Source organism: Arachis stenosperma, chromosome 6, assembly GCF_014773155.1.
Source record: "Arachis stenosperma cultivar V10309 chromosome 6, arast.V10309.gnm1.PFL2, whole genome shotgun sequence".
NCBI classification, from domain to species: Eukaryota; Viridiplantae; Streptophyta; class Magnoliopsida; order Fabales; family Fabaceae; genus Arachis; species Arachis stenosperma.
In genome coordinates, this window is record NC_080382.1 from 118,886,127 (window position 1) to 119,002,577 (window position 116,451).

Here is a 116,451-nt window from a genome sequence, read left to right on the forward strand (position 1 = left end):
TAGGATTGCTGCTCTTCTGTTGCCTAATGGAAGAACTGTGCATTTAAGGTTAAAATTTTTTTGACCATAAATGAAGATTTTTTGTGCAATATTAAACAAAAAATTCCTCTTGCAAGGTTAATAACCAAAGCCAAATTAATCATATGGGATGAAGTTCCAATGATAAGTAAGTATTGTTATGAAATTTTAAACAAATGTCTCAGAGACACTTGAAGTGCTTAGATTCGTATAATTCTCATTTGTTATTTGGAGATATGGTTGTTGTCCTAGAAGGAGATTTTAGACAAATTTTACTCGTAATTTCTAAAGGCTTAAGGCAGAATATAATTTAGTCTTCTGTTAATTCTTCATATTTATGGCATAACTATAAGGTTCTAAAGCTTACAAAAAATATGAGAATTGTCACTAGGTGAAACAGCAACATACAAGAACTAAAAAATTTTGTAGCGTGGCTACTCAAAATAGGTGATGGTTTGGCTGGTGATACAACAGATGGTGAATCGATCGTTTAGATACCACCTGACATTTTGGTTAAGAACTCTACGAAAACTTTGGATGACCTCATTAATTTTGTGTATCCAGATATATTATCCAATTTATCCGTTGAAAATTATTTCAAGGATAAAGCAATTGTTGCACCAACTGGATTATGCACTGATGTTAATAACAAGATGATTGCAGGGTTACTTGCAGAAGAAAGAGTTTATCTAAATTCTGACTCTTTGTGTGCTGAGGAGGAAAATATTAAATTTGAATTAGATGTCTTCTCACCAGAGATTCTAAATGGAATAAATTGTTCAGATTTACCACCACACAAATTGATCGTGAAGGAGGGTGCTCCTGTTATGTTGCTGTGAAACAATACAAGAAAAACGTTAAGTACCCTCAAATTTAGCGCGCAGAGTACCGGCAGATTTATTGGCAGTAAAGGCATCGAATTTGTCAGGTTAAATTATCACCGATGAATTTACATTTTCGACGGTAAATTAGCTGGTAATAATTGGAGAAAAAACAATAAAAGGCACATAATGTAGGATTGGATTTACTATCGAAAAAATCCGTCGGTAAACCTATTTAGTGAAACGCTGTATTTTGGTGACTCGCAATGATTTACCATCAAATTTATCTGAGGATAATACTGCCCTAAATTTGAAGCGCGAACGCTCTCCCCATTCATTTTGAATTTCTCTCTCTCTCTCTCTCTCTCTCTAACCCTCTTTCTCCCCGCCATTTCGTGAGTCCCGCTGTCTTCTCAATATGTCTCTCTCTCCCCTTTCTTCTTACACCCTCTTTTATATTCACTTGAATTTTAATTTGATCACCAACTTATTAATTACGTGAGAAAGTGGATGAGAGATTATTATGTGTGATAATTAGAGTTTGATCTGTGTATTAATTTTTTTGAACTAAACTATCAATTTTTAAAATTTTTTAGAATTAATTTAGATGATTATTCTACTAAAAATAAATTAAAACTGATTTATCTGACAAAATAAAACCTTAAAAATATTTTTGTGCATTAACTTTTTGGAACTAAAATATTCACGTTTTAAATTGTTAGAGGCTAATTTTGGATAATTTACTCAAATTCTTTTGAAAATTTTATTTAAAAAGATAAAATATAAAAGAAAATAAGAAGAAACAAAGATAAGACCAGAGAGACAGATGGCTACTTCCCAAAAACACACTCACTCACACTCTCACTCTCTATCTCTTCCGCTTCAAGATCGAGTTGCAATCGTCACCGGCTCCTCCCGCGGAATCGGACGAGAAATCGCTCTCCACCTCGCCTCACTTGGCGCCAGAATCGTCGTCAACTACGCCTCCAACTCCTCCCTCGCCGACTCACTTGTCGCCCAGATCAACTCCGACGCCAGCGTTGGAGGCGGAGCTGCTCTCCCTCGGGCAATTGCAGTTCGCGGCGATGTCTCCGACCCGAACGGCGTGAAGGCGCTGTTTGACTCCGCGGAGCGGGAGTTCGAGTCGGCGGTTCACATCCTGGTCAACTCAGCGGGCGTAACTGACAGCAACTACCCGACCATAGCTAACACCCCCGTGGAGGATTTTGATCGCATTTTCAGGTATTTAACTTCATTCTAACTGTTTCTGTTACGTGCTCAAACTGAATGTAGTAGCTCTGGTATATGTTGTGTCCGCTATATTTTGTTTGTGTGAAGTAGTTGAATTGATTAATTATCATTCTCATCGAATCGTCATTAGATAAACTTATTTTTATCTATTCCTAGTTAATTTTTCTTTCTGTTTTTGTTTTTGAATAAAACGCCCTCTACGGAGGTCCTCCATTGCCATCCGGTGACTGGACTGGAAAAACCTGGTCTCTATCCTTTGTTAATTTTACTTGAAGAACTAAACACCCTATGTGATGTATGTAACCATGAATGTATAAAAAAAAAGGATAATTCTATTAAAATTTTTATTGAAATTATACCAAAAGTTTAAAATATAAAGTACATTTTTCCCCCTCTGGATTTTGGGAGCTTAGGAAAAGAGAAAATAAACCTTTTGTGGCTCTTCTGCTGAGATTGAATAAGGGAACACAATTGTTAGAAGCTTGTTCTTAGACCTGCACGGCTGCATCTAACGATTGAAGTGTGAACCACATTTTATTGTCTCATGCATGAGTCGATTTGATTTCTAAAGATTCAATGCCTCATTTTGGTCCATGAAGATACCAACGAGTCAAGTTGTTCGTTCTGTTAACCTTCTTCTGATGTAGCATGTTAAAAACTTACACGTGGTAAGCTTTTTCATTATGTCAGCTGAAAGCTAACAAAAAGACCAATTTGACTCACATTGGTATTTTTAGGACCATTCTGAGATGAATCTTTTAGGGATCGTTTTAATCATTAACCCTCATAAGTAATAATTAACTAAAGTACTCAATGTTCATTTGTGTGTTCAAATTGTTCAGTAATAAACATCGTAAGTGGGAGAGCTGCTGCACTTTTATTTTGTTCATCCACAGAGCTTTTTGATGAGCTCAAATAGATTTTCCAGCCATCCATCAAGACCAATTTTCATATGCAATGGTAGATAACTAATTAACTATATTACCTTTCAAATATTCACATGGTGCATGACTGCATGCACAAGCATTGATCATAGATAATTGAATGAATTTCCGTAACCAGTGGATTGGATCTTTTACAGTGTAAATACAAGAGGAGCATTCCTGTGCTGTAAAGAGGCAGCAAACCGATTAGTACATGGTGGCAGAGGTCGAATTATACTGTTATCCTCATCAGCAGTGGCTGCATTGAGACCAACTATGGGTTCGTACACAGCATCCAAAGCCGCTGTTGAGGCCATGACACACATTTTGGCGAAGGAGCTGAAGGGAACAGGGATCACAGCTAACTGTGTTGCACCTGGCCCAATTGCAACCGAAATGTACTTTGCCGGGAGGACTGAAGAGCAAATAAAAGCCAGTATTGCGGTCTCACCGCTGAATAGGCTTGGCGAGCCTAAGGATGTGGCCCCTTTGGTGGGGTTCTTGGCTAGCGATGCCGGTGAGTGGGTTAATGGTCAGGTTATTCGTGTTAATGGTGGGTATATCTCTTAGCCCTTTTAAGGAACCAAAAATATTTGTGTTAAGTAGTTTCTTGATAATGCAGTTGAAGGCGAAGATATTGTTGCTGTTGTAATGTTTGGGAATGATAGAGATCAGTGCTCTTCTCTAAATTATCTAGTATGCAGTATGCTTCTTCCCCTGTACTTGGCCAGTTCTTTATACTTTGCTATTCTGTTATCAAATCATGTCATGTGCCAAAAATGTTAATTGGAATGGTAGAAAATGTGGAAAAGATTATCATGAGACCCAAAATGAAAATTATGCTCTGCAGACTTTGGTATTGTTTCTTATCTCGTGATGTATGTGTTGTTGACTTGGGTGGTCCAATTTATGTATTGTTGAGTATGTATTGTTGATTTGTGTCATTGTGTGCTGTTTTTTGTTCTTTTAGCGTTTGGTGGAGAGACAGAAACAGAGACAGAAAGACTGAGACTAAGAGACAGAGACTAAGAGACAAGGATTGAAACAAATCTCAGTATTCTGTTTGGTGCAAAATAGAAGACAGGAATTGAAACAAGAATGAAACTCTAATTTAATTTGCATAAAGGGTAAAACTGGAATTAATTAATTGAAATGAAAATATTTTAGGTATAAAATGTTATTAAAGTTTCAGTCTCCATCTCTAAAAATTTCAGTCCCTGTGTCCCTACTTTTTGGAGGTACTGAAATACTGAAATTTTGGAGACAGAGACAGAAATTTTAGTACCAGTCTCTGAACTAACAAACACGATACTGAGTCTCAGTCTCTCAGTTTCTGTCTCAGTACCTGAAAACAAACGCTACCTTAGTGGTTATCTGTTCTATTCCTCTCTTTTTGAGTCTCGAGGTTTTTTCCCCCCTTACATGAGTAACTTTAATCGTCCATGGGGAAAATTTTTCTTTTTGGTGTTTTTTAACTTAATTATCGTTATTTTAAAAAATAAGCAGTTAATTTACTTTTTTTTTTTTAACCAGAAGGTCTTTTATACAAGCCAATCCGAACAAAAAGTTTCTTCAAAAAATAAGATTTTTCTCACGAGTAAACAAAAAAATGTCCTGAATTATTATGGCGTTGGCAAATTATTCTGCAAATTTGTTAACGACAAAAATTAATTTGATAAAAATAATTAAAAAGAATATTCTTTTTTATAAGTTGCATATGATTTATATTTGACAACCAGCTCGTATATTTAATTCAAAATAATTTTGTGGTAATATTTGGAATACTATTTAAAAAGTATATATAAATAATTGGGTCAAAATTTGATATTTATATTTTTTTCACTTTAAAAGTAATTTTTGGTCATGCAAAAAAACAAATTACTTGGTATAAAATTACTAAATTGTAAGGATTAAAATTTGTCATTTTTTTAATTATACTTGTAAAAAATTATATGAAATTCAATATGTAAAACACTTTTTAAGAATATTTATTTAACATCTATTTTGTTGTGTTTTAAAATATTTTAGACTGGATTTTTTGTTTTAGAGACAAGACAGAACATGACATTGAAACAAAGATAATAGGACAGAGACATTAAAAATTATCCTTTTGTATTGTGTTTGGATACGATGTACAAGACACTAATATAATGTTCAGTATTATGTTTGGATACATATGGACAAAACTAAAATATTATATAAAATGATTAAAACAGTCATGTGATTCCAAATTTTTTATATCAAGTGCAAACTAATTTAATAAAGAATTAGAGTACGTAGCAGTACAGACGGAACTTGAAAAAAATGTTTGAAGAGACCAAACATTTTAATAAAAAAATAATAATATTTATATTAAAATAAAATTTATAAATATAATTATTTTATTTTTAAATTTATTATTAATATGTAAGAATACATATGGTTAAGATTAAAAAAAATCTGAGTTTGATTAATAAAATTTTTTGTCTAGGTTAATTAGCCAAATTAATTTTAAATACAAATCAGTTTTAAAAAAGAATCCGTTTTTACATGAAAAAAAATTAGTTTTTGCACATCAAAATCTATTTTTATTTAGAAAACCAATTTTTTATCTAAAAACTGATTTGTCTTTTCAAAAAAACTGATTTTTCTTTAAATTATATAAAATCAATTACAACTTATAAATTATTTTTTAGTATTTTAAAAGATCAATTTTACTTTTGATAATATTTATCTTTCAAAAGTTTCAAGACTAATTATTTTTATTACAAATCAAATAATATAATACAAGGTTAAAATGGTATTGAAGTAAAAACGATAGGAAGAAAAGAATTATCCACCCCAATAAAAAATTCTATAAGAAAGAGAGAGTACCTGAAGAAGAAAAAGATAGAGAAAGAGCAGGAAAAAGAAAATACCTCTCTGACAACAACGCAATAGAAAAAATAAGAAGGGATAATAGTGGAATAATAAAAAATATCTATGGACAAAAAAGAAAACAAAATTTACAAAAAGGTCTGTGTCCACTCTTCCAAATCCTGTGTCCATCATTGTCCTTCGTAAAAGAGTGGACACAAAAGTATAAAAAAGTATCTTGGAGACAACGTATTCAGTGTCTATGTCTCTGTTTCCAAACACTTTTTAAACATGTGTTATCTATGTCTCTATATCCTGCTTCCGAAAATAAACACTATCTTAAGGATATTTTATCATAATTTGGAGGTTACTTTTATTAGCAAGTTAATAATTGAGAGGCATTTTTGGTAATTTATTTTTTTATTTCCCTCCAAAAGCCAATCTTTTTGGTGAATAGCCAAAATAATAATAATAATAATAATAATAATAATAATAATAATAATAATAATAATAAAAAGAAAACAAGAAAACTACAAAGAAAAAGAAACTATCTTAAATTCTACATCAGTAGAGAGAACAATGGAGTGAGTGGTTAGAGCTAAACTACTTTTTTATCAACACTAAAAGCTTCTTTTTTTTTTGCGAACCAATTTGCAACACCATTAGAATCTCTTGAAATGAGCTTAAATATCATCTCCATGTCTCATCTCATATTCAAATCAAAGATCCTCTTAACTAGCTCTATTTTACAATGTCATTCAGGACTTCTACAACCAGAAATCAGATTAAACGCTTATGGACAATCAGATTCACACACCACAAGCTTAAACCCCTTTTTTAGTAGCATAATGTAAACCTTTCCATAAGCTCCATAACTCATTTTTTATGACACTGCCACCATTAATTTGGCCTGCACATTTCATCACCCAATCTCCAGAATTATTGCACAAACACCAATCGAAACCAAGATTCCCATTTGACATATTCACATTGCTGTCACAATTATAAGTTTAATTATACTGCACAAACTTAGGGGCTATCCAAGTAGGATGCTTCATGCTAAATGAGCAGTGAACTTCTGGGTTCATAGCAGAACGAAACACATCACTCAACAATCGAATTCTAAAGGTAATCTCAACATAAGAACTAAAATAACAATTAAAGTTGTCGTCATTTCTATTTTGCTAAATAGGGTTGCCGCAAAAATATAGCCATTTTCATTGTTAAGACCTTGCTTGAACCAAATGTGTAGGTCCAAATTAAGATTAAAATTGACATTCGAGAATCTCATATCACCCCAGACTAATTTCACTGCATCATAATCTTGAAGGCAATAAAGAATAGTCTCTGCAAAAAGCTTATATCTAGAACAAAGATTAGAAACAAAGAGATTTCTTTGAAAATGCAACTGCTGAGTGGGCAGAGAAGAATGGAAGCATAACCACACCATTAGCCTAACTTTCTCTAGTATGTGACTTTTTCATAACTAAGACCAATTAACATCTTCATCCCAATTTAATACCTTCTTGAGAAGACATAAATACCAAATTTTGCTGAATAAGTATTGGAAGAAGAGTTTGCCCACCTCCAATCCAAATCAACATCCTTGATCTTCATGTCTGATACAACAATCTATAAAAATTTCACTTTAGCACCAGCTGGGCCTGATTGCATCCAATTATCAAACCAAAAAGATTTATTAAAATATCCAACTTCCCACGCAAATCTATCTTTGAAGATATCAACAGCTTTGTTGAGAAACCTCCCTTTCTAAGAAGCAAGTTTATTCCGAATATTGTATATCACATAATTGAAATCAACTTTAGTAACTCTAGCATGCTTGAGAGACACTCCAAGATATTTTCCAAGAAATTAGCAAATCGAATAGATGAAATATTCGTAACGAGCTCTTTTCTTTGTTAAAAAACATTAAGAGAACAAATAGCTCGAGATTTTTCAAAATTAACCTTCATACTTGATGCCTTACAGAACATAGCCAAAGTATCCAGAACATGCATAACCTGAGATTTCTTTGCTTTGCAAAACAGAATAAGATCATCTTCAAACAAAACATGGGAGATAAAAGGCCCCTCACTAGACATAGACACTGGTTTCCAGCTACCCGATTTCACCCTCTGGGTAATGAGATAACTCAATCGCTCCATGCAAAGAACAAAGAGATAGGAAGATATTGGATCACCTTGTCTGAAACCTCTATTTGGTTGGAAGCTTTCTACACGATTACCATTCCACATTACAGCTAGAGAGGAAGAGCGAACACAACACATAACCAAAAATACAATAGATGATGGGGATCCAAACATATCTAAAGTTTGCTCCAAGAAGTCTAAATTAACCCTATCATAGCCTTCTCAAGATCGATCTTAAAAGCCAAAATTCCCTTCCTAGAATTCATCTTCTTCATAAAATGAAGGACCTCTTGAATAATAATAATAATAATATCTGGAGAACTCTTTTTCGGAATAAAAACTCCTTGTAAAGGACCAATGATATCCTACAAAAAGGGTTGCAATATCTCCACCATGAATTTGGTGATCTTATACAAAACATTACAAAGGCTAATTGGCCAGAATTATATCATACTTGGCAACTTTTGGAATCAGAACCACTAGTCCCAAAGAGCGCATTTTCAAGTTTACAACCTTTAATGACTATTTTTACAAACTCCCATAACTCATTACCAACTACCTCCCAATATTAAAGAAAAATGCTTAAAAGCCATCCGCATTTGATGCCTTAAAAGAATTCATGTCCATAACAACTTTTCTAACCTCCTCTTTTGAAATATCTCTAACGAGGCTTGCAACTCCATCTTGTGGCAGAGAATGTCAATTCTAATTTTCCGAAAACATTGAGATCTACATCATCCACATAATAGAAAAGATTCGTATAAAACTCCTTACTCTCTTTTCAAGTTCACTTTGATCAGTGCTCTATCTACCATCCTCCAAAAACAAACCTTTGTTTTGTTTCTTTTGATAACAATTTGCATATAAAAGATCATAGTATTTTTATCTCCATGTCTCGCACATTGCTCTCTAGATTTCTGAAACCAGAATATTTTCTCTTGCATTAAAAGATTAATATACTCTTCCTTTAGATCGCTTTCTACTTGTTGCATCAAAGAAGTAGCATCCACTCTTTTCATTCTCTTCTGGATGATCAAAATTTTTTTCTCAATATCCCTTTTCCTTTTAAAGATGTTTTCAAAAATATCTTATTGAAAGAAATGACATCATCCTTTACTTGAGAAAGGCACTGAAATGGATTTGGTCTTCCATTCTCCCAAACCATCTTTACCACATCTGAAAAACATGGATGAGAAACTCAAGCCGCTTAAAAATGAAAATGTTTACCCCTAGTCCTTCTCTCATTACCTGAACATACTAATATTGTATTTAAATGTGCATAAATGGTAACCTTTTTCCTTAACCGAAGATATTAAGTTGTAGTCTAAAAATAAAAGCTCTGTTAGGTAACCAACTAGGGGTATAGCCAACTCCTATTTGGGCTACACCCCAAGGCCCACTAAAGGAAAAAAATTCTACTCCATTTACCCAAATGTAACCCTAATTTCACCTATGACTAATTCACACTAACATAAAAAAAATTACAGCTGCTACACTCCCCTTCTCTCCCACGTCGTCAACCTCCGTACCACAGCACATTAGCGTCGTCTTTCCTCTGCTGAGAGTACGTCGTAAACATTAGCAATGTCACATCATCACACTCCGTCTCGTTTGTCTTGCCATGTCTCCTCCGTCGCACCGTGTCTCTTATGTATCCTCTGTCACGCTATTGAGCCGGTCTCCTATATGGCACCACTCTAAAGGTTAGTGGATGTTTTTCTATAAATAAGTGGTTGTATCTTTAAAGGGTTTCAAATGTTTTTTTGAGTTATTGGATATTTCTTTTCTATTTAAGGGTTTAGTATAAGGCTTCATATGAGATATTCCTTTTTTGATTTGTTGAATGTTTCTTTTTAAGTATTAGTGGATGTTTGTGTACACAATTTAAGATTTTTTTTTATATTATTGGATATTTCTATATAAGTTAATGGATGTTTCTTTATGAATAAGTGATTATATCAGTAGAAAAATTTGGATGTTTCTTTTTTGGATTAGTGGATGTTTCTTTTTTTATTAGGGGTTTAAGGTTTAAGAAGAAGGCTTTATATGAGATGTTCCTTTTTTGATTTGTTGGATGTTTGTTTTAAGCACTAGTAGATTCTTTTGTATAATATTCGAGATGTTTGTTTTTTGCGTTTCTAGATGTTTCTATATAAGTAAGTGGATATTTCTTTATGAATAAGTGGTTGTATTAAAATAATTTTGGATGTTTCTTTTTTTGAATCGGTAGATGTTTCTTTTTTATTAGGGGTTTAGGTAGAAGGTTTTGTATGGGATGTTCTTTTTTTTATTTTGGATGTTTCTTTTTGTATTTTTTCCATGATATAAATTTGGTTTAGCTGGTTTTAGATGTTTCTTTTTAGATTATAAAATATTTTTTTATAGACATCTAAAATGAGTTTGTAACACATGTCCCACGTTTGGTCTGACACGCTTTGATATTGCGTTGATGTAGCACGAAACATCATGGGCAGATCTCTGAAGCAAGGCGACCCTAAGAATGTATTGTATGTTACGTTACTGTTATGTTATAATTTCAGATATGTTACTATTGTATGTTATGTTACTAGGCAAATGAGGAGTGAGCGTATCAAATCCATTCAAAATTTTCTTATATCATTCGTTATTCTCGATTGTTATTAATTACCTATGTTTCTAATAAACAACTATGGACTATAAGAGATATTAAAGAATTTCAGAAGCGAAATAATGGCCAACATCATATCGAGTCCTTTGAATTCATGTGTTGGGCAAGTTTTGAAAGCCATGGAAGATCCTTTTTGCCCTGAACGCCGCATCAATCCAAAGAATAAACGTAAAGAGGTGAAATCACCATTCATAGCATCAAGAACCAAGACCATGATTATGCGTGTTGAACGTCATTCTAAGAAAAAAAAATACGACCTTGTATGTCGATAAAAATACGCAAAGTAACATCATTTACATGCATTAAAAAAATCCACTAATACAACAAAGATATCTAAATCAACAAGAAAAAATATCCTAGAGTAAAAAAGAAACATTCAAAATCAATTTAGAAAAACATTCATTTTTTTATACAAAAACATCTGCTAACTCGAAAAAGAAACATTCCAAATATTATAAACATCTCATACACCAATTACACCATGTACATCCCTACTCACAATATACTAAGTATTCCGAAAGAGTTTAATAAAGACATTTATCCACCATGTTGACAGTCATTTAGTGCAACAAGTTCATTGAAGCATTTGTTTGTAGTAGCTTCTGCATCGTTCTCTTCCCGCAAGTCAACGGCGTTTTGTAAACAAAACATCAAAAAGGGTCCAAAACCTGCAAAACAAAAAATTATTTGACATAACTAAGGCATACACATACCAAGGATTCATTTCGTTTCTTTTTTCTCATACTTTTTTTATTCACTTATTCAGATTTGATTTAAGCCTCTTTGTTTTAGGCAAGCCCTTCGTTGCCACAGTTGACGGACCTCATGAGTCGTCTACACTAACTATACACTCGGTATGTGTTGTTATACTATTTTGAGGGACAACAACACCCTGGACCAAATATTTGCACAATAAAAAAGCTATATCATATGATTTATCTTACTTTATTGACACTTCTACTTGAGTCTCTAAATATTATAAGTTTATGTCACTGTCTTGTAAGTTGAAAAGAATACATCAAGTAACATTTTTTGAATGCCTTAAAAAATAACCACTATTGAAAAAAAAATTTGAAATAGCCAAAAAATAGCATCCGAATCTACATTAGGATAAAAATATTCGGGAGCAAAAAGAAACATCCGAAGATACTATAAAAAAACATCTATTTATTGACAGAAGAACATCCACTACCCCGAAAAACAAGCATCCCAAATATTTTTAAAAAATCTACTAATAAAAAAAAGGAAACATACGAAATAGCCTAAAAAATTTTTAAATCTATATCAAGATGAAAAGATCCTAGAGCAAAAACAAACCTCCAAAAACACTTTTAGAAGACATTTATTTATTTAAAAAGAAACATCCACTATCCCAAAAATTCTAAACATTGAATAATATACTTGATCATCTACTTGACTTGGAACAACGTTCACACCCTCATTGTTGTCTTCAAGAGAAGGATAATTCATAGAAAATTCGACTTCATTCAATCTCCCTTCATTAGTTGATGAATTCATTTAACCTGTAAATTGATTTTCTAAACTAAAACTTCATTCATTGCAACAATATGAAAAAACCAACCCCACAATGCATTTGAACAAAATCACTAATTTGGGAGGGAGATTGAATCATTTATGACAATACCTGATTCATAAGAGAGGTGAGACGTGTTGCATGGAAAGGTGCTACAATACTACAATTAGGAATCGTGGTAGGCCCGACGGCGCAGTGAGTCGTGTTGCATTGAATGTCGTGCCCAATCGAGGTTGGAATAAGATAGAACAGCATTGCCGAAAAGCCGTGATGGATGGAGAGGCCACAACGGCGATTACGAGGAACAGTTGATGGGGCCGACACAGGGGGGCTAGTGGCACACGTGTTCGAAGGGGAGGAAGAAGGGGCTATTGGACGACATCGGGGAGGAAGAAGGGGCGACTGGACGACATCGGGGAGGACGGAGGGCGCATGGGCGAGTGACAAGGCGGTGGAGGGGGTGCAACGGCAATGGACAATATTGTGAAAGGGGCGCAACAGTCACAGCTTTAGGGTGGGAGAGTGATTAGAGCTGGAGGTCAGATTAGGAGTTTATGTTCGATTGCGTGTGTTTCTAAACCTAATCCTAATTTTTGGTATTTCAAAATCATGATTTTTGAAACGTTCAAGTTAGCTGCACGTTGAGTTAATTTCATAGACTTTCTCTAGAAATAATAAAAGAAAGTCTTTGTTTTAGATATTTACAAAACAAAAATGTTGAATGACCAAATGTTTATTATTGTAACATTGATTATATACATTGTAACCACTTTTCAAATTTTTATACTTCATGTGTCCTATTATTCAACCTCACTTTCACTCTATTTTACTTCCATCAGATTCATTTTTCCAAATCTTTAATTGCAATTCTTAGTTTTGGTTCTTATCAGTTAATCCTATAACTAACTATCATGATAGTCACGTGATAGTTCTCTTCCTCCTTAATTTTGCTATTGTTTCTCTAAAACTTTTTCATCGCAAAATTGTTTCTTCTTTCAAATCCATTATTGTAATCATTGTTCAAGTCAGAATTTGTCTATGGATTTTATCGCTATATAGATTGTACCTCAAGTGACACAAATTAAACTGTAAGGGTTTCCATCTTTGCCTAATTAGTTAATTCTGATTTATTAGCGTATTTACTTTACTTGAGTAGTTTGTTTTGATATTTGATTTATGTTATTGCAGTTCGTTTCTTATGAGTTTAACAATTTATTTTTTATGGAAATTTTTGAGTTTGTATTTAACGAGTTTGTTTTTACTGTTGTTATTTTTCTGTTTATTAGAAGTTATTTTTATGTGCGCTGTTAGTTAACTTTGCATTTGGTAACTAATCAATTCTATGTAATACCCGGTCTAACCGAAATTAATTAAATAATGAGTTAAGTAGGAGCGAATATGGTTGGAAGATTTGGCCATTGGAATTTGATGATTTAAATATGATATTTGGATTCAGTGAGTTTTTCTGAGTCGGAAGACATAGTTTCCTGTGTAAAAGCGCGCAGTGGAATTTTGACCGGCAGTACCGGCTGAGACCTGTCTGGTACTGCAGCTGAGAAAATTAATTATGAGTAAATAAGATTAAGAAATGAGGAATTATAATTAGGGGAGGTAGAAATATTTGAAGTGCGATTTAGAGCGCTAATCTTAAAGGTTTTGGTCCAAAATTGGGCCAACGGATAAAAATAAGTGAACTGGGCCTAAGTGGGCCCAAGACCCAACATATATAAACATTAGTTATGAGCATTTCAGCTCATTTTACCCTAAAAAGAAGGGTTGGGGCGCTGAATTAAGAAGAGAGAAGAGAAGAGAGAAAACCTAACTCTCTTTGATCTTCAAACCACCATAACTTGAGCTACGGAGCTCCGATTGACGAGCCGTTTGCGGCCACGCGTCGCTCTTCTCATCCTCTACATTTCTAAGTTTTGTGGTGAGTATTCCATTCATCTCTGCCTAGTTTTCGAATTTCCCCACTGTTACACGTTTTTGGGAAGTTAGTGTTGAAATCTTGTGATTTTGGGTGTTTAGGAATACTCCAACATGGATTCTAAGTGAGTTCGATCCCTACTTCATATGGGCTGAGGTAAGAAGTGCTCAAACCCTTGTGATTTGTCATTTTTATGAGCCCTAGGTTGATGTATGTATGTCATATTGGTTATGTTAGTGCATTTGATGGTTTTGGTGCACGATTGGGAGGTTGGTATTGCTTGTGGAGCTTTGGTGAGGCTTGGAGCTAAGGGTTGGTGGAGACTTCCATAGAAGAGGCTCAATTGATTTGGCTACAAGAGGTACGGTTTAAGTTTCATTTAAGTACCGTGTGGTGTGATGAGAATTCCTAGGCTAGATGCCCCTAGGATTAAGTTTGGATTGTGTAAATGGTTGATGCTAATATGCATAGTTGGTATGTAATGTGAATTGATGATTGGGTTGAGAATTGTGTGGCCTTGTATGCTTGGTGTATTGAAAATTTGATGTATTGGGTAATGAGTATTAATTTGTAGTTTATGCATTTAAATTGTGAAATTGGGCCGGAGGCCGTAAATTTTGGGCCGGAGGCTGGAAAGAGGTAAGGGAGGTAAGTTGATGTGTGCATTGTATGATGACACAAGTGATTGGATGAATTTCATATAATGAATATGCGAATGATTGGGTTGATTGTTGAATAATAAGGTTTGAGGAGTGAAGAGTGAAATTATGTAGATGAAGTATGTTTGGTTTTGGGTTGAGAAATATTATGTGGTCATATATGTGATTATGATTATTGATGTCTTGATGGTATGACGATGCATGAGAGGTATATATATTGTGATATATGCTTGAGGAATGATTAAGGTTGATTTGTGGGTGATACCACGTGATAGTGATTATGATATTGATTATGTATAATGATGGTTGATTGGAAATAGTATTGTTGGAAATTGAGATGAGGAAGGATGTATGACATGTTGATATGTTTGTAATTTAGCCATTTGCTTGAAATAGGTAAAGATGGTTATATGATGGTCTTGTGATTCGTGGTAAAGTGTTAATGTATGAGTTGAGGAGGCTTGATGTTGATTTTGGTATATTTTGATTGGTTTCAAAAAGGGTTGAAATTGGCATGTTTTGGTTGATTTTGAAAAGAGTTGAAAATGGCTTGTTTTGAAAATGGCACTTTGTGGTTTTATATGAAAACATGGTTTTTGGGCATACTTTGACGGGACATAACTTGGACTACGGATCTTTGTTTTGTGCCAAATCTGTTTAGAAATGAAATTGGATCCGGGATGTCCATGCCATTCGAAGAACGGGTGAAAAACGATTTAAAATGAGGAAGTTATGTCCGTCGGAAGATTGGGGGTTGAATCTGTGAATTCTGCAGCTTTTAACTTAGAAAATTTTTAGCAGAATGACCCTCCACGCGTAGGCGCACTTGGCGCGTACGCGTCGTTCTTCAAGAAGGCACCATCCACGCGTGCGCGTGGTGTGCGCGTGCGCGTCGATGCGCTGCACCCATTGCCCAGCCATTTTCCCGAGAGTTGTGCCAGAGTTGTGCCAGTCTTGTGCTTGGGGCGCAAGTGTACCCACGCGTACGCGTGGCTGACGCATACGCGTCGTTGTCTATTTTTCAATCCGCGCGTCCGCGTGAATGGCGCGTATGCGCCGATGAATTTTGTGGCCATCCACGCGTGCGCGTGGAGTACGCGTACGCGTGGCCCTGCTTTCATGCCAAAGTTGATTTTTGAGTTCTAAAAGCCAAATCTCATACTTTTAAGCCTCCGATCTCACCCCTTATGTATTAAATCATTATGATATGCTTAGTAATGAGAAAGGAACTAGGGGATGTGGTAACTTGCGAGTGAAGCAAGGGGAAAAAGTTATGATCAATGGTGATCAACGATGATTATATGAGATATGGAGGATGACGGTAGGAGTACCGTGTATGCCATGAGCCGAAGGGCTATATCTATTGATAAATGGCTGGTTCTTGATTGAACCATGAGCCGGATGGCTGAGTTATTGCCGGGTCACGGCAAAGCCATTATTGATTATGGTTGAGTATAAATGCATATATGATTAATGAATGAATGTGTTAAATGGATAATAATGGAAAATGTTGAAATGTGATGTGTAACCCCGGGTAGTAGGCAGTGGCATTGCCCACTTGCTCCGGGTATGAGACGGAAAAGGATGTTTATGATAAATGAGTTAATTATGGAGTTTTGAATGAATGTAACTCTGATACCTGGGTAGTAGTAATGGTTGGGGTTCGTCCCACTTGCTCCAGGTTAATGTTTGAGATTTGATAACAATGAGGATTGATAATTTGAATTGAGATTGAATGAATATATGCTTAAGATACCTGGGCAGTAGCAAGGGTTGTGGTTCGTCCCGCTTGCTCCGGGTCAATGATTAAGATACCTGGGCAGTAGCAAGGGTTGTGGTTCGTCCCACTTGCTCCGGGTTAATGCTTGAGATACCTGGGCAGTAGCAAGGGTTGTGGTTCGTCCCACTTACTCCAGGTCAGAGATTGTGACGCCTGGGTAGTAGCGGTAGTAGTGGTGAATCCACTCGCTCCAGGTTGAGCTGTTAAACACCCGCCTGGGTAGTAGCCGCAGTAGTGGTTGTTCCACTGGCTCTGGGCTGAGCGGGTAGTAGCAAGGAGGTTGTAGCTCAAACCTACTTGCTCCGCAAGGGGTGTTTCTGTCCATGGTTAGCTACTAGGACGTGTCGGGTTGGCTATATAACCGACAGATGATATCATCAGCCATAGGGCAGGCATACATCATTTGCATATGTTTGAATTGTTTGGGTTTGCCTATTTGTTCTGGATTTCTATATCATATATGCTATGTTACCTGATTACATGCTACGTGTTCTACTTGTACCTTATTTGTGTATTACTTGTCTGTATTGCTTGTGTTTGTACAACTGAGAGATCCCTCATGATGGTGTCGGTGGATGTTGGGGGCTGTTCTTGATGAGATGAGTTGATAATGCGATTGCATAATGATGATGATTTTTTGAATGAGATCATTTGAGCCCCCTGGGTAGACGCAGTGATGTGATTTCACTAGCTCCAGGCGAGGGTATGATGTATTGATATAAAGTTGCTGAGGCAGAACAACTGGTAATGGTTTTGCTTATAATTCTGAGTCTGATTCGTGAAAGAATCAGCGAATTGGGAAACATGTGTAACATGAACTAGATTTAGTATCCCCTTACGACAGATGCTTATTTATGGATTAGTGAGAATCTAGGCTGGATACTTGGTGAAAAGGAGTTTAGGATGCTTAGTGAGTTTTTATTGCAGTGCATTGTATTTATTTGGCACTTTTACCGTACTGGGAACCCATGGGCCCGGGGTTCTCATTCCGTATATATCTCTTGTTTTTCAGATACAGGTTCAGGTGCTCAGAAGTGAGCTGCGGTTCGTCTGAGAGACGGCGAAGATATTTATTTTCTCTACTTTGGGTTTTCCTTAGAATCTCTCCACTTTTGTTTTGAAAAGATTATATTATGTGCTGAACTCTTTTGGAACTTGCCTATAGAGGCTCTTATGTTTCCTTTGGGAGAGATTAGGATGTACTGTTGTCAGTTACTTTCATACTGTACCCTAGCCGGCCTAAACTTCGCGGGTCGCGACTAGTGGCTATTACTTATGTTATATATATCTATCTGTTATCTACCTCTTAATCTCCTTTATGCCTTGTCCGCATATCGCATTCGGGCTAACAGTTTAACTTTTCGTTGTCGAAACGTGAGTGAAACGTCTTCGCGATTTTATTTCTACTCTTTTCAGGCTTCTCGATTAATATTCCTTTCGAATTTACCTATATTTATATATTAAAAAAATCCACCTGAGAGTCGTACCACCGTAATATCATTGACTTATGACTCGAGCATAAGGAATTGAATATTAGGGTGTTACAGGTTAGTTATTTATGCATTTGCTTGTCTAACATTAAAAAAATTTATGTGCTTGAAGGTAAACACACATTTTTAGAGAGAGAGATATAGGAATTAAACTCAGAATTTTTTTTTATGATAAATATAAAAAATTTACAATAATAAATTATATTTTTAAAAGTAAATTAATAGACTTTTTAAGAGAAACAACACATGAAATAAATACAATTTTTTTTTATGATAAACACATAAACTTCTAAGAGAAATGCACATAAAATAAATACAAAAACTTTTTTTTATGATAAACACGTAAAACTTTTAAGAGGAACAAGAAAAATTACCGATATTATTTTAAGTTAAATACAAAATATTTTTTTTACGATAAAACACAACTTCTTTAAGAGAAATATAGAAAGAAAATACCGATATTTTTTAATGATAAATACATATTTTTTTTTACGACAAATACATAAATTTTGAAAGACTAACACTGATAAAAGGGTAAATCACACAAATAAAATTATTCCAGCTCAAAATTAAACAGATGTCCTAAACTAGAATTGGTAACACGCCATGTCCTGAATACTTCTATATAAATCGAATCAAATTGATTTGATTTATACTACTTATATGTAAATCAAATTAAGTTGATTCGATTTACTATGTATGTTATGCACAAGTAGTAAATCAAATCAAGTTGTAGAACAGAAGTAACTCATAACGTCATCAAAGCGTTTGTTCTACACTTAATTTTACAAATTAAATGATAATTTAATTGACATAATATTTTAATTATTTCTCAAATTACATATTGTATATATATAGTTGGTCTTTTTATATTGTATAACTATCTGTTACTTCTGGCTGGAAAATTTTAAGGTTTAACTCTTATGCCATCTTGGAGGGCTATATTTTATAATAACTTTTTCAACATCAAAAATTTCAATGATGATTATTTATATGCTAAAGAGTTAAACAATGATTTTTAATGAATTTTTAAAAATCATTTACTCTTCCGTTTTAAATACATAAGTTTGTAAAAATATAAATTTTCTAAAATTTAAACAAAAATACAAAATTTGAATTTCTATTCTTATTTGTTTTGATTTGTTTTATATTTTATTTGAATCCAAATGGGATATATTTTCTTATTGACATTTATGTTTTAAAATTAATGAATAATAAATAAATGATTAACTTAATGTCAATAATCTATATAAGTATGAATCAAGTTTTGATTCGATTTACTACTTGTACATAACATACATGGCAAAATCGAATCAACTTGATTCGATTTATATGTAAATAGCATGAATCAAATTAATTTGATTCGATTTATATAGAGATGTTTAGGATATGACATATAACTAATTCTAATTTAGAACATTTATGTAATTTTAAATTGAAAACATTCTATTTGTGTGATTTACCCCAGAAAAACTTAGAGGAAAAAGAAAAAAAATGTTTAGAAGCAAAACTTTAAAAATTTTAAATAAGCATAGAAATTTATTGATGAAAATACATCATTTTTGCATATTTTTTATTTTGCCATTTTTTTTCTTCTCATCTTTTTTTTGTTTCTTTTATTCTTTTTTTTTTTATTTTTTCTCTTTTCTCTCTCTCAAAAAAAAAAAAAGAGAAGATGCAAAAAATAAAAAAATTTTAAAGCGAAAAAAAGAAAAAGAAGTAAGAGCAATAAAAAAAAAAATGCATCCACAATAATAACAGAAAAAAATATAAATTTTTTTTTTGTCAAATAGATTGAACAATCTTTCGTTTTAGACATTTCAACCTCACCCACACTATACTTAGTTGCTCACACATACAATACTTAAGGATTTTATCCACTACTAACCGAATCTTCACTACTTGACCTAGCCAAATCTCAAAATCAGTGCTGAGATGTACTTATTACAAGACATGCATGATGATCATTAGACTAAGGCCTTGTGCTTGAAAAAGAATGAGATTAAAATGTGTGATTTTTAAGCACTTTTATTTGAATGGTTTTTGTTAGGCCTATAAGTTAATAAATTAACTTGACTCTACTTGGTTACTAAAAGGATTTAGTTATACAAGAAGATTCTTTTCCAAAGTACATTTTTTTCATGGAGTTTAATTAAAGAATAAAAATCCAATCCAACTCTATCTATTTTTACAAAAGGTAACGCAATTCTTTATAAAAAGAAAATTCTTCAACCCCTAATCTTATTATTTTGGGACAATATGAATTATTTGTTAAAAAATTCATAAAATAGTTATGAAAATTTATTTGTGGAGATTTTTTTGTAATATATGAAATTTTAAATTTTACAAAATTCTTTCTAACAATAAGAATTATCAGTCTACCACTACTTTTTTTATCTTCATTATTATAATATTTTTTTTATTGTGCAGTCATACCTTATCATTATTATTATTTCTTCTATCACAATCAATGCCAATACCACCACCACTACTACCATCAACATCATCATTCTTTTTTCTCATGTTTTGTTGAAGGCTCAATTTGTTAATATTGTAAAGAAATATGTGTTTTTCAACGTTATTTTCTTATATGAGTGTTTAATATTACTATGGATTTAGATTTTACTTTTCAAAAGATGAAAAACATCATTGCGGTATTGCGTGTATTAATATTTTTAATAAACTAAAAACAAAACATTATTTCCGCTTTATGAAGAAAAATAATTTTTAAAAAAATTTGAAATTGAAAACGGCAATGTCGTTTGTATGAGCAGAGAACAAGAACAAATATAGCCATATAGGTAACACTTTTTATAAATGGCAGAACCTGTTTGTAATCAATGTCATTGAATCAAAATAAGATGAAGTGTAATAATTGAATGTAAAAAAACAAAAATGTATAAAAAATGCTGCACTTTGGAAAAGTAATAAAAATAATTACTTGATTGTCTTCTTTAGTCTTGACATTTTGATATAAGTAGGGTTTGAAGAAAACTTTGGAAAAGTGATGGAATAGAGGGAGGACCGAAGAAGATGGTTTGTGGAGAAGAAAAAAATGAGGGGAAGTGAACAGAGTTGAGGTGTTTCAGCAATGAAAAGAAAGAGTGTCACACATGCATGAAATCAAAACGACATTGACGTTTTGTAAAAAACGGCATTGCGGTTCTACATCTCAACGGCGTCACTGTTTTGGTTTGGTCGTTAACTCGAACGCCTCCCACAATAACATATTACACGTCGTTATGATAATTTAAACATATAACTCCACACTTCTTCAAATATTTTTAAAAAAAGTTTTCCTTATTGAATGCTATTTTTTTAAATAGTCTTTATAATGTAATTATTTTTTTATAATTGGTAATAATTTTTTTCAACTTAACCACTATCCCTAAAAAATTCTTTAAAAATAAACTTATTAATAATTTATAAAAATTTAAAATTTTCATAAATTATAAATAAAAAATCTTACAAAATTAATTTTTATTATTATTTAATATTTTTTTTAAATTCATATTATCTCAAAAATAATAAGATTAAAAAAAGTCACATTGTCTTTGAAAAAAATTGCCAAAAATTGTATTAAGAATCCATTTAGGAAGCGTCAAAAGTAATTTTTTTGAGTTTTTGACTTATGAAAAATAGTAGATTAATGTCTTGTGTAATTTTTAAAACCAAATTATAGCTTTCTAAGAAGCTATTTAAGAGTTTATAAAGAAGTTAAAAAAAATAAACACTTTTAAAATACTTTTAGAACTAAAAAATTCAAATACAAAATAATTTATTTATAAATTATTTTTAATATAATCATTTATTATTTAATCTATTTTTTTTAAAAAATTTAATTAAATTATTTATCCAAACTGAATCTAAGTATTTACTGTTAATTTGACCAAATTAATTTAATATCATTTTCTCCAAAATAATATCCTTTAGGATGTGTTTAGATAAAATAGTGTCCTATTTTAGTCTTTAGAAACGTGCGAATTAATTCTTAACTGGCGGTTGGGAATAGCTGGGGAAATTAAAAACAAACACGGCTTCAGGCTTCAGGCTTCAGGCTTCAGGCTTCAGGCAAACAAGGCCACTGCAGAAACCCATGGCTACTCCACTTCAAGACCGAGTTGCAATCATCACCGGCTCCTCCCGTGGAATCGGACGAGAAATCGCTCTCCATCTCGCCTCACTCGGCGCCAGAGTCCTTATCAACTACACCTCCAACTCCTCCCTAGCTGACTCACTCGCTGCACAGATCAACTCCCACGCCGCCGCCGGAGCTGTCCTCCCTCGCGCCATCGCCGTCCGAGGCGACGTCTCGGAACCGAACGACGTGAAGGCGCTGTTCGACTCGGCGGAGCGCGAGTTCGGCTCGGCGGTTCACATCCTGGTTAACGCGGCCGGTATTCTTGATAGCAAGTACTCGACCATAGCCAACATTGCAGTGGAGGATTTCGATCGCATTTTCAGGTACTCTAACTGGTTATTGTTTCTGGCTTTCTATTCCTAAAGTGAAACTAAACAGTTAGGATCAATTGATAAGCCTTTTATAAATTGTTGGCAATTGATTGACAGAATTTTAGTTTAGTTAGTCAAGTAGCTGCATAGTATGAGTTGGAATTCGGAAAGTTGAAATAATTTTCCAGTATAGGTGTTCTTGCAATAAGCTTCTATTCACAACTTAACTGATTCAACAATGGGGTAAAACGTTAATTTAGTCACTGGAATTGCAAGATCCATTCATTTGTTTCCCTCGTATCTTTAAGAAATGCTGGTTTAGAGTTTAGTCCTTCCAGTTGAATTTTGTGAATCAATCTAATACCTATTTTCTGTAATCACCAAATTACAAAAAGTTTTAATTAGTCTTGATGCAATTAGTCCCTGATGTTTTCTCTAAAATATCACAAATGAGACATCACATATAAGTCCTTGAAGTTTGAACTAACCTTATGGCGAGGACAAAATTGGTTGACTGAATTTAATTCGAGGGATAAATTGAGGTGGTTACAAGATAGATAAACCATATCTTATTTTATTCTATTTTTTTTTTTTTTGAAACAAGCAGCACTTACAAGTTACAACTTCAAATTGAGGTTTTTTACTCCCCATATTGTCTTGGTCATACTAGTAACACTACTTGCTATATGCAAGCACAAATAAACCTGCATTATTATTTCTTATTTATTTTTTGGACTGGGCATTGTTCTTTATCAATATACCCAGTTTGCGAATGAGGTCATTGTAGGGTTTAGCTAACTCTGTTCTTAGTTACTACTAGTTAATGAATTAAACTCCAATGTGTTGAAACAAAAAAACTGAGGATCTTTTTTTATTTTTTATTTTTAATGACAAGCACCATACACCATTTGAGTTAGATGTCATAAATATGAACAAATGATTTTAATATATCTTTTTGGGGCTTGTTCTGGAAAAGAGGAAGTGGTGAACTTCTGGACTTCTGGTTGGTTGCTCTTCCTTTTCCAAGATTGAATAATAGAAAACAACATTCAAAAGCTCCTTGGGCCTGCATCTGGAAGCTTAAGCTTGAACTTCCATTTCTCTCTGATAATTTCCTCCTAATAAATGTTTGTTCATGTGTCCTCCAATTTCTTGACAATAAACATAGATGGCAGGAGAATTGTAGTATTGTTTTTCTTTTGTACTTTTCTAACCTTATTGGTTGAGTTCGATCAAGAAATTTTCCTGGCACTCATGGAGATCATCAGTAGCATAGCATGTGCAGTGGAAGATATTGTTTAATGCTCAATTCATATTATCATAGGGCCTTACAAATTTAATATCAAATATACATGCAGAAACATCATAACTGATTGCATATAAGTGTGCTAAACAAGACCCAATGGATATTTAACAGTGTAAATGCAAGAGGATCATTCCTGTGCTGCAAAGAGGCAGCAAACCGATTGAAACGTGGTGGTGGAGGTCGAATCATAATGCTAAGTTCATCGATGGTGGGTGCACTGAGACCAACTTTTGGGGCATACTCAGCATCCAAAGCAGCTGTTGAGGCCATGATTCATATTCTGGCAAAAGAGCTGAAGGGAACCGGGATTACCGCGAACTGTGTTGCACCTGGGCCAATTGCAACTGAAATGTACTATGCTGGGAAGACCGAAGAGCAAGTGAAAGCAAATATTGCAGAGTCTCCTCTCAGTAGGCTTGGTGAGCCAAAGGATGTAGCTCCTTTGGTGGGATTTTTGGCTACTGATGCTGGTGAATGGGTTAATGGGCAGGTCATTCGGGTTAATGGTGGCTATGTTTAGTAGCTCTTGTATACTGTTCTACATGATCTCTCTTGTACGTTGTTGCATAAGAAGTGAAAACCCTGTAAAAAGGAACTAAATAAATGATTGTCATAAATAATTTCTTGATGATGTAGTTGATCCCTTCTAGTTGAAGATACATAATGCTTTCGTGGTCTTCTTTCCTCTAAGTTCTTTTGAGTTACTTGAGTCCAGCTCTTTGTTATTAAATCAAGTTGCGCAGCATACCAATTAATTCTTACAATGAGTCAATGACATTACTTTACACCTGATTCCTATTTCTTATGGGATATTTAGTTTTTTTTTCCCTTTTTTTTTAATTTATAAAAAAATGGGACGTATAATTACACATATGATTCATTTAACTTGCTTCTTTTTCCACTTGAGTGTGGACATCCCTACTACCTCTCATCTTTGGTAAAACAAGAAAAGTAAGAAGTCCTAAAACAAGTGAAGTATGAAGAAGTCTTTTCCTTCATGCAAGATCCAGGAAACTCTACCTGAATTTTACATACCGAGATCATCACTGCAACATAAACAGTTTCAGTGAAATTCAGTGACGAAGTGATCTAAACGTTGATGTCAAGTCATAACCACGATCCGCTTCTTACCATTTGTAAATCTTTTAGCCTTTTGTGGTGTTCAGATTATATGACAAGCCCTCAAATGCTATCCACTTTCTCTGAGACAAACTCGGATAAGTAATTGAGGAGCACTGGTTCTCACGAGTTTTGTATGCTCTACACTAATTAGTTCCCGTTCAATGGAATTTCTCAGTCCCTTTTTGTCATTCATTTTGGTGTCAAATGTCAATGATCATTTATGGGACTAGTACTCATGATTAATTGATTACCAATAATTCTATGGCCGAGTTCCTGGAAGTCTATCAAATTGCCCTAGGGACTCTTGGTCATAACCATTTTGATCATCTCTATTACTTAGATTTTTCAAATAATTCTTTCACAGGAACCATACTAGAGAGCTTGGTCATGTTTTTTCTGGCCTCAAGTATAGGAATTTCTCATCTAATGGAACTTCTTCTTGCTTTGCCTTTTACACGGGTGGGAATAAAAGAAAGTATCTTCTATGATGCTTAATATACATGAAGTCGCTGGTATGGGTTGTGAGGTGGGTCGGTGATTCACCGGTCAAGGCGATGACGGGACTAGATTTCCATAGCAGCGGGGGTGGTACCTGCAAAGACACTCTGACGTTCAAGTTAGAATGGATATGAGAGATATATGTGAGGATTAGGAATGAGTGTCGTACTTGAGGGAGTCCTTGACTCCCTTTATATAGTCTGGCGTAGTTATCTTATCTTATCTTGTTGGTTAAGATAGAAAAAGTGTTTAATTCGAATGATGGTTAAGAGTTTATGGTTAGTGGATCGGTTTGGGCTCGGGTAACTGGACCGTGATTGCTTTAACGGGGGACCCGGGAAGAGAGTCTAGAACAGTAGCTCCCGAAGCGAAAGACCGAGTGGGCTTGGTCTCGCCGCTTAGAAATATCTGCTTGGCCGTGCGGCCATGAGTCAAAGTGTCCATGAGTTCAGCCTAGGGCAAAGGAATATTGTCTAGGGTCTATTGTCGAGGACGGGGATCCGAGCTGCGCATTTTGACCGTTTCTGGGGGTTCGCTTGTTAGGTCGGGGAGTTTTTCTGTGTTGTCGGGAATGGAGTGATGAGGTCTCCAGATCGGGGCTCGTTCATGTTTAGGTCACTGGACCGTTGTGCTCCTTTTAAAGAAGTTTCGTCCGTTGCATTTTTCAAGACGTCATAATGACGCTTAGCAAGAGGAGAGAGGTTTCGTTATTTTTTCTTTTTTGCCTTTCACCCTTTTGTGTTTCCTTTTTTGTTTGTGGGATTTTTTTTATTTATCTTCATTGTAACTGTTTCTTCTCCTTCTTTGGCTCTCTCGTTTTCTTACGAACATTTTATCCAGATTTATCTGGCGCTGTGCTCCATTTGAATTTGCTGGTGGGCTTATAGTGCTGCATCATTCTGCTTTTGTTGTTTCATTTATGTTATTCTCTGAGAACCAAGTTAGTAACTTTACCGCTGTGATCATTCATTCTGCTTCTGCATTTCTATTTTATCTACTATTTGTGTTGTTGCATGCCTCTGTGTTTATTAATGGAAAAAATGTTTGATTGGAGTCTTGTATTTGGTGTAGTTTTAGGGATTTTTAGTAGGATGCTTCAATTGTGGTCTTAGTATGGTTTAGGAATTCCCTATATGTTAGTGTTTCTGGGTAATGGGCTGACAGTGAAAAATCCTATTTGGATATAGGTATGGTGCGACAGAAAAAAATTTCAAGGAATCTGATTCCTATCTTCTCGGCGAGGGTGTGCCAAATCTTTACCATTCGGTAACGTCTGACGTCTCGGGCACGCCCTCTTGTTTGGACGAGGGGGACCTTTAGAGGTTCCGTGATGAAGGCCGTGTTAGGTGGTGGGCAGGTGGGATGACTCTTTTTTGGTGGTTCAATATTCATTAAGATATCAACGAGACCACGTTTCTTTGAAGTGAGGGTTGCACGCCCTCTTGTTTGTTTTAAGTACAATCTATCGAAGCTTTACAATTTATCGATCCAACAAAGACAATGATAAAGTAAATCTCATATCAAACTCACCTTTTTGATATAGAAGTTATATCTGCTCCTTGAATAAGATTTTAATACAAATTTATTTTGACATTTGAAAAAAACTAGTGAAACAACTGAGTTAATATTCAAAATGGCCCGTAAAATTTGACCTCGATGCAATTTAGCCCTTAAATTTTCAATTGACTCAAATTGTACCTTAAAATTTTGACATGTACCTCAATTTGGCCTTTTCGACGTTTTCCGTCACCAAAAAGCTGACTTGACAATTTTAAATGACATGTGGCACTGTAACAGTTAGATAACATGGTTAAATTTTTCAAGGCATCAATTTAACCATTCACAATTTGAACATAGAACCTAGCGCAGCCCCAATCCTCCCAAATCGTAGGAAGAGTTCTCCAGGAAACTTTGGAGCAACAATTTGCCACTTGGTGAAAATATCAGAACCACCATCATCAAGATTCTTTAAAACCTCAAAGATGGTAACTATTGATGGAACTTGGACAAGCTTGATTTTCCGTGCCGTGATAACACCAAAGCTTGAACCTCCTCCATCTCTTATGTCCAAAATAGATCTTTTTCCATTGTTCTTCTATTCAGTATCGTCCCATTAACATTGATTATCTGTGCATCAATCACATTATCAGCTGCTAGGCCATATTTCCTGAAGATGGTGCCAAATCCACCTCCACTCAAGTGTCCTCCAATGCCAATTGTAGCGCAACTCTCAGCAGGGAAGCCATGAACCTTGCTTCTATTCGCAATTGCGTAGTAGAGTTCTCCCAAAATAGTACCTTATTAAACCCATGTTGTTTCGTCTTCCATGTTAATGGTACTTTATAACATGATATTCGGCTTTTTCATTTTAATAAATAATTAAAATATTTAATTTCTAAAATACGCTATCAAAATGCATATGTCCGTCACCCAAAAAAAAAAAAAAGTACATGTCCACTTTGGGAAAAGTCCCGCAAAATGGAATTAAACTCCAAATTATATGTAATAGGATATCATAAGCGAGTTGCAAAAATCTGCATTCTTTCTCTTTTATTTTACAAGAGATTAAATTTTAGTTTTTTTTATGTGATTTTTAAATAATTTTTCAAAAATTCTTTTAAAATTTTAGAACAAATGTCTAAATAATATGTTAAATACAAAAATTATTTGTCACTAATAAAAATAAAAATTTATCTATTTTGTGTTTTAAGAAGGTATGTTAAGTTTATAAATTAACAAATTTTTTATTGAAAATATGAAAAAATTTAAATTTTTTATGTATTTATTTTATATTTGTTAAATAAAAATATTTAAAACTTTTTAACAATAATAAATTTATCATGTGTACTTAGGACTAGGAGTGTGCATGGCCCGGTTCGGTCCGAAGATCCGGCCCGGTTCCGAACATTTTAAGGACTAATTTGGTGTGATTTCATTGGGTTTAGGGCCGGGTAAGGGTCTCAAAAATAGACCCGGTCATTATTTCGAGTTGGGTCCGGGCCATAGCTCGGGTCACCCGAAATCGGTCCGGTGGCCCAGTCACCATGCACAATAAATATTTTGTATTATTAGTGATGGATGATGGCTATTATTATGTAGAATTTAAATATTGTAAACTTTGATATTTTGTGTTATTAGTCATTATAAATAAGACTATAAGTTAATGTTTTATATTTAAAATGCATAAGACTTTACACTAATGCATAATATTGTGTTATTTGTATTGATTTAAATATTTGGTGTTATTAGGCAATATTAGTATTGATTATGGTTATGCTTTAATTTTAGAGAAGAGTTGGTTCTTGTTATATTTTTCTAAGTGAATTTTACCATGTCAAATAATGGTTTGAGTCTTGAAAATTTGGATATTTTTACATGCTAACTTACAAGAAGGTATCAAGGTAATATAATGTTAACGGCCCGGTTTTTACCCGGTTTTCACCCGGTATAATTGTGGCCTGAAAGGGTATAGGTTTCATCGGGTCTAAGGTCGGGTTCAGGTCTCATAAATGGGCCCGGTACATATTTCGGGCCGGGTCTGGGTCACATCAAACCCGGTTTCACCCGACTCATGCACACCCCTACTTAGGACACATATTAACTACTACGATTTAGGAGAATTGGGACTGCGTTAAGTTTTATTTTATGTTCAAATTGTGAGGATTAAATTGATGCCTTCAAAAATTTGGCCATATCATTTAACCGTTATAGTGTCACGTGTCATTTAAAATTGCGAAGTCAGCTTTTCAGTGACAAAAAACGTCGAAAGGGCCAAATTGAAGTATAAATCAAAATTTCAAGATACAATTTGAATCAATTAAAAATTTAAAGGCTAAATTATGATGGAGATCAAATTTTAGGGACCATTTTGAGTATTAACTTGAAACAATCATAATATAAAATGAGTCAAAGTCAACCATCAATTATAATACTCTTTCCAAGGAAATGCACATGGCACGATGACAACGTATCTCACGTCACAAAAGACATTATGACATATGATCTCACGTAGCAATTACAAATTAGTAGTACCTGCTTCTGCTTGGGTTGATTAGTATTATTTTTGTATTTTAAATTAAGTGAATACAAAGAATTTTGATTCTTGACCTTCAACTTTCCTACCTTATATATATGCATTAGAAATTTAGATTCTGCCACATAAAACATACACATTCCTAGTTCACTATAACTAAGAAGTAAGAAACATATAGATACATAATAAACATGGCAACTCCAATTCCCGAACCCGTTTCTTATGACTCGACCCGGATTAAACCGCTCCAAGATCGAGTCGCAATCGTCACCGGCTCTTCTCGCGGAATCGGCCGAGAAATCGCGATTCATCTCGCCTCACTCGGCGCCCTAGTCGTCGTCAACTACACCTCCAGCTCGTCCCAAGCCGACTCAGTCGTCGCTCAGATCAACTCCGCCGCCGATTCTCCGCCGCGAGCGGTCGCAGTCAAAGCCGACATCTCAAACCCTGACGACGTCAAATCGCTCTTTGATTCCGCAGAGCGAGCCTTCAACTCGGAGGTCCAAATACTGGTGAATTCCGCAGGTATCCTCGACGGAACATACCCGACGGTGGCGAACACCGACGTGGAGACCTTCGACAAGATCTTCGCGGTGAACACCCGGGGCGCATTCCTGTGCTGTAGAGAGGCAACGAACAGAGTGAAGCGCGGCGGCGGAGGGAGGATCGTCCTGCTGACGACGTCGTTGGTGAAGGCGCTGCGGGCGGGGTACGCGACGTATACGGCATCGAAGGCGGCGGTGGAAGCGATGGTTAAGATCGTTGCGAAGGAGCTGAAGGGGACGGGAATAACGGCAAACTGCGTGGCGCCAGGGCCGATAGCGACGGAGATGTTCTATGAGGGGAAGTCGGAGGAGCTTGTGGAGAAACTAAAGAATGATATTCCGTTTGGGCGTTTAGGGGAACCGAATGACGTGGCGAATTTGGTTGGTTTCTTGGTTAGTGATGGTGGCGAGTGGGTCAACGGCCAAGTGATTCGTGTCAATGGTGGCTTTGTCTAGTTAAACACTTGCTAGTTTCTTGGTACAGGGGTCTGCTGTATGCAAGATCCAGGACTTCAAGCATATTTTATCCAATTCAGATTTGTTAGTTTTGTCCATTTTTGTTTGGATTTGGGTTATGTTTTGAGCGACGCAACCCGACGCTGTCTGTTATTATTATACTAGGATGGGGATCCATGCGGCATGAAATTATAGTTGCCAAAAAAAAAGTTGCCTCAAATCTTCAATGAAAAAAAAAAGCATATAATTAGAAAAAAAAAGCATCCAATATAATTTATAATTAACTTTTTTAAGAATTTTATTTTTTTATAAAAAGCATATAAAATATAATTGAATACAAAATAAATATAAAACTCTTACATAAATAACATATATTTAAAATGAAATTACCAAAGATTTAATAACAATAAAAAATAAGATCTACATATAACATTAAAAAATAGAATTGGATAATTTTAATATTTCGTCATTACTGCATAAATACATAGTTTTTTGTTGAACAAAATAACTAAAAAAGACCACTCTTCTTGTTAAGAGAGTGTTTAAAAAGTATTTGAATGTGAGAAACGAATTCTTTTTTTTAAATAATTTATTTCTATTCGAAATCCAATTTTATGACTTAAAATACGTTTAACATATTAATAGAATAAAATTTAATTCTTTAATTTGAAATAACTCTTATATGAGTTTGTACAAGATGTCCTCTGTACGGGTTGAGAGATGGATCGGGAATTTGCGGGTCGAGGCAGATGCCGGATTATTTTACTGGAGCAATGGGGGTGGTACCTGCAAAGACACTCTGACACTCAAGTCAGAATGGATCTGAGAGGTATAAAGTGTGAGGAATGAATGAATACCTAGAGGGACCTGGGTCCTCTTATTTATAGGTGATGGTGAATATCTTATCTTATCTTATTTGGCTAAGATAAGGGGGACGTTTGAATTCGAAAGTTGATTGAGAGCTCTAGTGGGTCAGTTCTGGGCCCTCTATAGATGCAGGGCGGGTCGGACCCGGGTAACCGGGTCCCGAGACCGTTCCGAGTGTAGGATCCGTGAGCCGGATCTGTAATAGTTGCCCCCGCAGCGGGAGAGCGAGCGAGGTCGGTCTCTGTCGCTGGTATGGTTTCGGCTATTTTGTTGCTCTTCTCTGGTTTCTTGGATCGTCATTCAAAAATGGGTTTGTCACTTAGCGGGGTAGGTCGGTGCGTCGGCCCCGAGTTTTGTGGCGTAGACCTAGTTTCGCCTGGTTGTTTGATTGACGCGACCTTTCTGTATCCTTGTATTCGTTGCATTTCCTGAGGCGTGCTTGTCAGTTATATTCCCCATGGGGGCAATTATTGCGAGGGGATGTTTGGACTGCTTTCCCTTTTCTGCCCCTACGCGCCATGTTGTTTATTAGGGCTATTTACGTCTTTTCGTCCTTTTGAAACCGTTTTGGATTTCTTATTTTTCTTCCCTAGTTTGCTTTATTTCCCATTTGCTTATTCCTCTTCTCTGTGGACTTCTCTCATTTTGGTGTTCTTCCTGCCTCTCTCCTGTTGCATTTTTCTGCCTCTCTACTGTCTTCAAGTTTACATTCGCATTACCAGGTTGGTGTTCTTCCTTTTCTCCCTTTCAATCTGTGTTTGTTTGTTTCCCGCATTTCTGTTTTATATCTGTTTTAGTGTGGATTAGGGTTGTGCCTGTATTTGTATGATGCTCTTTGTTCTTGGGATAGTGGGTTTTATTTTTCTAAGGGGATGAGCACCACTGTGTAGTTAGTAGTAGGTAATGGTGTTTGTTTGGTGTTTCTCCACCATTTTTCGCCGTGAGGTTTGGCTGATGGCGGTGCTCATCACTGTTTTAGGTATGGCTCGTCGAAGGACTGAGGGTGTGAGGGCTCCGGTGGTCCCGGCGGGGGGTGTTCCCTCCCTTTATTCCTATGTTACTAGTGACGTTTAGGGGACGCCGTCGCGGATGACGGAGGCGGACCTCCGGCGGCTCCGTGATTAAGGAGCTGTTTGTGGGGGTGGCGACGGCGAGCGCTATTATGAGCTTGCCATTTCCAAGGTCGACGAGAGGGTTTGTTACACCAATCTCGACTCGCCGACCGTTCCGAATTGGATGTAGGTGTATGAGGCAATGTTCACCCGACTTGGCGTGTGGCTCCCCTTTTCCCCCTTTGTTCAGCAATTGTTAAGTCGGTGTTCTGTGGCGCCGTCCCAACTGCATCCAAATAGTTGGGCCGCGATACGGACTTTCGAGCTCGTGTGCGAGTTTTTGGAGCTCTCGGTTTCGGTGAACGTTTTCCTCTTCCTTTTCTTGTGTACCCTTCCAACCAAAGAAGGGAAGCACAAGAATGGGTATATGTCTTTTAGGGCTCAGCCTCACCGTCGGGTCTTCGGTTTGTATGAGGACTCTTTTCATGGCTTTAAGAGTGGGTACTTTAAGGTTCTCCCTGCTAGGGGGCATCACCCCTTCTGGCTGACGTTGGAGGGTGAGCCCAGTTCCCTACGTACTGGAATTTTGGTGCGGGGCCGTCCGTTTTGACGTGGGTGACGCAGAAATTTTTGTCTGCGGAAGACCGAGACGTCGCCCTCGTCCTTTGGCAGTTGTTTGGGGAGCGTCCTCTTAACCCTAGGGATGTAATGGGTGATCCGGTTGCTTGCCGGGCTTATGGCTGTTTATGCTTTCAAGCCGTTTGCGTGTATCTTTAAGTCGTCGTGGCTTTAGAATTTTCAGTAGGTCGTTTTGGTAGTATGTTGTGGATATCCGTTTTTTAGGCCTCGAGGGTGATCGGTCCTCGATGTTGGCCGTTTTGTTCTTTTGCCTTAGTGACAGTAGGGCAAGTGCGTATTGAAATGAAATTTTATTAAGTTAGGGCCTCGTTAAAACCCTCCGTTTTTGGGAGGGAAAGAGTACTCGAAAATAATGAGAAAAATAATACAAGAAAAAATAAGTCATATAAGTAAAAGACAATTTTTTAGGGAGGGAATGTTTCTACGTATAATATCGCCGTAAGTTGGCGGCGTTCCAGGTTCTCGGGATCTCGATCCCGTCGAGTTTTTCGAGCTTGTAGGCTCCTTTTCCGATTATTCCTTTGACTCGGTATGGGCCTTCCCAGTTGGGGTGAGCTTCCATTCCCTTAGCGTCAGAGCTTCGATGTTGTTTCGTCGTAAGACCAGGTCATCAGGTGAAAAGTCTCTCCGTATTACGCCGTGGTTGTATCTTATCTTGATTTTTTGTTTTAGAGCTAACTCTCTCATGTGGGCTACCGACCTGACCTCATCATTGAGGTCTCACTCGCCATCTTCGTCGTTGCCTCCGACGGTTCTTCTCGGACTTGGCTCCCCGACTTCAACTGGGATGATGGCTTCTACCCCGTATGTCATGCGGAAGGGGGTCTTCCTGCTGGAACTCTAGGGGGTGGTCCGATATGACCAAAGGATCGATCCAAGCTCGTTCGCCCAGTGTCCTTTGGCTTCGTCAAGCCGCTTTTTGAGTCCTTTGACTATTATTTTGTTTGCCGATTCGACTTGCCCGTTTGTCTGGGGGTATTCTACTGAGCTGAAGCGTTGGGATATGTGTAGTCCTTCTAGGAATTCCCTGAACTTCTTGTCCGTGAACTGGGTTCCGTTGTCTGAGATTACAACTTCCGGAATGCCGAATCGAGTGATGATATGTTTCCAGAGGAACTTACGGCACTGGGTAGCCGTGATGAAGGCCAGGGGTTCGGCTTCGATCCACTTGGTATAGTAGTCAACTGCGACTATGATGTATCGAAGTTGTCCAGGGGCTATCGAGAAGGGGCCGATGAGGTCGACGCCCCAAGTTTCGAACGGCCGATCTGCCGTTATTGTATTGAGCTGGTGTGGGGCGGCTTTATGATAGTTGGAGTGCTTTTGGCACTTGTCACAGTTTTTGACTGTTTGTATGGAGTCTTTGATGATTGAGGGCCAGAAGTAACCGACTCGGACGATCTTCTGGGCCAAGGTTTTGCCTCCAATGCGATGGCCGCAGCAGCCCTCATGGATTTCGTGGAGTATATACTCCGTGTCCCCAGGCTCGATGCATTTGAGTAGGCGTTGCGAGAATTCTCGTTTGTACAGCTGTCCTGTTATGACGGTGTAGTTAGCGGCTACCCTTTTTATCCAATTTGCCTCCTTAGGGTCCTCGGGTAACACTCCGTTGAGGAAGTATTGTAGAATGGGAGAGGTCCATGACTCCTGGTCAGAGATCGGCAGGCTAGTGTCGGTGGTGTTTGATATAGATGGCGTTCTAACGACTTCTTGAATTAACGACCGGTTACCTTGTCCTAGCTTGGTTTTGGCTAGTTTCGAGAGCAGGTCTACCCTTGCATTTCGTTCTCTGGGGACGTGTTGTATGGTTACCTGGTCAAATTCTTCCTTTAGCTTGTTTACTTTGGTGAGGTACTGTTGGAGCAGGGGGTCTCGTATTTGGTAGTCTCCGTTAACTTGGGAGCTAACTACTTGTGAGTCGCTGCATACCTCCAAAATTTTTGTCCAGACTTCTTTGGCTAGAATTAAGCTGGCCAAGAGAGCCTCGTATTCTGCTTGGTTATTGGAAACCGGAAACTCGTATCGAACAGATTGTTCGATTACGATCCCATTTTGGCTTTTGAGTATGACTCCGGCTCCGTCGGAGGTGGTATTAGATGAGCCGTCTACGTGTAGTTTCCAAGTTTCGGGGGTGGGATTTCCTGGCGTCATCTCGGCGATGAAGTTTGCCATGTCCTGCGCTTGGATTGCATTCCGAGGTCGAACTTTATTTAGAATTGGGACAATTCGATGGACCATGCTAGCATTCTCCTCGCTAGGTCGGGCTTTTGCAGGACTTGCCTGGCCGCTTGGTTGGTTCGGACCGTAATGGGGTGGGCCTGGAAGTATTGTCGGAGACGACGGGATGCCGTGAGGAGTGCGAAGGCGAGTTTCTCGAGGCGTGAGTAGCGTGATTCCGTGTCTTGTAAGACTTTGCTTATGAAGTAGATGGGTTGCTGGACTTTATTCTCGTCTTCTCGGATAAGTGCTGCTGCGAGAGCTTCTTCTGTTATAGATAGGTATAGGTAAAGGATCTCTCCTGTTTGGGGTTTAGCAAGAATCGGGGGTTCCGCTAGGACTTTCTTGAAATGTTGGAATGCCTCTTTGTATTCCGCTTCCTATTTGAAGGGGGTTCCTTTTTTCATAAGTTTGAAGAAAGGGATTGCCTTTTGGGCCGATGCGCCGAGAAAATGAGATAATGCGGTTAGTCGACCGATGAGTTTCTGGATGTCTTTGAGGTTTTTTGGGCTCTCCATTTTGAGGACGGCTCTGCATTTCTTAGGGTTTGCCTCTACCCCGCGTTGTGTGATCATGAAACCAAGGAATTTTCCTACTTCCATTCCGAATGCACATTTGGTCGGGTTGAGGCGCATTCGGTGTTTCCTTAAGGTATTCATTATGAGCTCGAGGCCGCCGATGAGCTGTTCGCTAGATTCGGTCATTGCGAGCATGTCATCTATATAGACTTCTAGCTTGGTCCCAGACAGGTCTAGAAATATTTTGTTGACGAGTCTTTGGCCGGTGGATGGGTATCTGGTTGTACCTGGAGTACGCGTCCATGAAGCTGAGATATTGGTGGCCGGATGCGGCGTCTACTAGTTCGTCAATGTTTGGTAGCGGGAATGCTTCTTTTGGACAGGCCTTGTTTCATTCCGTGTAGTCGACACACATCCGCCATTTCCCGTTAGCTTTTTTTACTAGTACGACGTTAGCTAGCCAGGTCGCATAGGGTAGTTCCCTGATAAAGCCTGCTTCAAGGAGGGCTCTGACCTATTTTTTGACTTCGGCAGCTCGGTCGGAGGACATTTTCCGTCTCCTTTGTGTTACAGGTTTGGCCATAGGATCTATAGTTAGCTGGTGGGACATTAGGTCGAGATCTATTCCTGGCATGTCGGCGGGCGTGAATGCGAAAAGATCTCTGTTCTACTTTAAGAGGCGCGAGAGGTCTTCCTTGAGGTCGTAAGGGAGATTCCAGTTGATGAAAGTGTGTTCTTCTCTGGTTTGGCCTATTTGTAGCTTCTCCATGTCTCCCTCTGGCTCCGGTTTGGGTTTCCCGTCTTGTCGGGCATCCAGATTGTGTAAGAATATGCCGGCCGCGTCTCAGGATCTTTTTCGCAGTGCTAAGCTAGTGTTGTCGCACTCTATCGCGGTTTTCCGGTCTCCGTGGATAGTTTCGACGGAGCCATCTTCTGCCGTGAACTTCATTTGGAGGTATTTGGTGAAGATGACGGCGGGGAGGTCGTTTATTGTTTTCCTTCTGAGGATGACATTATAAGCGGTGGAGTCTTTGAAGACAGAATTGTCTTTCTCTGGCCTCCCTTCCCTGTGGTAAGGGGGAGGATGATGGAACCGTCTGGTTTGAGGAAGTTATCCTAAAGTCTGGTTACTCCGTTGCGGTATGTTTGGAAGTTGTCGTTGTAGAGTTCGAGTTTGTCGAAAGCTCATCTGAAGAGGATGTTGGAGTCTGCTCCCGTGTCCACTAGTATTCTTCTAACTAGTCCGGTTCCGATCTTTGCCGAGATGACGAAGGGGGCGTCTTCCGCCGAGGTACCGTATTGGCAATCTTCGGGGGAGAACGTTATTGCTCTGTTGGTGGTGGTTGAGTTTTGTTGTTTGACTGCCAGTATTTTGAAGTCCTTCTTTAGTGCTGATTTTGATTTCCCCAGGACGTCTTTGCCCGTGATGACATTCACAATAATGGTCGGGTCTGTTTCCGGGCTTTTCCTGGGGCCTTGTCTATGTGTTCTCGGGTTACGTCCTTCTCTTTCTGGCGATCTTTCTTTTTTCGCGCGTCTTTGGTTCCCTGATGATCTTGGCGAACTCCAGGAGTTTGCCGTCTCGTATAGCTTGTTCAAGGGCGTCTTTTAAATCGAAGCAGTCTTGCGTTCTATGTCTGTATCCTCAGTGGTAGCGTAGTATAGGGTAGTGTTACCACCCGTTCTTTCCTTTAGCTGTCTGGCCTTCGGGAGGATGCCTCGATCTGCTATCTTATGGTATATCTCGGTGATCGGCGCTGTCAGAGGTGTGTAGTTGGAGAATTTTCCGACTCTGGGAGGTCGGTTTGTGTTCACTGGCTTGGGGTGTTCCTTCTGATTCTCTCTGGGTGGGGGTTGTGCTGAGGTGCCATCGAGCCGTGTTGTGTGCTGCCGTTTATTGGCTGCAACGACTTGGCTTACTTCTTCGTCGTTTATATACTCCTTCGGAATGCTTTATATTTTGTGCATAGTCTATACTGGTTTGGTAGTGAGGTGTTTCCGGAAGTCCTCGTTCATGAGCCCGTTTGTAAGGCAGAGGCTTGCGACCGAGTCTGTGAGTCCGTCGACTGTCAAACACTCGTCATTAAATCGGTCGAGGTATTTCCTCGTGGATTTGTCCTGTCTCTGAATGATTCCCAACAAGCTGATGGGGTGTTTGACTTTTGTGATTCTGGTGGTGAACTGAGCTATGAATTTCCGCGAGATATCATGGAAACCGGTTATGGATCCGTTGGGGAGGGCGTTGAACCATTTAATCGCGGGCCCGGCTAGGGTTACCGGGAAGGCCCTACACCGGATCGCGTTGGCGGCTCCTTCTAAATTCATCCTAGCCTCAAAGGCCGTTAGGTGTTCCTGGGGGTCTTTGGTTCCGTCGTACTTCATGTCCATGGGTTTGTCGAAGCCTTTAGGGAGTTTTGCTCTTAGGATTTTTTTTGTAAAGGGAGTAGCTCCCATTATCACATGGCCACTTCTTGTGCGTTTGGCTTCTCGGTGCCGTTGGTCGTTGTCCGTGTTGTGTTGACGAGCTGGGTCGCGTGAGGTACTGCGATCGTACCTTTTGCCGTGTCGCCGTTCTGGCGTCCTATCGTGTCCGTGGTTACGGGAGACGCTGCGATTGTACCTTTTGGCGTGTTGCCGTTCTGGCGACCTGCCATGGCGAGATCTGGATCTAGAGGTTGCGTGACTTCCATGTTCGTTGTTGTGGTTTCCCTTTGTTATGACTCTGCCTTCGAGTTCTTGTACTCGGAGGCAGAGGTCTTAGATTATCTGAGCTGCTTTCTCTCCCAGGCCTTCGGAGTGTCGTGCTTCAACGAGAGCGGGGTTGTTTTCTTTCTCGCGTGCTAGAGTGGTCTGGTAGATAGCGCTTGCTATCCTTCCATGGGGGTATGGCTTCTTGGCTTTCGGGAGTTGGGTTCCTTGTTTTGTAGTTATCGTGGTGGCTCGGGGACTGCTCTCCGAGTTCGTCCAGCATTCCGTCCCAATGTCGCAAGTCCCCACAGACGGCGCCAATGTATAAGATGTCCTTTGTACGGGTTGAGAGATAGATTGGGAACTTGCAGGTCGAGGCGGATGCCGGATTATTTGACTAGAGCAATGGGGGTAGTACCTGCAAAGATACTCCGATGCTCAAGTCAGAATGGATCTGAGAGGTATAAGGTGTGAGGAATGAATGAATACCCAGAGGGACTTAGGTCCTCTTATTTATAAGTGATGGTGAATATCTTATCTTATCTTATTTGGCTAAGATAAGGGGGATGTTTGAATTCAAAAGTTCGTTGAGAGCTCAAGTGGGCCGGTTCTGGGCCCTCTAGAAAGGTGGGGCGGGCGGGTCGGACCCAGGTAATCGAGTCCCGAGACCGTTCTGGGTGTGGGATCTGTGGGCTGGATCCATAACAAAGTTAACTTTTTTTATTTTTATAATTTTGTCCTTAATTAATAAAGTTATTTTATTAAACATATACTTATTATTAAAATATATGAAAAAATATACTAAAATCAATATAAAAATAAAATATACTATGACATTGTATTTTATATTTTTCAAGAAAATGTTCTAGCTTCATGAAATATTATATCTATATATTATGTGAAAATTAAATATAAAATTTAATCAATTTGTTAAGCAAACAAAGTTATTAATAACATAAATAATATCGTCGATTTGTCATACATAGGATAACAAATATAACAAAATATATCTTAAAATATAACTGAAAAGTGAATTTTTAGAGTTTATCTCACATATAATATTAAAATATTATTCAATCAAAATACTTTTCAATCACCAATAAACTTACAAAAATTAATATTCCATCTTTTTACTCAACCATTCGTCCATTTCAAGCGACCCTCTTCCTCTAAGCTAAAAAATACTCCAACAAGAGTAGGATTGGCAACAAGCAATTCCATAGCATGAAAAAGTAGTCGACCTTGCAAGCCTAATTTAGCTAATGCAGCCCTAGTTTTACAAGTCTTACAAACTTCAGCGCTTGTATTTACAATAGCATTTGCAATGTCTTTCATTACCATAGTCATGTCTTTCATATTTTGTGACAAATAACTATCATTTGTGTTTTATCTTTTATCTTTTGTGGATGTGGTGTTTGACATTGATAGAATGGAATGGATGGAATATATGACGGTAAAATTTGTGAATCCGGGTTGTCGGTCCACTTTTATTCTCGAAGAGATTAAAATTTTCAAGTGCACCTCATTTTGGCCTATAATTCATCAATATTTTTTTTAATAGTTATGTCCGCGTTCTTTCTTTCCCATCTTCGCACCTTTTGTTTAGTACTCTTTATTCTAATTCCAGTTGCTATATCTTTATCATATATCTCTCTAAAAATGTTCAAATAATAAAAATATTTTTTAATAGATTTGAATTTGAGATTTGTCTATAATAAAAGTAGAAAATAAATTGAGAAAAATAATAATAAGAATAAAAACAAAGAAGTACATGAAAGAAATAGAATATACAGATCAAACATATTGATTTTCACACTTTAGTAGTAGCTTCGTTATATCATTCCATCTCACTCCACTTTTTCGTTCTATTACTTTTGCTAATACCGTTTGTTCTTTGAGAGTTTTCAAATGATTTAAGATCTTACTCTTGTTAATATTCACCAAGAATTTGTCATTAATTTTATCTATTACTTTTTAGTAAACTTCAGATGAAAAGACTATATCTTCTTTTTTACTCTTATTCTTTTGTTTTTTAAGAACTTCAAACATTAAACTATCCATCTCCCTTGTCCACTTAAAGTAATTATCACAATTATTTTTTTCTGCCACATCTACAATCTTCTCAACATCCATTTTACCACCTATAAATATGTATATATTTTAGAATAAAAATGATTGTTAACGAATACATTTGAGTACTATATGATACCATCAATAAGTTCTTTGGAATAATAAACATAATAATAGCATCACTATAAAAATATAGTAGATATAAAGTGCATACTATATAAATTTACTCAGAAATAAATTACAAATGTTATATAATGACAATAAATAACAAGAGTGCAAGTTGAATGTGATATAACTTCATTCAAAAAGTAACATCATAAGAAAATTTTATAATTCTAATGTTGTTTACATATATAAGTATTTTACATTTTAGATGCTATAAAATCTCTAAAAATATCCCCTTTTCTTCCATCTTCAACTCTGTAAGGTACCAGAAGTCAAGGGAGAGATGACTAGTAATGTGATTAAAAAAGGTCAGGAAGATAGAATGAAATTGATTCTACAGAACGTGACTTTGATTATAAGTTATTCAGATAGGAGGAGTCTTGCTATTTATATACAAAGACCTAACTAAATATAATCGACTTAGTCTAAACCAGTATTAATAACTAAAGGTAGTTACAGGCTTATTGAAAGAAGAGTTTTTGTTGACTAAGTCACTATAGGCACTAGGCGCTAGTGGACGTTAGGCACCAGATGGTGTTGGGCGCAGGTCTTTGGGCGTTGGGTGCCGATCCACAGGCACTAAGCGCCAGTTCATACCGACACCCCCTAAAACTCAGGTCTTTTTAGATAAGACCCTGAGTTTGATTTTGAATTTTTCAAAGCTGTGAAGGGAGATAGTTTTAGTAAGGAGATCTGCTACTTGGTCAATTGTTGGAATATACACTACAACAAGTTGTTTTCAATTGGCCCTTTCTCTAACCGAATGAAGATCCAAATTAAAGTGCTTTGTTTTGTTGTGTAAAATAAGATTGGCAGAATATTGTCCTATAAATTACTGGAACATGAGTGCATTTGATCTGAGGTTCTGAAAATAGGTTAAGAATCCAGCGAACATCTATTTCTGGAGTTGTAATGCTCTTGAATTCATCTTCTGCACTGGATTTGCTGACTGAATGTTGCTTCTTATTTACCCATGAGACCAGATTGGATCCTATGGTTAATCTTCTATCATTTATGTCCGTGCTCCAATTTGAATCTGCAAAAGCAAATAATCTAAAGTCAGTACAAGGTTGAAAGAAGATCCCTTGATCCTTGGTACCAACCATGTATCTTAGAATTCATTTGACACATTTCCAGTGTGTTAAGAGGGGATTGTGCATATATTGTGAAACTTTATTTATTGCATATGCTATATCTGGATGAGTAAGGGTGCCATATTGTAAAGTACCTACGATAGATCTATAAAGAGTGGGTTTATCAAAGACTTTTTCTACATGAGTTGAGAGTTTAGTGCTAGTAATCATAGGAGCAGGCATTGGTTGAGAGTCATGCATATGCGCTCTAATTAATAGGTCTTCTATATACTTTGTCTGAGATAAAATATATGATCCAGTTTTAATTTTTGAGGCTTTAATGCCTAAGAAATAGTTAAATTCACCTAGGTCTTTTAAATCAAACAAAGAGTGTAATTGATTCATGAGCACAACAATCTTGTTTTCATCATCACAAGTTACCAAGATATCATCCACATGTACAAGAATCTACATTGTTGTCTTGGATGTTATTCGAATAAAGAGAGAAGGGTCTGACCTTGTACTTTTGAAACCAAAATGAAAAAGATTTGTAGAAAGCTTAGCAAACCAAGCTCTTGGAGCTTGTTTTAGTCCATAAATAGATTTGCGAAGCTTGCAAACTTGAGTTCTTGTCCTTGAGAAAAGGAAGGCAGTTGTTGCATAAACACAGTTTATTGAAACTCACTATTGAGGAATGCATTATTAAAGTTATATTATCGAATTGGCCATGATTTTGAGTTAACAATTGTGAGTATAATGCGAATAGTTGCTGGTTTAATCACAGGATTGAAAACTTGATCATAATCGATGCCTTCTCTTTGATGAAATCCTTTAGGAACCAATATTGCTTTATACTTAGGAATAGTGCCATTCGGATGTCTCTTTATGGCAAACACCCAACGACACCCTATGACAGTGCTATTTTTTAAGGGATCATTAATCGACCAAGTATGATTTCTATGTAGGGCTGAAATTTCTTCCTCTATAGCCTTGGTCCAATGTGATGTTGTAAGGGCTAATTTAACACTGGTTGGGATTTTATTTATCAAACCAGGAGAGATTTTTACACTAGTAGTTAGTGCCTTATGCTTTAAATTTCATGTTTTGGATCTTGTAACCATAGGATGAAGGTTGGTAGCGGGATTAGAAGATAATGAGGGAAGAACTATCTCAATCTCTTGAATTGGAATAGGTGCAGCTATTAGAAGGGGGTTCTAAAGTAGAGGTTGTAATCTAGGTTAAGGTGTTTTCAGAATTTTGAGTTTTTAAAGTTAAGGGTGTAATATAAGGTGTTGAGGAATGATGCATTATTTGATTTCCAAGAGAAGAAGATAATAAAGGTGCTATGAAAGAAATAATTGGTGTGGACAAAGTTGAGAGAGTAGTAGAGTTCTTGGTAGTTAAAGGAGTATGCGCTGCAAACATTGAACTACAGGAAAAAATAGTTTCATTAAACAAAACATGACAAGTAATAAAGATTTTACCTTGAGAATTTATACACTTGTAACCTTCGTGATGTGATGCATAGCCTACAAACACACACAATTCTGATTTGTATTAGAATTTTGTTGAATTGTAGGGTGTTAAAAGTGGATAACATCCACAGCCATAAAACTTGAAGAATTGATAATCTGATACTTTATGATTTAACATCTCATAAGGAGTTTTATTAGCAAGAGTAATAGATGGCAAATGATTGATAATAAATGTGGCAGATAAGAAAGCATCATCCCAGTATTTTAAAGGCAAACCAATATTAGCTAACATGAATAATCCAACTTCAACTAAGTGCCTATGTTTCCTTTCTACCCTACCATTTTACTGGTGGGTGTAAGGACAAGAATACCTATGTGTGATATTATTTTGTGCTAAAAATTGCTTAAAGGTATAAGACATATATTCTTGACCATGGTCAGTGTGTAATTGTTTAATGGAATGTCCAGTATATTTTTCCATTTGCAATTTATACTATTGAAAAATTGAGAAATCTTAAGATTTTGTAGAGAGTAAGTAAATATATAGATATCTTGTATGTGAATCAAGAAATAAAACATAATAAGAGAATTTATGATGTGATAGGACTGGAGAAGGACCCCAAATATCACTGTAAATCATTTCTAAAGGATGGTTAAATTGATTAGAACCAGAATGAAATGACAATGCATGCATCTTAGACATACAACAAAATTTACACAAGGAAGAAGAGGCATTATCATTGATCTGTATTGGTGAAAGATTACATTTATTTTGAGAATCAAAGAGACAATCTTAGGTGCACAATGCCAAACATCAAAATCATGACAAATATCAGACAAGGCAATTGGATTAGATGTAATGATGAGTGATTTTGCTATTGCCACCCTTTTAAATTCCTAAACTCCTTCCTTAGGACATCTTTAGAGTAGAATCTGGTAGGTGTCCTGAGATTTGACATAACAAACATGAGAATGAAATTCAAAATAGCAATTATTATCTTTAGTAAATTAGTAAATACTGATTAAATTGCTAGAGATATCAGGGGAATGTAAAAGTTGTTTAAGAATAAATTTGTTATTGTTATCAAGAGAAACTAGGTAAGAATGACCGATATGTGCAATAGGTGTTGAATTACCAATACCTAAAACTACTTGTTCTGTACCCTGAAAATCAGAGGAGGTTAAAAGACTGGAATGTTCATTTGTGATTTGATGAGAAGCTCCAATGTCTAGAAACCAAGAATTCTCAGAAGATGCAACTAGTGAAGTGAAGTAAGCTATGGAATTGTGAACATTTTTGAGTTGAGACAAACATCATTAAGTATATACCTTTGAGGTTGCAAGTCAAACTTTTTGAAGCTTTGGTGTTTCAGCTCTCGTCAGAATATCAATAGGACCACCAACTCTTTGAGGTGAGGGTTGCACTACTCGACCTTCATTTACTTTGAACTTTCCTTTGTTTGGTCTTTGTCATCATAAGGGCTGTGTCTTCATCGATATTCCAGTTTTCCTCAACTGGTTGTGGGTCAACAACAATTTGAGTAATGGGTGTCTGTTGAGTAACTGAAGAAATTAAAAGGTAAGGGGAGTCGAATATCAAAATGATGCCTAAAGAAGTACGAAGTACTTAGAAATTAAAGATTTATTTTATATACTCACCTTTGATTTTTTTTTGTTGATATTTGCACAGTAAATAAATATTGACAAGATGTTATAACGAAAACCTGAATCTATGAAAGTATGTGAAAGGGAAAGTACTGAATACCATAGAGCTCGGAGGTGTCCAAATTCAGGAGGAATTGAGATCCCAAGCTGAAGAAAAAATTGAAGAGGTCCAGATCGGGAATGAGGTCGGAAAGACGACAAACGTGGGGGCCAATTTGAAAGAACAATTGAATAAGAGCTTGTTAAGCTCCTACGGAATAATTATGATCTTTTGGTCTGAAAAGTCTCTGACATGTTTGGGATCCATCCCAACCTCACGAGCCACAAGGTTGTTGTTTACCCGAGCTCACGACCTGTATAACAAAAATGACGAAAGCTCAGTCCTGAAAGAGCAGAAGTTGTAGAAGAGCAAGTTCAGGCACTATTAGAAGCTGACTTCACAAGAGAAGTACAATATCCACTATGACTCGCTAATGTGGTATTCGTGAAGAAACAAAACAGAAAATAGAAGATGTACATCGACTATACCAATCTCAACAAAACCTGTCCAAAGAATCCTTACTCTTTATCCAGTATTAATACTTTAGTAGACTTAGTTTTGGGCTATAAATACCTATCTTTTATAGATGAGTACTCAGGATATAATTAAATTTTGATGTATAGACCGGATCAAGAGGAAATATCTTTCATCACTTCTAAGGCAAATTACTGCTATATAGTTATGTCCTTTGGATTGAAAAATACAGAGATTATATATCAATGGTTGATGAACAAGGTATTCTCATCTCACCTTAAAACATTATTAAAAGTCTATGTAGATGACATATTTGTTAAGACCAAAGAAAGAGCCACATTGAAAAATTGATACTTTGATAGTAATAACACTCTTATCTGTACCTAAAATTCACATTATTTTTTTGGTCCAAAGATTATTGAATTACTATTCTTATAGTGCTATCAACTACAAATAGGTTATCCTATATTGTCAATGAACACTTCTAAAGAGATGAACACTTCTAAAGAAATAGACAGTCTAATCCAGTGAAAACTCGAATTCTAATAATACTGGCTTACTTTCTTCCTACCGGATAGGATTAGAATATCAATATCTCTTCTGCGAACGGAAGTTTAACTCAATATCTTGAACTCATAATCTCACTTCGTGCGTGTAACTCTAAAAAGAAGACATGTACATGTCGGGCTCTTGCAACACAAGGAGTTTCCTGGGACATTCCATTCAAAAAGAGCAAAAAAAAAAACCTTAGTTAAAAACAATAGGTACTAAATAGTGCTAATATTTTTATGCATACATGACATTTTTTATGGTTTAGTTTCAAAGATACTGTTAAATTTATTAACTAAAAAAATCATATGAAGTATAAAATTTAAATTTTAATACATTTATTTATTAGGAAAATATTATTTTTTATTGATAATAATTTTAATATATATTTTTAGGAAAAATATTAGCTAAACCAATTTCTTAATATCAAAACGAGTGTTTTGTTTCTTTAATGTTAGTGGTTTATTGTGTTAGTCATAATGGTGGCCTGGTCCCTAGGTCTCTTAATTCTTATCTGAGTTAAATTTTAATTTGGCCCTTGAAATTTGATCTGATGCTCAGAATGACCTTCACAATTTCGTTGGTCCTAATTAGAACTCTCAAATTTATAATTGTGCCTCCAACTTGTCTCTGCGATTATCTCCGGAAATACTGATTTGGCATAATTACATAACACGATGGACACTATTTAAACGACAGCGTATTGATTTTGTACCCAAACCTTTTAGAAATCACGTCGTTTCAGTTTTGTGTAGATTAAACTCTCTTTCTTCTCACTATGACGATCATAAGTTTTAACCCACACAAAATTGAAACAATGTGGTTTTCAAAGGGTTGGACGCGAAACCAATATACCATCGTTTAAGTAGTGTCCAATATGTCTTGTCATTGCGTTAGATCATCATTCTGGTGACGGAGATAATCGCAGAGGCAAGTCGGAGTCATGATTGCAAATTTGGGAAGTTCGAATTGGGACCAATAAAATTGTGAAAATTATTCTGAACACCAAACCAAATTTCAGAGACCAAATTGAGATTTAACTTATTCTTATCCAGATCTAAAAAGTATGTTAGACTTGATTCACTTGTTTCTCAATAATTAGAGCATAAATCCAAGAGATAGTGGTAGTATTTTTGCTTCCCCTTGTTTGTAATGGGGTTTGATTAACAAGTGTTTTAAGTATAATTTTAAAAATTCATTTACCATTTTGGTTGAGAGCGAAATAATTAAAGAAATTTTTATGGATGAACTCTATTTGTATATAATCATGATAAAACTGAAAGTAATCCATGCTGCTCACCAAGTCCAACTTAATTATATTTTCAAAGTTATTATAAATTATAAAATTGAAATTACTCTACATTATAAAATCAAATCTAATTTTATTAAAATGAAAACTCACATGCAGTTGTATTTACGTGAAGTTAACAATTAAAAATCGTTAGACGATAATTTAATCAAATAAATTAAATTATCTAATCATTTTTAATTATTAATTTTTATTTAAAGATAACTGTACATGAATCTCCAATCTTTATTAATAGTTTAAGAATCTATTTTAGAAAAATAAAAGATTAAACAAATTTTAATATTTACTTATTTATTAATTACTCTTTATAATCAGTTATGTAATAATTATTAGTTTAAATAAATAAAATATGGCTTAAAATTTAAAAATAAATTTTATCACTCCCTATTTACTAATGTCACTTTTATTATATAGTATTTTTAATTATTCTTATACAAACATAGAGTATAATTTAAACAAATCATATAAAGAAAAAAAAAAGACATTATCAATTATGAAAATGAAAATACCATTCTCTTAAAAACAATCTATTATGTTTGGATTAAATGAAAAACATTATCAATTTGTATAACAACATGGGCAAGAAGGTGTAAAACTATTATTTATATTTATATTATTTAATACCGAGAATAATTTGATAAAATTATTACAAAGACACAAACAATTAGCTTTTTTTTTTTTTACTTTAATAATAAACATTTAATTATAATGTGTGGAACGAATATTATTATTCTTTCATTTTTATATTATTTTAGAAAATTAGATAATAAAAAAAGAGTAAAAAGACAATTAGGCATACTTTTCCTTATCAAAATCGAACTGATATAATTAAAGTTTTAAAAACCAGACCGATCATTAAATCGTTTTAATCACTGATTCATTGGTTTACTAGTCCAATCAGTTTAATCGTAGTCTAACTGTAGTCTAACCGGAAAACCGTTTTATAATAAAAATAATAAATTATAAATAAATACTCTAAAACATCATTATAAATAAAACACTCTAAAGAATTATTGTCCAAGGTTTCCAATTTTAATGACAAATAAGTGAATGTTGTTAGAAAGCTTCTCTGGGATACTTCTCTTTCTTCATTTACCGTCAAAAGCAATGATAGCCTCGTTGAGTTGAAAGTTGCTTCCCTGCCTCCAGCTAAATCAAGTTGTAACAAAAATTCAGAACAAACAAGAAGAAATAAAAACACAGCAATTAAGAGAAAGGCTTCAATTTTGTTTTTTTGTCTCTTTTTTATTTTGTGCTAGAAACTTGAAATTGTATTCCCCTACTTCTAGCTAGAAAAACCATATATTTTTAATTTAATCATAACTAGACCATGAGTTAACCTTAAAACTAAAGCTTGAATAAACAAACTATGTCATAACAGCTATTAAGTATGCAAATTGAATTAAAAAATAAATAAGCAAATTAATTTTTTAATGAATAAAAAGAGCAACTAATTATGAAAGAGAAACAGAACATGAATATATGATTACATGAAATGAAATGAGGAAAGAATTGAACTGATAAGAAGAAAGTGTGATAGATGAGTGATTGTTGAAAGAGAAAGGAGAGTGAATAGCAGGAGAAGAAGCATTATAATTGAGTTTTAGGTTAAGCAAACCCATGATGCTGTTTCCAGAATTCAAGAGAAAGAGGAGATTCCATCGAAGGAAGTTAGTTAAATTGCTTCTGTTACAACCACTACCAGTTATTCATCTTCTCTGCATTAAGATTAGCTGTATCGTTTGAAATGGGAAGATTAGAAGCCAAAATTATTATCCACAGATGTATATTCGCAAATGTTTCTTGGTTCATACTATTATCCATAATTGAAATCAATAAATCACCAAGACAGTCACAATCTAAGTAAAAATTAAATCACAAAACAGTAAAACAAACACAACAACTCAGCAACACATCATTAATCAATAATCACAATACATTCAAAATCAATAATCAGTAAACTAAAATCACAAGTTCAAATTTTGCAATGTGAAATTAACAACATTCAAACTTTGCACACAATTACTTTCAAGTTGACATAACAATGATTAATCAAATAATAGCTTAAGTGGATCTATACCTTATTTTTTTGATACAGCTACAATCACTAAAATTTTTATAAGTTAATCCCCTGTTTAGATGTTAAGTACAGTTTATTTGGTTATAAAAGAGAAAAGGGTGTCATAGCAATTTTTATTTTCGCAGAAACTTGGAGAATAACAACTTCATTGGTTTAGTTCCCAGTGAACTCCTTAATAGATCAAAGAAATTAAAGGTTCACTATCATTGAGGCATGCATGCTTAGTTAATAGCAAATAGTCAAAAATCCAAAGTCTAAAGTTTATAATGACTAGTAATGAAAGATATTCTTAATTCTTGATATAATTTTAATTTTATTTTAATCTGAAAATGCTACTGTAGGGCAAAATCCATACCTATGTAGTTCTGCATTATCATGCAACCAACACATCGAAACAATTGAGAAGATGAAAAACAATGTACTTATTCCTGTAGTAGCAATGTAGCATTAGTTGTTGGAATTTTGGTGCTTCTAATAGTTTCTGCAGCAGCTATAATCTTCTTAGTTACCACAGTCCATGGAGCCACAACAGGAAGCCATATGAAGTGGGGCTGAGTAGAAGAAGACAACATCGGACACCGAGCTCGAAGAAGAAGCTGCGATTGGCGAGTCTCTCCTTACGGCGGTGGTGGAGGCTATAACCTAGGGTTGAGAGTTGAGAGAGGAGAGAGTCTAAGGAATTGGGGAAATCAGAAATGGCTTGAGGAGGAGGAGGATTTTTTTATCCCTAGGCACAGAACCATAAACGGCGACGTTTCATTAGAACCGGTTGGATCTCGGTTCGGTCTGACTAGCCAGTTTTTGGCCAATTCAATGGTTCAAAAACGGTTTTAAAGAAAACAATTTTTGACAATGAACCGATCCGTATCAAAGTCTGGTTCACGGTTGGACCGGTTCAATCGGCCGGTTCGATTTTCAGAACCATGGGACCAAAAAATCAGTAAGAATCGGATCGATCCAGCCAGTTTTTGTTAAAACCGATGTTTAAGAAATCGGGATCCATTCGAAACTCTTTGCAGTTTGCCCCCTTGTTCGAAGGAGTCCCCAAGTCTAAGACCCTAATCTCAGTTCTCAGTTCTCACTCCTCCTGAAGCATACCCCCGCCACCCCCATCTCTCTTTCTCTCTTATTCTCAGCTCACCTCGGTTCACCGCCACCCCATCTCTCTTTCTCTCCTCCGTCTATGCTCGGCTGCTCGCGTCTCGTTGCTCACCCTCACTGCTCGTTGCTCCCTTCCTTGCTACCTGTCGCCATCACTGCCCATCATTCACTACTGCCTCCCTCTCTACTCGTCGCCGTCACTGCTGGCCCTCTGTCCTCTTCTCTTGTTTCCTCTTTGTCTCCCTCTGCCTCCCTCTTCTCTTCTCTTGCTCGGTCCTCTCCCTCTGCGTGCAGCCAAGGTGAGTTTTTTTTATTTTTTAGTTATTCAATCATTATTGTTTAATGTTTTGGGTGATTGTTGCTGTTGATCCTATTTTAATGTAACTGCAAAGGTTGATTTTCTTATTATTTTTCTCTGATTATTGCTGTTTTTTTTTTGCTGATTGTTTTTCTTTTGTGATAGTTGCTGTTTAGGTTGGTTGATACTGTTTAGGATTGGTTGACATTTTCTCTTTAGGATTCTTTTGTGATTTTTGTGATTGCTGGTTTTTTTTATTGATGCTTGCTATTTTTTGTATGTTTGATGCTTGCTGTTTAGATGATTGGAATTTGCTGATACTATGGTTAGATGATAGTCTCTGTGAATTAAGTAGGTGATGTACTAATGTGATACTATCATTCATGGTTATGAAAATCGGACCGGACCGGCCGATCGAACCGTTCAACCAGGAACCAGCGATGTAAGCGGTCCGGTCCTCCCTCTATAACCGTTCGAAAAAACCGGTGAAAAACCAACAAAACCAGCCGAGAACCAGCTAGTTGGATTGGACCGGTAACCGGCCGGTTCGGATAAAACGACGCCATTTTTTAATTTGTAAAGAAAAGGAAAACGGATCCTGGTCATTCCCAAACCCCCCCTCGTGACCCAACCATGGTTATGAAAATCGGACCGGACCGGCCGGTCGAACCGGTTCAACCGAGAACCGGCAATGAAAACAGTTCGGTCCGCTATTAATAACCGTTGATAAAAAAACCGTTTAAAAACCGCTGAACCGGCCGGGAACCGGTCAATTGAACTGGACCGGTAACCGGCCGGTCTATGAAAACGACGTCTTTTTGTGTTGAAACTCAAAAAAAAAAAAAAAAAATCAAACGTGCAAGCCTCTCCATTCGGAACCCCCCTTTCCCCATCATTCGTGAACCCCTCCTCCCTTTGGAGCAAAACCCTAGCCGCTTCTTCCTCAGGTTCCTTGCCGCCGCCTCCCCAGGTTATCCGTTCTCGTCGCCTCCCCAGGTTATCCGTTCTCGTCGCCTCCGCTTCTTCCTCTTCCCCAGATTCGGAACCCAGGTAGCTCGGCCCGTCGTCCACTGGCTTCTCTCTTCCTGGCTTGGAGGTTGGAGCAGCTCGCCGTTTGCTGTCGTCTCACCTGTCGCCGTCGTCTCGTCTCTCGTCGGTTGCCGTCCGTGTCTCCGTCGAAGGTGAGTGGCCGTGCTTTGCTTCTTCCTTTTAATTTTGCTCTGCTTACTGATGGCTCTGGTTACTTAATGCTTGGTTCTTCTTCTTCCTTTTAATTTCTGAAAATTTTGCTCAAATATTGTTGCTAATGTTCTTCTTCAATGGATCTGTCTTGTATTTGCTTGTTGCTGATGGCTGTAAATTTTTTTTTTCAAATTTACTGATGGCTCTGTTAGTCTGTTGCTTTCGATTCTTTGCTCTGTTACGGATGGCTGATGGCTCTTAATTTTTTTGTTCAAATTTACTGAAGGTTTTGTTTGTAGTTGCTGGTTTTGCTGGGTGAAGGTTTAGTGTTTTGGAATGTTTCATAATGTGCTAATGTTTGTAATTGCTGGCTTTGTTTGTAATTGCTGGGTGAAGGTTTAGTGTTTTGTGATTATTGGTTAATGTGTTGGTTTAGTGTTCTCTCTTTTCCAGATTTCCCTTCTCCCTGTATTTCTGCATGTTGCTGAATTGGTAATCAATAAATTTGCCTTTTTGCTGTAAATCGGGACTTTACTAGGATTTGTTAAATTTGTTGCTGTAACTTGAATTTGTTGCGGAATTTGTTGCTTCTCAGTCGCAGAATCAGAACAGAATGCTCAGTCAGTGCTTGATTGATTGGCTTTGCTCACTGATTGTATTTGATGATAAATTTTAAATTGATAACTTTTAAATTTTAAATTTGCACTGCCTGTTACTGATTCACTGTTCTTTTAGTGCTTTTTGTTGTTGTTAATCATTGTGATGAGCTTTGTTAAAATTTGCACTGCCTATATTACTGAGTGTTCCTTCAGTGCTTTTAGTTGTTGTTAATCATTGTGATGAACTTTGTTAAAATTTGCCCTGCCTATGTGACTGATTCACAGATTCATCCCTCGTCATTATCATCGGCATGAACTCCGAACCAAAACCCCAACTCTCTGGATAAAATTGTAACGAAAGCTGATTGGGACTTTTTCTTCTACTTAAGGTATGAATCAGAATGATGAGGCCAAGTTGTGAATACACAAGTGTCAATGGACTATAATATATATTGAGTTTGTGACATTAGAAGGGTGTAATAATAACAATAATGGGGTCATGTTATTTGAATATTGAGGTTTAACATTTAAACTCTCAGCTTCTCAGCCTTGTTTGATTCTTCATCTCAGGCAATTGAATCGAATCAATCAGGCCTTCCTTTTCTTTTTCTTTTAGTTGATTCGTAATTTTTCTAATATATGTAGCTTTCTGAATCAAGTGGATCAGATTATGTAGTTTTCTTGATTTGGGATATTTTCGGAAACGCATTAGAAGAGCTATTTTATTATTATGTTTGCTATAATAATATTCACATGTTCTGTATGCTTGTGATTGTTTCGGTGTTTACATTTTCTTTCCAAGTCACTTGCTGTGGTTGTTCTTGAAGGCTTTGTATGTGTGTGTGAGAATATGTGATAACATTGAATGCTGCTGCATCTAATAGGAGTTCTTGGAGTACCCTCATCTTTGGTCCTTTATAATTTATTTATTATTTTATTCTAAAACGGTTTTTTCGGTTAAACCACCGGTTGGACCGGTTGAACCAATGAACCAGTGAACTAGTGACTAACCCAGGTCATCAAAGAAACCAATGAACCAGTGATCAAACCGCTTTAGTCAAAGAAACCCTAGCCGCCTAGCCCTCCATCGCCGCCGCCTAACCCAGGTCCTCAGCGCCGCCGCTGTCCCAGGTCCTCAGCACCGCCGCTTCTTCCTCCATCGTTGCCGCCTAACCCAGGTCCTCCATCGTCACCGCCTAACCCAGTAACTCGGCAGGTCCTCTTCGGCTCTTCATCTTCGCTGGCTTCTCGGCACGGACCCAGGTTAGTGGCTTCTCGTCTTCATCTTCACTGAGGGTTTCAGCTGTTTCAAGTTTGGTTCGGTCTTGGTTTCAACTGTTTCAAGTTTGGTTCCATTTTTCTTCAAGTCTGCTTCGGTCTTGGTTTCAACTGTTTCAAGTTTGGTTCTGAAGGTTGGTTCTTCAATTCTTCTTTTGGTTCTGTCTTGTATTTGCTGGTTGCTAATGATAGAAATTTTACAAATTTGCAAATTTGTATGTATGGTTCTGATTGTATGGTTCTGTATGTATGGTGGAAATCTGTATGTATTAAAATTTGTTTTACCAGTTGCTGATAGTGTTTTACTAGTTGCTGATAGTGTTTTACCAGTGGACTACTTGCTTGTTGGCATGAGCTTGGCTGCTATCTGAATATAAGTATGAAGTTGTGTAACTAGTTCTTGAGAAGAGAATTTTCCCAAGATTTAAAGCATTTGGCAACACTCAGATGGATTCTTTTGTTTTCAAATACTATTTTTATCTTATAGTTGACTTCTGATTATATATATATATAAGACAATTATGTACTTTTCTTATCTTCAGAAGTTTACTTCATTATTGGGAATTTGTGAAATGTTACATACTTGCTTGAATGAACAATTCTAATTAGCAATAACTAAATTGGGGTTCTTCTCTCATAAGAAAGAAGTTATTTTGTTGGGGCTATGTCAAATTGGATTGTAATGTTGAAAGCTTAAACTGTAGTATACCTGACCACTTGATTCTGGTCAAGGTCAAGCAGCTTCTGCTCTAAATTCAGATTCAAGTCTTCAAGCTAGACTCTTGGATAATAGCAGCCCCGATCAACCTTTAGACTCATCTGCTCACAGCACTGCTCAACAGTTATCAGGAGGAAGGTATGAGACAGTGTTGAGCATACTTGATAACTTATGGTGGTTGTTTTATAAGCAAAATTTCAATGTGCTGACTGCAATCATTTTGTGTCAATACTAAGATGCTTATGGTGTTAAATGTTTGATAATTTTAATAGTGCCGTTTACTCTCAACATGAACAATTATGAATGTAAATGGGAACTATGCCAAAATCAAATTACAATATTTCTCGCTTGGGCCAATTAATGATTACTATTCTATATTGGGAAGTTTGTGTTGTTGAGTGTTGACCTGTTAGAATGTTCACTTTATTTTTCCGATTCAATTCAGGAATTTAGCTGGTAATGTAGCAACAGTGGCTGCTAGTGTTCCACAGCATCAGGTCCCATTACATTCCATTGTTACTAATCCTATTTTAAGATTTATATTAGACTATAATTATATTTTAGGATGTTTATTCATAATTTATTTATTATTCTATTCTAAAACGGTTTTTCCGGTTGAATCACCGGTTGGACCAGTGAACCAGTGACTAGAATGGTTTGATGATCGGTCCGGTTCTCAAAACTTTGCTATCATTAGATTAGATGATAGGCTATGTGATTTTTTTTATTGGAGCTTGCTGTTTAGCTGATTGAATTTTTTTTGTATTAGTTATTTGTAGAATTCGAGACTTGATTATTGTTACAATGGCAGTGAAGATATATATTTTAAATTTTAATTTTAAATTTTCGATTATTTTATATTTTTATTTAAATAAGATTGGGTCAATCAGTTTAATTCTGACCCACTGGTTGAACCAGAACCTAATGACTCAGTAATCTGACCGGATCGGTTCTGACAACTATGGTAAATTGTGATTGAACTTGGATTTGTTGCTGAAAATATCACGGAGCTAATTTTTTTGTTGATTAAAATCATCAGTTGAATTTGTTGTTGAAGTTATGTATTTCAAATTTTAAATTTAAGTTTTTTATTATTTTATATTTTTTATATACGCGGGATCGAGTCAATCGGTTCTACCAATGATCCACTGGTTAAACCAGTGATCCAGTAGTTTGAACGGTTTGATTATCAGTTCAGTTCTGGCAACTATGCAATTAGGTTCTTGAAAATTTCGACCTCAGACTTGTTAGCGCTTGAAGAAAAAAAAAGTAGCAATTTGGTTCTCCACGATAGCAAACAATGGACACGTTATGTCCTTCTATCAATTCATCGTGTAAAATTTAACGGTGGTGCTTATATGTACCGTTAACTAATATGACATGTCTATTTATAAAAGATAGTCACATTGGTAATAATTTTGGAGCGAAACTTTACATGTTTTGGTAAGATTCGTAGTAAATAGAAAGTAGCTAATAAAGATTATATAGAAACTCAAAGGATAATAAATACTTCACTGTCTAAAACTATGTCGTTTCTATGTTCATGTGGCAACAACAGAACACACTATTATATAACAAAATACATGGACAACTTCGTTTTGATTTGCTAATTATTGATGGAAGGATATACATGTCCACTGTTTGCTTTCATGGAGGATCTAATTGGTACTTTTTTTTTTCTTCAAGTTCTAATTAGTCCAAAGTTAAAATTATTGAAGATCTAGTTGTTACTTTACTCAAAGAAGAATAATTAAAAAAAAATATACAAAAAAAATGAATAATAATAATATCTTCTTCTATTTTTCCAAAAATGGTCTTCTCTTTAGTCTTTGCCAACGCTCGTAATGTTAACAGTTTCAAAAAAATGTGTTAGTGACTTGGAGAAGAGTGAGTGAATAATTGATGAAGCAAAAACCCTTGAGTTTCTTTCTGTTACTGGATATTTGAGTTGTATCGTTTGATATAAATACTGAAATCGAATTCTCTTTCTGAACTGGGAATTGTGATAGCGTATCGATGGCAATGGCGCACAGTGGCGGTGCATCGAGCTCAGGGGTGAAGCAGCAGGTGAAATTGGAGAAAGAAAGTGAGCTCCGGATTGAGGTTGGAAACGATGCTCCTCTTTGCCTTCGTCTTCTCAATGGAAATGCCGAGATTTTCGGCACTGAGCTTGCACCCGAAATTTGGCTCAACTTCCCTCCCCGACTCAAATTCGCTGTATGCAAATTCATATTCTGCTATTCTTCCATATTCATCGTTGTTATTGTTATTGTTATTGCTCTTACTTGTCGTTGATTTTTCAATTAGGTTTTTACTTGGTATGGTGCTACCATTGAAATGGAAGGTACTACTGAAACTGATTATACTGCTGATGAGGTAAAGTGATAAACCTGCTTTACTACTATAATCTTTGATTTGGTTGAATTGTTTAGGGAAAATGTCATTCTTTGAGTTTGATTGTATGATTGTAGACACCAATGGTTAGCTATGTTAACGTGCATGCTATATTAGAAGCCAGAAGAACTCGTGCTAAAGCTTCATCCTCTGGTGATTCTGAATCTTCTCAGGTGTGACTTTGTCATCCATTTTCATGCTAAAGGTTTTTATTTTTATGTATAAATCATGCTGAACGAATTCTAAAGAGTCATCAAAAAGCTTTGTTTGTTTGTTAGTGTATGTGAGTGTGAATTGCATTAACTGGTTTGGTTGTCCAGGGGCCTAGAGTGATTGTTGTAGGACCTACTGACTCCGGAAAGAGTACCTTGTCGAGGATGCTTCTTAGCTGGGCGGCTAAGCAGGGTTCAAAGCCTACCTTCGTTGACTTGGATATTGGACAGGGATCTATAACGATTCCTGGATGCATTGCTGCTACTCCAATTGAAATGCCCATTGACCCTGTTGAAGGAATTACTCTTGAGATGCCTCTTGTTTACTTTTTTGGCCATACAACTCCAAGGTAATTTCTGCTCTACTTTTATATCCTCTGTTTAATTGAACATTTAAGAGAATGGAAGTTGTTGATACACATGAAGGACATGAGGATCCAATTGCAATTCACACTATTTGGTTTTGACAGTAACAATGTAGAATTGTATAAAGTGCTAGTCAAGGAACTTGGGGGAATGCTAGAGAGACAATTTGCTGGAAATGCCGAATCTCGTGCTTCGGGCATGGTGATAAATACCATGGGGTGGATAGAGGGAGTAGGCTATGATGTAATTAACCTTCGAACTTGATGTTATTGTTAAATTGATGCCTTTCAAATATAGAATACACTTCTAGTTCTGATTAAAAAGATCTAAATTGTAATTGTCTCTCTTTCTCATTTGATTTTGGGTTTTTCTTGCAGTTGCTGTTGCATGCAATTCGTACACTTAAGGCCAATGTTGTCTTAGTTTTGGGTCAGGTAGAAACCTACCTTATCTTTATCCAATAGGCATCATAGTGCCTTCTGTATAAGCTGTGCGGTGATAGCCAGTTCTTTTGATGATTGTCCCAAAAATAATAATTGATTCTCAAATATTGTACCTGCTTATACACAGGAGATGGGTGTGGGTTCACACATTTACATTTCTTTGACTAATAGATTTCTTCTGGGATGGATTGGTGTCTCATTCAGGCTTTTCATTTGATTTCATATAGGAAAAACTGTACAGCATGCTCAGAGATGTCCTGAAGGGAGAGCCCAAAGTTGATGTTGTGAAACTTCAAAGATCTGGTGGAGTTGTATCCAGGAATGTGAAGGTCCGCCAGAAGGCCAGAAGTTTTAGGATAAGAGTATGATACTTCTGCTTGCATTAAACATTTGTTGCTCTTTTCCTTTTATAATTTTTTCTGTTTGAGAGCATTTCAGTTTAAACTATTTGAATATTGTCTGTTCTTTGTTGGCACCTATTATGCTGAACTAATTAATATTTAGTTGTTAGTGTAAGGGGGTATTGTTATTCTTGTAGCCCAAATCCATCCTTTACTGCAAATATAGCCAGACATCAATGAGAGGATCGAATTTATTGGCTATTTTTGTGCTGAGAATAAATTGGACAAAGGATGTTCAAAATTGAGTAACAAAAACTGGTTTCATAGTGATGCTAAATAATGGCTTGTGCATTCCTGTATAACTTATGCAAGTGAAACAATACTTTGAGTGATTGGGGAATTAGGGACTGCATGCTCTCAAAACTGCTGAATTAGGGACTTGGGGTAATTAGTGAATCATCCTGGAACAACTTTTTTGGGAATTCTAATGTATACTGTTGCCTATCTGATTTTGATGCAGGAGTACTTCTATGGCCTTCTTAATGATCTCTCTCCACATTCTAATATTGCTAATTTTAGTGACTTGTGCGTCTATCGGATTGGTGGTGGGCCACAGGCTCCTCGCTCAGCCTTGCCAATCGGAGCAGAACCTGTTGCTGACCCAACAAGAGTTGTTCCTGTGAATATAAACCGTGATTTGCTCCACATGGTCCTTGCAGTCTCATTTGCCAAGGAACCCGAAGAGATCATTTCAAGGTAAACAAAAATATATTTTGGATGGTTAGGTTTTGATAAGTAATCATTGGTGTCTTAGTAACCTTTTATAATCCTTTTAAGAACCCAATAATCGTGGTTGTTGATCCAATTGTGGTGTCACAGTAGCAGACTTTTGTAACCATTTTCTCTTTGGTGCAGCAACGTTGCTGGCTTTATCTACGTAACAGATGTTGACATTCAGAGGTTTGTATCTTTAGATTTTCTTTATCCATTTCACCGCATTACACTTGTTATGAAGAATGACTGCATTTCTAACATGATATGTACATTGCAGAAAGAAGATAACTTACCTTGCACCATCCGCTGGAGATCTTCCAAGCAAGTTTTTGATACTGGGATCCTTGACGTGGCTTGAGACATGACCTAATTAACAGTTTTGTGATAGGAAAATATGTAGTGCTGTTGATATATTTTTTTTCTTTGATATCTTGATCAGTGAAATTAGATGTAATTTACGACTATTTTGGGGAGTGCTTAGGAACAAACTTTGTCTTGAGATTATTTTGATTTATCAAAGCGATGGTGGATTGAAGTGGTTAAGAAAATCGTTGACCATTGCGTTAATGGTGAAAAAGAAGCATGCAAATTAAACTCATTTCAAAAGGATTTTACCTTTTCAAGGACTAATTAGTTAGAAGTGAAAATTTTTGACGATTTAATTGTCATTTTACTTAAAAGAAGAATAATTAAAAATAATACACAAAATGAATAATAATATTTTCTATATTTCCAAACATGGTTTTCTGGTTAGTCTTTCCCAATGTTTGAATTATAGGGATGACAATAGGTAAGGTAGAGTAGAGTTTTGACTTTTGACTCAATTTTAATTTTATTTATGGGTTGAGAATATACCAACTTTAACTTTATCTGTTTTCAATTTATGGGTATCCAATCCCATGTGTAGGTTAGACAATACAATTATTTCACAAACAATACAATTATTCCATAAATAACATAATTATTAAATATTCAATTTTACATAAAAGTCTTTACTTAAGTTGATAACACAAACACATATAAAACTATCGTAAGTTTATGAATATTCCATTTGTTGCAATAATACCATCACTATTCACTAATAAGGTTTTTTTACCTAAAAATAAAGAATAAAAAAATTTATTAATCAATCTATATAAATTTAGCATTAACATAAACAAATGAAAAAAGTTAAACCATAAATAACCTTTTTGACGATATGTTGTATGTAACCAATTTTGATTACACATAAAAACTTTCACGGTATCTTCACGAAGACTACCACGATGAGGAGCCACTGTAGACAAAGAGATGACAACTATATTTCATGCAATTCTTTAAAGGATTGGAAACCTAGTTCCATTCACTTTTCACCAAACTAAAATATCAAAGTCGGTACTTAAAGGTGAACATCTTCTTCTATATAATGATCAAATTCAGTCTTTCCAAATGAACTATTTTTCCTCCTCTTTTGTCTGATATACAACTAATGCTCTTGTATCCTTGTAATAACCAAACACGATAAATATATTGCATGATACTTTGAAAAAAAAAAATACATACTCCATATAAATGACCTATGGGCCTCATGGGACTTTAAACACAAATAAACGAACACAAAACAAATTGCATATCCGTCAATTATTGAAACAAAAAAAAGGACAAAGTATCAAGGAGATTATAATATTTTAGCTGCTACTAATCTTCATTCTCCTTGCCTAATTTAGCAGCAACTATTTGGACACTCTTCTCAACTTGGTTTGTTGGAGAAGATTCGTCAACAGTCTTCCTTAAATTTATTGAGGAGTTTTTAACTTCAAAAAAATACATTTAGCAATTTGCGTGTCCATCCACCCAATATCAGAGACCTCTGAGGCATGACAAATGAATAATCTCCATTCAAAGTAATTATCTCACATGACTGCGTGCTTGTCTTCTGTAAAAAGAAAAACTCTTAATAATATGGTTTAGTGCAAACTCCTTTATTGATGTGATAGACTAATACTCAAGTTGTTGAATCCTTAATATATACCTTAGTATTGTCAATTGAGTTTGTCTAGAAGCTAAGAAGCTCAAAGTTTTCAATAATCAAGTTTTTCTGTTAATGGTGTTTGAAAAAAATAAAACGCAAAATTAATTACTTATAAAAAATATATAAATGATAATAGTCAAGAAGCAGAGCTTTGTGGTCAAGACAAGGTCATGGACGAGAAAAAGAAGTAAGTAAAATAATGGACAACATACTTCACGGCAAGACCATTTTCATGGTCTATAAATAGTAGAAACTCGGAAGAGTTTTGGGACTTCTTCAAAAATACTAGATCATCATAGATAAGTCTTCACCAAAATTTCTAGTCCGATCGACGCAATAGAAGACCATGGAGCATAAGTGCATGTGAGTGTTGGAAGTCTACTTTTATTTGCTTTTCTTTTATCTTCTTTTTTCTGTTTCTTTTCATTTATTTGTTTTTTTTTTTATTATTTGCTTTACGCATTTTATTTTTCCTTCTGTTTTTCAAGCATTTTTGCTTTCTAATTTGAGAGTTTTATCTGTTTTATTGTAATTCTTTATTATTTGCCACAATTCAAGCATCTCATATATTTTGACACGAATGCTAAGTAATTATCCGATCAAGTCCATTTTTTTCAGAAGAGTTGTATCTGTTCTTTGATACTTAAGATCTTGATACAAGTTTAATTCAACACCATGTCCAAATTACCAAAAATCAAGTGAAACAATAACAAATAAATTAATAATTTTAAACCTTGTTTTTCGATCTTATTTCACAAGAAACTTAAATGACTCCTCTTACAAGCGTTTAAGTATTTCAACTATAATATCAATGCGAGTTTTAACTTTTAAAGACAAAATTCTAATAAAAACTTTTCTTTTTGTAATTTAATAAAATGCACCATTAATGAGCATGCAAATTAAAGAAGTAAGGTCTGAAGATAAAAAGAACACGTGACATAGATAAAATAAAAATGTAGTAATAAAAATGATAAAGAAGATGAAGAAGATTTTAAATAAAAAACTTTAATTTAATTAAAGATAGAAAATAAAATACAAGATTATAATGATGGATATGATTCAATGTTATGGTATTAATGCAGTTACATTTTTAGTAATGTTAGAGAAAGAAAGGAAACTATTCTACTTTTAATTTATTGTAACCGTCTTTAATAACTGCCTGCATATTAGTGGGTGAGGTTTTTTGGAGTAGGTCAATGCTAAATAATTAGGTCATGTAAATGAACTCAAAGAAATATATTAAAAATTAGAATCGAAGAAATTGAAACTGAAAAATGTCTGTGCGTTCTGGATTGGAAAAGGATAATACTAACAAGTAAAAAAAAAATAATCGAAATTAGTTTAAATTTGAATAAATAGTTTAAAAAATTTAATTATTAACAAAAATACATTGAATTTATTTTTAGATTCAAATGAATTTTAATTAAATTAAGAAATAAATTGAAATTATTTAAAAAATAAAAAATTTAGTTAATATTTATCAATAGCATTAAGTGAACCTCAATTAACACATGAACCAAAATAAATTAAAAAATAAATCGAAATTATTTAATGATGATATAAAAAAAATCAAAACTAATAAAGATGTTAGTAAAATATTGATATTATTAGTGATATCAATAATAAAAAAAGAATAGAAAAGAAGAAGACACAATATTGGAGGAATGAAAGAGAAGGAGAAGAAGAATTTGCCTGTGCGAATTTAGAAGAAGAATAAAGAGGAGAAGGAGGAAAAGAAAACGAAGAGAGAAAATGAAAAAGAAAAAAACAGACAAAGAAAATGAGGTACATAATTTAAAAAAGTTGTTATAACAACTTAGTTAAATTTAGTTAAATATTTGTTTGGACGTAGAGTTTTATTATTTTTTTATATAAATTATTTCAATTAAAAATATAAAATTTTTTTACAACTTGCAAAAAGGGTTTAAGGTTTGTGCCCATATGTAGTTCATTTATCTAGATAGATCATTTCAGAACATTTTACGCACTTACTCTCCATAACCAAATTTTTTACCTAACAACGACGAGGGTGATTTATTTTCCAAATTTAAATAAATAAAAAACCTCAATAATCGAAAGTACAATATCTAATTCAGTAATTCCCAATTTTGGATGGGCATATTTGTCAATGAAGAGAAAAGAGGATATCGGTAGCATTCATGGTAGAGAGAAATAGAGAATGTGTGGTGATAGTTTTTTCCGTGACAAAAATGCATTCGCCACTATATTTTTGGTTTCTTGTTCTTTCAAGTTTCTCTCTTGGGTCCTATGATAGTATGATTTGTGAATAATCAACCAATACCCAATAAATATCTGTGTTTTTAGCACAGTTTCTAAGCTTTTAAGCTCAAAGCTTCAAACTTTGCAACTTGCAACTAAGAGGGGTGTATCATCAATCATGGCACAGTTCACAACGCATGGTCGCTTGAAGCTTCTCTTCAATGGCGAAAGCGTATCACCTTGTTTGGGTCACAAGGACCCTTTTCACTACAAGTGCAGATCAATTCACACCCACAAGAGAAGGGTGAGGTATATTGGTTCCTCTGCTAGAATTTACCATGCTTCATCTTCTCATAGAGGAAGAATTAGCCGTTGCAATGCTAAGGCACCCCGTATTAATGGCAATGAAGTTGTTCATGAGGAATATTATGATAATGATGATGATGAGGATGAGGATGAACATGAATATTCTTATGAAGATGGTGATGTTGATGATGTGTTTGAGGATGATGGGTTGTCTTGCTTCCGGGGTCTAGTGTTGGATATATCATACAGGTCACTTCTTTCTTTAAATATATACATACTTATTTTCTTTCATTTCCACAGTTGGCAGATACATAGTTTAGTCTCATCCTAGTTAAGTTTAGATTAAGTGACTATATATATAGGAAGCCCCATAGATGCATTTTGGATCAAAATATGGCGTCTGAACCATTTAGTGGTTTATAACTTTACCACTTAATACTTTAGTTTGGAAGTATTTGATTTTTGGGACTCCCTTGAACCATTTAGTGGTTCATGTGTTCTAGTATGATGCTTTTATGATTCATTTGACATGATTTAGAGCCTTTCCAAATGGCTCTCTATTGAGTTTTGTGCGGAGATAATTGTGTTACTCTAGGAACATTGCAAGACTTCTATTTGAGTTTCATGTTGAAATGAATTTGGAGTGGTGTTAAGTATCCCACTAGGGGATAGTGCCATTGAAAGATCACGAGAGGTTGGGTTTGATTAGTTAGCAAAGAGTATTATGAAATTGAAAGACCTTTATCTTCAGTGATGTATTGGTTTTTGGATTTCTTTTCTCCTTATCTTTTTAGGCTTGAATGAAGTTTGTAAATGTGACTATTGATAATTATTGTATACTTCTTCCCTTTTAGTTTTTCTTTCCGTTATTTGATTATTTTATGGCATATTTATTGTTGGTAATGTTCATTGCACTGGTGCACCTTGTGTTAGTTGTGGACTCTATGAGCACCTGAATACACACACATTTGTGTCTCTCAATATATTTTTTGACTTTCTGAAATCATAACTACTAAAGTATAAAATGGGGTGACCCAATGCATGAAGCTCTTACTTGGTGGGGTTTAAGGAGGGTACATGTGAATAGGATTACCCCTGAAACTTTCAGGTCACAAGACAACAATCTTATGGTTGCTGTTGCGCAAAGGCCGCTACTGTCTAAATCAAGATAACTTCAATGTAAGAAGCAAAATTGATAGGACTAGTCGGTTACCCTTGCTTTCAAAGTAATGTGCTGCAATTTTTCCCTATTGGTTTCAGTTAATAATGATAGGGTCTTTGGGATGAAATAGCCTAAGTGTTCAGTGTGTGCCGATAATATGAAGTTTGTAACAATTTATTTTCTCTTGTATAGTCACCAATATCAAGACAACTCCTCAGTTCTTTGCTTTTGGTTCTGACTGATGTCATCATGCTTCAGGCCAGTCAATGTTGTAGGCTGGAAGCGTGCGATATGTTTGGAGTTCATGGAGAAGGTCAGCTCTTCCTTGTTATGATACTGAAAATTACATGCAATTATTCGAGAATTTGTTTATAGTTTACAAATTAGTTCCATCTTCCACCGTATATCGTGCTTTTCAATACTTTTCATGAATCTCTCGTTTCAAATTGGAAGCAGAGTTTATAGTTTAATTTTGATACCACCTTAACATGTTTTGTTGCTGTGTAATCTAAAATGGTCTGAATTTTCCAGCCCTCGAGTTCAGTGTGCTTGCACACACACATGCATTGCCGATTCAAAACAACTTTTGACTTTCTCAATATTCTTTTTAGACACTGAAATATGTCATTGAAGTATTTATTTCGTATCTTGATTTAACCAGGCAGATGTACTAGAGTATTATGCTAAGACCGTGAGCTCCCCGAGTGGATCTTTCTATATACCAGCTGTCTTAAGGGTATGTACTAATTAATGATTTTGATTTGATTTTGATTTTTTTTTATCCCTTTGATAGATGAGTTCAACATATTTTTGTTTTCATGCAGGTTCCTCATTTACTTCAGGTTGTTAAAAGAAGAATAGTGAAGAACAATCTTAGTCGGAAAAATATACTATTTCGGGACAACTACACCTGTCAGTAAGTGATGTATATATTAATATTTGATTTCTAACAGAGTTAAATGTGTTTGATTCAGTTATTCAGCACCTTACAAGGCTTCTCTTCATTTTCTTTCTTTCTTTTTCTTTTTTCATTTCATTTCCTCTTCCTGTCCAAATTAACCGTTTAAATGATTAGGTTAGTTTAGACTTCAGATACAATTTCTTGCAGTGACATGATATTATCTTCTTAACAGGTATTGCTCGTCACATGAGAATTTGACCATTGATCATGTGGTGCCAACTGCACGAGGTGGAGAATGGACGTGGGAAAATCTAGTAAGACACATATAGAAACTGTTAACTATTTGATAATTAATGTTTTCATATTTATAAAAAAATTTGGTATGCAAATCTACATGATAATTATATTGGCTAGTCTTGTGAACACAAGCTTTTTCATCAGAGCCATTGATTCCATGTTTTATTTGTTCCCTATATAATCAGCCAACAGAAACCTAAGAAAATTCTGCATATCTAGCTGAAGATATATTTACCGGAAACGATACGATGACCATTGACATTAGTTTTGGAGTTCATTGCTCACTGTTCTATTAAAAACCAAAGACACTTTTGTCATGGAAGGAAAAAATACATAGCCTATAGCCTGTAACTGTAAGTTTACCTATTGATAAGTTTAGGGAGGGAGGAATTTTTGTGAGCATTCCAAAGACTATATAAAGAACTCCTTAAACAGTGTTATCGATGCTGACTCAGGTGACTGCTTGTTCCAAGTGCAACTCAAAGAAAGGTCAGAAAACTTTGGAGGAAGCAAAAATGACATTAAATAAGATCCCAAAGGTATTAGTTACATATATCTGAAGAAAATATTTAGGTTGTGCTCATTTCGTCATAAAAGATTAAAATCACTTTATCAAATGAAAAAAAAAAACAGTTTTCATATATCTGGATAACTTTTTTTTTAAAGCAAATCAGAATTTCATAAAAGGTCTGTTTTAAGTAACTTCTAGAAAGAAAATCAACTTTTTCAATTTTATATAGAAGATTTGAGGTGTAAAATCATTTTATTCAGAAACTGAAATAATCACACCCTTTTTTCAAATGATGTTTTGGCATAATTGGGTGTCATCATGCTACCAATACCATGAACATGTTGCTAGCTATTAAAATCAGTAGTGAATTACATGTGTTAATTGAGACATACTATCTTTTTCAACGTGTTACAATAGTAAGAATTTTACTTTGTTTTTCACTTTTTCAGGCCCCAAAGGAGTATGACATACTCGCCATGCCTCTAACTTCTGCAGCTCTAAGAATGCTGACAATAAGAAAGGGAACACCTGAAGAATGGCGGCAGTATCTAAGGTCCTCTTGACATCCATGAAAATTAGTCTTTTGTGGAAGTTGTGAACAACTAATAAATAAAAGTAAAATCCTCATGATTCTTAGATTAATCTAATTGACACATTTAAGAAGAAAAAGAACAAAAAAATTGTAAGCATTGATGTTGTTCAATCAAGATTGTAAAAATATATGTATAGTAAATTCCTGCTTCATTGACAGGATTTGATATATGTAATTGAATCCACTTAATGGGACAAGACATAATTTATGTGGTTGTAAATTCATGCTAAAATTCCCAGACCTGTTTGGTTGCTCATGGATTAGTAGGTTGCTCCATCGTTTGCACTTTATTGCTAGAAATCTGATTACTCCAATTCTGAGAACCGTAGCCATTTATTTCAGTGAAGGTTGAGGGGTATAAGTAATAATATGCATAATATTATGAGGTTCAAATTTCATTGGCATCGATGTGAATTAACTACCAAAATTGACCCCGATTTTTAATATGCTGATCTTACTTTTGTTAACCACAAAAATGTCTTCAAAATATTTTGGTTAGCATTTCCAAAAATAGGGTGCGATTTTGGTAGTTTACCCAAAAAAAAAAGTATTGCATTCATAGGGTTCCTTTGACACTTCATCATTGCATTTCACCCAAAATCCAAAGGCTATACCAACCAAATAACTTTTGGTCTTGATGTTCATATAGTAATTTACTACATCATACTTTATTGTTAGAAAAACATCTTAAACCACCATAACAGAACACCACTTAGTACATCTTCCAATTGCTATATGAAGACAAATGCTTGTTTAAGATTAAATTTTGTTCTGGTAAAGAAAAGGTTAGGTAGAGAAGCTTAAATCTCCAAGACCTGGAGTTGTAAGATTACAGACTACGTAGGAGAATTCCTTCGAAAGTAATTCCCGGACCGAACGCCAATCCGAGACCCCATTCCTCCCTTCCTTCTTTCAAGTACTCTCTCATGTACTCCATCACATAGAATATGGTGTTGCTACTAACATTCCCATAATCCATTAGTGCCTTTCTACTACAATCAAGCTTCTCACTGCTCAATTTGAGTGTACTCTCTAGTTTGTTGAGGATTGCAGGTCCCCCGGGATGAACAGCCCAGAATAGCTCATTGAAATCCTTGATGTTGCTCTTAGCCATGAGCTTCTTGCAGAACTCCTCGATGTTGTCTTCGATTTTCTGAGGAAGGTCTCGTCCGAGTTTGAAGTTTATACCCTCCTCAGAGAGCCTACCATCAATCACAGTGTGTGTCTCCGGCACGAATTTTTGGACAGCATAGTTGAGCTCCATGAAGGGAGATTCTTGTCCCAAAACAGGGTTGGCTCCAATTATAACTGCGGCTGCTCCATCGCCAAAAAGCGCAGCCCCAACGAGATCATAAGGCCTAGACTTGTTGGGGGGTCTGAAGCCAAGTATGGTAGTCTCAGATGTTGTGAGTAGAACCCTGCTACCAAGATTATTTTCCGCTATGTCCTTAGCGACTCTTAGGCCAGTGACTCCGCCGTAGCAGCCAAGAAAGTAGAGCATTACTCGACTTACATCGCTCCTCAAGCCAAGCTCATTGGCCAGATAGAGGTCTCCTCCCGGCAACCGAATTTCGCTGGACGAGACGTAGACTATGTGAGTGATGTCTTGTGCAGGCCTTCCCCATTCCTTGATGCAGGCAAGGCTGGCATTGGTAGCCATCTCTACAACGGCCGGATTTGCTATTTCCAGCTTTTGCTTTATGGTTGCTGAGCCCTCTGTGGCCAACTCAGGGTATTTGTCTAGAATCTCCTTTGACATCACTGTGTATCTTGTCTTCACAGTAGTGTTTTTACCTGAGATAACATACAATCACAAATCATCAAGCTATGTGTTGCGTTAACAAATCAGATTTCCTGGTGCAATGCAAGTTCAAATATTGCCAGCAAGTTTTGCTAGGAGTAAGGTTGAATCAATTAATCCATAAGCATAAAGACACCACATGTTTCTCACACGTTTTGAAAACTGGATTGAACAGTCAAGTTTAATCAGTTTAACCGGAAATTGATCATTAAATTAGTTTTGTCAAGATAAAAATTAGTTATCAGAACATCAATAAATATTAAAAAAATCAATAAAACAAATAGACCGACTTGATTAATTCGATTTTTTAACAATTAATAGATTTAAAATAATAAACCTCAATTGTACTAAACTATCTCTAGTTAGTGGTAATTATTAATAGTCAAACATTTATAATTTCCTAAAAAATCATATAATTGTTGAAAATATGCACATCTATATTATGTATTAATATCATAACATGTATGTTAAACATTTGGTATGTTTCGTGTGAATTGTGTCAATTTCCGTACTTCATAAAAAGAATATATAAATATTTGGACTTACATAGACGCTCCAACTTCTCCTTAATATATGAATCCTCACACTTTGTGTCACGAATATAACCTTCCACTAAGCATTCTTGAGGGATGATTTGGCTTGGGAATGCCTTCCCTATTGCAAGTATTGTTGCTACCCCTGGCGTAGGAACACGCCTAGTGCATGCAGCATGCTCCTTGGAACTACCATTCAACTTACCTTGTGTCATCTTTGTGAGTTTTCAATACAAGTTCTTGAATTTTAATATAGATTTCTTACTTATGCAATTAAGAGTTATGGGGTTATATAAATAGGAGCTTGGCTTGTTATTTGAGAAGTTGGTGTCAAGCAAGTCTCGCATGCTAGTTGGAAACATTAATTTGATGGTGTGTTGGTAACATTTTTTTCAGTTCATAGTGTTTGAATGTGTGAGACATGAGAGATTTCATAGGTCAACAAAAATTCTCTCTCTCTCTCTCTGTCTAGCACCGAATTCATTTCTAACTCTTAACAATTTTCAACCTTGGAGTCAAATAAACAAAATAAACGTGGACATCTGAAATCGTCAACATAATGGTTGTTTAACATAAATAGTAAAATAAAAACGAGTGATGCCGCAAGTACAATTTTTTTTTTGACATTTAAGTCTAATCAAATTAGTCCAATTACAATAAAAATCACTCTTAAAACAAAAAATAAAATGCCTTCTCCACTAACGCAGAGTTCAAAGAGCTTGCACCGTATGTGCAAGTCCTTTTACACTTTCTGCAACACAACAATTTTTGTTGAAAAACACACAAATTTTAAAATATAGCACACAAATTTTTGAAGTATAATACATAAAAATTGATATAAAATACAAATTTATCAATATAGCACATAAATTTTTGCATATAATCCACAAATTTTTTAACACATAAACTTTGAAGCACAACACACAAATTTTACTACATTAAAATTTATATGTATATTATTTTATTAAATTCTGTTATACATTTATTTTTTTTTATGGTATGTAAACCAATCACCATTCATTACAAACTAAAATTACATTATAGGTTTCATTTTCAAAAAACACACACAAGAAAAGATGCTGTTAACACTCTTTTTAAGTATGTCATCATAACTCATGGCTATTAATTCTGATGTGCAGTTTTAATATTTTCTGGTGGTTAGGGTCCCCCGAGAGTGTGGCATGACAATCTCTGAGTGCACCCAACACAACTCCTTTGTGTTCATGGAATGTTGCCCTTAGATGCAAGAGGTGCAAATCAGCTTTGAATGTAATTGCTTTTGAAAAGTTCAACGATCGCCTGCATGGACACTGACACAGACACAGGATACGACACGACACGAAATATGCGGACACGCGAATTTAAAATTCTTATAAGACATGGGGACACAGCATATATATAAAATATAAAGTATGTTTTAGATAAATTGAAATGATATTTTAGTATTTTATTGATATTAAAATATAAATTATTTTTTAATTATTTTAATATATTTTTTAATTATATAAATATTTAAAATATATTTTATTTTAATAATTAATAATATATACTATTTCTAAACTCATTTCAAGAATACATGTTAAGAATAAGATCGGACACGCTGACAAGTGATAGTATTTAGGTTTGTGCAAGCGTGTCCGGAGAAAAATTTTTTATTTTTTATTACGACATGGTTGGACATAGAAGACATGAGTGTCGGATGAGTGTCGATGTGTCATGTCCGAAATGTGTCCGACATGAGAACACGACAAATCAAAGAAGTGTCTCTGCTTCATAGTAAATCAAATAAAGTGAAACAACACACATCCCTTTATTTTCATAGCACACAAGTAATCGAAGCTAATAGTTTGATAGCTCACACTAATTTAACAGATATTATTAAACAAATTTTTATTTATCATAGTACACAAATATTTAAGCATAACACATTTTTGTTCAGTATAGCACACAAATTCACATATATAACACAAAAATCAAAATAATAAAATAACACTAATTTAATAATTTTTCAAACAACTCAATTAAAGAAAACTAAGATCATTATAAATAACCATAATTAAGAAAAAAAAAAACAAAAAACTGTATAATTACACACAAATATCGAGTATAAAAAAATAACACAAGTATTCGAAGTTAATAGTCTAGTAACTCACACTAATTTATCAAGAATAATTAAATAAATTTTAATTTATTACAGTACAGAAGAAGACAACAATGACAGCAACAGCAACGACAACGACAACGACAATAATAATGACAGCGATAATATTAAAAAAGAAGAAAAAAAAAAGAGAAAAACATAACTAAAGATTAAATTTTAATAACTTAATTAACTTAATTAATAAAAACACCTGAAGACGTAACACTTTTGAATAAAAACTACCTCCTATTTTGTTATCTATAATCATTCTAATGCAAATAGTAGTAATTTTGTCCACTGATTTTACATTTCATTTATTTAATACCTCTTGTAGGCTAAAAGGAAATACACAAACACGTTGTTATTCCCATTTCAAACATAACTACCTACAAAAATTATACAAATCATGTTCTCCTATTTTCTCTCTTTCCATTATTCATTCTTTTTTTTTTGTCTTTTTTTTCTTCTTTATTTTAGTAATATTTTTTTACTAATTTTTTCTTCATCTCTATTTTTATCTAAAAAGTATAGATATTAATCCAAATATAAAACAGGATACACATCAGATATGTAGATATACAAAAGAATAAAAACTAATTGATCCCTACCTATTTTTACAAAAGATAGTACGATCCCTTAAAAGAAAATGTCCATTTTGGCCCATAATTTTATTCTCTGAAATAGCTAACAACTAATTTAGCAGTGATAATATAATATTTAACGGCCAACTCATTACTCTTACATGGTAGCTAGGCAATTCCATTACGAAATAGACCTTTTTTAATTGTAAAAGATCGCGTTGTTTTTCATCAAAATTTTAGAAGCCGAATTATTATTTCACTCAAAATGGGATAGATGTCCGCAAAAAAAAAATTAGACACCTTGCCGATCATAAAAGATAGGCCAATATTTAAAAAAAAAAACACCTTGCCGATCATAAAAGATAGGCCAATATTTTCAAAAAAAAAAAAAGTGCCAACAAGACGCTGCTGTTAATAAAAGAAAAATCTCTTAAAAAGTACATGACAAATCTGTTATAAGGTTATGTAAATAAGATTAATTATCGAACCATTTTAGTTACTAATTTATTGCTTCAATCGATTTAACTGTAATTTAATAAAAAAATTATTTTATAACAAAATAATAAATAAATTATAAATAAATATCTTAAAATATAATTATAATTTAATATAAATTTTAAAACATTTTTTAAATTTAAAACACTATATAAAATGCTATTAACTAAAGTCTTAACAAAGATAATATCATATGTAAAATGAAGAGCTGATTGAAGGACCAAAGTTTATTAAAGTCGTAATACATCCACATTCGATCAGCCAAACAACTTTTTATAGTCAAGTTGGCAATAATTTCATGCCCTATATCGTAATAGAAGGAAATAGTTAGCAAACAAGTTAAACGACCGAGGAAAACTATCAATAAATGAAGCCAAATGATCCATATATAATCAAGGTTGCGAGAATCGGACCGGTTAATAAATCGATAAAGTTATTGATTCAATAGTTTATTAGTTCGACCGGAATTCAACCGGTTTAATTAAATATTAAATAAAATTATTAAAAAACTTAAAATAATCTTAAGTATATAAATTCAATGATTTCTAACTTAATAAAATTTAAAATTTCACATAATAAATTATCCATTACTTAATATTAGAGGTTCACAAACAACTTCAAACATAAAAGTTTATAACTAAAAAAAAAAAACCCATAATATTCTACATTCAAAAGATCAGAAAACAACTTCAGAAAACCATAAACAAATAAATAATTCATCATGAAGCAGTAAACAAAAATCATGAAGGCATCAAACATATTCAATTATTCATCATAAAGCAGCAAACATATTCAGAAATAGCAAAACATATCCAAAATCATGAGTAAATAATCTCAGAAAATCAAAAACAAAAATCATGAAGCAGCAAAATAAATCGAAATCAGTAAATCAAGCAGGCAGCAAATAATTCGAAATCACAAAATCAAGAAGGCGGCAAAATAAATCAAAATCAGTAAATCAAGAAGGGAGCAAATAAATCGAAATCAGTAAAGAATCAAGCACAGAACTCATAATCAGAACTCAGAAGGTAGCAAGTTCAAGCACAGAACTCATAATCAGAAAAGGCAGCAAGTTCAGAGGGAGGCGAGATCAAAAAATCAAAATCAAGAAGCATAGAACTCATAAATCATAATCAGAATTCAGAAAGAAGCAAGTTCAAGCATAGAGCAGGCGAGCTCATAAATCATAATCAGAACCCAGAAGCAGCAAATAAATCAAAAAGACAAGAACAGAGTCTTACCGGTGGCGAGTGAGGACGCGGTGTCGGCGACAGCGAATGAGGAGGCGGGCTCGGCGAGCTCGGCGACGAGGAGGCGGGCTCAGCGAGAAGCAGAACGCGGTGGTGGTCGCGGCTGCTGTGGATGGCTGTGGGTGGCTCGGTGGTTTCTGGAATCTGGAGCTTGGTGGCAATGGTGGGTGAATGGCTGAATGCACTTGAAAAGGGGAAAGGGAAAACTGATTAGGTTAGACGAACTTATTTTAAATGAGATCCATATAAAAAAAAATCTTGACAATTATCTTCTATCTGGCCCCCCCCCCAAAATTTTGTTTCAAGTTCCGCCACTGATCACGCGTACGTGTGGGTGGTTTGAAAGTGAAAGGACGCGCAAGCGTCATGGACGCGTACGCGTGGGTGATTTTGTGCCTCTAGCACAGTTCCAGTGCGAGGGTAGCACAACTCTCGGGTCAGTATGCTTATTACGCCGATTTCCCTACCCACGCGTACGTCTCAGGGACGCTTATGTGTGAGGTGGCTTGTGTGCCACGTACCCCTCCCGCGCGTCTCTCGTGCAACTCTCTGGTCTGTTGTGCAGACACATACGACGCGTGCACGTCGTGGACGCTTGAGCGTCGATCCCTCTTTTTTTTAATGCAGAATGCAGGTGATGATGCAGAATGAATGAATGAACACTAATAAAAAAACAAAATAAAACTAAAAATGAAAAGTAAATATGCAGAACTGGAAATGAAAACTGACAGAAATAAATTAAAACTAATAAAAAGGAGGATCATACCATGGTGGGTTGTCTCCCACCTAGCACTTTTAGTTATTATCCTTAAGTTGGACATTTGATGAGCTCCTTGTCATGGTGGTTGTGCTTGTACTGATCCTTGAATCCCCACCAATGTTTGTAATTCTAATAGCCTCCGAGATCCCAAACTAGGCGCATTAAGTCTTCAAGTAAGTTAAAGCAGGTGACGAGGCCCCAAGAGTGTTGATTGCTAGAATGAATTTCGGGGTCCCAAACCTTGCTTTTGCACCTATATTCTTGTTGATCATCATTGTTCCAACTGGGTGGCAAGCAATCTGAATTCTTACTGAGACTTACAAACAACTTCCTAGACCCATTCAATCGAGTTCTACACCAACCTTTGCATTTCAACTTAGAGCATACAACCATAGTTAACCTTGCATGACAAGTCCTATCACTTATCATCTCTCTCTTACGCTTAATGTTACAAAGAGCTCTAAGTTGACCATCTGTCTCCAGTAGCCCATATTCAAGTGGGTAAGTAAAGGTTAAGGACAATAATTTTACCCACTTGAATGTTGTATTGGATGGTAGTGGCTTTGGGAGAGGTGTTTCCAATGATTGTGCAAGCTCCACTCCCTTGTGCTCTTTTTTGAATTCTTCCACCTCTTTGCAAGCCTCCTCAATTTCAACCTCTTCCTCTTGTAGTTTTCCTCCAATCCAGTCTCTTCTTCGTTGCCTACCAAGGGCATGGGAGGCTGTGCTTCTTCTTCTTTAATCTCCATCTCTTGATCAACCTCTTCAAAGTCTTCAACCATGATATGCCTTGGAGGTTGTACACCTTCCTCAACATCAACATCAAACACCTTAGAAGGAGGCTCTATGACTGGGCTTTCCCATGGAGGTTATGCATCTCCCAAGTCTTCAACCACTTCTTCCTCTTCAGCTATTACGGCTTCCTCCACTTGTTCCAATACAAAGTCACGTTCCTCATTATCCACTGGAGTTTCTAGTGTCTCCTCCATGCTACGTGCTTCATTAGATTCTTCATATGTAGCTATGGGAGTTCCTTGAGTGTCCAGCTGTTGGGAGGCTAATCGACTTATTAACTCGCCCAAGGCGGCCGAAAAATTTAGCACATTCTCATGGAACTCTTGTGTCGTCCCTTGTATCTCTCTTTCGTCTGGAAGAAGAACATTTATAGTGTCATCCATGGGAGATCGGGATGGATAAGAGGGTTCATTATTTGGGAGGAAAGGTTCATGATATGAGGGTGGTCCATCATAATAAGGATGTGGCGGTTCAACAGTCTCTATCTTGTCCACTTGTTGCGTAACACACTTCAATTCCTTGTTCTCCAGTTGAGATTCTTTAGCTATGGAAGCTTCGTGTGCTTTTCGGCTTACCACTTGCTCCAATAGATGAACGGCTGCTTGAAATTGATCCAGTGTGTCCTTGAGACGATCCCGTGACTCTTGTTCCTCTTGAATAACATAATTGGGATCATAATGCTCTTGAATTGATGGATATGGACATGGTGTATATGGAGGTGGTGGTTCTTGGGAGTAATTGGGTTGAAATTGGGGTGGTTCTAGATATGGTTCATATGGCTCATAAGGTGGTTGGTATGGTGGATAAGGATTAGGATCATATGAGGGTGTTTGGTAGTAGGGAGCTTATGAGTATGGTGGTTCAAAGTTATGTTGAGGAGGGGCTCATAGGTATAGTGTGGTGGGGGTTGATTGTCACGGAAGGGTCCACCATAACCATTGCCTTGATATGCATCACAGAATGGTTGTTGCTTGTAACACATTGGAGGAGTTTATTGCCAAAAGGGTTGATCAAATCCTTGTGGTGCCTCCCTTCTTTGGTCGTTCCAACCTTGATGCATGTTTTCATTGTAATCTCCTCTTCCTGCAACACAATGGTAACCAGACTCATAGCCAAAGGAGTGAGAGTTCATAGTAGCTAAAGAAAATAAAAATAAAAACTAGTAAAAATAAGCAACTAAGTTTTAAAACTAACAAAAACTGGCAAACAAGCAAGAAGCAAATATTTACAATAACCAATAATAAATTCTCGTTGCAACTATAGTTTCTAAACTAACAATAATCCTTTCATACAAAAACTTGTTTGTCACTTAAGAAAACTCAATAAAAATAAACCGAAGTATTTAAACCTTGGGTCTTCTCTCAAGGAATTGCAGGGAGGTGTAGTTATTATTGGTTATGGGATTGTATCTTTTTGGGTTTTGGATTAAGGAACAAGAAAATAAAATGGCAAGGAAACAAAATAATAATTAAGAAAAGTCTTAGCAAGGATTGATAATCAGAATTCCTATCCTTATTATCAATGTCAATTGTGAATGGTAATTGCCTTTTACTATCACTTAGTTAACCTCTAACAATTGAAAGTAAGTCAAGTAAGAACATCAACTTGAATTCACAAGGCCTAATCAAAGATTAGAGTAGTGAATCTCAAGCCAACTAGCTAGTTTCAATCACCAACCAACAAGAGATTTTGACAATTCAAGAGTCTCTAATCACTCAATCTAAGCTAAGAACAGAAAAAGCTAATTTAAAATCCTACCAAGCATTTTATCAAACACTTGGAAGGCGCAAAATAAAAACATTAAATAGAAAGAAGCAATAAATCTGAAATACCTCAAATTGCATTAATAAAAGAAATCAAATCTAACATGAGAATTCATAAATTAAAGTAATAGAATAAATAAAAGTAGAAGAGAAACTAAATTAAAGGAACATTGAACCTGGATTGGAGGAGAAATAGACCTAAAACTAAGAGAAATCATAAATCCTAAAACCTAGAGAACTAAAATTATGTGAATAAAAATCCAATTTGAATGATTCCCCCACTCTGCAGCCGCTAATCTGTATTTTCTGGGCCGAAAACTGGGTCAAAAACAGCCTAGAAATCGCTGGGGGCAATTTCTGATCGCTGAATTTCCGCAAAAACGACGCGTGCGCGTGATGCATGCATGCGCGTTGCCTATCTGTACGGATACTATGGCAAATTATATATCATTTCGAAGCCTCGGATGTTAGCTTTTTAACGCAACTTGAGCCGCCTCATTTGAATCTTTGTAGCTCAAGTTATGAGCGATTGAGTGTGAAGAGGTCAGGTTGGCAGCTTTACAGTTCCTTCAGCTTCTTGTATTCCTTCCACTTTTGCATGCTTTCTTTCTATCCTCTAAACCATTCCTACCCTGTAATCTCTGAAAACACTTAACACACATATCATGGTATCGAATGGTAATAAGAGAGGATTAAAATTAGCTAAATTAAGACCAACGAAACATGTTTTCAATCATAGCACAAAATCAGGAAGGAAAATGTAAAACCATGAAAATTATATGAATAAGTGTGCAAAGACTTGATAAAAGCCATTCAATTGAGCACAAGATAAACCATAAAATAGTGGTTTATCACATATTTTTGAAAACATGAAAGACCAATTGCTCCTCATGCACTCTAAGCACTAATTCACCCTTTTCTACATCAATTAGAGCCTCCCATTTGCTAGAAATGGTCTTCCTAGAATTATGGAAGTATTGTCATCCTCTCCCATATCAAGAATGATAAAGTCGGATGGAAGGAAGAACTTTCCTACTTTGACCAATAGATTCTCCACTATTCCATGTGCATATTTTAGAGATTTGTCCGCCATTTGTAATGCTATCCTTGTTTGTTGCTCCTTTTTGATTTGTAACTTCTCCATCACAAACAAGGACATTAAATTGATACTTGCTCCTAGATCATACAAGGCTTTCTCAAAGGTTATGCTCCTAATGGTGCATGGAATTTGAAAGCTCCCTGTATCTGGCATCTTCCTTGACAAATTACTCTGAATTATGGCACTACATTCCTTGGTCAGGACCATTATCTCATCTCCCTTTAAAGTTCTCTTCTTGGATAGCAACTCCTTCATGAATTTAACATAGAGAGGCATTTTCTCCAAAACCTCAACAAAAGAAATATTAATTTGCAACTTTCTGAAGACTTCTAAGAACTTTGAAAACTGCTTGTCCTTGGTTTTTTTTTTGAAGCCTCTGAGGATAAGGAATTTTAGGCTTGTACTCAGGCATTGGAGACTTCACCTTGTATTGCTCAACATCAAATGGAAAAGGGTGGGTTGTTAGGGTGCCTATCAGGGGCGTGTTTCTCCTTGGCTTGTACTTCCTCCGGAGCTTCTTTTTCAACCGGCTCCTCAGTAACCCGGGCTTCCATACCTGCCACTTGTCCACTTACTAAGGTGATGGCCTTGCACTCCTCTCTTCGGTTTGGAATTTCGTTACTAAGAAAGGTATTGGTGAACCTCTTATCGATTTCAGCAACTTATATGGCTAGTTGATCCATCTGAGCCTCCAAATTCCTAATTGAAGCTCTAGTTTTCTGCATAAAGCTAATAGTATTCTTGGAGAGTTCTACAACTAAACCTTCCAAGTCAGAAGATTTCTGAGAACTAGATGATGGCCATGATTATTATTAAAATTCTGTTGTCTCTGTGGTTGATTTCCCCATCCAAAATTTGGGCGATTTCTCCACCCCGAATTGTAAGTCATAGAGAAAGAATCACTATTGGTAGGTCTGGAGGAATTGCCCATATAATTAACCTGTTCATAAGAAAATTGACCATAATCAAAATTCTCACCTTGAAGAAATTCACCACTCATGTCATAAGAAGCATCTTGGGTATTGATTGCTAAAATTTGTAATCCACCCAAGTGTTGAGTAATGGCATTTATCTGTTGAGACATGGCTTTATTCTGAGTAAGAATGGTATCCAGAGCATCTAGTTCCATGACTCCTTTCCTCCTGGCAACCTGAGTAATCCCATCATAGAAGATCTGCAACTGTATCCAGTTCAGAAACATGTCGGGAAGACACTTTCTGAGCATAACCTTGTACCTCTCCCAAGCTTCATAGAGAGATTAACCCTCTTGTTGCCTGAAGGTCTGAATATCGGTCCTTAGCTTGGTCAGCCACTGAGGTAGAAAAATTTAGTGAAAAATCTGCTGACCACATTATCCTATATATCCAGGCACTCCTTGGGTTGTATATCAAGCCATTACTTGGCTTGGTCCCGTACAGCAAACGAAAAGAGCAACAACCGATAAACATCAGGATGGACTCCATTAGTCTTTACTGTATCACAAATCTATAGGAAATTAGAGATGAACAAGATTGGATCTTCTTGCAGGAGTCTATGAAACTAAAAGTTTTGTTGCACCAAAGTAATGAGCTGAGGTTTTAACTCAAAATTGTTAGCATTCATTAGAGGCACACCAATGCTATTGCCATAGAAAGTGGAATTTGGAGCAGCGTAGGAGCCAAGAGTTCTCTTAGCTTGTTTAGGAGCATTAGAAGTATTAGGAATGGCAACATTGTGGTTGTTGTTTGGCTCCATGATGATTTCTTCAATTTCTTTCTTAGAATTGTCCTTGAGACTTTCATCGGCTTTATAAGCTCTAGCCTAATGTTGGCGTCTTCTAACGGTCCTTTCAATCTCAGGATCAAAATCAAGAAGAGGTTTCTTGTCCCTGTTCCTACTCATAAACAAACAAAAAAATAAGAAAAAGTAAAAATCTCTACATTAGAGTAAAGAGAATTCTCAGTGAGGTAAACTAAGTAAAAGAAGTAAAATAAAATTAACTAAATAAAAGAATGTAGAAATTTTTGAAATTAGAAGAAAAAAATAGGAAAATTAAAATGAATAAAACTAAGGGAATTAGCATACAATTTTTGAAAATTAAAAGAGAAAAATAGGCAAAATAAAGTAAGAAAACATCTAATCTAGGTAATCAAACAACGGGTAGTTTTCAATCACAGTTAATCCTCAGTAACGGCACCAAAAACTTGGTGCGGATTTTTGAAAATCACAAACCAACCGAAAAGTGCACCAGGTTGTACCAAGTAATAACTCAGGTGAGTGAGTGTCAATCTCACGAGGATTAATGGATCAAGCAACAGTAGTTGTGTGATTAGGCTAGTCAAACAAGCTAAATTGAGTGATTTGGATTCAAATAGCATAAAACAGAAGTTAAAGCATGCAAGGAAACAAACAATGAATTGTCGGTAAAAATAGTATGAGAAAATAGTTAAGGCTTTGGAGTTGTTTAAATTTCTGGATTAACAATTCTTATCATTTACCTTAATCATGCAAAGATTCAATTCACAACAAACCTTAAGTGATTAAACTCTAATTTCTTAGTAATTTAATCTCTTCTAATCCAATCAACTACCAATTCCTTTGTCATGTAATTCAAATTAGAAGGTAAATTCAATTCTAGTTTATGAGTCACACAAATCCTAAGTACCCAAACACAAGATGATTATATGTCATATATCACGTTAAATATAAATAATTAGAGAATTATGGGGAATTGATTTCAAGCTGTTATTCAAGTAATTTAACTTTTCCAAGGTTCAACAAGAATTCAATTAGGAAAAGAGTTATCTTTCAATATACTCTAATTCTAGGGATGAAGAACGAAATCAATCCTTGAATTTAAACCAGTTCATTGATTAAGAATAGAATGACAATAGTATTAATCCATCAAAATAAATAGAGCTCCTAACCTTAATAATGAAGGTTTAGTTGCTCATGGCTCAGAGAAAAACTGTGAGTTCTAAGTGTAAAAGTGCAGAATGAGGAAGAAGAAGAGAAGAGAGCCCGAAAGGTTGAATCTTTTCTCCTTTTATATCTAATCTTAATTGATACAAAATAAAAAATCTAAAACCTAAATTAAAAACTAAAATAAGCCTTCCATGGAGCAGTTCGACGCACTACTGGCGCTAAACGCCGAGCAGTGGCATTTAGCACTACTAAACAGTGAGCATCCTTGGCATTTCTGGACACCTGGCACTAAACGTTCGGTAGTGGCATTTAGCGCCACCAGTGCAGGACCTTGGAACACTTTACGAGGTACTGATGAGCGGATAATTTATACGCTTTTTGGCATTGTTTTTATATAGTTTTTAGTAAGTTTAAGCTACTTTTAGGGATGTTTTCATTAGTTTTTATGTTAAATTCACATTTCTGGACTTTACTATGAGTTTGTGTGTTTTTCTGTGATTTCAGGTAAATTCTGACTGAAATTGAGGGATTTGAGCAAAACTCTGAAAAAGGCTGACAAAAGGACTGCTGATGCTGTTGGAATCTGACCTCCCTGCACTCGAAATGGATTTTCTGGAGCTACAGAACTCTAAATGGCGCGCTCTCAACGGCGTTGGAAAGTAGACATCCAGGGCTTTCCAGCAATATATAATAGTCTATACTTTATTCGAAGAATGACGACGCAAACTGGCGTTGAACGCCAAGTACACGCTCCTTTCTGGAGTTAAACGCCAGAAAAACGTCATAATCCGGAGTTGAACGCCCAAAGCACATCACAACTCGAAATTCAACTCCAAGAGAAGCCTCAGCTCGTGGATAGATCAAGCTCAGCCCAAGCATACACCAAGTGGGCCCCGGAAGTGGATTTATGCATCAATTACTTACTCATGTAAACCCTAGTAGCTAGTCTAGTATATATAGGACCTCTTACTATTGTATTAGACATCCTGGATTGTATTTTGATCTAGTGATCACGTTTAGGGGGCTGGCCATTCGGCCATGCCTGAACCTCTTGCTTATGTATTTTCAACGGTGGAGTTTCTGCACACCATAGATTAAGGGTGTGGAGCTCTGCTGTACCTCAAAGATTAATGAAGTTCTATTTTCTTTTATTCAATTCTCTATCTTATTCTTATTCCAAGATATTCATTCGTACTCAAGAACATGATGAGTGTGATGAGCTAATAACTCTCATCATCATTCTCACTCATGAGCGCGCGTGATTGACAACCACTTACGTTCTACATGCAACACAAGCTTGAATGTGTATCTCTTAGATTCCCCAACAGAATCTTCGTGGTATAAGCTAGATAGATGGCGGCATTCATCTGGATCCGGAAAGTCCAACCTTGTCTGTGGTGTTCCGAGTAGGGTCCTGGGAATCCGGAAGGTCTCACCTTATCTGTGGTATTCCGAGTAGGATTCCGTTCATGAATGACTGTGACGTGCTTCAAACTTTAACCTGCTGGGCGTTAGTGACAAACGCAAAAGAGGGATTCTATTCCAGTAGGAGCGGGAACCAACCGGTGATTGGCCGTACTGTGACAGAGTGCGTGCATTAGCTTTCACTGCGAGGATGGGATGTAGCTATCAACCATGGGTGATGCCTCCAGACTGGTTAGCTATGCGAGTGACAGCCGCATAGGATATTTCCCCGTGAGGATTGAAAGTAGCCACAGCTGATGGTGAACCCCTATACAAGGCTTGCCATGGAAAGGAGTAAACTCAGGATTGAATTGAAGCAATAGGAGAGCAGGCGTCCGAGAGCTCTACAGCATCTCCATTCCACTTATCTGAAATTCCTACCAATGAATCTGCATAAGTATTTCTATCCCTTTTATTATTCCTTTTTATTTAATGATAATCACAATTACTCTTTAATCTCCCTAACTGAGATTTACAAGGTGACCATAGCTTGCTTCATACCAACAATCTCTGTGGATTCGACCCTTACTCACGTAAGGTTATTACTTGGACGACCCAGTACACTTGCTGGTTAGTTGAACGGAGTTGTGACTTCAAATAAGGACAATTATTGAATAAATCCAATTACAATGAATCAGATCAAAGAACAGTGATCACAATTTCGTCCACCAAGTTTTTGGCGCCGTTGCCGGGGATTGTTCGAGTATGGACAACTGACGGTTCATCTTGTTGCTCAGATTAGGTAATTTTCTTTTCAAAAATCTTTTTCAAAATTTTTCTTTTTATTTCTCGTTTTTCTTCACATTATTTTCGAAAATATTAAATAAAAATCCAAAAAAATTAGAAAATCATAAAAATCAAAATATTTTGTGTTTCTTGTTTGAGTCTTGTGTTAATTTTTAAGTTTGGTGTCAATTGCATGCTTTTAAAATTTTTTCTTGCATTTTTTTTCGAAAATCTCATGCATTCATAGTGTTCTTCATGATCTTCAAGTTGTTCTTGATAAGTCCTCTTGTTTGATCTTGATGATTTCTTGTTTTGTGTTGTTTGTTGTTTTTCATGTGCATTTTTGCATTCATATTTTCCATGCATTAAGAATTTCTAAGTTTGGTGTCTTGCATGTTTTCTTTGCATCAAAAATTTTTCAAAAATATGTTCTTGATGTTCATCATGATCTTCAAAGTGTTCTTGGTGTTCATCTTGACATTCATAGCATTCTTGCATGCATCTTGTGTCTTGATCCAAAATTTTCATGTTTTGGGTCATTTTTGTGTTTTTCCTTAAAAATTTAAAAATCAAAAATATCTTTTCCTTATTTCCCTCCAAAATTTTCGAAATTTTGGGTTGACTTGGTCAAAAATTTTCAAAATTAGTTGTTTCTTACAAGTCAAGTCAAAATTTCAATTTTAAAAATCTTATCTTTTCAAAATCTTTTTCAAAATCATATCTTTTTCAATTTTCTTTATAATTTTCGAAAATTTCAAAAATATTTTTCAAATTATTTTCAAAATCTTTTTCTTATCTTTTATATATAATTTTCGAAAATTAGCTAACAATTAATGTGATTGGTTCAAAAATTTGAAGTTTGTTACTTTCTTGTTAAGAAAGGTTCAATCTTTAAGTTCTAGAATCTTATCTTGTAGTTTCTTGTTAGCTAAGTCATCTTAAAAATCAAATCTTTTTCAAAATATCTTTTTCTTAAAAATCTTTTTGTCTTTTAATTTATCTTTTTCAAAAATTTTATATTTTTCAAAATTTGATTTCAAAATATCTTATCTAACTTACTATCTTCTTATCTTTTTCAAATTTGATTTCAAATCTTTTTCAATCAACTAACTAACTTTTTGTTTGTTTCTTATCTTTTTCAAAACCACCTAACTACTTTTCTCTCTTCTTTTCGAAAATATCTCTCTCTTTTTCAAAAAGTTCTTTTTAATTAATTAATTGTTTCATGTTTTAATTTTAATTACATTTTATCTCTAATTTTCGAAAATCACTAACTCCTTTTCAAAATTATTTTCGAAATTTCTCTTCTCTCTTCCTCTTCTATTTAATTATTTAATTACTAACACTTCTCTTCACCCCTCTTCATCAAAAATCCGAATCCATTCCTCTTCTTCTACCCCTTTCTTTTTCTACTAACATAAAGGAATCTCTATACTGTGACATAGAGGATTCCTTCTTTCTTTTTTGTGTTCCCTTTTCTTTCATATGAGCAGGAACAGGGACAAAGGCACTCTTGTTGAAGTTGATCCAGAACCTGAAAGGACTCTGAAGAGAAAATTAAAAGAAGCTAAATTACAACAATCAGGAAGCAACCTTTTAGAAAATTTCGAACAAGAGGAAGAGATGGCCGAAAATAATGATAATAATGCAAGGAGAATGCTTGGTGACTTCACAAAGCCAACATCCAAGATTGATGGAAGAAGCATCTCCATTCCTGCCATTGGAGCCAATAACTTTGAGCTTAAGCCTCAACTAGTTGCTTTAATGCAACAAAACTGCAAGTTTTATGGGCTTCCATCTGAAGATCCCTATCAGTTTTTAACTGAGTTCTTGCAGATCTGTGACACTGTAAAGACAAATGGAGTTAATCCTGAAGTCTACAGACTCTTGCTTTTCCCTTTTGCTGTAAGAGACAGAGCTAGAGTATGGTTGGATTCACAACCCAAGGATAGCCTGGACTCATGGGATAAGCTTGTCACTGCATTCTTAGACAAGTTCTTTCCTCCTCAAAAGCTGAGCAAGCTGAGAGTGGATGTTCAAACCTTCAAACAAAAAGATGGTGAATCCCTCTATGAAGCTTGGGAAAGATACAAGCAGCTGACCAAGAGATGTCCATCTGACATGTTTTCTGAATGGACCATATTAGATATATTCTATTATGGTCTCTCTGAATTTTCGAAAATGTCATTGGACCACTCTGCAGGTGGATCTATTCACCTGAAGAAAACGCCTGAAGAGGCTCAAGAACTCATTGACATGGTTGCAAACAACCAGTTCATGTACACCTCTGAGAGGAATTCCGTGAACAATGGGGTACCTCAGAAGAAGGAGTTCTTGAAATTGATGCTCTGAATGCCATATTGGCTCAGAACAAAATGTTGACTCAACAGGTCAACATGATCTCTCAGAATCTGAATGGATTGCAACATGCATCCAATAGTACTAGAGAGGTAGCTTCTGAAGAAGCTTATGATCCTGAAAACCCTGCCATGGCAGAAGTTAATTACTTAGGTGAACCCTATGGAAACACCTATAATTCATCATGGAGAAATCATCCAAATTTCTCCTGGAAGGATCAACAAAACCCCATCAAGGTTTTAACAATGGTGGACGTGCAAGGCTGAATAATAGTAAGCCATATCCATCATCTTCTCAGCAACAGACAGAGAACTCTGAACAAAATAATTCTAATTTAGCCAACATAGTCTCTGATCTGTCAAAGGCCACTTTCAGTTTCATGAATGAAACCAGATCTTCCATTAGAAATCTGGAAGCACAAGTGGGCCAGCTGAGTAAGAAAGTTATTGAAACTCCTCCCAGTATTCTCCCAAGCAATACAGAAGAGAATCCAAAAGGAGAGTGCAAGGCCATTGATTTAATCAAAGTGACCAAATGCACTAGGGAGGAGGAGGACGAAAATCCTAAGGAGAAAGACCTCCTGGGACGTCCTTCAAGCATGAAGGAGTCTCCTATTAAGGATCCAGAGGAATCTGAGGCTCATCTAGAGACCATAGAGATCCCATTAAATCTCCTTCTGCCATTCATGAGCTCTGAAGAATATTCATCCTCTGAAGAGGATGAAGATGTGATTGGAGAGCAAGCTGCTCTATATTTAGGAGCTATCATGAAGCTGAATGCCAAACTGTTTGGTAATGAGACTTGGGAAAGTAAACCTCCCTTACTCATTAGTGAACTAGACACTTGGATTCAGAAAACTCTACCTCAAAAGAAACAAGATCCTGGCAAGTTCTTAATACCTTGTACCATTGGCACCATGAGCTTTGAAAAAGCTCTATGTGATCTGGGGTCAGGGATAAATCTTATGCCACTCTCTGTAATGGAGAAGATGGGGATCATTGAGGTACAACCTGCCTTGTTCTCATTACAATTGGCAGATAAGTCCATAAGACAAGCTTATGGATTAGTAGAGGACGTGCTAGTAAAAGTTGAAGGCCTTTACATCCCTACTGATTTCATAATCCTAGATACTAGGAAGGAAGATGATGAATGCATCATCCTAGGAAGACCTTTCCTAGCCACAGCAGGAGCTGTGATAGATGTCAACAGAGGTGAGTTAGTCCTTCAATTGAATGGGGACTACCTTGTGTTTCAAGCACATGGCCATCCCTCTATGACAAAAGAGAGTAAGCATGAAGAGCTTCTCTCAGTTCAGAGTCAAGAAGAACCCCCACAGTCAAACTCTAAGTTTGGTGTTGTGAGGCCACAACCAAACTCTAAGTTTGGTGTTCAAACCCCATATCCAAACTCTAAGTTTGGTGTTGGGAATACCACACTTAAATTGACCTGATCACCTTGTGGTTCCATGAGAACCACTGTCAAGCTATTGACATTAAAGAAGCGCTTGTTGGGAGGCAACCCAATTTTATTTATCTAATTTTATTTTATTTTGTTTCTTTGTTATTTTTGTGTTTTATTAGGTACATGATCATGAGGAGTCACGAAAAAATCAAAAAAAAAAATTAAAAACAGAGTCAAAAACAGAAGAAAAAAATTTTTCACCCAGGGGACGCACGGGCTGGCGTTCAACGCCCAGAAGGAGCATCTTTCTGGCGTTCAACGCCAGAACAGAGCATCTTTCTGGCGTTGAACGCCCAAAACAAGCAACAACCTGGCGTTTAACGCCAGGATGCGCACACAGAGGACAATCTGGCGCTGAACGCCAGAAACAAGCATGAAACTGGCGTTCAACGCCAGAAACGTGCATAACATGGGCGTTTAACGCCCAGAACTAGCATCAATGGGCGTTTGAACGCCAGAATGATGCATCAAGGCATGTTACATGCCTATATGGTGAAAGAATGGTATTTGTTTTCACCTCAGGATCTGTGGACCCCACAGGATCCTCACCTCAGGATCTGTGGACCCCACAGGATCCCCACCTACCACATTCCTTTTAATCCTAATCACACTCTTCTAATCCAAATCTCATTCTCAATGTCACACTTCCCAAAAACCTTCACCTATCACCTCAATTCCTCTTCCCAATTACCCCATTCACCATGCACATCAAACCCTCTTCCCCATACACCCCACCTACCCCCACTACTTTCAAATTCAATTTCCCACCCTTTCCCACCCAACATGGCCGAACCTATACCCTCCCCCCTCCCTATAAATACCCTTCTTTTCTTTTACATTTCCACACAACTCAAACCCACATTCTCCCACATAGCCGAACCCTCTCTTCTCCCTCTCTCCATATTTTCTTCTTCTTCTTCTTCTACTCTTCTTTTCTTTTTGCTTGGGGACAAGCAAATTTTAAGTTTGGTGTGGTAAAAAGCCTAAGCTTTTTGATTTTCATTCACCATCAATGGCACCCAAGACCGGAATTTCCTCAAGAAAAGGGAAAGGGAAAGCAAAAGCTTCCACTTCCGAGTCATGGGAGAAAGAGAGATTTATCTCCAAAAGCCATCAAGACCACTTCTATGATGTTGTGGCAAAGAAGAGGGTGATCCCTGAGGTCCCTTTCAAGCTCAAGAAAAATGAGTATCCGGAGATCCGACATGAAATTCAAAGAAGAGGTTGGGAAGTCTTAGCCAACCCCATGCAACAAGTCGGAATTCTCATGGTTCAAGAGTTCTATGCCAATGCATGGATCACTAGAAACCATGACCAAAGTATGAACCCAAGCCCAAAGAATTATCTCACAATGGTTAGGGGGAAATACTTGGATTTCAGTCCGGAAAATGTGAGGTTGGCGTTTCATTTGCCTATGATGCAAGGTGATGAACACCCCTACACAAGAAGGGTCAACTTTAACCAAAGGTTGGACCAAGTCCTTATGGACATATGTGTGGAAGGCGCCCAATGGAGAGTAGACTCCAAAGGCAAGCCAGTCCAACTAAGAAGACTGGACCTCAAGCCTGTAGCTAGAGGATGGTTGGAGTTCATTCAAAGATCCATCATCCCTACAAGCAACCGATCTGAAGTTACTGTGGATCGGGCCATCATGGTTCATAGCATCATGATTGGTGAAGAAGTAGAGGTTCATGAAGTCATAGCCAATGAACTCTACAAAATAGCTGACAAGCCTTCATACATGGCACGGCTAGCATTCCCTCACCTCATATGCCATCTATGTTATTCAGCTGGAGTTATCATAGATGGAGATGTCTCCATTGAAGAAGACAAGCCCATCACCAAGAAAAGGATGGAGCAAACAAGGGAAGTTCCTCACGGCCCTCAAGAAGAACATGAGGAAGTGCATCATCAACAAATGCCTCATGGAATGCACTTTCCTCCCAACAACTATTGGGAGCAACTTAGCACCTCCTTGGAAGATTTGAGCCATAATGTGGAACAACTAAGGGTGGAACACCATGAACACGCCCTCACTCTTCAAGAAATAAGAGAAGATCAAAGAGCAATGAGGGAGGAGCAACAAAGGCAAGGAAGGGACATAGAAGAGTTGAAGAACATCATTGGTCCTTCAAGAAGAAGACACCACTAGAGGTGGATTCATTCCTTGTTCTTTATTTCTTTCTGTTTTCGATTTTTAATTATTATGTTTATCTATGTTTTGTGTCTTTATTTCATGATCATTAGTATGTAACCATGCCTTAAAGCTATAAATAAATTCCATTAGTCCTTCACCTCTCTTAAAAGAAAAATGTTTTAATTCAAAAGAACAAGAAGTACATAATTTTCGAAATTATTATTGAATTTAGTTTAATTATTTTGATGTGGTGACAATGCTTTTGTTTTCTGAATGAATGAATGAACAGTGCATATGTCTTTGGATCTTGTTGTTTATGAGTGTTTAAAATTGTTGGTTCTTGAAAGAATGATGAACAAAGAGAAATGTTATTGATGATCTGAAAAACATCATGAAAATTGATTCTTGAAGCAAGAAAAAGCAGTGAAAAAAAAAAAAAAGTGGCGAAAATTTTAAAGCAAGGATCCAAGGCTTTGAGCATCAATGGATAGGAGGGCCCAAGGAATTAAAATCCAGGCCTAAGCGGCTAAATCAAGCTGTCCCTAACCATGTGCTTGTGTCATGAAGGTCCAAGTGAAAAGCTTGAGACTGAATGGTTAAAGTCGTGATCTAAAGCTAAAGAGTGTGCTTAAGAGCTCTGGACACCACTAATTGGGGACTTTAGCAAAGCTAAGTCACAATCTGAAAAGGTTCACCCAGTTATGTGTCTGTGGCATTTGTGTATCCGGTGGTAATACTGGAAGACAAAGTGCTTAGGGCCACAGCCAAGACTCATAAAGTAGCTGTGTTCAAGAATCAACATGCTTAACTAGGAAAGTCAATAACACTATCCCAAGTTCTAAGTTCCCCCAGAGACGCCAATACCTCTAAACTACAAAGGAAAAAGTGAGGTGCCAAAGCTGTTCAGAAGCAAAAAGCTATAAGTCCCGCTCATGTAATTAAATTAATATTCATTGATATTTTGGATTTTATAGTATATTCTCTTCTTTTTATCCTATTTGATTTTCAGTTGCTTGGGGACAAGCAACAATTTAAGTTTGGTGTTGTGATGAGCGGATAATTTATACGCTTTTTGGCATTGTTTTTATATAGTTTTTAGTAAGTTTAAGCTACTTTTAGGGATGTTTTCATTAGTTTTTATGTTAAATTCACATTTCTGGACTTTACTATGAGTTTGTGTGTTTTTCTGTGATTTCAGGTAAATTCTGACTGAAATTGAGGGATTTGAGCAAAACTCTGAAAAAGGCTGACAAAAGGACTGCTGATGCTGTTAGAATCTGACCTCCCTGCACTCGAAATGGATTTTCTGGAGCTACAGAACTCTAAATGGCGCGCTCTCAACGGCGTTGGAAAGTAGACATCCAGGGCTTTCCAGCAATATATAATAGTCCATACTTTATTCGAAGAATGACGACGCAAACTGGCGTTGAACGCCAAGTACACGCTCCTTTCTGGAGTTAAACGCCAGAAAAACGTCATAATCCGGAGTTGAACGCCCAAAGCACATCACAACTCGAAATTCAACTCCAAGAGAAGCCTCAGCTCGTGGATAGATCAAGCTCAGCCCAAGCATACACCAAGTGGGCCCCGGAAGTGGATTTATGCATCAATTACTTACTCATGTAAACCCTAGTAGCTAGTCTAGTATATATAGGACCTCTTACTATTGTATTAGACATCCTGGATTGTATTTTGATCTAGTGATCACGTTTAGGGGGCTGGCCATTCGGCCATGCCTGAACCTCTTGCTTATGTATTTTCAACGGTGGAGTTTCTGCACACCATAGATTAAGGGTGTGGAGCTCTGTTGTACCTCAAAGATTAATGAAGTTCTATTTTCTTTTATTCAATTCTCTATCTTATTCTTATTCCAAGATATTCATTCGTACTCAAGAACATGATGAGTGTGATGAGCTAATAACTCTCATCATCATTCTCACTCATGAGCGCGCGTGATTGACAACCACTTACGTTCTACATGCAACACAAGCTTGAATGTGTATCTCTTAGATTCCCCAACAGAATCTTCGTGGTATAAGCTAGATAGATGGCGGCATTCATCTGGATCCGGAAAGTCCAACCTTGTCTGTGGTGTTCCGAGTAGGGTCCTGGGAATCCGGAAGGTCTCACCTTGTCTGTGGTATTCCGAGTAGGATTCCGTTCATGAATGACTGTGACGTGCTTCAAACTTTAACCTGCTGGGCGTTAGTGACAAACGCAAAAGAGGGATTCTATTCCAGTAGGAGCGGGAACCAACCGGTGATTGGCCGTACTGTGACAGAGTGCGTGCATTAGCTTTCACTGCGAGGATGGGATGTAGCTATCAACCATGGGTGATGCCTCCAGACTGGTTAGCTATGCGAGTGACAGCCGCATAGGATATTTCCCCGTGAGGATTGAAAGTAGCCACAGCTGATGGTGAACCCCTATACAAGGCTTGCCATGGAAAGGAGTAAACTCAGGATTGAATTGAAGCAATAGGAGAGCAGGCGTCCGAGAGCTCTACAGCATCTCCATTCCACTTATCTGAAATTCCTACCAATGAATCTGCATAAGTATTTCTATCCCTTTTATTATTCCTTTTTATTTAATGATAATCACAATTACTCTTTAATCTCCCTAACTGAGATTTACAAGGTGACCATAGCTTGCTTCATACCAACAATCTCTGTGGATTCGACCCTTACTCACGTAAGGTTATTACTTGGACGACCCAGTACACTTGCTGGTTAGTTGAACGGAGTTGTGACTTCAAATAAGGACAATTATTGAATAAATCCAATTACAATGAATCAGATCAAAGAACAGTGATCACAATTTCGTCCACCAGGTACCTGGTGCTAAACGTCGAGTCATGGTATTTAGCACCAACTTGATAGAATCAAATTTCTCCTTTTTCTTCTGCAAAACTCTGTCAAACTCGCTCGAATTTTACCTGAAATAGATAGAATAATAGTGCAACTCAAAGTAGCATCCATAATTGTCTAAAACACCAAAAACTCATAAAAACTCAACAAATCTACATCTAAATCACTAAGAAAAGATAAGAAAGATGCTCACTGATAAACCATCATAGAAAATCTGTAATTGTATCCAGCCCACAAACATGTCCGGAGGGCACTTTTTCACCATAGCCTTGTATCTCTCCCAACCTTCATAGAGAGACTCTCTTTCAAGTTGTCTAAATGTCTGAATGTCAGTCCTCAACTTAGTCAACCTTTGAGCTGGAAAAAATTTGGTTACAAACTTACCAACAAAATCTGCCTAGGTTGCTATACTTTTCTTAGGTTGTGTCTCATGCCACTGACTAGCTCGGTCCCTCACAGCAAAAGGGTTATAACAACAACCTGTAGACATTGGCAGGAACCCCATTGATCTTTACTATATCACGTATCCTCAGAAAATTGGATATGAATAGATTAGGGTCCTCCTGCGGACTTCCCCTGAACTGACAATTCTGTTGAACCAAAGAGATGAATTGAGACTTTAAGTCAAAGTTATTGGCATGTACAATCAGTGGTACAATGCTTCCCAAATAATTTCTGGGATTGGGATTAATATATGACCCCAGAGTTCTTCTAACCGGCAAGGCATTGTTGGGGGTTATTTACCACAAGATTCTCAATATTATTAGCCATACTGAGTTTAGCTTCCTCCTCAGACTCGTCTCCAAAGATTTCTTGAACTGATTGGGCTCTAGCTTGTTCCCCTTGCCTCTGAAGAGTTCTTCAAATCTCAGATTCGTATAGAAGAGGCTCTTTATCCTTTTTTCTCTGTATAAACAACTAGAGATAAAAAAAAGTAGGATTCTCAATGTTACAGTAAAGGGAATCCCAGTGAAACTCACAAAAATAAAAGAAAAAGAATTAAAACAAATAAAGTCTAAAGGGGAAAAAATTAAAGGGGAATAAAATAAAAAAACGAGAATTAGAAACGAAGAAAAATGTCTAATCTAGGCAACTAATCAACTAGTAGTTGTTAGTCATAGTTAATCCCAGCAATGGTGCCAAAAACTTGGTGCAAAATTTCTAACTACAACTTACCAACAAGTGCATCGGGTCGTACCAAGTAATAACTCACGGTGCGAGTGTCGATCCCACGAGGGTTAATGGACTAAGAAAGCAATGGTTATAGTTGTTCTAGTTAGACATATTAAAATGAGAGTTTTGATTGTCAAATAGCATAAAAAGCAATAAACTAATAAAAACGAATAGTAAATGGTTGAGAAAACAAATATGAGAGTGGAGTTAAGATTTTGGAGATGTTTAAATATCTGGGTTAATATTCAATGTCAACTACCTTGATCATGCAATGATTAAGTTTATGGCAAACTCCAAGTGATTAAATTCCTATTCCTAGGCAATCCAATCTCCTCTAATCCAACCAACCGTCAATTATTTGATCACTCAATTATATTAGAGGGTTAAGTTCAAATTTTGATTTATGAGCCACACAAATCCTAAGAACCCAAAAGCATGATGCAGTTATATGTCACGTACCACATTAAGTTCAGATAATTAAGGAGTTGCGAGAAATTGGTTTGAAGCAGTAATTCTAATGATATAACTTTTTCAAGATTCAAATAGAATTCAAGTTAGATTAGAGTTATTTCCCAACAATCACTAATCCTTAGGATGAAGAACAAAACTAATTCTTAAACAATAATCAATGCATTAATCAAGAGTAGAAGAACAAATAATTATTAATCCACTAAGGTAAATAGAACTACTAAGCTTAACAATGGAGGTTTAGTTGCTCATGATGTAAAAAATTCTAGTAGAGAAAAAGCGTAAAAGTGTGGAATGAAAATTAGGAGAAGAGAACTCCCCGCGTGGGCGGATCTCAATCCTATTTATAGTCCTAATTAAAATTAATTTGAAACCTAAATTAAAACCTGGTGCATGAAATTGTGATCACTACAACTTCGCACAACTAACCAGCAAGTGCACTGGGTCGTCCAAGTAATACCTTACGTGAGTAAGGGTCGATCCCACGGAGATTGTTGGTATGAAGCAAGCTATGGTCACCTTGTAAATCTCAGTCAGGCAGACTCAATTGGGTATAGTGATAAATGAATAAAGATAAAGATAAAGATAGAGATACTTATGTAATTCATTGGTAGGAACTTCAGATAAGCGTATGAAGATGCCTTCCCTTCCGTCTCTCTGCTTTCCTACTGTCTTCATCCAATCCTTCTTACTCCTTTCCATGGCAAGCTTATGCAAGGGTTTCACCGTTGTCAGTGGCTACCTCCCATCCTCTCATTGGAAATGTTCAACGCACCCTGTCACGGCACGGCTATCCATCTGTCGGTTCTCAATCAGGCCGGAATAGAATCCAGTGATTCTTTTGCGTCTGTCACTAACGCCCCGCCCTCAGGAGTTTGAAGCACGTCACAGTCATTCAATCATTGAATCCTACTCAGAATACCACAGACAAGGTTAGACCTTCCGGATTCTCTTGAATGCCGCCATCAGTTCTCGCCTATACCACGAAGATTCGATTAAAGAATCCAAGAGATAAACACTAGAGCCTCGTATGCTTGTAGAACAAGAGTGGTTGTCAGTCACTTTGTTCATGAGTGAGAATGATGATGAGTGTCAATCATCAACTTCATCAAGTTGAAGAACAAGTGATATCTTGGACAAAGAACAAGCGGAATTGAATAGAAGAGCAATAGTAATTGCATTAATACTCGAGGTACAGCAGAGCTCCACACCTTAATCTATGGTGTGTAGAAACTCCACCGTTGAAAATACATAAGAACAAAAGTGATCATTGGTTTCGGCCCCAGAGAGGGAACCAGAAGAACCAAGATCTGATCTAAGAACTAGATGTCCAAAGATGAAAAATACAATAGTAAAAGGTCCTATATATAGAGAACTAGTAGCCTAGGGTGTACAGAGATGAGTAAATGACATAAAAATCCACTTCCGGGCCCACTTGGTGTGTGCTTGGGCTGAGTAATGAAGCATTTTCGTGTAGAGACTCTTCTTGGAGTTAAACGCCAGCTTTTATGCCAGTTTGGGCGTTTAACTCCCATTTTGGTGCCAGTTCCGGCGTTTAACGCTGGAATTTCTGAGGGTGACTTTGAACGCCGGTTTGGGCCATCAAATCTTGGGCAAAGTATGTACTATCATATATTGCTGGAAAGCCCAGGATGTCTACTTTCCAACGCCGTTGAGAGCGCGCCAATTGGGCTTCTGTAGCTCCAGAAAATCCACTTCGAGTGCAGGGAGGTCAGAATCCAACAGCATCTGCAGTCCTTTTGAGTCTCTGAATCAGATTTTTGCTCAGATCCCTCAATTTCAGCCAGAAAATACCTAAAATCACAGAAAAATACACAAACTCATAGTAAAGTCCAGAAAAGTGAATTTTAACTAAAAACTAATAAAAATATACTAAAAACTCAACTAAATATACTAAAAACATACTAAAAACAATGCCAAAAAGCGTATAAATTATCCGCTCATCACAACACCAAACTTAAATTGTTGCTTGTCCCCAAGCAACTGAAAATTAAATAAGATAAAAAGAAGAGAATATACTATAGACTCCAAATTATCAATGAAACTTAGCTCCAAATTAGATGAGCGGGACTAGTAGCTTTTTGCCTCCAAACAGTTTTGGCATCTCACTTTATCCTTTGAGATTCAGAATGATTGGCTTCTTTAGGAACTCAGAATCCAGATAGTGTTATTGATTCTCCTAGTTAAGTATGATGATTCTTGAACACAGCTACTTTATGAGTCTTGGCCGTGGCCCAAAGCACTCTGTCTTCCAGTATTACCACCGGATACATACATGCTACAGACACATAATTGGGTGAACCTTTTCAGATTGTGACTCAGCTTTGCTAGAGTCCCCAATTAGAGGTGTCCAGGGTTCTTAAGCACACTCTTTTTGCCTTGGATCACAACTTTCTTTCTTTCTTTTTCTTTTTCTCCCTTTTCTTTCGTTTTTCTCCTTCTCTCTTTTTTTTTTCTTTTTTTTTGTATTCACTGCTTTTTCTTGCTTCAAGAATCATTTTTTATGATTTTTCAGATCCTCAGTAACATGTCTCCTTTTTCATCATTCTTTCAAGAGCCAACAATTTTAACATTCATGAACCACAAATTCAAAAGACATATGCACTGTTCAAGCATACATTCAGAAAACAAAAAGTATTGTCACCACATCAAACTAATTAAGCTAGTTTTAAAGATGAATTTGAAATCCTGTACTTCTTGTTCTTTTGTGATAAAAACAGTTTTCTTTTAAGAAAGGTGATGGATTCATAGGACATTCATAACTTTAAGGCATAGACACTAAGACACTAATGATCATAAGACACAAACATAGATAACCATAAGCATAAAATTCGAAAAAAAACAGAAAAATAAAGAACAAGGAGATTAAAGAACGGGTCCACCTCAGTGATGGCGGCTTGTTCTTCCTCTTGGAGGTCTTATGGAGTGCTTGAGCTCCTCAATGTCTCTTCCTTGTCTTTGTTGCTCCTCTCTTAGTTGTCCCATGTTGGAACTCAATTCTCCTAGGGAAGTGTTGATTTGCTCCCAATATTTTTGTGGAGGAAGGTGCATCCCTTGAGGTATCTCAGGGATTTCTCATGATGAGTGGGGTCTCTTGTTTGCTCCATCCTTTTCTTAGTGATGAGCTTGAGGTCATGCCTTCTCAGTTGGACCGGCTTCCTTCTTGAGTTTCTCTTCCATTGAGCGCCCTCTTCACAAATGTTTATGAGGACTTGGTCCAACCTTTGATCAAAGTTGGCCCTTCTTCATGGCCACAACTTCACAGAAGTGGTCTTGATGCACCCTTGAGATGAATCTCTCCATCTCCCATGACTCGGAGGTGGAAGCTTTTGCCTTCCCTTTCCTCTTTCTAGAGGTTTCTCCGGCCTTGGATGCCATAAATGGTCATGGAAAAACAAAAAGCAATGCTTTTACCACACCAAACTTAAAAGGTTTGCTCGTCCTCGAGCAAAAGAAGAAAGAAGAGAGTAGAAGAAGAAAGAAATGGAGGAGAGGGAGATGGCTTTGTGGTTCGGCCAAAAGGGGAAGAAGTAGTGTTTAGGGTGTGGGAAAATGAAGGAGTGATGTGAGTGGTGAATGGGGGAAGAAGAGAGAGAGTGGTGGTGGGGTAGGTGGGGATCCTGTGGGGTCCACAGATCCTGTGGTGTCAAGGAAAAGTCATCCCTGCACCAAATGTTGCTCAAAATCACGTTTTGAGCCATTTCTGGCGTTAAACGCCGGGCTGGTGCCCATTCCTGGCGTTTAACGCCAGGTTCTTGCCCTTTTCTGGCGTTTAACGCCAGTCGGGTGCCCCTTTCTGGCGTTAAACGCCCAGAATGGTGCCAGACTGGGCGTTAAACGCCCAATTGCTAGCCTCACTGGCGTTTAAACGCCAGTGAGTTCTTCCTCCAGGGTGTGCTATTTTTCTTCCTGTTTTTCATTCTGTTTTTGCTTTTTCAATTGATTTTGTGACTTCTTATGATCATCAACCTACAAAAAAAAAACATAAAATAACAAAAGAAAATATATAAAATATAATCATTGGGTTGCCTCCCAACAAGCGCTTCTTTAATGTCAGTAGCTTGACAGAGGGCTCTCATGGAGCCTCATAGATATTCAGAGCAATGTTGGGACCTCCCAACACCAAACTTAGAGTTTGAATGTGGGGGTTCAACACCAAACTTAGAGTTTGGTTGTGGCCTCCCAACACCAAACTTAGAGTTTGACTGTGGGGGCTCTGTTTAACTCTGAATTGAGAGAAGCTCTTCATGCTTCTTCTCCATGGTGACAGAGGGATATCCTTGAGCCTTAAACACAAAGGTTTCTTCATTCACTTGAATGATCAGTTCACCTCCATCAACATCAATCACAGCCTTTGCTGTGGCTAGGAAAGGTCTGCCAAGGATGATGGATTCATCCATGCACTTCCCAGTCTCTAGGACTATGAAATCAGTAGGGATGTAATGGTCTTCAATCTTAACCAAAACATTCTCTACAAGTCCATGAGCTTGTTTTCTTGAGTTGTCTGCCATCTCTAGTGAGATTCTTGCAGCTTGCACCTCAAAGATCCCTAGCTTCTCCATTACAGAGAGAGGCATGAGGTTTACACTTGACCTTAAGTCACACAGAGCCTTCTTGAAGGTCATGGTGCCTATGGTACAAGGTATGGAAAACTTCCCAGGATCTTGTTTCTTTTGAGGTAATTTCTGCCTAGACAAGTTATCCAGTTCTTTGGTGAGCAAAGGAGGTTCATCCTCCCAAGTCTCATTTCCAAATAACTTGTCATTTAGCTTCATGATTGCTCCAAGGTATTTAGCAACTTGCTCTTCAGTGACATACTCATCCTCTTCAGAGGAAGAATACTCATCAGAGCTCATGAAAGGCAGAAGTAAGTCCAATGGAATCTCTATGGTCTCATTTTGAGCCTCAGATTCCCATGGTCCCTCATTTGGGAACTCATTGGAGGTCAGTGCACGCCCATTGAGGTCTTCCTCAGTGGCGTTCACTTCCTCTCCTTCCTCTCCAAATTCGGCCATGGTTATGGCTTTGCACTCTCCTTTTGGATTTTCTTCTGTATTACTTGGGAGAGTACTAGGAGGGAGTTCAGTAACTTTCTTGCTCAGCTGTCCCACTTGTGCTTCCAAATTCCTAATGGAAGACCTTGTTTCAGTTATGAAACTTTGAGTGGTTTTGATTAGATCAGATACCATGGTTGCTAAGTCAGAGGGGTTCTGCTTAGAATTCTCTGTCTGTTGCTGAGAAGATGATGAAAAAGGTTTGCTATTGCTAAACCTGTTTCTTCCACCATTGTTGTTGTTGAAACCTTGTTGAGGTCTTTCTTGATTCTTCCATGAGAAATTTGGGTGATTTCTCCATGAAGAATTGTAGGTGTTTCCATAGGGCTCTCCTAGGTAATTCACCTCTTCCATTGAAGGGTTCTCAGGATCATAGGCTTCTTCCTTAGATGAAGCATCCTTAGTACTGCCAGGTGCATTTTGCATTCCAGACAGACTTTGAGAAATCAAATTGACTTGCTGAGTCAATATCTTATTCTGAGCCAGTATGGCATTCAGAGTATCAATCTCAAGAACTCCTTTCTTCTGACTAGTCCCATTGTTCACAGGATTCCTTTCAGAAGTGTACATGAATTGGTTATTTGCAACCATTTCAATGAGCTCTTGAGCCTCTGTAGGCGTCTTCTTCAGATGAAGAGATCCTCCAGCAGAGCTATCCAAAGACATCTTGGATAGTTCAGAGAGACCATCATAGAAAATACCTATGATGCTCCATTCAGAAAGCATGTCTGAGGGACACTTTCTGATTAATTGTTTGTATCTTTCCCAAGCTTCATAGAGGGATTCTCCATCCTTCTGTCTGAAGGTTTGGACTTCCACTCTAAGCTTACTCCATTTTTGAGGTGGAAAGAACTTTACCAAGAAGGCATTGACTAGCTTTTCCCAAGAATCCAGGCTTTCTTTAGGTTGTGAGTCCAACTATATTCTAGCTCTGTCTCTTACAGCAAAAGGGAATAGCATCAGTCTATAGACCTCAGGCTCAACCCTATTAGTCTTGACTGTGTCACAGATTTGCAAGAATTCAGCTAAAAACTGATGAGGATCTTCCATTGGAAGTCCATGGAACTTGCAATTCTGTTGCATTAGAGAAACTAATTGAGGCTTAAGCTCAAAGTTGTTTGCTCCAATGGCAGGGATAGAGATGCTTCTCCCGTAGAAGTCGGGAGTAGGTGCAGTAAAGTCACCCAGCACCTTCCTTGCATTGTTGGCATTGTTGTTGTTTTCGGCTGCCATGTCTTCTTCTTCTTTGAAGAATTCGGTCAGGTCCTCTACAGAGAGTTGTGCCTTAGCTTCTCTTAGCTTTCGCTTCAAGGTCCTTTCAGGTTCAGGGTCAGCTTCAACAAGAATGCCTTTGTTTCTGCTCCTGCTCATATGAAAGAGAAGAGAACAAGAAAATGTGGAATCCTCTATGTCACAGTATAGAGATTCCTTGAGGTGTCAGAGGAAAAGAAAGGTAGAAGACAGAAGTAGAAAATTCGAACTTGTCCAAGAAGAGGGAGTTCGAATTTTTACATGAAGAAATAGTGTTAGTCCATAAATAGAAGGATGTGAGAAGAAGGGAAGTAATTTTCGACAATTAAGTAAAAGATTTTGAAAACATTTTGAAAAACACTTAATTGATTTTCGAAAATAAGAGTGGAAAAGAAATCAAGTGATTTTTGAAAAAGATTTTGAAATTAGAAATAAAAAAAAGATTTGATTGAAAACTATTTTGGAAAAGATGTGATTAAAAAGATTTGATTGAAAAGTTATGGTTTTAAAAAGATATGATTGAAAAGATATGATTTGAAAACAATTTTAAAAAGATTTGATTTTTAAAAATTAATGACTTGCCTAACAAGAAAAGATATGATTCAAACATTAAACCTTTCTCAACAGAAAAGGCAACATACTTAAAATGTTCAATCAAATCATTAATTGTTAGTAAGTATCTTTGAAAAAGGAAAGAAATTGATTTTGAAAACATTTGATTGAAAAGATATGATTTGAAAAAGATTTGATTTTGAAAAACTTTGAAAACTTGAAAAAAATTGATTTTGAAAACAAAATCCTCCCCCTTGTGCCATCCTGGCGTTAAACGCCCAGAATGGTGCACATTCTGGCGTTTAACGCCCAAAACTATACCCTTTTGGGCGTTAAACGCCCAACCAGGTACCCTGGCTGGCGTTTAAACGCCAGTCTGTCTTCTTCACTGGGCATTTTTGAATGCTCAGCTTTTTCTGTGTGATTCCTCTGCAGTATGTTCTGAATCTTCAATTCTCTGTATTATTGACTTGAAAAGACACAAATAAAAAATATTTTTGGATTTTTAATAATGAGGAATAATCAAATAACAATGCATGCAAGACACCAAACTTAGCAGTTTGTATACTATTGACACTAACAAAATAAGAATGCATATGAGAAACAACAAAACACTCAAGTCAATAGAATTCAAAGATCAAAACAAGGAAATCATCAAGAACAACTTGAAGATTAATAAAGACACATGCATAAATTTGAAAAATGCAAGAAGAACAGAAACATGCAATTGACACCAAACTTAAAATGAGACACTAGACTTAAACAAGAAATATTTTTGGATTTTATGATTTTATAAATTTTTTTGTGCTTTTTCGAAAATTAAGTGAAAAGGAAAATAAAGGTATCAAAATTCTTAATGAGAATTCCAGGAATCATGCAATGTTAGTCTAAAGCTTTAGTCTAAAGGAATTAGACATGGCCGGCCAAGCTTCAGCAGGACATTGCATTCAAGAGCTAAATTGATGAGAATCAATCAGCTTTGGTGATGATAAGAACATCACCTTGAAACACTAGAATTCATTCTTAAGAACTCTGAAGAAAAAAAAAATACCTAATCTAAGCAACAAGATGAACCGTCAGTTGTCCATACACAAACAATCCCTGGCAACGGCGCCAAAAACTTGGTGCACGAAATTGTGATCACTACAACTTCGCACAACTAACCAGCAAGTGCACTGGGTCGTCCAAGTAATACCTTACGTGAGTAAGGGTCGATCCCACGGAGATTGTTGGTATGAAGCAAGCTATGGTCACCTTGTAAATCTCAGTCAGGCAGACTCAATTGGGTATAGTGATAAACGAATAAAGCATAAAGATAAAGATAGAGATACTTATGTAATTCATTGGTAGGAACTTCAGATAAGCGTATGAAGATGCCTTCCCTTCCGTCTCTCTGCTTTCCTACTGTCTTCATCCAATCCTTCTTACTCCTTTCCATGGCAAGCTTATGCAAGGGTTTCACCGTTGTCAGTGGCTACCTCCCATCCTCTCATTGGAAATGTTCAACGCACCCTGTCACGGCACGGCTATCCATCTGTCGGTTCTCAATCAGGCCGGAATAGAATCCAGTGATTCTTTTGCGTCTGTCACTAACGCCCCGCCCTCAGGAGTTTGAAGCACGTCACAGTCATTCAATCATTGAATCCTACTCAGAATACCACAGACAAGGTTAGACCTTCCGGATTCTCTTGAATGCCGCCATCAGTTCTCGCCTATACCACGAAGATTCCGATTAAAGAATCCAAGAGATAAACACTAGAGCCTCGTATGCTTGTAGAACAAGAGTGGTTGTCAGTCACTTTGTTCATGAGTGAGAATGATGATGAGTGTCAATCATCAACTTCATCAAGTTGAAGAACAAGTGATATCTTGGACAAAGAACAAGCGGAATTGAATAGAAGAGCAATAGTAATTGCATTAATACTCGAGGTACAGCAGAGCTCCACACCTTAATCTATGGTGTGTAGAAACTCCACCGTTGAAAATACATAAGAACAAAAGTGATCATTGGTTTCGGCCCCAGAGAGGGAACCAGAAGAACCAAGATCTGATCTAAGAACTAGATGTCCAAAGATGAAAAATACAATAGTAAAAGGTCCTATATATAGAGAACTAGTAGCCTAGGGTGTACAGAGATGAGTAAATGACATAAAAATCCACTTCCGGGCCCACTTGGTGTGTGCTTGGGCTGAGTAATGAAGCATTTTCGTGTAGAGACTCTTCTTGGAGTTAAACGCCAGCTTTTATGCCAGTTTGGGCGTTTAACTCCCATTTTGGTGCCAGTTCCGGCGTTTAACGCTGGAATTTCTGAGGGTGACTTTGAACGCCGGTTTGGGCCATCAAATCTTGGGCAAAGTATGTACTATCATATATTGCTGGAAAGCCCAGGATGTCTACTTTCCAACGCCGTTGAGAGCGCGCCAATTGGGCTTCTGTAGCTCCAGAAAATCCACTTCGAGTGCAGGGAGGTCAGAATCCAACAGCATCTGCAGTCCTTTTGAGTCTCTGAATCAGATTTTTGCTCAGATCCCTCAATTTCAGCCAGAAAATACCTGAAATCACAGAAAAACACACAAACTCATAGTAAAGTCCAGAAAAGTGAATTTTAACTAAAAACTAATAAAAATATACTAAAAACTCAACTAAATATACTAAAAACATACTAAAAACAATGCCAAAAAGCGTATAAATTATCCGCTCATCAAAACCCTAAGAGATCTTTTTTAGTTGTTATTTCATTTGGAATCAAATCTTAAAGCCTTCCGTTGATGCATTGCAAACATGTGGTCCCCATTGTGATTCTTTCCATTGGCGCTAAACGCGAGTGACTGGGGATTTAGCGCCAGCTATCCAGCAACCAGGCACAAATTACAAAGCTTTCGGCGCTAAACACCGAGTCGTGGCATTTAACGCCACCCATCCAGAGGAGAATTGTCTTGTTTAAGCTCTTGTAGTCATGCGTACGTGCACCACATGTGTACGTATGGCTTCCCTCTCTGCTCAAATGCATGCGTACGCATGAGCCTCCTTTGCTTCTTCATGCCTTTTTTTAATTCTTCATTCGAATGCTATCTAAATTTAATCAAAATCCACAAAAACTCAAAGTAGCATTCACTGGGGCATAGTCCACTAAAATACTCTAATAAACCAATAAAACGCCGTATAAATCATATAGAAAAGATACTAATGATGCTCACGCATCACCCCTCACATGACCTGACATAGTAACAACAAGAGAGATGATGGAATCATGACGCATCCGTCACATGAAGAATCTTAGAAGCATTTTGATTGTATCCATCCTATATTTGTGAGCAAGCCTAGAAATGTTAGACTAGCTTTGTGCTCTGACGGGTTTACACCGAATTCCAATTTTGGTAACACGTACTCTTGTTGGCTTGTAGTGGTGACATCTTGTAACCTGAGTCTCGAAATGTGCATGAAGGACCCATAAATGTTCTTAACTTGCATTATATCTGGTCCCGCAATCCAAAGACCAAAATAGATGTCTTCTTGCAGCCATTGATGGATGAGTTAAAAGAGTTGTGAATCCATGGTGGAGAAACATATGATATTTTGACGAAGACAAACTTCTAATTGCATGTTACGTTGATGTGGACTATTACAACTTTCTTGCATACCGGATATTGTCAAGTTGGTCCACTCAGAGCAGAATGGAATGCCCCATTTGTATCGAGGATACAAAGGCATTTTTGTTGACAAATGTCTAGGTTAGACTTGATGGACATTTGCAGGCAGCCAGATTTGAACTTAAAAAGACTTGATAACGGGCAGTCGGCTAAACCAAAGGTGGTGTTCGCTCTAGCGAAGGGCCAGAGACAAAATATTTATAAGTGGATTAGAGGATTGAAGTTTTCTGATGGTTACACCTCTAACTTGAGCAGGTATGCAAACGTCTCACAGGGTAAGCTTGCTAGGTTGAAGAGTCATGATTGTCACGTCTTCATAGAGTCTTTGCTTCCTGTCGCATTCAGAGAACTTTCAACCAACATCTAGAAATCTCTCACAGAAATAAGTGAGTTCTTTAGGGAGTTATGTGCTACAAAACTTAGCATTAATAATCTCACAGTCATGGACGAGAACATTCGCATCATACTTTATAAGTTAGAGAGGATATTTCATCCATCTTTTTTTGACATTATGGAACACTTAGCAATCCACCTACAGTATGAAGCAATACTATGTGGGCCAGTCCAATTTAGGTGGATGTACCAATTTGAGATGATAATTGGTTTATACCATAAAGAACAGAGTTCGGATTGAGGGCAGCATTTGTGAAGCATTCCTAGCTAAGAAAACATCCGCATTTTGATCACTCTATTTTCAGCCTCATATTGAGTCACGTAGAACAAGGGTTAGAAGGAACAATGAGAGGGAAAAATTCTCGTCAAGTGGAACAACATATCCAATCTTTCCTCTCGAAGGAGCTACAATGGGTGCGAGCAGTGACTACTGGTTAGAGTAGAAGGAAATCGATGCCGAATATCTACATGTTTTGCTTTGACTGTGACTAGATTTTATCCTACCTTATGTGAGTTTTTTAAGTCTTTGTAAATATTGCAATTAGTAAGATACTAACTTCTTAATCTAATCAAAACTTCTTTATCCTATTCTATCATATAGGGTATTCCAAGAGGCAAATCCTAATACCTCATTGAACAATTTTTCACATTGGTTCAAAGAATATGTCAGCATCTAACTGATATAACAGATTGGGAACTAGTTACACTTAGTTGAGGCCCAATAAATAAGGGCACTAGCTACTCGATATGCAATGTTAATGGATATCGGTTCCATTCTTTACAGTGGTTGGTTGAAAAAAAGTAGATAACACCAGAGTTTGGATTTGTCGGATTCAGGCGGTGGTTATTCTGATTGGTTTGGTGTATGTTGCACAACACAATTCAGTTAGAGTATTTCTGTCGCACTACGTAGGTATACATGTTTAAATGTGAATGGTATGATCCAAGTTCGCGACAAGGAACATGAAAGCACAAGGACTATTATATCACTGAAGTTAATATAATCAGGAAATATAGGCACTACGATCCTTTTATTCTACCTCAAAATGTACGACAGATATACTATTTACCTTATCTGGGTTCATGAAAGTCTAGTTGGGTAGTTATGGTTAAGACTAAGCCAATAGGCCGCATCGAGTCTGATGATAGAACAGAGGGTCAGGAACCTTACCAGATTGATAACCCAACTCCTTCGAAAATGGTGGTTGATATCGGTAAGTCAATCACCCTTAGGTCGGCTGTTATGGATGATGACATCATTGGCCTTGGAATAGATAATGACGCACTACCACTAGAGGACGATGATCTTCAAGAAAAAGACGAGATTGATGGCGACGAAGAAGAGGAAGATGAGTTCAATGATCGGGAAACTATCTCGGAAGAGGAGGATGGTGAACTAGAGGAAGAAGATGATGAATCTGAATATGGTTAATGTACATATAGTTCTATCATATGTATTTCTTTACCAAACTTTGAGAAGAATGTAATATAATTAGTATTGTTTTAAATATTTTAATTACCATCATTCCGTATTTTTAATTTGTATATTTAATATTTCACATCAGGTTTAAAGCACTATTTCAATTATTAATTATCAGGATACATTATAGATGGACGGAAAAAGATTATTAAAACAAATAAAAAAAACTACCGTCGGAATATATCAATGGTAATAGCCAGCCAATTTTCCAAAAAAAAAAAAAATTAAAAAATATTTCCGTCGGCATTACTATCGGATTTATCCGCCAGTAAGATGGCACGAAGACGTATGATATGGTGCCTACATTACCGTAAAAAAATTTTTCCACCGGTAACAATCAACAAATTTTGTTTTCTTGATAACCGTATTCCGTTGCTAAATTTGATGCAAATTACCATCGGACGCATAAATCCAACAGTACTTTGTTACCGGTAAAGTTTATTCTGTCGAATAAATATCGGCGCAAAATCTGACAGTAAACATCGTACTATCAAATTTTATTTGTTTTTTCAACGGCACTCAACGTTTTTCTTATAATGAGATCCGATTTTCAAAAGTCGACCGGGTCACTGTTTTTTCATAGAATCCGCACAAATCAAACTAGTTCTCACTTGTTTTGATACAAGTCCAGTCCCAATAACAACTCAGCACAATTTAGTGGTTGGGTGAGCGGTTTTTCAATCTGACCAAGTGGATCTTTTCGATTTTACAACTATGGAATGGATATTTATGACATTGGTTATTTTCAAAAGTCAAAAACTATTTTGATGAACATTAAAAATTCAAGGAAGCAAATTAAGATATATTTTTTTGAAAATTTAGAAACTTATACACTCTAAAATCATTGATTTATTATTATTATTATTATTATTATTATTATTATTATTATTATTATTATTCAAGAAAATAAAAAAATAAACCAGGATAAAATTTACCAAAAATTCATATACATAGTATTATTGTTGTTGTTCTTTATCATCACCATCATCAAGATTTAAAAAAAATATTGTAGGTAAAGACAACAACCACATACTTGCATTAAGTCAAGAATGGCAAGTTAGTGAGATGCAAATGTACTGAAGCAACGAGAGGTATAGATGAGATGCTATAATAGTGACAAACAAGGTCAAGACAGCATTGAGAAGAGATGTCGAGAGTCGAAACGGTGAGAGGCAAGTTGAGATGTTAGATGTCATAGTTCTATGTGAGAGAAGCGATTGCCAGTGGTGTCCAAACAAGATTGAGGGAAGATGAAAAGCGGTTCAAGGGCCTATGATGTATTTTTGGTTTGGCTTAGTATGTAAGCTTAAGTACAAACTATTTCAAAATTTAAATTTATTAACAGACTAGATCAAGAGTAAAAAATAAATTTAATTGACCTTCAGACATGTTTAAACCTATTAAAATATAAATAAATATATAAATAAGTTGTTATAATTAAAAAGGTTATTAAGTTTTTTAAATTTATTATATTTTATTATAACTACTTTGCTATATTTTAAATACTATAAAAATTTAAAAATGTTACAAATACTAAATTTGATATATTATATATAAATAAATTTTTAATAAAAATATTTAAAAAAAATATCAAGTCTCTTAATAGTTTTAGGCCAAGCTAATTTTAATAACACGCTAGACTTAATAGTTTAAAAAAAGTTTATAGCAAACTTCAAGTTAAGCTCAGACCAAACCAATTTTAATAACAGAGGACAGAATTAATAGTTAAAAAGAAGCCTATAGCATATTACAAGTTAAGCTCATACTAACTAATTACTCTTAAGAGTAAAATTTCACCTAACCTGACCTATTTTAATCCTTAATAGGAGCAAGAAAGAGACCAAAAAGAGTGGGTGAAATTCAAATAGAAAAGGCAAAGATGAAGTCACAATTAAGGTTTTATAAGGTATAGTAAGAGTACTCAGATTGATTGCTATATGCACTAAAATAGTTTTTCAAATTCTAATTGTACCAAGTACATTTTGAGATTATCAAAAGTACATCATGTTTCCTAAATTCTTATCTATCAAGTGATTCATCATACTGTCAAGGACCACTTTTTTATTTTTGACATTGGGTGAGTGATCGTGTATAACAGCATTATGGGAGTGCAGGGTACTTGATGGGAGTGTGACGGCTAGGATTAACAAATCGAACGGTCCGATTTAAAGAACAGTAATCGGACGGTTCGATTACAGGCTGGGTAGGTACACAAATCGGACCGTTCGATTTGTGCCCCCAACCAGGATGTATACACTCCCAAGTTGAATGAATGCCCCTATTCCCTTTCAATTTCGAACCAGTTCAGAAATCCTCCTCTCCTCCAACCCCACCTCCAGCTTCATTCATTCATTCTCCTCCATTGATGAAGTTTTGAGTAAAAAAAAAAATTGGACCACACATTTTTAGTAATGCCTAAAAGAAGAAGAATAAAAAATGTCAATCGTCTGGAGCTCTACATTGTTAATTATCTTGATCATCCTAACTATGTAAGTTTTTATTTCAAAAAATTTTATTTTAATTAAAATAATAATTATAATGTTAGAGATTAGTAGTTTATTATAGTGATAATGTAAGAAATTAGTGGAGTAATAATTTTTAAATATTTTAATTTAATTAAAATAATTTTAGAGATTAGTAATAATAAATTATAATGCAAATGTTAGAGATCTCTAGTGTATTAATATTGTTTAGAAGGAAGGATTATGTTACATTATAATAATAAATTAATTATTATTATTAATAGAATAATTGCAATAATATTAATAATAATAATAATAATAATACGGTTATTAAAAATGGATATATGATAAATAGAATAACTAATATTAATTGTTATTAATGAATTTATTGTAATAATAATAATAATAATTGTTGTTATTACTACTACTACTCTGATAGTTTTTTAATTATCATTAGAATATAGTACTAATATTGTTCTGTACGTGTGATAATAATAAATAAATTAATTAGTATTAATTATTAATAATAAATAACTTTTTTGTAGTAATAATGTTTATTATTAAGCTTTCGTTCGTCCGAACGATAGTAAAATGAATATTATGAATTAAAAATGATTGAATTAATTTTTTTTGTTATAAGTTTAATATAAATATTTAATAAAGAATTAATGATTGATTTATTATTGTATGTATGTTGTTAGAATAGAATAGAATAGTTATTTGAGTATTAGTATATAATATAATAGTTATTTATATAAATTATTGTTATTATTATTATTTTTATTGATTGTGGATATGTTTTACTGGTTATTTGATAATGAAAATTTTATTCTGTTATATTTAATTTGTTAATTAATTAATATTATGTTTGTGTTTAGGGTTCTAGAATGTTGTAATGTGACCACTATATGCCGCCGGATCAGTACAATCCAATAGTGGAGGGGTATTTATGGGACACCGGCTTTTATCATGTTTCATAGATTGGAGTTGTCCAATGTCAGTCGGCATTGGATAATGCTCTGATTGAGAGATGGCGCCTTGAGACTCACACATTCCATTTTTCGGTTGGTGAGTGTGCTGTGACGTTGGAGGATGTGGCGTTAATTCTTGGTCTTCCAACGAATGGTTTGCTAGTTACGGGACCGACACTGAGCAGTTATGAGGCGTTAGACGCTGAATGCTTGGATCAGTTTGGTGTTGCACCTAGGAAGGCAGACTGCAGGGAAAGTTTCATCAAGTTAACGTGGTTTCGAGCATTGAAAGATCAATTAGTGTTGGTTGATGATATCCAGATTCAGAGGTACGTGAAGTGCCACATAATGTTATTGTTTGGGACCATTGTGTTTGGAGTAAATGAGTCTGGATCAAGGGTGCACTGGAAGTTTCTACCATTACTCCGTAACTTTGGTGGGATCATACAGTTCAATTGGGGATCAGCTTGTCTAGCACACCTGTATAGAGCATTGTGTAGGGCAACTCGTATCGACTGTAAGGAGATTGATGGTCCGCTGACACTCTTGCTTACCTGGGCTTGGATCCGTCTACCATTCATTGCGCCAATTCCTAGCAATCCTCGAATATTTTCGATTGCAAATAGGTAACTTTAATTACTAAACGCTTTGAAATAGTGTATTTTAAATTGTATTGATAAATGTAAATTAACAAGTTGTTTGATGTCATGTGGCGTAACTAGGAACGTGAGAATCGGCCTTACAGATTTCGTACCCTTGTTCACTTTAGGAGAGATCTGGATGTTCTGCAAGAAGGACATGTTTGTTGTAATAAATAAGTAGTTATTTTCGTTTAGCCGTATTATTATTCAGTGTGTAATCCTCGGTTACCTGCATAATGTGTGCAGTTTGTTTGGGAGCCTTATGCAATTGGTCGGACCGATCCAGACGTGATTTCTCCTGACATCAGTCAGCATTCGGCTATTTAGAGTGCCACAGTTCCACTTATATCTTTTGAATGTATTGAGTGGCATGCATCTGATAGACTGAGGGGGCAATTTGGCTTGACTCAGGGCGTTCCTCATCAAGAGCGGGATCTAGGTGAAGCACATGGTGAAGTTCTGACATGTCCAAAGAATCAAGATTGGTATGGAACCCACTCATTCTGGGTTACGCATTGGATGAATCGGTATAGTCATGTTCTTGTCGAGCACATGGTGCCCTCACAGCATCAGGCAGATATCTACTTGCATTGGTACTGTTCATACCCTGGGTCGAGCTATCCGACCCGGGATGTTCTACAGACAAAGCGACCGACCTCTTCAGGTCAGGACAACCCGACCTCTTCTCAAAGAGCTCGGCCAAGTCACAGGAAAGCCCAAACAAAGGGCCCAAATAGAGGAACACGTCCCAAATTCAAGGGCAGCCCAAGCCCATAGAGATAAAGGCGGTTCCCTTAAAGATAAGAGGACCCCAGTCAAAGATAAGATAAAGATAAGATAAGATAACTAACTTATCTAATCTAAAGAGGTCACTCTACACCATTATAAATACACTGGAGCACCCAGGTATAACTCATACTCTAATTCTACTCAATACCTGCTTAATACCCTTGCTAACTTAAGCATCGGAGTCCCTTGCAGGTACCCCCACCCTCCGGGGACGAAGGATCAGCATCATCACCAAGTCGGACACAACACCCCCGACTCGCACAGAAGATCTCGTTCGAGATCGACCTACATTTTCAGATAACTCCCAGAACATTGGCGCCATTACCGGAGATTTTCGGAAGTCATCCCATTACCATGGTGGACGATCATGACGACAATCACACCTCAGATCTAGAAGAAAGAACGCCGCATAAAAACGCGGACTCTACACCAAAAGATACTTCCCAAATCAACGATAAGGACTCCCCAAACGAGGGAGCCCTGGATGCATTTCAAGATCGGTTAAAACAACTTAAGGAAGATGCTCTACGTCAACGAGAGGCCAAGAAGGATCTACAAAGAGAAATAAGGCGACGCCGGGAATTGGAGAATAAACTCCTAAAACTTGAAGCCGATGTCAAGACTAAAGCCAGCCGATCCATTCCCGAAGATAGCACCCGCAAGGAGCAAGATCCATTCACCAAGGAGATCATGAAGAAAAGAATCCCAAAAGACTTTAAACTCCCAGACATGGCCTTGTACGACGGCACTACGGATCCCAGCCATCATCTCAGCAACTTCAGGAGCAGAATGTATCTCACCGACACCTCAGATGCAGTTCGTTGCAAAGCCTTTCCAACTACTTTAACAAAAATAGCAATTAGATGGTTCGACAACCTCCCTCCTAGATCCATCTTGAGTTTCGATGATATGGTCAAGAAGTTCCTGGCCAGATTCTCCATCCAAAAGGAAAAAGCTAAACATGCGCCGAGCTTACTGGGAATCAGACAAGGAGAAAGGGAAACCCTGTGCAACTACATGGAGAGATTCAACAAGACATGCCTGGATATACAAAACCTGCCAACAGAAGCTGCTATCATGGGCCTCATTAATGGCCTACGAGAAGGGCCTTTTAGTCAATCTATATCAAAGAAGTACCCCACGTCTCTAAACGAGGTGCAAGAACGAGCGGAAAAATACATCAACATGGAAGAAAACTCCCGATTAGGAGAGACCTCAAAGGCTGGGTTCACCTCTCGGGATAAAGACAAAGATTCCAGAAAGAAGGAAGATCGCCATGGAGAGAAAATAAAAAATACCACAATTACACCCTTCTCCGGGTGTCTCTTGTGGATGTCTACAGAAAGGTTTGCAACACAGAAAAAATACCACCAGCTCGACCATTCAAAGGCAAAAAAGGAGGAGAAAACCAGGCTGAATATTGTGAATACCATCGGATCTACGGGCACTCCACCAATGAGTGTTTTGACTTAAAAAATGTCATAGAAAAGCTCGTACGAGAAGGAAAGCTAGATCGATACCTGGCCACCCATGATGATGAACAAAGGAAAATAAGAAGAGCAGAAGATGTCGGACCAACCGCGCGATCATCCCGGACGCCAGAAAGACATGTCCACATGATACACGACGGATTCGCCGGGGGAGGAATCTCCAAATCATCCCGCAAAAGACATCTCAAAGACGTATATCACGTTACAGAAAAGGAAGAAGCACCCGACATCCCGACGATCACTTTCACCAAGGAAGACGCATCCGGCGTCGCGTCAGGGCATGACGATCCCATGGTCATCACTATTATACTGGCAAACGCAAATCTTTACCGCACGTTGATAGACCAGGGGAGCTCTGCCGATATCTTATTCAAAACCGCTTTCGACAAACTCGGTTTGGAAGAAAAAGAACTCAGAGCATATCCGGACAGCCTGCTCGGGCTAGGAGATATCCCAGTTCAACCGATGGGATACATCTCGCTCCACACAACTTTTGGAAAAGGAAGTCGGTCAAGAACACTCAAAATAGATTACATCGTCGTCAACGTAAGCTCAGCCTACAATGCCCTAATAGGTCGGGCAACGTTAAATCAGCTCGGCGCAATAGTCTCGACTCCGCATCTATGCATGAAGTTCCCAACTGCAGGTGGAATAGCTATAGTAAAGGCAGATCAAAAGATGGCGCGCTGCTGTTACAACGAAAGTCTAAACCTCAGAGGCAGAGGAGAAATAGAGAAAATCCAGATCGGGAACACCCCGGACAAAACAACCAACATCGGCACACTCCTAAAAGGGGACATAAAAGAATCACTCATACAGTTCCTACGCGACAACGCTGACCTCTTTGCGTGGAAGGCCGCAGACATGCCAGGCATAGATCCCAAACTAATGTGCCACAAGCTAGCAATCTACCCAGGATCTCGGCTGGTACAACAAAGGCGCAGAAAGCTAGGACCAGAACGCTCTCAAGCGGTGGAAGAACAGGTACGAGCTCTACTAGAGGCAGGCTTCATAAGAGAAGTCAAATACCCGCTATGGCTTGCTAATGTCATTTTGGTAAAAAAGTCAAATGGGAGGTGGAGAATGTGCACCGACTATACCGATCTCAACAAAGCTTGCCCGAAAGATCCTTATCCGCTCCCAAACATCGACGCACTAGTAGATGCCTCCTTCGGATACAAATACCTCTCTTTTATGGACGCATACTCGGGATATAACCAAATCCCAATGTACCCACCCGACCAAGAAAAAAACCTCTTTCTTAACCCCAAAGGCAAATTACTGCTACATTGTTATGCCCTTCAGTCTCAAAAATGCGGGAGCCACTTACCAAAGATTAATGAACAAAGTTTTTTCGGATCATATCGGAAAGATCATGGAGGTCTACGTAGACGACATGCTAGTGAAGACGCAAAACGAAGAGATGTTATTATTCGATCTGACACAAGTATTCAACACCATAATACGACACGGCATGCGACTCAATCCGACGAAATGTACCTTCACAGTAGAAGCTGGTAAATTCTTGGGTTTTATGATCACATAGTAAGGAATCGAGGCAAACCCGGACAAGTGCAGGGCCGTACTCGACATGAAAAGCCCGACTTGTATCAAAGAGGTACAACAACTCAACGGGCGGTTGGCAGCCTTGTCCAGATTCCTGGCTGGATCAGCAATAAGATCTCTCCCCTTCTACGCCATTCTAAGGAAGGGAAAGGAGTTTGAATGGACAGCTGAATGCGAGCAAGCCTTCCAAGACTTCAAAAAATTTCTGGGACGGCCACCTATATTAAGTCAGCCACGGGAAGGAGAACCACTCATCTTGTACCTCACAGTGGGAAATCGGGCAATAGCCTCAGCACTGGTCCGAGAAGACAACAGTGGGCAACAACCCATATACTTTATCAGCAAAGCATTACAAGGGTCCGAGCAGAACTACCAGAAAATAGAAAAGTTCGCTTACGCTCTCATAATAACATCTCGACGACTTCGCCCATATTTCTAGTCTCACACCATTAAAGTTCTGACCAACTAGCCCATAAAAAGAATCTTACAGAAAATAGACTTGGCAGGCAGAATCTTGCAATGGGCAGTCGAGTTGTCCGAATTCGACCTTCAATACGAAGCTCGGACGGCCATCAAATCTCAATATCTGGCCGACTTCATTGCGAAATTTACGAACACACCGAAAATCCCCGCAGAATAGAATCTATACGTGGACGGCTCCTCAAATAAAATGGGAAGTGGTTCAGGCGTAATAATTGAAAGCGACCAGGGGACCCAAATCGAACTCTCCCTCAAATTCGGGTTCCCTACCTCAAACAATCAATTGGAATATGAGGCACTACTAGCTGGTTTGAAGCTGGCTAGGGAGGTTGGAACTCAAAAACTTATCATCTTCAGCGACTCACAGGTAGTCACTTCACAAATAACAGGAAGCTACCAAGCCAAAGATTCCACTATGAAAAAGTACTTAGACAAAACCAGGGAATAGCTCGGACAACTCGGAGAGTATGAGATTCGACACATACCCCGAGAAAAGAATGCCCGGGTCGATGCACTCTCAAAACTAGCCAGCACCAAACCAGGAGGCAACAATAGAAGCGTCATCCAAAAAATTCTACAGAATCCATCAATCTCAGAAGAAGAAAAGGTCCTAGCCATAACAGGTCGCGATCAGGGATGGATGACCCCCATAATTAATTACCTCACAATAGAAGCCCTCCCTACAGATGAGAAAGAGGCAAAGAGGTTAAAACGGGAAGCACAATACTACACCATCATAAATAATACTTTATACAAAAGAGGGATTTCAACACCATTACTAAAATACGTGCCGACTTCCAACACTAAGGATATCCTAGAAGAAGTACACAGTGGCATTTGTGACAATCACTTCGGAGCGCAAGCACTCGCCAAAAAAGTACTTCGGGCAGGATTCTATTGGCCAACTCTACAAAAAGAAGCCACAGAATTTGTAAGGACATGTTCGCCATGTCAAAAGCATGCCAACTTCCATACCGCTCCGCCAGAGGAACTCATCAGCGTAACCTCACCTTGGCCATTCACAAAATGGGGACTCGATCTCCTCGGACCTTTTTCTCAAGGATCAGGACAAGTCAAATTCCTCATAGTAGGAATAGACTACTTCACAAAATGGATCGAGGCAGAACCCCTAGCCAATGCCACAGCTCAAAGAAGTCAGAAATTCCTATATAGAAACATCATCACAAGGTTCGGAGTTCTATACTCCATCACTACAGACAATGGTACCCAGTTCACAAACGCAGGCTTCAGAAAACTAGCGGCCAACCTGAATATAAAACAACAATTCACCTCTGTTGAGCACCCCCAAGCCAATGGGCAAGCTGAAGCTGCTAACAAGGTTATATTAGTAGGTTAAAACGGAGATTACAGGATGCAAAGGGAGCCTGGGCTGAAGAGCTCCCGCAAGTCCTATGGGCATATCGAACGACTTCACATTCACGACAAAGGAGTCACCTTTCCGATTAGCCTACGGAATGGAGGCAATAATCCCAATGGAAGTCAAAGAAGGATTACCCAGAGTAATCCATTTTAGCGAAAAAGCCAACTCCCAACTTCAAAGGCAAGAGCTCAACTTAGTTCCAGAAATCCGAGAAAAAGCTCGGATAAGGGAAGAGGCGCTGAAACGACGAATGGCCTCCAGATACAACCAAAAAGTAATACAGCGGGCCTTTACTAAAAATGACCTCATCGTAATCTGAAATGATATAGGAACAACTCGACCTGGAGAAGAAAAGCTGGCAGCAAACTGGAAAGGACCCTTCCGAGTCATAGAAGTACTGGGAAAGGGTTACTACAGGCTTTCCGAACTCGATGGGCGAGAGCTTCCTAGATCATGGCACG

The 116,451-nt window shown here is 36.7% G+C and overlaps 8 protein-coding genes, 1 long non-coding RNA gene and 1 other non-coding gene across 20 annotated transcripts; 6 read left to right on the plus strand and 4 right to left on the minus strand.

The window, feature by feature from the left end:
• The first annotated feature begins 1,664 nt into the window (after positions 1 to 1,664).
• Positions 1,665 to 3,862, plus strand: LOC130933061 (NADPH-dependent aldehyde reductase-like protein, chloroplastic). The gene is made up of 2 exons (XM_057862562.1): positions 1,665 to 2,081; positions 3,172 to 3,862. The coding sequence occupies exons 1-2, from the start codon at positions 1,666 to 1,668 to the stop codon at positions 3,581 to 3,583; spliced, it is 828 nt and encodes a 275-aa protein (XP_057718545.1). The 5' UTR covers position 1,665; the 3' UTR covers positions 3,584 to 3,862.
• An 18,164-nt stretch (positions 3,863 to 22,026) lies between these two features.
• On the plus strand, positions 22,027 to 24,428 carry LOC130932466 (NADPH-dependent aldehyde reductase-like protein, chloroplastic). Its single transcript, XM_057861797.1, has 2 exons — positions 22,027 to 22,499; positions 23,905 to 24,428. The coding sequence occupies exons 1-2, from the start codon at positions 22,132 to 22,134 to the stop codon at positions 24,311 to 24,313; spliced, it is 777 nt and encodes a 258-aa protein (XP_057717780.1). The 5' UTR covers positions 22,027 to 22,131; the 3' UTR covers positions 24,314 to 24,428.
• Positions 24,429 to 29,573: 5,145 nt separating this feature from the next.
• LOC130932808 (NADPH-dependent aldehyde reductase-like protein, chloroplastic) lies at positions 29,574 to 30,545 on the plus strand. The gene has a single exon (XM_057862224.1). The coding sequence runs from the start codon at positions 29,638 to 29,640 to the stop codon at positions 30,445 to 30,447; it is 810 nt and encodes a 269-aa protein (XP_057718207.1). The 5' UTR covers positions 29,574 to 29,637; the 3' UTR covers positions 30,448 to 30,545.
• Positions 30,546 to 37,711: 7,166 nt separating this feature from the next.
• Positions 37,712 to 38,128, minus strand: LOC130934478 (uncharacterized). The gene has a single exon (XM_057864044.1). The coding sequence runs from the start codon at positions 38,126 to 38,128 to the stop codon at positions 37,712 to 37,714; it is 417 nt and encodes a 138-aa protein (XP_057720027.1).
• A 10,059-nt stretch (positions 38,129 to 48,187) lies between these two features.
• LOC130933301 (uncharacterized) lies at positions 48,188 to 50,005 on the minus strand. Its single transcript, XR_009067658.1, has 2 exons — positions 49,684 to 50,005; positions 48,188 to 48,981 (listed from the first exon to the last, which is right to left on the minus strand). It is a non-coding gene; the product is annotated as an uncharacterized LOC130933301 (long non-coding RNA).
• A 1,584-nt stretch (positions 50,006 to 51,589) lies between these two features.
• LOC130935229 (protein CLP1 homolog) lies at positions 51,590 to 59,601 on the plus strand. 11 transcript variants are annotated; one of them, XM_057864860.1, is made up of 15 exons: positions 51,590 to 51,908; positions 52,794 to 53,771; positions 53,876 to 53,920; positions 54,519 to 54,642; positions 54,950 to 55,001; positions 56,514 to 56,721; positions 56,812 to 56,880; positions 56,976 to 57,071; positions 57,219 to 57,460; positions 57,581 to 57,719; positions 57,854 to 57,910; positions 58,147 to 58,281; positions 58,781 to 59,016; positions 59,176 to 59,220; positions 59,312 to 59,601. In XM_057864860.1, exons 6-15 carry the CDS (start codon positions 56,521 to 56,523, stop codon positions 59,397 to 59,399), a joined length of 1,308 nt encoding a protein of 435 aa, XP_057720843.1. In that variant the 5' UTR covers positions 51,590 to 51,908; positions 52,794 to 53,771; positions 53,876 to 53,920; positions 54,519 to 54,642; positions 54,950 to 55,001; positions 56,514 to 56,520; the 3' UTR covers positions 59,400 to 59,601. The 11 variants fall into 11 exon arrangements, with proteins under 11 accessions (XP_057720843.1, XP_057720842.1, XP_057720849.1 ...); XM_057864859.1 differs by having other exon boundaries at positions 52,794 to 52,897; positions 53,504 to 53,920; XM_057864866.1 differs by having other exon boundaries at positions 52,794 to 52,897; positions 53,524 to 53,920.
• A 3,615-nt stretch (positions 59,602 to 63,216) lies between these two features.
• Positions 63,217 to 67,258, plus strand: LOC130936764 (uncharacterized). Its single transcript, XM_057866918.1, has 7 exons — positions 63,217 to 63,820; positions 64,992 to 65,046; positions 65,395 to 65,469; positions 65,558 to 65,649; positions 65,867 to 65,948; positions 66,387 to 66,470; positions 66,892 to 67,258. The coding sequence occupies exons 1-7, from the start codon at positions 63,444 to 63,446 to the stop codon at positions 67,003 to 67,005; spliced, it is 879 nt and encodes a 292-aa protein (XP_057722901.1). The 5' UTR covers positions 63,217 to 63,443; the 3' UTR covers positions 67,006 to 67,258.
• A 383-nt stretch (positions 67,259 to 67,641) lies between these two features.
• On the minus strand, positions 67,642 to 69,583 carry LOC130936632 (type III polyketide synthase A). The gene is made up of 2 exons (XM_057866725.1): positions 69,382 to 69,583; positions 67,642 to 68,828 (listed from the first exon to the last, which is right to left on the minus strand). Exons 1-2 carry the CDS (start codon positions 69,581 to 69,583, stop codon positions 67,864 to 67,866), a joined length of 1,167 nt encoding a protein of 388 aa, XP_057722708.1. The 3' UTR covers positions 67,642 to 67,863.
• An 8,497-nt stretch (positions 69,584 to 78,080) lies between these two features.
• LOC130934480 (uncharacterized) lies at positions 78,081 to 78,527 on the minus strand. Its single transcript, XM_057864045.1, has one exon. It carries the CDS (start codon positions 78,525 to 78,527, stop codon positions 78,081 to 78,083), a length of 447 nt encoding a protein of 148 aa, XP_057720028.1.
• Positions 78,528 to 99,604: 21,077 nt separating this feature from the next.
• On the plus strand, positions 99,605 to 99,712 carry LOC130938584 (small nucleolar RNA R71). The gene has a single exon (XR_009069744.1). It is a non-coding gene; the product is annotated as a small nucleolar RNA R71 (small nucleolar RNA).
• Positions 99,713 to 116,451: the final 16,739 nt, after the last annotated feature.

What these genes read in the sequence shown, in the direction of transcription:
- LOC130933061 (XM_057862562.1), top strand. Translation starts at nt 1,666, where the DNA reads ATGGCTACTTCCCAAAAACACACTCACTCACACTCTCACTCTCTATCT. An exon ending in GATTTTGATCGCATTTTCAG is followed by an intron (nt 2,082 to 3,171) that starts GTATTTAACTTC and finishes GATCTTTTACAG; the next exon opens with TGTAAATACAAGAGGAGCAT.
- LOC130932466 (XM_057861797.1), top strand. Translation starts at nt 22,132, where the DNA reads ATGGCTACTCCACTTCAAGACCGAGTTGCAATCATCACCGGCTCCTCC. An exon ending in GATTTCGATCGCATTTTCAG is followed by an intron (nt 22,500 to 23,904) that starts GTACTCTAACTG and finishes GATATTTAACAG; the next exon opens with TGTAAATGCAAGAGGATCAT.
- LOC130932808 (XM_057862224.1), top strand. Translation starts at nt 29,638, where the DNA reads ATGGCAACTCCAATTCCCGAACCCGTTTCTTATGACTCGACCCGGATT.
- LOC130934478 (XM_057864044.1), bottom strand. Translation starts at nt 38,128, where the DNA reads ATGGACATGAAGTACGACGGAACCAAAGACCCCCAGGAACACCTAACG.
- LOC130935229 (XM_057864858.1), top strand. Translation starts at nt 56,521, where the DNA reads ATGGCAATGGCGCACAGTGGCGGTGCATCGAGCTCAGGGGTGAAGCAG. An exon ending in CTCCCCGACTCAAATTCGCT is followed by an intron (nt 56,722 to 56,811) that starts GTATGCAAATTC and finishes TTTTTCAATTAG; the next exon opens with GTTTTTACTTGGTATGGTGC. An exon ending in CCAGAAGTTTTAGGATAAGA is followed by an intron (nt 58,282 to 58,780) that starts GTATGATACTTC and finishes ATTTTGATGCAG; the next exon opens with GAGTACTTCTATGGCCTTCT.
- LOC130936764 (XM_057866918.1), top strand. Translation starts at nt 63,444, where the DNA reads ATGGCACAGTTCACAACGCATGGTCGCTTGAAGCTTCTCTTCAATGGC. An exon ending in GTTTGGAGTTCATGGAGAAG is followed by an intron (nt 65,047 to 65,394) that starts GTCAGCTCTTCC and finishes TGATTTAACCAG; the next exon opens with GCAGATGTACTAGAGTATTA. An exon ending in CGGGACAACTACACCTGTCA is followed by an intron (nt 65,650 to 65,866) that starts GTAAGTGATGTA and finishes TCTTCTTAACAG; the next exon opens with GTATTGCTCGTCACATGAGA.
- LOC130936632 (XM_057866725.1), bottom strand. Translation starts at nt 69,583, where the DNA reads ATGACACAAGGTAAGTTGAATGGTAGTTCCAAGGAGCATGCTGCATGC. An exon ending in GGAGAAGTTGGAGCGTCTAT is followed by an intron (nt 68,829 to 69,381) that starts GTAAGTCCAAAT and finishes ATGTTATCTCAG; the next exon opens with GTAAAAACACTACTGTGAAG.
- LOC130934480 (XM_057864045.1), bottom strand. Translation starts at nt 78,527, where the DNA reads ATGCCTCTCTATGTTAAATTCATGAAGGAGTTGCTATCCAAGAAGAGA.